Source organism: Artibeus jamaicensis, unplaced genomic scaffold, assembly GCF_021234435.1.
Source record: "Artibeus jamaicensis isolate MK-2021 breed Jamaican fruit bat unplaced genomic scaffold, CSHL_Jam_final scaffold_2375, whole genome shotgun sequence".
NCBI classification, from domain to species: Eukaryota; Metazoa; Chordata; class Mammalia; order Chiroptera; family Phyllostomidae; genus Artibeus; species Artibeus jamaicensis.
In genome coordinates this window covers 38,270-171,879 of record NW_026522032.1, presented here as the reverse complement: position 1 = coordinate 171,879, position 133,610 = coordinate 38,270, and the positions used below count along the sequence as shown (strand labels likewise).

The 133,610-nt window shown below is 43.4% G+C and overlaps 4 protein-coding genes and 1 pseudogene across 5 annotated transcripts; 2 read left to right on the top strand and 3 right to left on the bottom strand.

Annotated features, from left to right (window-relative positions):
* Positions 1-21,177: 21,177 nt before the first annotated feature.
* On the bottom strand, positions 21,178-21,802 carry LOC128625774 (suppressor of cytokine signaling 6-like; the record flags this gene model as incomplete). The annotated part of the gene is given in 2 exon segments (XM_053656651.1): positions 21,178-21,453; positions 21,455-21,802. Coding segments are annotated over 2 exon segments (624 nt in total), but the record flags the coding sequence as incomplete, so codon positions are not given.
* On the bottom strand, positions 21,801-25,032 carry LOC119035376 (suppressor of cytokine signaling 6-like; annotated as a pseudogene).
* OGT (O-linked N-acetylglucosamine (GlcNAc) transferase) lies at positions 24,985-77,354 on the top strand. Of its 2 annotated transcripts, XM_037126716.2 has the most exons (22): positions 24,987-25,266; positions 28,073-28,253; positions 29,296-29,539; positions 38,047-38,115; positions 41,389-41,505; positions 46,142-46,221; positions 47,052-47,247; positions 47,506-47,646; positions 49,200-49,300; positions 49,453-49,606; positions 49,696-49,797; positions 50,088-50,267; positions 51,612-51,770; positions 51,926-52,015; positions 56,879-57,004; positions 57,963-58,133; positions 58,248-58,364; positions 58,455-58,625; positions 60,617-60,769; positions 71,451-71,703; positions 72,155-72,278; positions 75,082-77,354. In XM_037126716.2, the coding sequence occupies exons 1-22, from the start codon at positions 25,230-25,232 to the stop codon at positions 75,254-75,256; spliced, it is 3,141 nt and encodes a 1,046-aa protein (XP_036982611.1). In that variant the 5' UTR covers positions 24,987-25,229; the 3' UTR covers positions 75,257-77,354. The 2 variants fall into 2 exon arrangements, 1 of the variants encoding a protein (XP_036982611.1); XR_005079784.2 differs by lacking the exons at positions 72,155-72,278; positions 75,082-77,354 and adding an exon at positions 66,619-66,797 and having other exon boundaries at positions 24,985-25,266; positions 71,451-71,540.
* A 14,216-nt stretch (positions 77,355-91,570) lies between these two features.
* Positions 91,571-104,115, top strand: GCNA (germ cell nuclear acidic peptidase). Its single transcript, XM_053656636.1, has 16 exons — positions 91,571-92,018; positions 92,179-92,265; positions 92,427-92,513; positions 92,673-92,759; positions 92,920-93,006; positions 93,167-93,253; positions 93,414-93,500; positions 93,907-93,993; positions 94,154-94,240; positions 94,401-94,487; positions 94,648-94,734; positions 95,776-96,592; positions 99,500-99,644; positions 100,813-100,948; positions 102,048-102,252; positions 102,553-104,115. The coding sequence occupies exons 1-16, from the start codon at positions 91,718-91,720 to the stop codon at positions 102,800-102,802; spliced, it is 2,724 nt and encodes a 907-aa protein (XP_053512611.1). The 5' UTR covers positions 91,571-91,717; the 3' UTR covers positions 102,803-104,115.
* A 1,899-nt stretch (positions 104,116-106,014) lies between these two features.
* On the bottom strand, positions 106,015-108,789 carry CXCR3 (C-X-C motif chemokine receptor 3). Its single transcript, XM_037126694.2, has 2 exons — positions 108,564-108,789; positions 106,015-107,542 (listed from the first exon to the last, which is right to left on the bottom strand). The coding sequence occupies exons 1-2, from the start codon at positions 108,762-108,764 to the stop codon at positions 106,445-106,447; spliced, it is 1,299 nt and encodes a 432-aa protein (XP_036982589.2). The 5' UTR covers positions 108,765-108,789; the 3' UTR covers positions 106,015-106,444.
* Positions 108,790-133,610: the final 24,821 nt, after the last annotated feature.

The following is a 133,610-nucleotide window of genomic DNA, read 5'->3' as shown; positions in this document are numbered from 1 at the left end:
TTGGGTCTACCTTCTTTGGGACTCTGTGAGCTTCCTGGACTTTCCGGAAGTCTGTTTCCTTTGCCAGCTGGGGGAAGTGATCTTTCATTCTGTTTGAAAATTGAAATAAGTTTTCAATTTCTTGCTCCTTCTCTTCTCCATCTGGCACCCCTGTGATTCATATGTTGGAACGTTTAAAATTGTCCCGGAGGTTCCTAAGCCTCTCCTCCATTTTTTGGAATTCTTGTTTCTTCATTCTGTTCTGGTTGAATGTTTATTTTTTCCTTCTGCTCCAAACCATTGATTTGAGTCCCGGTTTTCTTCCCTTCGCTGTTGGTCCCCTTTACATTTTCCTTTATTTCACTTTGCATAGCCAGCCTTCATTTTCCCTTTATTTTGTGACCATACTCAACCATTACTGTGAGCATCCTGATTACCAGCGTTTTGAACTCTGCACCTGATAGGTTGGTTATCTCTTCATTGCTTAGTTGTATTTTTTCTAGAGAGCTTTTGTCTGTTGTTTCCTTTGGGCCATATTTTTGTCTCAGAGTGCCTGTTATGTAGTGAGGGGAGAGCCTTAGGTATTTGCCAGGCCAGCGAGCCATCACTGTGTTATGGTGCTTTATGTGGGGGAGGGTTTCGAAGGGGAACAGTGCCGCTTGCCCAACTCTCTGCCTGCTTTCAGTCACTCCCACTGCTACTCACAAGCAAATTGGGCTCTTCTGGTGCTGGTTCCCGGGTGGGTGGTTTTGTGTACATTCCAGAACCCTGTGGGTCTCTCCAACGAACTCTCCTGTGAGGCTGGGAGTTTGTCCTGCCATTTCCCACAGGTTTTTTCAGTCAGAGGTATTGAGGCTTTAGTTCCCCGCACTGGAACCCTGAGTTGTGTAGTCTGTCTTGCTCTCCAGTTGTTCCTCTCGGTTTATCTGCACAAAAATGTGGGGCCGCCAGCTCTGCCAGCTGCTCCCTTGCCGTGAGTCTCCTCTCCACCCAGGGTGCCCATCTCTGCCTCTCCTACCAGTGTGAATGAATGTTTCTTCTTTAACCCTTTGGTTGTTGGACTTTCATACAGTTTGATTTTTCTGACAGTTCTGGTTACTTTTTCGTTTTTAAATTTGTTGTTGTCCTTTTGGTTGTGGGAGGAGGCAAAGTGCATCTAGCTATACCTCCATCTTGACCAGAAGTCCATATTCCTTTTTGTAGTTCCTTTAAGTGTAAAGTTAGGTTGTTTATTTGAGATTTTTCCAGTTTCTTTCTTTAGGCCTATAATGCTATAAATTTTCCTTTTAGGACTGTTTTCGCTGTGTCCCATAGACTTTGGGTTGCTCTCTTCTCATTTTCTTTTTTTTTTCTTTTTCTTTTTTTTTCTTTTTAAAAGTTTGTCTTCTCATTTTCATTTGTTTCAAGGTATCTGTTGATTTCTTTCTTGATTTCATTGTTAACCCGTTCGTTGCTTAGTAACAGGTTATTTAGCCTCCTTGTGTTTCTGTGTTTTTCATGTTATTCTTGTGATTGATTTCTGGTTTCATACCATTATGGTCAGAGAAGGTACTATGATTTCAACCTTCTTAAATTTACTGAGACTTGTTTTGTGCCTTAACATGTTGTCTATGCTAGAAAATGTTCTATGTGCACTTGGAAATAATGTATATTTTGCTTCTTTGGTGTTAAATGCTCTGAAGATGTTGATTAAAGCCATCTGATCTAGTGTTTCACTTAAGGCTGCTGTTTCCTGGTTGATTTTTTGTCTGGAAGACGTATCCATCGATGTCCATAGGGTGTTAAATCCCCTGCTACGACTGTATTGCTTTTTATCTCTCCCTTTATGTCCATCAAGATCTGCTTTATATATTTAGGTGCTCCTATGTTGGGTGCATAAATATTTACAAGAGTTATATCCTTTTGTTAGATGGATCCTTTTATCATCAGGTAGTGTCCTTCTTTATCTCTTACTATAGCCTTTGTTTAAAATCTATTATGTCAAATATAAGTATTTCTCCTCAGCCTTTTAAATTTCCATTTGCATGACCTATCTCTTTTTCTATCTCTTTAGTTTTAGTCTGTGTGTATCTTTTTTTCTGAAGTTGATCTCTTGGAGGCAGAATATATATGGGTCTTATTTTCTTATCCACTCAGCTACCCTTTGTCTTTTGATCAGAGCATTAAAGCTATATATATAATTTTTTTAAATCTTTTTTGTTAAAGATTTTATTTATTTATCTGTAGAGGGGAAGGGAAGGAGAGAGGGAGAGAAACATCAATGTATGGTTGCCTTTCGTGCGTCCCCCTGCTGGGAATTGGTCTGCAAGGAACTGGTCTGCAACCCAGGCATGTGCCCTGACTGGGAATCGAACCGTGATTGTTTGGTTCGCAGGCCCCTGCTCAATCCACTGAGCTACACCAGCCAGGGCTAAAGCTATTTATATTTAAAGTGTTAGTGATAGGTACCTATTCATTGCCATTTTGTTCTTTTAACCGCATTTCTTCTCCTCCTCCCTCTACTTCTCCTCCCTTTGTGCTCATGCCCTTCCCCTCTTCCCCTTCCTCCTTTCCTTCCTCCTCCTCCTCCTCCCTTTAACATTTCTTGTAATAGTTGTTTGGTGGTAATGAACTCCTTCAGCTTTTTCTTGTCTGGAAAGCTCTTGAATTTCTCCTTTAATTTCAAATGATGACCTTGCTGAATTAGCCTTGGTTGTAGATCCTTGATTTTCATCACTTTGAATATTTCATGCCAGTCCCTTCTGGCCTAAAATGTTTCTGTTGAGAAGTCAGCTGACAGTCTTATGGTAGCTCCCTTTTAGGTAGCTGTCTTTCTCTTGCTGCTTTTAAGATTCTCTCTTTGTCTTTAATATTTGCCAGTTTTCATTATGATGTGTCTTGGGGTGGGCTCTTTGGGTTCATCTTGTTTGGGACTCTGCTTCCTGGACTTGTATGTCTTCCTTCACGAGGTTAGGAAATTTATCAGTCTTGCTTTCTTGCTTGCTGGCTGTCTCTCTGGCTTTCTGGCTCCCTGGCTCCCTCCCTCTCTCCCTCCCTCCCTCCCTTCCTCACTGGAGGACCTGCTTATTGATTTTAGAGAAAGGGGAGGGGAGGGAGAGAGAAAGAAACATCAAAGCAAGAGAGAAACATCAATCAGTTGCCTTTTTTATGCTCCCTGATCAGGGACCTGAACCACAACCCAGCCATTTTCCCTGACTGGAAATCAAATCTGTGACTTCTCAGTTTATGGGATGATTCTCCAACCAACTGAGCCGCACTGGCCAGGGCCAGGATTATTTCTTCAAACGGGTTCTTGATCCTTTGTTCTCTCTCTTTTCCTTTCGGTGCAGATGTTGTTATGCCTCATGTCCCAAAGGTCCCTTAAACAATCGTCATTTTTTTTTCTTTTTGCAGTTCTGACTGGTGTTTTCTTCAACCTTGTCCTTCTAATTGCTGATTTGATTCTCTGCTTCATCCAACCTATTGCTGATTCTAGTATAATTTTTATTTCAGATATTGTATTCATTTCTGACCAGTTCTTTTATTTATTTATTTATTTATTTATTTATTTATTTATTTATTTATTTATTCTTAGCGATAGAGGAAGGGAAGGAGAAAGTGAGGGAGAGAAACATCACTGTGTAGTTTCCTTTTGTGCTCCCCCAACCGGGGACCCAGCCTGGGACTCAGGCATGTGCCCTGTCTGGGAATCGAACCACTGAGCCTTTGGTTTGCAGGCTCGTGCTCAGCCCACTGAGCCACACCAGCCAGGGCTGACTCATTCTTTTGTAGAGTTTCTACATTCTTTTTTTGTGCTTACTGTCTCTTCAAGTTTTCGATGGTTTCATTTATTCTTTGCCTAAGTTTTCTGAGCATCCGTACAACCATTGTTTTGAACTGTGTATCTAGTAAATTCCATTTCATTTAGCTCTCTTTCTGGAGATTTCTCCTGTTCTTTCATTTGGGTCATCTTTCTTTGTCTCTCTGTTTTGGCAGCGTCCCTGTGTTTGTTTCTGTGTATGAGGTAGAGTTGTTTTGACTCCATGACTTGGAAGGGTGCATTACATAGTGGGTGTCCTGTGGAACCCTGTGGCACAGTCTCCTTGGTCACCTGCACTGGGTGCTCCTGGAATGTCCTTTGTGTGGGTCCTGTGGTAACTGGATCTTGATTGCTATTGGTCCATTCATGTGTAGCGTTGACCCTCAGGCTGGCTGGCTGTGAGGAGGGATCGACCAACCCGTACCTCATTGCGTACCTCATTGTATGAGCCACTCAACAGGTGCCGACCACACAAAGTGTGTTTTGCCTCTGCAGGATCTGGTGTCTGCTGAGATCTCCCTGTGGATGTGCCACTTGGGAAGCTCATTGGATCCTGCTCTGATATGGTTTGAAAATGGCCACTGGGTGTGTTGGTTCTGGGGCCTCTTCAGAGGGACTCTGTCTGGTGCAGCCCAATTTCAGACACTGCCTGTGGTTGGCTCTGGGCTATTATTTGGAGCTACATAATGATCTACAGTTTGTGACTGCCTCTGCTGAAACTGTGTGTTCACAGGAATGATCAAGCTGTGCACCAAGGTCAGCTTCTACCTGCACCAGGCCTGGGGGCTTGTCAACAAAATTCCCTAGGAACCTGGAGGTCCACCTCTGCATGCCTCCATCTGCCAGCAACATGTTAGGCTCTGTCACTGAAAGATCTGGCGATACTGGAGTTGCATGCAACAGGTCCTCAGTGAGTCACCAGGTAGGGGCAAGAGGTGTTCACTGGATCTTTGCAGGTTGAAACTTGGTGGCAGTGCTGGGTCTGAGGCCACTCAGCGAATATCCCAAGGTATATCAAGTCTAGCTGCTACCAGGCTGGGTGCTTCCACACCTTCGTGGTGGGGCGGGGTCTCAAGGAGTAGTCAGGGTGAGGCCAGTAGAGCTTATCAGGCCCAAACAGACCAAGATCTGGCCTTGAGAAGGGAAAACTCTGCACTGGTTGGGTGTGCAAGGGAAACATTTCCCCTTTCCTAGAGCCACACAACTCAGTTTGTTCTGGATTCTGCTAGGAGTGGATCTCAGCAGGGTGGGGCCACTGGGAGTCAGGAGGGTGGGGCTAATGTATCTCCCTGGAGAGGGTGGTGCCCCTCAGGCTTGGAGGAAGTTGGATGGTTTGTTGCCCCTGCTCTCAAGCCATACAACTCAGTCTGTCCTGGATTCTGCCCATACCTTGGCAGGGTGGAGCCACCAGGAGCCATAGAGTGGGGCTTACGCATCTTTCTTGAGGGGGTGATACTACTCAGGTTCATGGGAAAATGGGGGGAATGGCCCATATGCCAAAGCCACGCCACTCAGTCACTGACACCCCCGTAGTCTGCTTTCTGGGAGGTAGCACATTACTCTCTACTTCTTTTTTCTTTTTCTTTTTTTAAGTGAGAAGGAAAGGAACTTATTTAATGTTGTTTAGGAGCCAGTGTAGTCCAATGATGGGCCTTCAAGGCAGTGGCTAGCCTGTGGTAAGGTGAGCTGTGGAGGTGGGTCAGCCTGTCCTACAGAAGCCCTGGGGCTCAGGACGGTGGTGAGCCTGGGATGATTTGTTACTGCACTGAAGGCTGAGACAATTTGGGAATGTAGAAGAGCGAGTCCGTGCCCCCTCGGCTATCCCCGAGCTGTGTGTGCACTGACTTCCAGAGACTGAAGTTTGCGAAGGGGGAAACAGTAACTTTATCATGGAGAATTCAGACAAACATGACCTCAGATGGTCAAGACCAACGTCAGCAGTGAAAAGTCATGTTGATAATACATGTTCTAGCTAGGATGCAGTGGAAATGGCATTTTACCTCTGTGGCCTTCTCCCCTAAAACCTATAACTCCAGTCTAATCATGAGAGAAAAGCAGCCAGATCCCAGTTGAGGGACATTCTACAAAGTATCCAACCAGCATTCCTCAACACTATCAAGGTCATCAAAAACAAGGCAAGTCTGAGAAACTGTTGCAGCCACGAGGAGCCTAAGCAGACATGACGACTAAGAGGAGCCTAAGCAGACATGACGACTAACTGTAATGTGGTGTCCTGGATGGGATTCAGGAACAGGAGAAAGGACAGCAAAAAAACTAAGGAAGTCTGAGTAAGTGTGCCCTTTAGTTAATAATGATGGATCGAAATTGGTTCACTATACCAAGCGTACCATACAGTGCCAAATGTTGATGATTGGAGAAGTGAGTGTTGGGTGTATGGGAGCTCTTTGTACTGCATTCTTTGTTTTTCTGTAAATGTCAAAGTGCTCTGAAAGGATGGTTTATGGAGACCATAAAAAGAGCAGTGGTTGCCGGAGGCTCACGGGAAAGGCGGGAGGAAGGTTAAATAGGTGGGGCCCAGCGTGGTTTTCATGGCAGGGAAACTCTGCTGTATGATGCTTTAACGGTGGGTACAAGTCATTGTCAAGGCCCGTGGAATGTGCAGCACAAAGAGTGAATGCTAATGTAAATGATATGCCATCATACTGTCACGGCGTATTAATACTGATCCACGAATCGTAACTAATGTACCACACTATCGGAAGATGTCCATAATTGGGAAAATGGCATGTGGACATGAAAGTGGATGGAGGTGGAGAGGGAAGGTTGGGTTTATAGAACTTTGTGTGATATCTCCTGGATTATTCTGTAACTCTCAAACTGTACTAAAAAAAAATGAAGTCTACTAAAATAAATGAGCAAAGGAATTGAATAGACATTTCTCCAAAGATGATACACAAACAACCAACAAACACCTGAAAAGGTATTCAACGTCACTACTCATTAGGGAAATGCAGGTCAAACCCATAACGAGAGAAAACTTTACGCCCACTTGGGATGCCTGTATTTTCGTTAAAGGAACATGTTTTGGTGAGATGTGGGGAAATTGGAACCTTCCTGTATTGCTGGTGGGAATGTAAAATTTCCAGAGAGCAGCCACTATGGAAAACAGTTTGACAGTTCTGCAAATGCTTTCTTCAAAATAGAATCACTATAGGATTTAGCAATTCCACTCCTAGGTATATATCCAAAGGGACTGAAAACAGAGGCCTGGCTGGGTAGCTAAATTGGCAGGAGCATCCTTTTCTCTCTCTCTAAAAGTCAATAAACAAAAATTAAAATGGAAAGAATTGAGGGGTCAGTATGAACTTCCATTCAAGATGGCAGTGTAGGTAAATGTGATACTTGGCCTCCTCCCATGACCACATCAAAACTATGACGAAACTGCAGAATAAGCATCATTCAGAACCACCTGAAATCTGGCTGAATGGAAGGCTTACAACTAGGAAATTAAGGAAGAAAGCACATCCAGACTGGTAGGAGGGGCAGAGACATGGAACAGCCTGGTCCCACGCTCACATATGGCAGATAAAAATCAGGAGGGATATTTTGGCTGTGGGGGTGCCCCCTGAGGAGCGAGGGTCCCAGGCCCATGCCAGGCTCCCAGCCCAGGGTTCCAGTGCCAGGCAGAGAAGTCCTCATAACTTTTTTTTCATTTTTTAAATTGTATTGTTGTTCAAGTATAGTTGCTCGCCTCCCCCCCCCCACCTCTTGCCCCCATCCTCGCATCCCTCCCCTGATCCCACCCCACCTTGGTTTTTTCTATGTGTCCTTTATAGTCATTCCTGAAAACCCTTTTCCCTTTTTCCCCCATTATCCCCTCCCACCTCCTCTCTGGTTACTGTCAGTTTGTTCTTTATTTCAATGTCTCTGGTTATATTTTGCTTGCTTGTTTGTTTTGCTGATTAGGTTCCACTTATAGGTGAGATCATATGGTATTTCTCTTTCACCATCTGGCTTATTTCACTCAGCATAATGCTTTCCAGTTCCATCCATGCTGTCCCAAAGGCTAGGAGCTCCTTCTTTCTGCTGCATAGAATTCCGCTGTGTAAATGTACCAGTTTTTTGATCCATTCATTGACTGATGGGCACCTAGGTTGCTTCCAGCTCTTGGCTATTGTAAATTGTGCTGTTATGAACATTGGGGTGCATAGGTTCTTTTGGATTGGTGTTTCAGGGTTCTTAGGATATAATTCCAGCACTGGAATTGCTGGGTCAAAAGGCATTTCCACTTTTAGTTTTCTGAGGAAATTCCATACTGTTTTCCACAGTGGCTGCACCAGTCTGCAATCCCACCAACAGTGCACTAGGGTTCCCTTTTTGTCCACATCCTCTCCAACACTTGTTGTTTGTTGATTTGTTTATGATGGACATTCTCACCGGTGTGAAGTGGTATCTCACTGTGGTTTTAATTTGCATCTCTCTGATGGCTAGTGATACTGAGCATCTTTTCGTATGTCTCTGGACCTTTTTCGTACATCCTCCTTGGAGAAGTGTCCGTTCAGGTCCTTTGCCCATTTTTAAATTTTTTTTGGTCTCCCTACAGTGAAGTTGTGTGAGTTCTTTTTATATTTTGGAGATCAAACCCTTGTCTGAGGTATCATTAGGAGAAGTCCCCATAATTTTTGACTGTAAAAACCAGCAGGGGATGAGGCTGAGGGAGACAGAGGACTCCTGGCATCCCAGGCAGTTCCTCTTAAAGGGCCTGCACCTAGGCTTGCTCACACTCACTTGTTCTGAGCTCCAATGCCACCTCGGGCGCTCAAAAGGCACCAAGGACACGCAGGGAGGAACTGAATTGCCCTGCATCAGAGCAAGAGCTGGGAGGTCAGCTTTCTCCCAGATAGAAGTGCTGACTGAGGTCATTGTCCTTTGATAAGCCCTCCCCCCCTACAAAACCCACAGGTGAGCGCCATATCTGAGATTTTATCAACCTGGATTATCTAGTTTGCTCCACCTTGGTGATTCCCTGAGGCCCTGCCTCACTTAATTTGGGCCCACCTAAGCTGTTTGCAGTGGCTTTTCCATAGGAATGGCTTGTCTTGGCTCAATGTTTCAGACTTTCCTAAATTCTCTCAAACAAGCAGTGCTTGGCCTCAATGTGCCCCATACCTCTCGCTAAGTGGCCCCAGACCCAGCACTAGAAGCAGCCAGCCTTGGCTCACAGCTTGGCCTTTCCCAGACACCGCCAAACCCAGCAAGTAGCAGCCATCCGAAGATCTCTTTGTAGTTTATGCCAGGTGGCCCCAGGCAGAACACAGGTGGCTGCTTACCATGGCCTGTACCTCCTGGGAGGCCTCAGAGCTAGCAAGCATACCGGACAGCTCAGACCACATCAAAGAACCAACACCCAACCGCCTCCACAAGCAACACACTCAAGGGGAAAACTAAGCAGGCACCAGAGTCCAGCTGAGGTAAATCCTGCTCTGTGGGGTGGGCCTCTCCACAGCTGATTCTCACAGTAGTTGTTGGTTGCAGCCAGTCCTTGCAGTTGATTGGCCTGGGGGTACATCCCTCCCACTGACATGCCAAGAGCAGTCAAGGCTCAAGTACAAGAAGAGGGTGTACACAGCCCACAAGGTTGGGGGTTTGCACCTTGAGTGGCCAGCTTGGTTAATCAGTGGTGCTGTGCCACTGGACCCTACAGAACACCTACTGCATTAGGCCACTCTGCCAAGCCTGAGAGACATAGCAGCTCTACCTATTACATAGAAAGAAACACAGGGAGGCTGTCAAAATGAGGAGACAAAGAAACATGGCCCAAATGAAAGAATAGATCAAAACTCCAGAAAAAGAGCTAAACAAAATGAAGATGAGCAATCTACTGGATGCAGAGTTCAAATCACTGGTTATAAGTACACTCAAGGACCTTAGTGAGGACCTCAACAGCATAAAAAAAGACCAGTCAGAAGTGAAGGATACGCTGACTGAAATGAAGAATAATTTATAAGGGAACCAACAGTAGACTAGATGAAGCCAAGAATCAAATCAGATATTTGGAATATAAGGAGTCAAAAAACACCCAATTAGAACAGTAAAAGAAAAAAGAATAAAAAAAAAAAAATTAAGGGTAGTATAAGAAACCACTGGGACAACTTCAAGCATACCAATATTTGCATCATAGGGGTGCCAGGAAAAAAAGAGAGTGAGTGAGGAATTGAAAATGTATTTGAAAAAATAATGACAGAAAAATTCCATAAACTGGTGAAGGAAATGGACATACAAGGTAAAGAAGCCTGGAGAGTCCCAGATAAGATGAACCCAAAGAGGCCCACACCAAGACATGTCATAATTAAAATGTAAAAGGTTAAAGAAAAAGAATCTTTGAAGCAGCAAGAGAAAAGCAGTTAGTTGCCTCAAGGGAACTCCTATAATACTGTCAGCTGATTTCTCAACAGAAACTTTGCAGGCCAGAAGGGACTGGCAAGAAGTATTCAAAGTGATGAAAAGCAGGGACATACAACCAAGAATACCGTGTCTAGCAAAGCCATCGAAGGCAGATAAAGAGCTTCCCAGACAAGAAAAGGCTAAAGGAGTTTATCACCATCAAATGAGTATTACACGAAATGTTATAGGGTCTTCTTTAAGAAATAGGAAAAAAGATAAAAAATATGAAAATATGAACAAATGGCAAGAAACACGCATCTATCAACAACTGAATCTAAAAAACAAAATACACGAACAAAGAACAGAAACAGTCATAGATACAGAGAGCATTTTGACAATTGCCAGATGGGAGGGGGTTTAAGGGGATGGCTAGAAAAAGGTGAAGGGATTAAGAAGCACCAATTGGTGGTTACAGAATAGTCACAGGGATCTAAAGTACAGCATAGAGAACATAGTCAATAACATTCTAATAACTATGTATGGTGTCAGATGGGTACGAGATTTATTGGGATGATCACTTAGTAAGTGATGTAATGTCTAATCACTGAGGTGTACACTTGAAACTAATACAATATTGTATGTTAACTGTAACAAACATAGAAAAATGATTTAAAATGAAGCATAAGTAAATAAAAGAATTGAAAACAAGTATTTAACCCAAAACTTGTACACAGATGTTCAGAGCGGCACTGTTCGTAATAGCCCCAAAGTGTAAACAACCCAAATGCTCGTCAGTGAATGAATGGGTTCATGAAGTGTGGTATGTGCACACAAAAAATTTTAACCATGAAGAGGAATTAAGTAGTGATACATGGTATAACATGGATGAACCTTAAAAACATTATATGCTATGTGAAAAAAAGACAGTCACAAAAGGTCCCATATTGTATGATTTCTTTTTATTAAATCTCCAGAATAGATAAATCCATGGAGACGGAAAGCAGATTATTGGTTGCTAGGGGTTGGGGGTGGGGAGGACTGGGAAGCGAGTGCTTAATGTGCATGGGGTCTCCCACTGGGATGATGAAAATGCTTTGGCCCTGGCTGGTGTAGCTCAGTGGATTGGGCGCGGGCCTGTGAACCAGAGTATCGCGGTTCGATTCTCAGTCAGGGCACATGCCTGGGTTGCAGGCCAGTTCCCAGCAGGGGACACATGAGAGGCAACCATACATTGATATTTCTCTCCTACTCTTTCTCCTTCCCTTCCCCTCTCTCGAAAAAATAAATAAATAAAATATTAAAAAAAAAAAGAAAAGAAAATGCTTTGGACCTGGACAGAGGTGATGGGTACACCATATTTTGAATATACTGTATGCCACTGATGTGCTGTATATTTTAAAACTGAATTTTATGTGAATTTATATCTCAATGTAACAAAGAGAAATGTACTAAGTGTGTAGAGGAAGGAACCACTAACTGCTTTCGGAGAGGGTCCAGAAGATGGCAGATGGGGAAGGTTTAAAGAAATTGTCCTAGCAGTTATGTTGGAGTTGAGTTGAGTCAATCAAATTATGAATCAATGATCAAACAATTACTGTGTGCATACTTAATGCCAGGTATTATGGTAGGCACGGAGGAGATTTTTTTATACATATAAACTCAGATTTCATTTGCCCCCCTCAGAGGGCTCACAATCTAGACAGGCAATTACAGTGCCTTATGGAGAATGCAGTGGGTTTCCATAATACTAGTAGTATTTCTATAATACTCTAAGGTGTTATGGAAATAAAGTGACAAAAACGAGAGTCATCCATCACAGCCGGTGGGTGTTTGAAAAAAGTATACAGGAAGTGGCCAAGTCAAGAGGGGGAAGGAAAGTCATTTTCGTCAGAGGGAACAGCACAAGCAAAGGCGTGGATCCAAGAGGTAGAAGTGTGTGTGCATGCACACACGGGTGTGTAGAGAGTATCAGTGGTTCCATGTTGTAATAGCAAACATTTTCAACAAAGGAAGTGGCATGTAATGAGGTTTAAAGCAAGTGAACAACACTGTCAGGCGTATGTTTTAATTCCCTGTATTAACAGTGTGGAGGCTAGCATTGGAAAGGGACAAGACTGGAGGCAGGGAGACTAATTAGGAGGCTGTGGCAGTAGTCCAGTTGAGAAATCATCAGAACTTGAAGCAGGGATGTGGTAATTGGGATAAAGTGGAAGGGTCAGAATCAAAAAAGACTTAGGAGATCAAATGAACAAGACTGGAGGATTGATTGGATGTTGGTGGTGAGGGAGGGTCAAGGGTCACTGCGGGCTCTTGTTTTGTGTGATGGGATGTGTGTTTATCAGAGATGCTAGTTGAGAGCAATGGAGGCTGACTCTAGTTGGCTGAACTGAAAAGGCATTTTTTAAAAAAAAAGGATATTGAGGAACTGTGACAGTTGTTGGGAGGGCTGGAGAATGAGGTTGGAGGCTAGGCTTCCAGGAACAATGCCCCAAACTGTAGCAGAAGTAGCCAGAAGATACAAAGTGCCCCCATCCAGAGCACAACAGGAAACTGCTGCTGCCGCTGCTGCAAGAAGTCAACCTTGAAAACACTGGAAATTCCCTGATAGCAAAGAAATGGAAGCTCTGAGTAGGGCTGGTTTCTCCATTCTTGCTCAGTTCTGAATCTGAGTCTCATGCAGGTGTTTCCGATGAAAGGAGCCTAAGTCTACCCTGACTGTGTCCTGGGTTCAAGGGCGGCTGGCAAATAGGCCTGATTCTTCCAGGACGGAGGCCGAGCTCATAATGTAAAAACTTTCCCATCCATAGAAAGGTCGTTCAAATAAAGAGGACAACTGTTAAGTACGAGACAGATGGTGCTGCTATCTACAAGTGTAGAGAATACAAGAGTTTAGGGGCGGGGATGGAGAGATCCATTGTAAACACGTGGAGTGTGAGGTGCCTATAGAACTTTGAGATACAGCTTATCTAGGAGGTAGCAGGATGTTTGAAATGCTTAGCATACAGATAGCATTTAAAACAACAAGAGCTGGTGGGGTGGTCCAGGGAGAGCTTGTACCTGGTTTGAGAAGACAAAAGAGACGGGCCTGGCATGGGAAATAAAACTTGGCGGGCTTTCTCCGTGGCCTTTTAAAAGCCCTAGCCATCTGAGACACAAGAATGTGTAAGGTATAAAGACAGAGAATGGTTTGGCTGAGGTGGGGGGAGTAGTGGGTGGCAGGGGGAAATGCAGACGCCTGTAATTGAACAACAATAAAATAATTAACAAAAAGAGACAGAGAATGTTTGCTTTCACTTCCCCTCCATGCATTTCACATTTCACTTACCACAAGTATGCTGCCTGTAGCCATTTGTCTGGGTAACTGCTCTGATCCAAATGGATAATAAAACTTATCTCCCCAGGAGATCCAAATGGTTACAGCCAGGACTATGTTTCCAAGCGAAGTTCCCCAGGAGCCAGAAAGACTGCAACGTGCTATCTTCATAGGTATTAATGCTTACTACAAGGGGGTGAAGCTCAGACCTTGGAGACATCGGTCTGGGCTGTAAAAGTGGGAGACACAGCTTATCTGGCCCTTGGAAAGACAGGTTAACATTACAAAGGTTAGTATGAGAAACAAGATCCTTTTCACTCTGTCCCTCGGAGCAAAGGGCTTTCCCTCACTTTGCCCCTTGCCTTTCAGAAGGGAGCAGGTTGGCTGTCTCTCCCCCACGCGCAAGTGGAGAAAATCCACAGTTCCTCATCCCTCTTTGATGGGTGGGAACCTGCCACTCACGTGGAGAGTTCCCATCAGTTTTCTTCCTGTCATCTGTGGTTCTGTGTCTGGGGGCTGACATGGCAGTGTGACTGTGATTGTTCATCTGGTTGTATTAATTAAAAAAACGCTCTTGTCTCTGATCCAGGTGCTTTGTGGTTCTTTAGTATTCATATATATAAAGTCCATAACTGTATATGTGGCGTAATGTCTCTGGTTCTTCGCCGTTCTTGATAAAACATTGGGGAACGTGAACATTTAAATGCTGAAAAGGGGAAGAGAGTGAAAAAGGACAGAACACTTATGGCCAGACAAGTACAGAATAACCAGGAAATGGAATTCATTTGATGTGATGGAAATCTAGGAATGAGAACATTTTTTTTTGGGGGGGGGCGGTGATTATCAGCCATATCAAACGCACGGAGAAATCAGTAACAAGACTGAAAAGTAGCTGTTGGCTTTGGAGGCCAATGGTGACTTCTGCCAAAAGACATCCCATAGAAACTTTGCTTCAGTAGGTTGAGGCATGAATGAATTTGAGGAAGTGGAGACAGTGGATGTGCAGTACTACTCTGATGAAGGGTAAGCTGAGGAGATAGGAGAGAAACTGGCACCAGATGGAGACTTAGGATCAAGAGAGGGTTTTTGTTTTTGTTTTAAATGGGAGAGACCTGGGCATGTGTGAGGCTGAGGGAAGAGCACGACAGATTGAAATCAGAGAGAGAAGGGATAGTGGATGGAGCTGGGTTCTGAAAGAAATTGAAAACAGTGGCACGTAGGGCACAGGCGGGTGGTGGACATTGAACAGGAAAGTGGAATGGACAGAAGGATGGATGTGAATGTGATGTTGAAGAAGACGTTCTGCTGAGGCCGAAGAGCATGGGTTTACTGTGGCGCTAATTTGTATGGTTTTGTGGGTTTTCTCTAGCAGGTGCGAACTCCCAGGTGGAACAGGGGAGAAGGGTGGTGTGTAGGACCGACCTGAGGTGAGAGGTTTGTATGCTGGTGAGCAAGAAGTTCGGGTGATCAAGCACGGGGTTAGGAAAGGTGGGGAAGGAAAGGAAGGGAGGCCAGGAGGGGCTGGCAGACTGGGAGAAAACTGAGGGCTCAACGAACCAAAGGAGTCTCCATGAGATAAAAAAGAATCAGGCGGGCGGGGGCCTGAGGGAGCAGGTAGGACAGAAAATTGCATTCACAATAGAATACTGGAGGGATAAATGTTTGAGGTGAGCAATTCTGGGCCACACTAAAGTTCAAGGTGTGGTAGTTTGGGCGTGGGTGGCCGCAGTGGGTGACTCTGTTGTGTCATCTCCATGGACAATGAGATCCTCCAGTATGAGCGCCAGGAGTGATGATACGCAGGGAGATCACAGACTGGGTACCAGGATCTTTACTTAAGGAGGGGAGAGTGACGGGTAGGCAAGAATTTTCTAGCCCTGGCTGGTGTGGCTCAGTGGATTGAGTGCCGGCCTGCGAAACAAGGGGTCACAGGTTCGATTCCTGGTCAGGGCACATGCCCGGGTTGCAGGCCAGGTCCCCAGTGAGGGGCACGTGAGAGGCAACTGCACATTGATGTTTCCCTCTTTCTCTTTCTCCCTCCCTCCCCACCTAGAAATGAATAACATCTTTAAAAAAAAGAATTTTCTAAGCAGACTGGGACAGAGAGGATGGCCGTTCTAGATGGAGAGACAAGATTGGGAAAGGTGTGTTCGGACAGGTGAAAAAGGCTGATCTTTCCAGAAAACTGAAACCAGCACGAGTGTGAGTACAGGAATGAGGCTGCATTAGCAGGTGGAGCAGACACATGATACATAGGCCCTGGGGACTTTTATTAGAGTCCTCAGAACTGACTTAATTCTGTTCTGATTTGCATTTTAGACTTTCTGACGTGATGTGTGGAAAATCAGAGTCAGGTAGGACTAGAGGCCAGTCAGACGGCTGTCGCAATTGCCCAGGCCAGGACCAGGGGAGTGGGACTGGGAGTGGAGGCAGTGGACGAATCCTAGAGCTATTTTGGTTGCAAGGGCTAATAAGGTATGTGAAAGTTGAACTCAGCACTGTGAAACTGACAGGCCCCGTGTAGCACTCTCCCTCCTTTTTAAGGGTGACTGCACCATTTGTGAGAGGCAACTCTCTCCACCCCGTGAACACACACCTTCTCCCACTTAGTCAAAAACGAATCTAGATGTTGCCGTGAAGGGATTGTGCACGTGTAATCAATTAGCTTTTAAGAAATGGAAAGTATCCTAAGTGAGCTGACCGAATCAGGTGAACTCTTAAAAGGGCTTTGGTGCCCAGACCTCAGGGCTCAGTGGGGTGGGTGTTGTCTTGCAAAACAAAAGGTCACCCGTTGGATTTCTGGTTCAGGGCAAACACGCCTGGGGTGCCGGCCAGGTCTCCGGTTGGGGCACATGCAAGAAGCATCTAACTAGTGTTTCTCTCCTTCCTTTCCCCTCTCTAAAAAGAAGTATTTAATTTTTTAAAAAAGGGATTTGGCTCTTTGGTTACGCAAGGACAAATTCTGTATGATTTCATTGATGGGAGGTATCTAAAGTCATCAAGTTCACAGAAACAGAAAGTAGAATGGTGGTTACCAGGGGCTGGGGGAGGGGGAAATGGGGAGATGTTGTGTAATGAATAGAGTTTCAGTTTTGCAAGATATAAAGTTCTGGAGATCTGTTGCACAACCATGCGAACATACTTAACAGTCCTAAGCTGTACACTTCAAATAGTTAAGATGGTGGTGAATTTTCTGTGTGTGGTTTTTAATCACGTTTTTTTTTTTTTACAAAATCGGGAGAGACTGGGCTCTTTCTGGTGATATTCAAAGTATGAGAGTTTGGCCCCCGAGGGAGAATCTCCATGGTTGACTTTGAAGCCGAGGCTGAGGAATGTGGGTTGCCTCTGAGAGCTGAGAGCAGCCTCCAGGTGACTGCCACGAAGGCTATAGGAACCTAAGTCCTGCAACCACAAGGAGGTAAATCCTGCTACAACCACACGAGTTTGGAAGAGGTCTGTAAGCCTCAGATGAATTTGTAGCCTAGCAGACACCTACATTTTAGCCCGTGACACCTTGAGCAGAGGGCCCAAGTTAACCTGTGCTTGGATTTCTAATCCATGGAAACTGTGAGAAAATAAATACATAGTGTGTGTGTGTGTGTGTGTTTTACTGAAATTTTTATTGACACACTATCCAGAAGCAGATACATAAATCATTGCAGAATTTATTTCCAGAAATGTGCAAAAAGTTACTATTATTTGTTTATAATTCAAACAACATTAGATTCAGTGCACTTGGGATGATTCATTCTGTGGGGTTCTCAGTACAAATGGTTGTTTCAAGTACTTTAGTTGAAACATACAGAAAAAGTATGAAGTGCAGCAGTCTGAATTGCAAGGATTAATTTCATGACACTTTCACGTGACTATGAGATATGCTTAACCCAACATGTATACTTACTACAAAATTCTATAGGAATTTTTCATCATCTTGACCCGGGCTGGGTAGTTCAGTTGGTTAGAGTGTTGTCCTCATGTGCTAAAGTTAAAGGTTAGATCCCAGGTCAGGGCACAGACAAGCATCAAACATCAAACAATCAAATCAAACAGAAGATCAGTCTCTGCCTCTCTGTCTCTCTCTCATTAATGAATAAAAGGAAAAAAAATTAAAAGAATTTTCATCATCTCTAGATGTAGTGTTTATAACACGTTGCAAAAATAGCAACTACACATTTACCATGTCATGGTTGATTAATAAAAAGGATGTTAACAAAAAACCTTTACAGCATTAAAAAAAAACATTAAAAGAAACTAAATTTATGATTGCCAGTGTACTGACCCTTTATTTTAGAAACTTACGGAAGTTACTTATGGAACTGAAAATTGTTCCTTATTAGATTATTTAACAAAATTGTCTATAGAATCCAAAAATATAATCAAAATGTACTTAGATCAAACTAGAGGATGAAGTTCTCTTTCCCCTTCCATTTTCAACTAAACTGTTTATCATATAAGGTTAACCTTTCACATTATATTTGCTACCCACGCCAAATGGCTCTCTATATATAAAAGCAAAACATATTGCAATGCCCTGTTTTTGTTTACAAATTTAATTTCTTGACAAAGGCTTTTATTTTTATCAATACACTATCAGAACCTGACCATTTCAGATTGTCTTATAACAGGGTATATTTCTTTAAAGTATTTTCTATTATGGATATACCAAGGCAGATCAAAAATTGCCTTTCTGAATAGAACAATATAACATTCACCCTCCAAAACAACACAAAATAAATATTTTAGACATTTAGATGAAGTTCAGAATGATCCCATGATGTGAAATAGATAGATCTTACGCACATGGTATGTACGTGAGGAAAATGTGAGGAACAAGCTATGTACACATGATAAAATGGGGTTCAGACAATCCGAAGACCTCTGAGCACCGTGCTTTCACAAATAGTACGTACAAATGCTTCTAGAAACATGGAGAAATCATTTCAACAAGTATCATCAATATATGGTGATCCTCTAACTATACCTGCCATGTACCATAGATACACAAGGACTTTTCACTCACCTAAGATACAGTCTGAATTGTTTTAAAATAAGGAGCTTTGTAAAAGAGTAGTCTAAATGTCTTACATTAATTTAATAATGAGTTTATAATGCTGTCATAATTATTAACACAAATAGTTTATAGTGAACTCTTAAGTTATATTATTACAGTATTCTCCATATGCCATCATACCGGGTAAAAATGTATCAGAAAATCAAAGAGGGCCCTGGCTGATGTGGGTCAGTGGATTGAGTGCTGGCCTGTGAACTGAAAGGTCAATGGTTCGATTCCCAGTCAGGGCACATGCCTGGGTTGGGGGCTAGATCCCCAGTTGGGGGTGTGCAAGAGGCAGCCGATTGATGTTTCTCTCACACATCAATGTTTCTCTCCCTCTCTTTCTCCCTCCCTTCTCCTCTCTCTGAAAAGAAATAAATAAAATCTTAAAGAAAATACAAATATACATGATTTTCAAAAAGTGCAACAGGAATCACCACAATGAGGTACAATCAACGATCTACCAAAATTAACTACCTTTTCCCCTTTAAGTCAAAATACATTGTACCATATTATGGCTTTGTACCTTTTATTGGTAGTATCTCAATTCTGGCCTAAAAATAAAAACAGAGGAAGAAGTGGGGATACAGATGTTTGAATGACAAAGCCAACAACTTTGACTTAGGACTTAACCTTGTCTTTAAATGAGGATAGAGAAAGCTAAGTGACAAAGAAAGAAACATCTAGACTTACATGTGTCATTTTAGAGTGAAACATTTTCCTATAAAGCTGTGTAACTGGAAACATTTTCTGGGCAGGAAAATTTTGAAACAGTATTACAACATTGTGCAATAATTAAACACTCACTCCTTTTCAAAATAAGTAAAAAATATCAGGGACAAACCACCTCCCCCATGACTACTACTGAATCAGAAGTAAAATGATTAGTGAGTCCAAATTACTCAAGACTTAGCTAAATTAAAAATAAAGAAACAAAAATGTTTTTAAATGGTGGTATATAACCTAGGCAACATGACTGCCAGGTATATGATATGGTTTTAATATTTTTTCATAATGCTTTGCAATGTCCACAGTTTTTCAACTAGAGTATCTGGTGAGGGCATATTTTACTAGTTACTACAGTAACAAAAAACACCCAATGCGAAACATTGTTTTCATTCTACGTAAGTCAATTCGAAACTTTGTAACAGGAGAATCCAATCCATGTGTGAAAATTAGTTGTACAATCCAAATTCTACCCAAGAAAATGCTGACTAAGTTGAAGTTGAGATAAAACATTTGCCAAAGGAAAGTATAGATAACTCAAAAATTGCTATCATAGGAATAAGATTGTGTAATATTTATTTAATACTAGTGCCAGTTCCATAGGCTTTTATATGTTATGCCAATTTGCATTGTAGTGTAATGACATAAAGGCAACAATTTCAAAATCAGTGGTATACACTTATTTATGATGTTATAACGTAAGGTCATTTAAAAAATATACAAAGCAAAAAAAAAAAAAGAAAAGAAAAAAAATATATACAAAGCATGCCCTGGCTGATGTGGCTCAGTGGACTGAGTGCCAGGCTGCAAACCAAAGGGTCGCTGGTTCCATTCCTGGTCAGGGCACATGCTTGGGTTGTGGGCCAGGTCCCCAGTGCAGGAATCGTGAGAGGCAACCACACAGTGATCTCGCTTTCCCTGTCTTCCTCCCTCCCTTCCCCTCTCTGTAAAAATAAATAAATAAATCTTTAAAATAAATGCATACAAACGGCTAGATAAAAATGAAGGCAACAGAAAAATTCAACTTCTTACAACAAATGTATCAGCACAACTTTAAAAATAATTTAGAAAAGGGTATTGAAAAAGACATGTTGCAGATCTGCATCCTATTACCTAAGATTGCATCAATTCATAATTCTAAATCTAAAGTAACGAGATTTTAAATCATTTTTGAGAAAATCATTTTCAGCGTATATGTAAATTCTGCACCTTATCATCTATCTGGGTATGTTTCTTCAATATTATCTTGGAAAAAAAGCCATTGAAAGACAGTCATTTTTATTTTAAAAGTTTTGTTCAACTTTAAGTTGAATACACATGAAATATGCTCTCAGTGCATAAAAATCACAGTGCAAAAGGCAGAAAAGGACTTGGGGAAGGTAAGGAAAATGTGATACAAATTCACATTGTGATTATTTGGTATATGATGGAAGAGAATTGACACTTCTAAAGTCTGAAGACTTTCCCTCAGTGAAGACACTGAAGACACTTTGTTGCCACTCCACCACCTCTCAGGTAACTAAATTATTCTTTTCATGGAACACTGAGACAGTTATGGCAGCAGAAGATGGCCACAGCAATCAAAGTTTGTAAACTGTATTTGATCTCTTTTTCGGGGTCCTCCTAGTCTTTCAAATCCTGCTGTCGACACTTCATATTGTTTGGCAAAGGTCATGTTGGAGAGCACGCAGGTCCTGCAAAAATGGCACCTGCTTGAACGCTGGTGATACTTCATTGGTAATTTGGAGAACCAGGCAACTGAGACCTTACATAACAGAAAGCTCCATTTTCAGAGTCCCTGGTTAGATATTTAAGTCAATAATGACTTTTCCATCCACATCTGGTTGTTCACAAAAGTGGAACCTACCATTTTTGAAAAGATTTTATTTACTTCTTTTTAGAGAGAGGGGAAGGGAGGGAGGGAGGGAGGGAGGGAGGGAAACATCAGTGTATGGTTGCTTTTCACACACCCCGCACTGGGGACCTGGCCCATGACCCAGGCCCTGACTGGGAATCAAACCAGCGACCCTGGCTTTGTAGGCTAGTGCTCAGTTCGCTGAGCCACACCAGCCAGGGCTGGAAGCTACCAGATGAGTGCTGAATTCTAGTGTAAAGCGTTTTACCATGGGAGTGAAAGTTTGAGCTTAAATTATAACGGTCATTAGAATTATCCTGAACAAGAAATAAACCATCTGGTACAGTTACTAGGTACTTCCCCACCTCCCAGCATGTAATGTGGTTGGTTCCAGTACTGTTCTTATTCAGCAATTTTTTTTTCCAGCTTCCCCGTAAAGCTTGTCACAACCTCATGAGTGCTACTTTCCACTGAGTCAAACTCTTGCAACCCTGGAGGAGAGTCAGGATAAAAATGTAAATGGTAGCACATGCTTTTTGCTACACGGTCATCGGTGCTGCTTGTGAACTCACTGAGGTTCCTTTGGATTTTATACTTCTGCATTGGAGGTGGCAATGGAGAGTGTGGAGGGATATCATGACTCGCCCTTGGGCTCTGGAATGTGACGTGTGGTGGCAATAAACAAGCCACTGAGTGAGCCATGAAGATCTCTGGGGAAACGACTAGGTCCTGTCAACCAGATTATTGTTTTGGAGAAAGAGTCCTCTGCAACTTGAGAAGCAACTGCAGAAACTTCCATGGGAACAGCTGTCCGGAAATAGCTGGATGATCCTTCCAAAGGCTGCATGGCCTCCTCTGCCTGCCCAGAATGCCAAACACAGTCTTGAGGCAAAGTCCGAGAACTCCAGCAGGTGTTCATTGAGGTGAAGATGTGAGTGTCCACTCTGAAACCCTGAAGTCCTCAGTGAACTTGGTTCTTGGCACTCCGTTTCAGGTGAAGGCGGTGAAGATGTTTTTGAACATCATTCTGTATTGGACTTGGTTTGGAAGCATTGAGCAAGGCTTTGGCTCTCACCTCCTGCACTGATAGTCGCCTCCTCAGAATTTGTAGGTCAAGAGGCCAAGGGGTAGGATGCTAGTGATGATTGTGATGGCCTTATTGAGCTTTGAGCTTTGACATCTTGAAAGCGTATTGGTGCCCAGAGAGGAAAGCTATTCCCATCTGGCAGAGCTCCCGGAGGGTGCAGCTCCGCTTGCCTTTCTGCTTTTGTTCTGCAGAAAGCCGCCTTTTAAATACACCCATTAGGCTGTCACTCTTTGATCTTATTTTCCACCTTTTTCATCTCCACTGTGGATGTCACAGCTGGCCATATCTTTACCATAACAGCTACCAAATAAGGAATCGAGATCTGCCCAAATTCACTGGCTAATGATGATTGTTGCATTACGATGAAATCCGTTTGTTCTTTCATTCAGGCTCAAAAGATTTCTGGAAGGTTTGAGGACTCATTTTCCTCGTTAAGCCTAGTTACCTAATCCGGGGGGCACACATCTCTGTGGAATATTAGCCCCAAACATCCGGAGAGACTGCGGTGGTACAAGCACGTATTTTCCCAGTTTCATTTAACCTTCGCAGCCATGTTCCGCCGGTGCCACTGCCGGCGGCGGCGCCGGGGGCAACGGCAACGGCGGCGGTGGCGGCCACAGCCGCCAGAGCTTGTCCAAGCTCGCTTGCTCACTTGCCTAGCGAGGGCGCGACTGCTGCGCGACTCTGCCGAATGGGAGCTGTTTAAAACCTCTACAAGTGCGGCAATTTGTTACACAGTAACAGAAAATGAATACACCACTGCTGGTGTGTTACTGTTGCAAACTTTGGAACTGGGATTGAAGAACCGGCTGATACGATTCCAGATGATTCTGAATTTAGACTTGCTGCACGTAAAACGGAGGGGGAATAAACAACCAGCGTCAAACGCGACACACAAAAGCGTCTCCTTTAATGCTCAGGTCAGGCCTTCTTCGTCACCCTCCTCCAGACTGACGTGACTCTTCCTCTCGCCCCAGATATTTATAGGCACTAACGTATTTCACCACCTAAATGATATTCGTCTGGTTTTTGTTCTAGTGGTTTTTTGTACCTAATTGGGCTTCAACTTCCTAGAGGGCAAAGATCTCCTGTTTGATTTTTCTGTGCCCCCGCAGTGCCTTGCATATATACACGCAAATGTTACTTGATTGGCTAAAGTAACTCCTACTAACTAAACGATCCAGGTCCTCTTCCTGGATGGGACCTGGAGGTGGTTCTTGAGACTCCAACGGGGGCTCTTCGTTATTAACCCACTGTGAGCCCCAGCACCCAGCTTGCGCGGCAGCAATACGCGTCGTAACATTCTTCGACTCTTCTCTCGGGATAAGGACCGCGAGCATGGAGAACCAAAATAGTCTGCCTGACTGGGAACAGGACCTAGTATTTAACAACAAGATTTTTAACTTAATTAGCTAGCTCCGCTAATCAGTATGGCCTAAACATCTGCCAGTGGAATCTGAGAAGTCTATTCTAAAAGAAAAGCTGAGTTTATTCACCACACATGGGGCACTTACGAGAGGGGAGTGGGAAATGCTTTACCAGTTAAAGGAAATTAAGAGAAGAGGTTAGTACCCAATTAACAGGAGAGTTAGTGCATGTGATGGGGAAAACATCAATATTAGCATTTTTCTCTGTGCTCATATGCATGATTAACAGTTTATGAACTATCTCAAACAAATTAAAGCAAAACTTAAAGACTTGTTTTTTTTTATAGTGTGGTCACATGGCTAGGTAGTATAAAAACGTTTTGAATAGTCACTGACCTGTTTTCCTAGATCAAGGGTTTTTGAGATAAAAAGTCCTTTATAAGAATTTCTTGATGATGTGGCAAGCTACCTTAAACCAGTCTGGAACAAGAGATGAGGTATAAATAAAATGCCTAGACAGTGGACTTGAAATCGCAGGAGGATCGTAACAACTAATTTGTTCAAGGAAGTGCAAGGCAATTGCGATTGAACGTAGAGGCGTGGTTTAGGCAGACCGGCAAGTGAATTCATTTATCATTGTTGCACTGCCTTGAGCTAAGTGAAATCACCGATTGTGAAGGTTTGCAAATCATTTAGATGAAAATGAAGTCGTAACTCAGAAGAAAGTCACGGATTTTGACGAATATTAAGTACCTTTAACATTTTTATGGCTGCCTTTTGGAGTGCAAATTCTCAGCATGTTCATGAATTTAGGAAGCGTTTGCCCTAATACTGTGACAAGTATCCAAATAGCAAAACGATTTTTCGGGCTGAAGAGTCAAGATCTGAGACGTTTCGGTACATTTGGCTTTGTGAAAGGACCACTCTTTCTCATCAAAGTGCTTAAATCAGTGGCTGAAGTCAGAATTAAGACGTGTTCAAATTGGAACCTTCTTCCCCAATCGTTGCAAACAGTTCAGTCTCTGAAATATAACCATTTTAAATTTAGTTGTTCAGAATTCACCCAATCGGCTTTGTTACTATCCGTTTTTGTAGGAATAAAGTTGATTAAACTTTTGTAGACGCCTTTGGCATTTATGTTAACATCTACGTTCTTGGTTAGGTAATAGACTACACCACTTGGGCAAAAATGTGTTGGTCACGTGTGTCGATTTCTTTTCAACCGTCCGCCTCTTAAAAAGCCAACAAACAAACAAAAACACAGAAAAACTTGGACACTCCTACCCCAGACAGTGCCCTAACCCCAAACCCGGGTTGACAGGATTACTCCATTGCTCCCTGGACACAATCCTGTTTGTCGCAATGGGTCCTGCGCGGAAGGTTACCCGAGAGTTCACAGTCATTTTGTAGGTAGTCTTGGTTGCCGCGCTCCTTCCGCGCTGGTACTTGATTGTAAGAGAAAGTAGTTCCGGCCCGTGTTGTTTCGGCGGAGGAGCCGTCGCCGCCATTTCAAGACCGTGAGAGGTAGATGGGCAACCAGAATTCCTAAGGTTCGAACCCTGTAAGTGCTGCCGCCGCTCAAGCCTGCCAGAATACTGGTACGGCTGCTGCCCTCTTATTGCTACCTCTAGAAACGTTCTTGCTAGTAGCGGCGGCACAGCGGGACTCAGTCACTCCCTTCTTGCTCTCCCTTAAGAAGATCCAGATGGCGTCTTCCGTGGGCAACGTGGCCGACAGCACAGGTATCGGTGTCCCTTTTACCTTGGCAGACGCCCCTTTGGGGTCTGGGGCCGTCCTCTGCCTTGCATCACCCCCTACCTTCCCTCCAGCCATCCCCATGACATCAGTGGCATTGCTGAGCTGTCCGTCGTCTAGAGGCATCTGATCGGGTTTTGCACAGTTGTCTGTTCTGCAAACATTTCCTCTTATTTGCTTTTTGCGTCCTTTCTTGCTTTGTTTGAGTCTCACAAATGCACTAGCTTCCCACTCGCTCGGGACGCTTCTGTCACCTGCGCACGCTTAGAATGTTCGGAATGGACTGCGTTGGAATCCCTGTCCTTTCACTCTCCTCCGCTACCGTTTTCTCCCCTAATTCAGATCACCGCCCCCTCCTCTTCCCCTCTTTCATCCCTTTCTTCATCACCCCCTCCAGCCCTTTCTCCTTAGCCCGATTTGGTCCTCTGTCAGTCTAGGGCGGGGGTGCCATTCCGATGTAATCATATCCTCACTTTGCATCACTAAAGGATGAGCTAAAGCTCCTGGGTGTGCTACAAGTCGCCCCGAGACGACGGGTTATCCAGCAGCACCCTGCCGGGCAGCGCTGTGCTACTGTGTTCCTTCGGTTGAGCAGCCCCAATATAGATTGGAAATTTCCAGGGGTTCCTTTTGCCAGCGCCCAATTCCACCCAGCCTGGATTTCCCACCCGGCCCTCCCTCCCCTCCCGCGGGGAACCACACCCTTTCCTTTGCGAGGTCGCCAGTCCAGCGGTCCACTTCCTACCTTTTGGGAGGAACCACCCTGGTGCTGGTGCTGGTGCGGGTGCGGGTGCTGGTGCGGGTGCTGGTGCGGGTGCGGGTGCGTTGGCCACCCTGCGGGGCCAGTTGTTGCTTTGTGCTACTTTCTCCTTGTATTCATCCGCCGCCGCCTCTGGGTCTTCCATCCCCATTCTTGAGCTCAGTATCTCTTTATTCATAGGACGTGTATTTTTTTTTTTTAAGTTTTCATCCTTGCTTGAAGAGTTTGTAAAGCAACTGGAGTGTTGGCTGCACAAGTGCAAGGCGGTTGCCCTTTTAGACAATTCAGTCAAGAGCATTTGGTACTAAAAATAAGAAAACAACCAAATTATAGGAGTGTCCTTCAGCTGCCTTTCCCTATTGAGGCTATTTGGGGCGGGAGGGGGGGCAGTTTGGGCTACACTTCTAAGGTTTCCCATGAGATTCTTTTTTGTTGTTGATTCTCAGTTGGGATCTATCCCGGGTTTTATTTATTGTTTTTGGACATTGCGAGGTAATAGGTGACTCTTCAGTCATATTTTCTCCATGCTTGTAGGTAATAGGATTAATAATTAGTGTTCCCCTCCCTCCCAGGGATTTTTTTGGGATTTAAGGTTTGTACTAGCTTGCCGTTTTTAATGTGTGTTATTCTATTCGAGAGAATTGTCATTTCAAGTGTTGAAACAGATAAGTGGCTCTGAAAAGTTGATAAAGCAATGTGTTAAAATAAGGAGCTAAGAAGTTGTAGAGACTTGCCTAAAACATAATTTTTTCTAGATTCTATTAGAGAGATAACCTCCCCCAGATTTAGATGCAAGCCTTTCTGCTTGTGTACTAGTAGTCAGCTATGTATTCTGTTCAGGAAATTTGACTTTGCTTTCCTGAGTATACAGATCACTTGCCAGCTGTAATGATTGGGGAGCCTGGCTCAAATATGACCTGGTCACTGTGACCTTGGTAGAATTTTAAGTACTTTTGTACATGGTTTGCCATTGCAACCATGTAGTGAAATTCCAGTAATGTATCATTGTTTAAACTATTACACTTCACAATTAGCTGTGTTGTTCTGTTAACCTGCTCTTCCCCTGCCCCCCTTATCTTTATGTATCTGAGTTAACTAACTTAGACACAGCAAAGTGCTTTCATTTATTATTCATTCTGTTGCACTGTATCAAATGATTTTATATTTTAGTGTTTTCACATTCTTTTAAAAAACCATTGTAGTTGTGAGTTGTTTGCAAGGTCTTAATGCTTTAGTCAGTTTCAGAGTTCTGTGCAAAATGCTGGTGTTAAACCAGCATGGGTGGGATTTAGCTAATTTGCTTTCATTGTAAGTTTGAGATGGTAGAGAAGCAATATAATCCTGAGTATTTGAAATGTTTGATGACCCCTTTAAATATTTTGGCTCTTGACAGATGAATTTATTTTGTTTATCAGCTACTTTAAAAATAGCACCTTGTTTCCAGTGTTGCCCTTAATTTAAACAAATTAAACTGTGAAGTATACAAAAGCGTCAGCATAATTTTCAGTTAAAAACGTGCCATGTGTTCTCACCCAGGCTAAGAGATAGATTGTTACCAGTACACTGCTCCCGCCCCTCCCCCCAAGACCAGCCTAAAACATGGGACAAAGTATTAAGTTTCTACGTAGTTTATTCTGGCATCAGTGCACATCTGTGATCTTGCAAATCACGTCTTATATTTTGTTTCTATATGTTAACTATAAGGAGTAATGTTTAATGAGTTTTTAGATGTTACCTTTCATTTATAATGTAAATACAAAGTATTTATGGTTATAAAATGTAATCTTATTTTAAAGCAAGTATTTCTATCTAGTCTGGGAAGGAAAGTTAATGAATCAATTCTAAAAATGCCAATTCTGCACCTGATGTTAACTGGGGGTTATAAATAATGTGCAGAACACTCTAGTGCTTTACATAGTTTCAAGCGTTTTCATCTTTAAGTTTAATATGCCATGTTTTTACATTTTTTTGTTTGCATTTCTAACTTTTTGTTTTCCCCCCTCCTTCCCTCAAATGTTTTGATGACTCTCCAGAACCAACGAAACGTATGCTTTCCTTCCAAGGGTTAGCTGAGTTGGCACATCGAGAGTATCAGGCAGGAGATTTTGAGGCAGCTGAAAGACACTGCATGCAGCTCTGGAGACAAGAGCCAGACAATACTGGTGTGCTTTTATTACTTTCGTCTATACACTTCCAGTGTCGAAGGCTGGACAGGTAGGAGATGTGGGGGTACCTTCTGGTGATTGCTGCCTCTGGATGCTGAGCTTGAAAATGATACTTAAATATTTGAACTTGAAATGTTTCCATTGGGTTTCACCCGAGCCACCAATGCACATCTGCTGTTTTGTCCACTTGTGACGTGCCCAGCTGCCAGTTTTTCTCCCTCCTTTTGTGGTGGTGGTGGTGATGGTGATGTCATCAGTATGACTGGGGACCTTTTTTAGATTTTTCCACCTGAGTCTGCCGCTTACTTAACTCTGTTCAGGTAATAAATATTCTCAGTATAAACAACATGTGAGCATCCAGTCTCACCTTTGTAAGACGTGTCATCTTGAGGGACAGAATACTCAGAAATAATGGTGTATGTGCCGTGCTAGGAGGTGGGTGTACATGTGAGTCTAGTTGCAAAGACTGTCATTATGTTATGCTACTTTTAGCTAGTCAGTTGAATTAATCAAAAGGGACAATCTGTGTTCTTATCCTTTTAATAAGTTGTCATCCTCGCTTATTGAGGCATTTTAAAGATGTGCGTCATTAAGTCCTACCAACAAATGGAAAGTGAGACTCATAGCATTTTCCTTCTTGATCTTAATGATCATAGTTTACAATGCGGCAGTTTAGTAATAAGACTAGTAAGAATTTTATCTCAGAAGGAAAAAGAGCATTCCATTTTGAAATCTGCACTACCTCCACTTTTGAAAAACGTCATTTCCAAAATTTTTCCTGTGCACTAGTTAAAAGATCATTTTTGAGAAAGATTTTTATTTATTTTTCAGAGAGCGGAAGGGAGGGAGAAAGAGAAGGAAAGAAACATCCATGTGTGGTTGCCTCTCATGCATCCCCTACTGGGGACCTGGCCCGCAACCCAGGCATGTGCCCTGACTGGGAATTGAACTGGCAACCCTTTGGTTCGAGGGCCGGCACTCAATCCACTCAGCCATACCAGCCAGGGCTAAACGATGATGTTATTGTTACATAATTAGCAACAGCACAGGGTCGTGCGTACACCTGCATCAACACTTTTCGCCTTTTCCAGATCTGCTCACTTTAGCACTCTGGCAATTAAACAGAACCCCCTTCTGGCAGAAGCCTATTCGAATTTGGGGAATGTGTACAAGGAAAGAGGACAGTTGCAAGAAGCAATTGAGCATTACCGGCATGCATTGCGTCTCAAGCCAGATTTCATCGATGGTTATATCAACTTGGCAGCCGCATTGGTCGCAGCAGGTGACATGGAAGGGGCAGTACAAGCTTACGTCTCTGCTCTTCAGTACAATCCTGTGAGTACAATTTTAGTAGTTATTATTTGCCCTTCACAAAAGCCCATAAAGAAACATAGTTTGCTACTTCAGACGTGGAATCAAGTTAAGAGTTTACAAATGTTTGTCTACTTAAAATGGTGAAATTTCTTTGATCAGATCTGTATCATGTTTTTAAAAATTTCTTTGATCTAGCAAGTTATACTCGAAAACATAAACATTATCCTATTGTAAGAAGTTGTGTCTATGTTTTTTTTTTTAAGATTTTATTTATCTTTAGAAGGGAAGGGAAGGAGAGAGGAAGAGAAACATCAATGTATGGTTGCCTTTCATGCATCCCCTGCTGGGAACTGGCCTGCAGGGAACTGGTCTGCAACCCAGGAATATGCCCTGACTGGGAATTGAACCGCGATCCTCTGGTTCGCAGGCCTGTGCTCAATCCACTGAGCTACACCAGCCAGGGCTATGTGTCTATGTTTTTATAATGCCTGTGAAAGTACAGAACACATGACGTGGTTTTGGGGGCTGTTTTGATTAAATTTGGATAAACACTAATAGGTGTTTGCAACAGGTAATTGGTTTTCAAGGGACAAGGGTCTGACCCTGTAATATAAAACAGTTAAAACAAGATGACAGTATATGGATCAGTGACAAGAAAATTAGGCTGCACAATTCCTCAAAAATTCCATTTTCTCTCAACATAATTAGAAGTGGTAGGGTTGAGGTTACAGTATCCACATCAAGCTTTTTGAATAGTTCTTAACTTGCTTTTTGGTCAAAATTGCATGTGTTTTCTGGAGAACAGGGGAGAGCTGGCAGGCATTAAGGTCACATTGTGTCAGAGTCTCTGAAAGATACACAAGAGTAAAACTTTCCCTCACACCTTTTGATGTGGTTAGGGATAAGGTAGATTGAAACTAAAAAGGTATGAGATAAAGAGGAGGGCGGGAAGGAATCCGAAAAGCTTCAGAATACATTCCCAAGCTATGTTGTCAACATTTAGTCTTGTAGCAACTCTGGAAGTGCTTTATAATGAGCTGTTACAGCTCCCATTTATTGAAAGTCTATTTTCTGCTCAAGACACTGGGGCAGTTGCTTCAGATGTTGGTCTTAATGCTCACAATAAGCATTCAAAATAGGTGGTATTATTTTCAATTTTACCAATTTAAAAAAAAACAAACCCAGACTTGGGGGTTATGTAATTTAGGGGGCATAACACAGCTAGTAATGATGAAGGGGGTATTAAAACCTGAGACTGAATAGCTGGAAAGCAAACATCCAAGACAGAAGAAATAAAAGATAAAATGGGGACGACATACCCAGAGGGCATGTACCCCTTCAAGCCAGCCCCGGAGCACAGTTTGAAAACCATCGATCATTTCCTGCTCTCCCTTAATCCCTATTTCCTATTTTATAGGTTAAAAAGCTGAAGCTCGACACAGTAGTTTGCGCAAATATCTGAGATCACTTTTTCTCATGACCTCTATTAACAACTATTTTCCCAGTTAATTAAAAAATTTTCTTTAAAGATTTCATTGATTTTTAGAGAGCGGGACATGGAGGGAGAAAGAGAGGGAGAGAAACATCAATGTGTGGTTGCCTCTCACGCACCCCACACTGGGCACCTGGCCCGCCACCCAGGCATGTGCCCTGACTGGGAATTGAACTGGTGACTATTTGGTTTGCAGGCTGGCACTCAATCCACTGAGCCACACCAGCCAGAACTTTTCAGTTAATGTTGAGGGTGTAAATGAAAAAAAAATGTTATCCTCACCTGGGGACATGCTTATTGATCTTAGAGAGAGACGGAGGGAGAGAAACTTTCTCTTCCGTGAGAGAAAAACATGGATCAGCTGCCTCTAGCACATGCCCTGACAGGGACCAAACCTGCAACCTAGGCGTGTACCCTGACTGGGAAATGATTCTGTGGCCTTTCGATTTACAGGAACACGCTCCAACCAACTGAGCCACACTGGGCAGGGCAGAATTTTTTTTATTCATTGCTTTTTGCATGGATACAATGAAAAGTCTCCCAGCTATCCTTCTTCTTGGAGGTAGCCAGGAAACCAATTTCTTATATATTGTTCAGAGATACTGAATGCATATCCAGGGTCGGGCAGAAGTAAGGCCTTCTTGAGTGTGGGTGTACTTTATAGTTTCAATCGGAACATTTCACCTAAAATGTCATTTGGTGTACTTGAGTGTGATATCGTCATGCTACAAAATTATATGCTTATGATTTTGTAATAACATTTTATAATAAAAGAGGGGCGTTATTTGTGCTCGCCCCTGTATATGTACATTTGAGTGCAGTTTGTAATTTGTATTATAGTGCTATGCCGCTAGTTACCACCAGAAACTTGTGGAGAACCCTGTTGCGTGCTCTGCCACTGGGGCTCGGACCCTGTTCTTGCCAAGGCTCGGGGCTCAGTTGTGCACTTAGTTGTCACAGTTCAATTCTTGCCCTAGATTAATCGGGGTTGGTTTCACCCTCCACTTGCTGATTGAGTGGAAGCTCGCTCGTGCCCTCTTCCATAGCTGGGGCTCCACACGTCTTGAACTCTGATCCCCTTGGCTTAGGTTTCCAGTTACCTCCGTGTAGAGCAGGGCGGTCATTGCCACTCACAGTCCACCATACCAGAGGAGTGTGATGAGGAGGGAAAACTGAAGTGGGAGACTGAAGCATGATTTTCAATACCTGCCCTGTTAAGAGGAAGCTTATCATTACGTCTGTCCAAAGAAGATAGCACTAAAATAAATCATGGCATCGCCCCTTGAAGGCATCACATAGCTCTGCACCCCATCTGGTTCTGTTTCTGCTTCTGCTAGTGGGAAGGGCTGCTTTATTTCTCTGTCTTTACCAGTAAGAGTGAAAAAGGCACTGTGCAACCTTGCCTTGATTTCCCCTAAATCTACCATAGCGAGCATGTTTTAATGTATTTCAGGTTATCTAGTCTTAACTCGCTTTACTGTCAAATGCCAGTGTCGGTTTGGTGCTGGCAAAATCTTGAGTCTATTCCTAAGTTGTGCTCTTGCTGGCAGTGCATTGCTGGCCTGAATTATACATGTAGTATTTTTTTTTTTAATTTTTATTTTTAGAGGAGAAGGGAAGGAGAAAGGGAGGGAGAGAAACATCAGTGTGTGGTTGCACTCGGTTCTGGGGACCTGGCCTACAACCCAGGCATGTGTGCCCTGACTGGGAATCGAACTGGCAACACTTTGGTTGGCAGGCCCACGCTCAATCCACTGAGCTACACCAGCCAGGCTTAAACATGTACTTTGTATTCTGTGAAAAATAGTTAAAGACACTCAGGGTATTTTGGTCTTGCAGTAGTGAAAAAGTGTTAAGGTAGTGTTCTTTTTTTAAAAAAATGTTTTATTTATTTTTAGAGAGAGGGGAAGCGAAGGAGAAAGAGTGGGAGAGAAACATCAATGTGTGGTTGCCGTGCGCCCCCTACTGGGGATCTGGCCCACAGCCCAGGCATGTGCCCTGGTGCCTTGACTGGGAATCAAACGCAGACCCTTTGGTTCTCAGGCCAGCACTCAGCCAATCCACTGAGCCACACCAGCCAGGGCTAAGATAGTATTCTTGGTAACCTGTTTTTCAGTGGTATTTATCTCTTTAAGCTAATGGTATACCAGTTTATAAGTTATTCTGTGGCTTGAATATAGAAATTACTTTTAAAACACCTGGTTCATATTTTTGCATTCTGAATTGTCTCTTGTAATGATGGATGATTTAGTAAATAATTTCACTAAAATTTTAGTAAAAATTTTAGTCCATCGTATTTGAAGGTGCTATTGTTATTGTAGCTGGTAATTTTTCACACAGTGGCTTACTAGTTAGTGCTGCCCATACCTGGCAATCCCTTTTATGAGTTATGTGTAAAATTGCCCTTTGTAAAATGGCTCTCTGTAATCCTGAGTTTCTCTAAGGGGCCCCGTTTCTGAGTCTATATTATAGGTTGTTGAACCATTGCTTCTGTTTTGATTGTGGATGGATGCACAGCACTGAGAGTTACCCGCATCCTGACATCACGTGTTATTATTATGTTAATTATTCCTGTCACTAGCCTCACTTATACAGCTGCACTGCAGGAAATCATCTATTTCTATTCCTCTCGGCCCTGCTGTTTAAATGTCCACGTCTGTCACATTTACATATTTGAGTGCTTATTGTGTGTACAATACTTCGTTAGGAATTGGGGAGATGTGTTGGGGGAAAAAGTTGTGGATTATGATATGAGACAGGATCTGACCCGTAAAGGATAAAAGGTGTAGGTTCCTTGGATGATTATTGTTGGAAAGTATTAATCAGAGGATTTTTCTTGAGTGGGCGCTTAGAACCTAAGCATCCTGTAGGAAGGCAAATAGCAAGTCACGTCCTTGGCTGAAGTGGTGAATCAAGTAGTAAGAAGAAGTGAGTGTAGTAGAGGACAATCAACTGGAAGGTTTAGAAAGAGTAGAGAGGCTGAGGAGTTTGAGTTTAATTTAAGAGGCAGTTAAGAACTGTAGGTTTAAATCAACCTGATTTTACTTCATGTCCATGTGTGTATATATTTAATAGATGGTGAGGGTGGGGTGGGAGAGTTCTAAGAGGAAAGGCAGGAAGTAGATGCTATCTTAGGAGGGGTGGATATACAGGAAATTCTTACTCATTTCCATCTCATTACATTTATTCATACTTTCCCCCTTGTCTACAGTGCCCTCCTTTGTCTATCAAAATCCTACTCATCCTTTAAGGCCCAGCTTAAATTTCTTTTTTGAGTTCATGTACTTCTCTGAAATTCTTTTCCACCACGTGGGCATTTAATACATGTAATATGTATGTGTTTTGTCTTTCCACATAGGTTGTAATCCCCTACAGGGTGGAGATTCTATTAGTTTCTTTTCTCTACAGTTCCATACATGGTACTGAATTGAATAAAGGTTTGCATAAAAGGTATTAACCTGGGAATGGATAGAATGGGCCGGATTTGAGACATGTATTCTCTCGCCCTGGCTGGTATGGCTGTCAACTGAGCACCAGCCTGCAAACGGAAGGGTCGCCGATTCAGATTCCTGGTCAGGGGGCACACTTGGGTTGTGGGCCAGGTTCCCAATTGGGGGCATGCAAGAGGCAACTGATTAATATATCTTCCCTCATGGATGTTTCTCTCCCTCTCTTTCTCCCTTCTCTCTCTAAAAAAAGTAAATAAACAAAATCTTTAACACATTGTATAAAAAAAAGAAATATATTCTCTTAGATGTTTTGAGTTGGCAAAGGAAACAATGTATGTGTTAGGTTTTGAACTTTTGGGAGAATGGTGGTAATTCTCCATTGAAGAATTACCACCTTCATGCATAAGGTTTGGATCCTCAAGTGGGAGCATCAGATTTCACTGTTACATTTAGTTTATATTTAGTTTGGTATGTTTTATGTTTTTTTCTAAAACCACCTTATTGATTATCTTACAGTGATCTTGAAGATAATCTATTTTTAACTACAGTCATTCTGCTAACGTGATTTAGTATGCTGTAATGGGCCTCGATGATATAACTGAATATAGATAGATATACCATCAGGACTGGGTGGCAGCCATCCAAGAGTTTATAGAAACTAGAGGGTAAAATTATGCAACAGTTGGCTATGATGTATAGCCCATTAGGGTCATTGTTGGAGAATTATTGCAAGACTTCTGATTATTATGGCTCAGGAAAGACGTTGGAATTGGTAAAAGTCCAAAGTTATGTATAACCACAATAATCGAGTACAGTAGGACCTTATGTGAACAGAATAGATGGCTCAGTCATGGTTTGCAAAAACAGAAGGATAGCCCGTGAAGTGTAGAGAAAAATAATACAAAGTAGATGTTGAGATTACAGAATTCATTACTTCTGACAGTATAAATAGGGTTCAAAAGTGCTTAGACTCATGAGCGGAGGAGAAGTCTGTAATAAGAGTAATGATATTTATAATGTTTTGAGGATTACTGTTAATATTAGCTTCTTATGCTTGAGGTCAGTAGAGACAGCCATTCTCTCCCAAAACACCAGTCACTGTTTGATGGACAGACAGATGGGGTAGATCGTGGAAATGACCCAGTATGGCCAACCGTAAGGATGTTCTGTACAGCTACACTGTGGGAAACCATGGATTTCTATTCTTCTCTGCTCTGCTATTTTTTAATGACTTATTATTTATCTGTCTCTATCTATCTATCTATCTATCTATTTATTTATAGAGAGAAGGGTAAGGGAGGGAGAATGATAGGGAAACATCAATGTGTGGTTGCCTCTCACATGTCCCCCCATTGGGGACCTGGCCCGCAACCCAGGGGTGTGCCTTGATTGGGAACCGAACCAGCGCCCCTTTGGTTCCCAGGGCAGTGCTCAATCCACTAAGCCACATCAGCCAGGGCTGCTTTGCTATTTTTTTATGGTTTCCTTTGTATCATCTGAGCCCCTAAAATTCGGGAATAGCATATGTGTTTAGTTTCCTATTGTGGTCTCAAAAGTTACCACAAATAGTGTCTTTAAAATAATACAAATATTTTTCCTTACAGTTTTTTTAAGTCTGGGCACAGTGTAGCTAGATTTCTGCTCCAGATCTCTGGCTGAAATGAATGTGTTGGCCAGGGGTACTCATCTCAGGCTTGGGTCCTCTTCCAAGTTCACTGGTTCCTGCTAGCTGCCCTGTAGGTAGTTCATACTGTGAACGCTTGCTTTCTTTCTGGCCTGCTGGAGCACATTTCTCTGACTTGCTCTGTGTCTGTTCTGCTGTTTAAATTTGCCACGCAAGTGTCACATTTAAATATTTGAGAGCTGCCCTGGCTGGTGTGGCTTGGCGGATTGAGCACCGGCCTGCAGACCACAGGGTTGCCAGTTTGATTCCCAGTCAGGGCACACGCCTGGTTTGTGGGTCAGGTCCCCAGTAGGGGGTGCGAGAGGCAACCAACCCACACATGGATGTTTCTCTCCCTCTCTTTCTTCTTCCCTTCCCTTCTCTGTAAAAGTAAATAAAAAAATTTTTGAGTGCTTATTTTGTATACAATACTTTGTTAGGAATTGGGGAGATTGTTAGGAAAAGTTGTGGATTATAATATGAGACAGGGCCTGACCGATCAAGGATAAAAGGCGTGAGCTCCTTGGATGATGATTGTTGGAGAGTATCTACTGGCTGACTTTCAGTTCACCTGATGGATGGATGATAACATAACCATCACAAAAGCTGCTTATTGGTAAAATTAATCACCTGGTTCTAATACAGTTGCATATAGAATAATATATGTGATGATGCTGTGGCACATTTGACAAAATTTCACTTTCTATGACTTAATACAAAGGCTCTTCCACCCATGGAACAGTTTGGAATGATAAGCCTATACTCCCTATTGCCATTGTCTCTGCTTGTTGACTGACAGATTTGACTGACAAAGGCAAAAAAAGGATGCATAAAAATTTAAATTCACTGTTCTGATGACGGGTCTTTTTGAACGGACTGGTGAGTCAGATGAGTCAGATGACTAGCAACACAATTGTGCTGCTAATGAAAAGCACAGCCAACTGCTTTTCATTATTCACCTACTCAACCCAATGGCAGTTAATACTAATGAATAATCTTGTGGCAGGTGCCAGGATTGAAGCTTTGGTTGGATGGAAATCCTTCTTTCTAACAGTGAAATGAAGTCAGGTTTAAAAAAATTTTTTAACACTTTTATTTATTTACATTTAGAGAGAGGGGAAGGGAGGGAGAAAAAGGGAGAGAAACATCAATGTGGGAGAGATACATCAATCAGCTGTCTCTCACGAGTTCCCTACTGGGGATCTGGCCAGTAAAACCTAGGCACGTGCTCTGACTGGGAATCAAACTTGGCTACCTTTTGGTTCGCTGGCCGGTGCTCAATCCACTGAGCCACACCAGCCAGGGCTGAAGTCAGGTTTTTAAAATATGCCTGACAGCCTAGGGCTAGGTTTGCTGATAGCTATTCATGGCTAAATACTCTTTTTTACTATGGAAAATTTTTGGCCTTTGATACAGGAGTGATTCATTATACCCGTGAACAAAATAGTTGAACAAACATTTTTTTTAAACATGACTAACCCTTTGGGGGGAGGAGAAGCTATGATAAGGCCCATAGTTTTTTTTACCTGAAACTGTTGGGATCAAATGCATTTCAAAATTCAGGTTTTTTAGGATTTTAGAGAGATGCTAATACCATGTATAGAACTCCTAGGTGGGTCTGGAGCAGTGAAACAAATTTATATTTCTGCCAAAAAAGGTATGAGTATTCACAGTAAGTGGGCTCAATAAATTATATAAATAACTTTGTTGCCAGTTCAGGCCAGGCTGAATCATCAGATGAGTTTTTGGAACTTTTTGGAATTTGAAAGTGAGGGTGAGGGATTGTGGTTCTGTACTTAAAATTTGTCAGGCAGTGGCTTTAGTTGACAGACTAAAATGACAGGAAGCTGGATGCATACAATTATTTCAAGCTGCTTTTGGTTGCAAAAGAGCGTAACTAATGACGCTGTCTCTGGGTTTCTAGGATTTGTACTGTGTTCGCAGTGACCTGGGGAACCTGCTCAAAGCCCTGGGTCGCTTGGAAGAAGCCAAGGTAGGTGTTTGCTAGAACACATTTAAACATCAGTGTTATGAAAACTTGTACTTTTTGCCAAGTCTTCAACTCTTCATTGAGCTGTCTTCACAAAAACAGTCCTAAGAAACTGAGGAAAACTGACGGCATGAATCGCCTCAGACTAGAGCAGGGCCAGGCTTTGGCATATCTGTTCTAAATCTGGGGGTAAAGCAAGAACCTGAACGTCTTGGAGCCTTTCTGCTGAGCTAGATCATCTTTATAACAATGGGCTCCGACGTGATCTTATGTGGGAATAAATAACATTCCTTCAAATCTGAGGCTTGCCTGCTGGTGACAAGCAGAGCGCCTGTGATTTGGCTCAAGACGCCTTATGATGCAGGTGCCATTGAAAGTGCTGCTCTTCTAAGTCCTTTGTGGCTTGTAAGTGGAGAAGAACTTCATCCAAATGTTACCCTGTAATACTGGCATTTAAATTCTTATTTAACCTTCCTCCCTTCATCTTCCTCACCCTTTTTACAGTGGAAGAAAGGCTGTTAAAATGATTGCAAATTAAATAATTGGAACATCCTGCCCCTTCTTGTCCCCACTCCCTCCTCCAAGTTCCCTTTTCCTCTTTTCCAATCCTAGTCATCTGCCTTCTTTTCTTCTTTACTTTCTTCTTTTACTCCTCCCTACCCCCACCTCCTCAAAAAAAAAAAAAAAAGGACAAAGCTGGTTTGTTTGGGAAATGGACTGATCGAAAGAAAACTTGCCAAAGTGGAAAGGTGGCTTTTAGCATTCTGTGTTTCCAAATAATGAATTTGAACACCAGGTTGGGTTATTAAAGCATTTGGTATAATTTTAAATTAAATTTATAAATGAAATTGCCTTGTTACAAGCCACCTTACGCAACCGCGCTGCAGGGGTGAGGAGTGGGGAGAAACCAGAATGCTTCTGAAACTCCCACCTGTTGCTCTGAGCCCCACGCGCATGCTAATGCGTGGAGTGTATGCGCAGCGTAGCTGTCTGTTTGCTTCATCCAGGGAGGAGGAAGGCTTTTTAGCACCATCTCATGTTCAAAGGCACTAGTTTTAAGTGCATAGCTTGTAAATTCTGCTGACACTTTGGATTAACCTTATGTAGGTTTCCAGCTAACGAATTGTAGTAATTGACTTCAATCTAGCTGATAAATCCAATTGGTAATTTATAGAACAAATATTCGATAAGCTCCTATTAATTGTCACCCCACCAAGCGGACAGCTAACATGAATTGCACTTCACTGCAGCTTTAGAGATCGGTTTAGGCTGAGACATTGCGCCTGCCTTAGGTTGCTGACTTCTTTATTTCAGAGCTCTGGAGACACCTAGTTTGAAAAATGTTATTCTGTTTTTGTGAGAATTAGTGACCAAGAAAATACTCTTGAGTGAAATGCAATGTATTTCTTTTGTAATCAGTGCATTTGAAAATTCAAGCCAGCATATTCCTAGTAGATGGAAGCAAAATTATGTTGCCTTTGTAGAAAACGAAGAGCCTTTCTTCCAGCAAAAGTCCCTGCTGTATGCAATAGCCCTGATTAACCCTCTCCCTTCTGCATGTTTCCCATGTTACAGACTTGAGACTGTCCTCATTCCCATATGTAATAGACATCCAAAGAATTTCAATTGCTTTGTTGAACTTTTACTAATGATCTTGTTTTTATTTTCTCTCTTGTTTTTGGTTTTTCACCATTGATATTGTATTTAGAAGGTTTCAGGTGGGTGAAACCTCCTATTCCATGCGTAAGGTGCCTCGCTGAAGGGAGCTCGAGGCCTGGATCTAGGGCAGACACACACCTCCTCCTCTTCCAGCAAGGAACGCACCGAAAAGTCACATGATGAGAAATATGGTAACGGGTTTGTAACTGCCACAGCAAAACAATTTGCCTCCATGCCTGAATCTTCTGTCTTGTGGCTTCAGAAACAGCTTAAAATAATTTTATTTACAAGCAAGTTATGTAAGAGAATGTTTTAAACTATAGCCACAATTCTGTCAAAGATAAGTAAAAGTTAATTGATATTAAAAATTATTAGATAATTTACTAGTAAAAGCTTCTAACTCTTCTTGTTGTTCATTTTTTCCTTTTTTCTTCTTTGTTTGGATTGCAGCATTCTGCTCTTCTGATGATGCGCTGTGACCCTGCAGTAGCGCAAAGGCTGCGCAGCGTTAATGCGCAATGCGTGCGAATGAGCCCCTGTGAACGGTTGACTAGATGAGTAATCTGATTGACTGGCTCCCTCAGCCCTATTCTGTAGCCTTTTTGGATAAAATTGGGTTTTAACCTACCTCAAGTCCAGCTAATCTCATTAAGCAAATATTCTCTATGGGCCTGTCTAGTAGATTAATGGATCTGGTTGGCCGTTTGCTGCGTCTAGGGGTGTTCTATGTAGCGCAGCAGTTCGCAGCGATTGCGCAGTGCGATGTTGTTAGGTTGCGCAAGCGATGTTTGCGCTCGCATTACAGGGACCTCAACCTAGGTGCAATCCTGTCATAGGAGGTTTCAGCCTCATCCCCCCCTTGGGAGATAGGGACATCGCAAGGACGTAACTTACACCCTGGGTTTATATCTGATTTGGCAGAAACACTTTTTTGGTTTTTTTCTCAGTAGCACAGTTTTGGTGTTAGTGAGGAACATTATGGTTCAGAGCAGCAATTCCCGAAACGTTTTATAGTACTCGTTCTAACAAAAGAAAATGCCCAGTGAAGGAAGAGGTCCACTGTTAGGTGAGATCAGGGAACCCCATATATACTATTAAAGGCTTAGGGAAGTCCTGTAGTAAAGCAGCCTATTCTAATTTATTTGATCATGAAAACCTCTTTTCCCGTGATGCCTATTAACACCTCAGGGGACACACTTGGGGGAACGGGTTGAGGAAGTGATGGGAAAACTTGGCTTGAAGTGGCGCCCTCTAGAGACCACTTGCAAACATAACAAGTTTTTAGGTGTTCAGGTAAGAGAAGTCTGGCGTAGAGTCCTAAAGCAGCTGACTTCCCAGAGAAGTCCCAGTATAAGGGTTGGTCACTGGTTGGCAGAACTGAACATGGTGGTTTGCACTTGGGTTCTGGTGGCGCAGGCGCAGGAGCAGCCAGCTGTGGCAGCGCTTTAGTTTTGGCGCAAGCGAGCCTATGCTGCAGGGTCACTTTTGGCTGGTCAGAGAAGGAATAATGATATCACCTTCTTCCCCCCCCCCCAATCTTTTTTTTTCCCTTTACAAATTTTCCCCTTTCCCTTTACCTCCTTCCCCCCCCATCTTCTTTCATTAACCCCTCCTAAGGCATGTTATTTGAAAGCAATTGAGACGCAACCGAACTTTGCAGTAGCTTGGAGTAATCTTGGCTGTGTTTTCAATGCACAAGGAGAAATTTGGCTTGCAATTCATCATTTTGAAAAGGTTAGTTAAATTAATCATTGGTATTATGAAATGCTCATGTGTGCAAGATATTTTTACTAGAACTAAATAATAAGCCTTTACTTAACCAGGCACATAATGTCTTTGCTTCTTTGACAATACTACAACAGCATTTGCTGGATGGTATATTATATTGGCAGTTTCCAGTTTTGCGTTGAAAATATATTTTAGTAATAAAATCCTTAAAAAAAACAGCTTTATTGTAAAGAAGCAGGGCTTCTTGGAGCAAAGGCTGATTCCAGATCTAGGGTAGGGAATGTACAAAATTAACCTGGGGTGCTTTACCAGAAATTAATTAATCTGGAGTGTCACACCAGAAAGCCAGGAAGCTTTGTTATATTACCTTGATGTCTTGAAAAAGACTCAGGAGGCAAGCGGAAGAGACTTCCACTGACTAAAGATGGGACTTGAGCATCAGTAGGAAGAAATAACTGAAATATATTGAAACTTGTCAAATGCATTAAGATACATGAATTCATGATTATACTCAGAAGGAATTCATTGGTTACCTTTGGATGATACAGAGTAACTCATTTTGAAAACTGAAAAGTGAGGAATAAAGCATATGTCATCCCTCCCTTGTATGAACTGACCTCGGGGTAACCCAGTAGTTGATAGGGGAAAGTTTCTTTATAAAAGTATTCCAGCTAATAAATGAAGAAGGACCCTGGCTGGTGTAGCTCAGTGAATTGAGCTGGGGCCTGTGAACCCAAAGGTCACTGGTTCGATTCCCAGTCAGGGCACAAGCCTGGGTTGCCGGCCAGGTCCCACTCGGGGGCATGAGAGAGGCAACCACACACTGATGTTTCTCTTCCTCTCTCGCCTTCCCTTTCCCCACTCTCTAAAAATAAAGAAATAAAATCATTAACGACAAATAAAGAAGGAATCATAAAATTAAAGTATTACCGTTAGTAGACTTGGGAATTTATCAGTGGCACAAAAAAGACAAATCAGACATTACGTACCTTGTGATAGAAGTAAACAATTCCATGAGGGAAGTAACCTTGCAAAAAGAGAAAAGAACCCAAATTGGATTAAGCTTGTAGTTCCAAGTACCAATTTATAGGAAACACATGGGACAAGGAAATGTGTTAAAAGACACTTTAGGGATGCAATCAGCAAAATCCAGCTCATGAAAAGCTGTATAGGAGAGTGATCCAGTTTCTTCAACATATTACAGGAGTAAAACTGGAGATTTAAATGAAACCTTTAGGGACTTCCGCCAAGATGGAGGCGTAGGTGGAGACACTTTGCCTTCTTGCACAACCAAATCTAAAAACAACAAAGTTTTAACAACAATAAATACAGCCAAACCACAGAGGATTGAAAAGTACGGAGTCCGACAGCGACGAGCCACTCAGCTGGACCAATAAACCAGCGAAGGAGCGAGCAGTGATACAGACCGCGCAGGCCCTAGCGGTGGGAAGGAGCAGAGAGGACCGCCATTGCTCCCTCTCTGACCCCACCCCCACATACAGCATCACAAACCAGTGACCTGGGTGGCCCCACCGTGGTGAACAACTAAGGCTCCTCTCCTCATACATAACAGACGCGAACAGATCAAAACATGGCTCAAGAAGAACTCAGAGCCCCAGAGCCGATAAATCTAAGCAACGAAGAAATAGTCAAACTTTCAGATGCACAGTTCAAAACGTTGGTGATCAGGATGCTCACAGAACTGGTTGATTTTAGTCACAAATTAGAGGAACATATGGAGGCTAAACTAATTGAAATGAAGGGAAATGCACAGGAAAGCAATAGTAATGGAAAGGAAACTGGGACTCAAGGGAATGGACCAAAAGGAAGAAAAAAATGACCAAACAAGAATATGAGAAACAAGAATTCAAAAAAATGAGGAGAGGCTTATAAACCTCCAGAACATCTTTAAACGCTCCAAAATCCGAATTATAGGGGTACCAGAAGGGGGAGAGGAACAGTCACGAGTGGAAACGTTATTTGAACAAATAATAAAAGAGAACTTCCCCATTCTGGCAAAGGCAATAGAATTCCAGGAAATCCAGGAAGCTCAGAGAGTCCCAAAGAAGGTGGACCCAAGGAGGAACACACCAAGGCACATCATAATTACATTACCCAAGGTTAAAATGAAGGAGAGAATCCTAGAAGCAGCAAGAGCTAAGGGGACAGTCACCTACAAAGGAGTTCCCATCAGACTGTCAGCTGATTTCTCAAAAGGGACCTTACAGGCAAGAAGGGGCTGGATACAAGTATTCCAAGTCATGAAAACCAAAGACCTACAACCAAGATTGCTCTATCCAGCAAAGCTTTCATTTAGAATGGAAGGGCAGATAAAGTGCTTCTCAGATAAGGTCAAGTTCAAGGAGTTCATCATCACCAAGCCCTTATTATATGAAATGTTAAAGGGACTTATCTAAGAAAAAGAAGATCAAAAATATGAACAGTGAAAGGACAGCAAACTCAGAGTTATAAACAACCACACCTAAAACAAAAGCAAACTAAGAGGACAGCTAGATCAGAAGCAAACCATAGAAATGAAGATCAAATTGAGGGTTAGCCACAGGGGAGTGGGAGAAGGAGAAGGGGGGAGAAAGTACAGAGAATAAGTAGCATAGATGGTAGGTAGAAAATAGGGGGGAGGGCAAGAATAGTATGGGAAATATAGAATCTAAAGAACTTGAGCCACGTGATCATAAACTAAAGGGGGGAATGGTGGAGGAGGGGGGTGTGCAGGGTGGAGGGGAATGAAGGGGGAAATAAGACAGCTATAATGGCATAATCAATAAAATTTAATTAAAAAATAAAAATAAAAATTTTTTTAAAGAGTATATACCATATGATTCCATTTTTTTTAAAGATTTTATTTATTTATCTTTAGAGGGGAAAGGAAGGAGAGAGGGAGAGAACTGGCCTGCAACCCAGGCATGTGCCCTGACTGGGAATCGAACCGTGGTTGCTTGGTTCCCAGGCCCGCGCTCAATCCACTGAGCTACACCAGCCAGGGCAAAATAAAAATAAAATTTTAAAAAACCTTTAATTAAAAGATTAAAAGAAACTGACAAAGTCAGGTTGACAAATTGGATGGGTCTTACTTGGGTCCTGACTCAAAGTTGACAAGGAATTACACTACTGAATGGCTATTTGATATTAAGGAGTTGCTGTCAGCTTCATAGGTGTAATATTGGTATTGTGGTTCTGTTGGGAGGAGCAGGTGTTCTGCCTAGTTCCTGAGATACATTTTGAAATAGTTTCAGATGGACTGTTATGTCTGGAGTCAGCTTCAAAGTGATCTGGGAAGAGTGGGGGGTTAGACTGGAATATAGACTAAAAAAGATGGAATGCGATTAATTGTTGAAGTTGGATAATGGAGACCTTGTGGTTGGTTATATTCCTCTGCTTCTGTGGATGTCTGAAATTTTTCATAAGAAAATGTTAAAAGTTTTAGGGTGGATATCCATGACTATAGGCAATCTAAGTTAAGTCTGTCATTCTGTCTTTGTTTCCTTTTTATTGAATTTATTGGAGTGACACTGATTAAAAAAATTATACAGGATTCAGATACACAATTTCACAACAGCATCATGCTGTCTTTATTATAGGGTCGCCATTTAAGTGAAGAGGAAGTGTTCTTTATGAATTTTTAATATGTTCACAGTTACTACCTTTACCTTTTCAATTAAGGTTTGCAGTTATTGCACCTCTCTTTTAAAAAAAATATTCACTTTTAGAAAAGGGAAGGGAGGGAAACATCAATGTGTGGTTGCTGTGCACCCCTATTGGAGACCTGGTCCACAACCCAGGCATGTACCCTGACTGGGAATCAACCGGCAACCTTTGGTTCCCAGGCTGGCACTCAGTCCACTGAGCCACACCAGCCAGGGCTTATTACACCTCTCTTGCTCACTGATTACCTTAGTTCTGTACAAGAAGGTTATAAAAGAGATGGTTGTCCTGGCCCCATCCTCAAAGGGTCTTATTTTACTGGCCTGTGATGAAGGCTGGGCACCTTTTAGGAGGCAAATTCTTAATATACTGCCAAGGTTGAGAATCACTTCTCTAGATATGTCTGGTTCTATTTTAAGGCAACTTCAGAACTGTCTGGATGCAACCATCTAATGGTTAGTTTCTCCTTGAAGTAATGTACCTTAGTGAGCCTTAGTGAGTTTACCTAATTACATAGCTTATTAAGGGTCTTATTGAGTACATACTTGTAGTTACTGAGATATATATATATATATATATATATATATATATATATATATATATATATATGCTTTTTCAATTGGAGTTTGCTGCTTCTTCCTGCCATTATTTTTTAGAAGAATTAGGCTGATTAATTATTAATAAATAAGGCCAACCATTAGAAGTACTCAGCTCACTGAAATTGAACTACACCCAACTAAAAATTTTTCCCTTCAGGACACATTTTGCCCTTATATTACATGAGAAGTTATTTCGATCACACTGAGATTTGTAAGTAATGAGTAGGCATTAAAATAATTGGGTATTAAAAATGAAAGAAATAAGATTTAATGTCCTAGAAAAGGTAATTGGAGGTCTAAAATTATTTCAATAAAAATTGTAATTGGGAAGCTAATCTGAAACTTTAACTTGCTCTAAGTAACTGTCTTGTACCTTTCAGGCTGTCACTCTTGATCCCAATTTTTTGGATGCTTATATCAATTTAGGAAATGTCTTGAAAGAGGCACGGATTTTTGACAGGTGAGAGAATGTTCTACTTAATATTTTTTTTTGTGTCGTTGTTGTATTGACATTTGAGAGTTTAGACCGAAATTATGACAGTGATCTACTGAAACCCATTTTCCTTTTCTAGTGTGTTGCTTTGCCCTGATCAAGTCTGCTTCGTTACCTTTTATTTATAGGTATTGTTGCCTGACTTGATTGTTGGCTTTCCACAAAGCTATTATCCTCATTCAGAGTTCAGTTGAAATTTTATTTATTAAAAAAAAAAGTTGAAATGGTTATCTTTTTTTTAAAGTTTTTATTTATTTATTTTTAGAAATGGGAAGGGCAGGAGAAAGAGAGGGAGAGAAACATCAATATGTGGTTGCCTCTCACGTACTCCCTACTGGGTACACAGCCAGCAGCCCAGGGATGTGTCCCTGACTGGGAATCAAACCTGCAACCCTTTGGTTTGAAGGCCTGTGTTCTACTCACTGAGCTACAGAGACCAGGGCTGAAATGGTTACCTTTTGGAGTAACTTATTCCTTTGATTTGATTCAGAGAGCTAGGTAAATCTGGACTTTGAACTTTTGTGTTGTTGTCAAAAAGGAAGCCAATTTCTTATATAGGATTAGAAAACTTTTATGTGTAAAACTATATTTTATAAACATGCAATTTTGATTTGAGGTTAAACTGTATTTTATATAAAGGTACAATTTTAATTGAGGTTAATGATACAATAGCATGAATTAATTGTAACTAATTTTGATTAATTGATATACTTAGGTATAGTATAGCATGAATTAGTTGTAACAAAGCATCCAGTAAAAGTTAGTTGCATTTTGTGTGTGTGTGTTTTTATTTACAGAGCTGTGGCAGCTTACCTTCGTGCTCTAAGCTTGAGTCCAAATCATGCAGTGGTGCACGGCAACCTGGCTTGTGTATACTATGAGCAAGGACTAATAGATCTGGCAATAGACACCTACAGGCGAGCTATTGAACTGCAACCACATTTCCCTGATGCTTACTGCAACCTAGCCAATGCTCTCAAAGAGAAGGGCAGTGTAAGGAATTTTATTCAGTTTATTTCCTTATTACCTGGTATGATTTTAAAAAGTCTTTTTGTACATGTTGTATTAAATATTTCAGTGGTAAATTGTTTTCCTTTGGAGTTTTGGTTGAGAGAAAGAATGGCAAGAATATCTGTTTTCTGGAATCTCACCAGCCATTATTAGGCTTAACTAAGCAATTGTTAGAACAATAGGAGTGGTGGTTCTGGGATTCCTCTGTATAGGTTTTGAATAGTGTGCTTTGTTTCCTAGGTTGCTGAAGCAGAAGATTGTTATAATACAGCTCTCCGGCTGTGCCCCACCCATGCCGACTCACTGAATAACCTAGCCAATATCAAAAGAGAACAGGGAAACATTGAAGAGGCAGTTCGCTTGTATCGGAAAGCATTAGAAGTATGTTGAGGGTGATGGGGCTGGGTATTTTGTCTCTGTGATAGTAAAGGAGGGCAGTTCAGGTTGCCCTGTCAACCACCTCTTTTGTGAAAATAGGGGTTGACCCATTCATTGATCTAGTAACCGAATACCTAAGGGATGAGTGAGGTCCTGTGTGACATTTAAGGAAATCTCTACATTGACTTTGATAAGTTATGGGTTGATGAGATCTGCACAGAAAAATGGAGCAGTAGTAAGCTATGGTTCAGGAGAAGTTACCAATAAATCTATCATTTCAGTGCCTGGTGGCTTTAATAGTGGTTGGTAGGTGTGGTAGGACTTTGGAAGTGAGAGATTTCAGAAGAGAGAAAAGCTGGAGTGATCAGCATAAATTAAGATGAAGAAAGGCCTATCTTATTTTTTAATAGAAGAGGTGGTATAAAATAAAAGAAGAGGTATTGGGTTGGCCCAAAGGTCTGTTTAGGGTTTTTTTTTTTTTTTTGTAAAATAAAAGATGAATTTTTGATTTTCTTTTTTAAAATATTTTTTAAAAATTTTAAAGCTTTTACTTATTTTAAAGATTTTATTTATGTTTAGACGGAGGGGAAGGGAGGGAGAGAAACATCAGTGTGTGGTTGCCTCTCCTGTGCCCCCTACTGCGGGCCTGGCCTGCAACCCAGGCATGTGCCCTGACTGGGAATCGAATTGGTGATCCTTGGGTTTGCAGTCTAGCACTCAATCCAGTGAGCCACAGCAGCCAGGACTTCATTTTCACCAATAACTATTGATTCGGATATTTTGAGTATGTAGGCTGTCTCTATTGGCTTCTAGTGGGTAGAGGGCAAGGGTGCTGCTAAACATCTTTCAATGCATAAGGCAGCCCCACAACAAAGAATTATTTGGCCAGAATGTCAATAGTACCAAGAAACTTTGCAAACTACTTTTGACATGTTTGACAGGTCACAGCACCTTCTTAATACGCTGCACAAATCTTCTTTTGCATTTCAGTTGTGTTTTTACCTTTCTTGAAATAATAATGCGCAATACACCAAAAATGTTGCATATCTTCTTTCACCTTCCATATTAAAATGGCTGCACAAAATGTTTTGAAATGCATGCTGATAAAAGATTTCCTTTACTTATTTTTAGAGAGGGGAAGGAATGGAGAAGAGGGAGAGAAACATCAATGTGTTGTTTCCCCTTATGCACCCCCTTCTGGGGATCTGGCCCACAGTCCAGCCATGTGCCCTGACTGAGAATCAAACCCGTGACCCTGTGGTTTGCAAGCCCATGCTCAGTCCACTGAGCCACACCAGCCAGGGCTAACAATATTGTTTTGAATGAAGTTAAAGACAAGTAAGCATTACTAGAGCCATCATACAGGAAAAAAGTAAACAAACTTTTTGGCCAACCCAATAGAATTTGAGCTACTTGTCTTTGAAGAATGAGTAGTCTTGGGGAAGGCAGAGAGAAATGTAGGGGTATAAAGGTAACAGCAAAATTCTTGTTGTGGTTAAGTCATTACTGCTGTTCTAGCAGTCTTTCTGAACCTCAGTTTTCTTGACTCTTTATAGGTCTTCCCAGAGTTTGCTGCTGCCCATTCAAATTTAGCAAGCGTACTGCAGCAGCAAGGAAAATTGCAGGAAGCTCTGATGCATTATAAGGAGGCTATTCGGTAAGAGACTCACAGCCTTCTCTTTGTTTTTGTTAAATTTTTAAATGTTTGGCATGCTGAAACGACTTTTGATAACAACAGACTAAATTCACAGTACAGGAGGTTTTAAGGTTTTTGTATCTGGTAAATGAAACCCATGTCCTCTCCTTTAGAATCAGTCCCACCTTTGCTGATGCCTACTCTAACATGGGGAACACGCTAAAGGAGATGCAGGACGTCCAGGGAGCCTTGCAGTGTTACACTCGGGCCATTCAGATTAACCCTGCATTTGCAGATGCCCACAGCAATCTGGCTTCTATTCACAAGGTACTCCTGTTTATTATACTGCATGCATCTTGGCCCCTAATGTTTGACTTTCAGCAACATTTTAATCACACCACTCTCTTTATTTCCAGGATTCGGGAAATATTCCAGAAGCAATAGCTTCTTACCGCACTGCTCTGAAACTTAAACCTGATTTTCCGGATGCTTATTGCAACTTGGCTCATTGCCTGCAGGTAAAGAATAATAGGCCAGTGATTGGCATGTTGTGATCACTTTTGTTTTTTGGGGGGTGTTAAAGATTTTATTTATTTATTTTTAGACAGTTGCCTCTCGCACGCCCCCTACTGGGGACCCGTGTTGTAATCACTTTTGTATTGTTATGTGCCCTATTAATCAAAGCCTGCCTGGAGCCAGCATTGTTGAATAGGTTATCTGACTGACATTCTTTAGGCCAAAGACCAGTAAAATGTGAAATCCCGCAATAGGGTTTTCTGTATAACTTTTTTTTTTTTGCCTCCTCTAGATTGTATGTGACTGGACAGACTATGATGAGCGAATGAAGAAGTTGGTCAGCATTGTGGCTGACCAGTTAGAGAAGAATAGGCTGCCCTCTGTGCATCCTCATCATAGTATGCTCTATCCTCTTTCTCATGGCTTCAGGAAGGCTATTGCCGAGAGGCACGGGAACCTCTGCTTGGATAAGGTACGACTCTTTTGCTCTAATCTTTTGGTTGTAAGGTAAAACACTTACAGAAACTACATGAATCACATGTGCTGCTTGGTAAGTTATCGTTAGGTAAACCCCATCCAAGGTGAGACATGAAACTGTCAGCTACCACAGAAGCCCCTTCTTCCCTTGTGTCCTGTTTCACCTAGAACCTAGGCTATCCCACAAGGTAGAATTCTTTTTTTAAATAGAATTTATTTAATTTTAAAGATTTTGTTTATTGTTTTGACAGAGGGAAAGGAGGGAGAGAAACATCAATGTGTCATTGCTGTGAGCCCTCTATTGGGGACCCGGTCCACAACTCAGTCATGTGCCTTAGACTGGGAATTGAACTGGCAACCTTTGGTTCCCAGGCTGGCTGGCGCTCAATCCACTGAGCCACACCAGCTAGGGTGAAATTCTTAACTGAAATACTAACTATGGACCGATGGTGTTTTTCTTTCATTTGAAAGCTGCAATGTTCATTAGATCCCATGTATAAGTGAAATCATATAGTATTTGATTGGCTTATTTTACCGCGCATAATACTGTCCAGGTGCATCCGGTGAACAAAAGAAAATAGAAACAGGCTCTTAGACACACAAAACAGACTGACAGCTGTCAGATGGGAGGGGGGTGAGAGGGTGGGTAAAATAGGTGAAGGGATTAAGGCAAAAGGAAAAAAAACCCAGCTCATAGACACAGACTACAGCAAGGTGATTGATTACCAGAGGGAAAGGGGGTGTGGTAGGTAGAAGAGGGTAAAGGGTGGATAAATGGTGATGGAAGGAGACTTGACTTTGGGTGGTAAACACACAAGACAACATACAGATGATGTATTAGAGAAGTGTACCTCTGAAATTTTGTTAAGCGATATCACCCCAATAAATTCAATGAAAATTAAAAGAGAAAGAAAACCATGATGTGGTCTTTTATACTCACTTTTGAGAACTAGAACACTACATACTTGACTGAAGGTGGAAATTTGCTTGGCAGAATATATCGGACTTCTAGGTATATATTCTGTGTTTTTTTCAAATACTTCCCTACAAAATTTTCTAAAATGCAGGGCTTGTCATGCTCTGTCTACACTGCCTCCTTCCTACAACTTTTAGATTTGCTCAGGCTATTTCTGAGAGAACAGGCAAAAGTATGAAGCATATTATATAAACTGCTAAGGTTGCATTGAACTGGCTATGTGAATTAAAGGAAGTATTTTGGGCAAACCATTCCCAACAGGAGTGAGGTGCAGGTTTGGTGGTGTGTTTTAGTCATTTTTTTCTAGATGAATATTTGCATGTAGACTCAACTTGATTAACATGCATTGGATTCCATTGGTAGATTAATGTCCTTCATAAACCGCCATATGAACATCCAAAGGACTTGAAGCTCAGTGATGGTCGACTGCGTGTGGGCTATGTGAGTTCTGACTTTGGGAATCATCCTACTTCTCACCTTATGCAGTCCATTCCAGGCATGCACAATCCTGATAAATTTGAGGTAAGATCTGTGTTTCCCTGCCGCCACTCTTTGTTTATAAAACAAACCAAATAGAGCCACAGTGTGTCTTTATTGGCACCATTAGGTGTTAAGCCCAGTGTCCTTTGGAAACGTTTGGGCCAAGGTCATTAAATATGCTGTGTGCTGCCTTTCAGGTGTTCTGTTACGCTCTGAGCCCAGATGATGGCACAAACTTCCGGGTTAAAGTGATGGCAGAAGCCAATCATTTCATTGATCTCTCTCAGGTGCGTGAAACGCTTACGCTGCCACCTTTTTGTTTTGAGCAAATAGTAACTAAAACCATTGGCCTATGGCTTGTATTTTTCATGACAGGTATTTAACCTCAGCTCCTACCTCTGGGCAATTGCTTTGATCGTATTTCCTTGATCATTTACATTTATAAGAGGCATGGATTTAGCTGAGAGAAATAGAAATGTGGTATGTTTGTGCTTGGACATAAAACTTTTCTGGGGATTGAGCCAGCACTTGTGACAGTAGACACTTAATATTAACTGAATAAATTGAACAAAGTGGTGGCCCAGAAGAAGAAATAAGTCATTTAAAAATGGTTCATCTATTTTTATGGGCCTTGACCTTTGGTTTCTTCATTTCTATACTTGTTCTATTGCTGTTTCTTCTAGGACAGGGGTGTCAAACTCATTTTCACTGGGGGCCACATCAGCCTTGTGGTTGCCTTCAAAGGGTGGAGTGTAATTTTAGGACCATATAAATGTAATTACCCCTTAACAGTTAAGCAAGAGCTTGGTGCTGCTGCCGGGTAGAAACAAGGTGCCGGGCCAGATGAAATAAGGTAGAGGGCCATATTTGGCCTGCAGGCCCTGTGTTTGCCACCTGTGTTCTAGGAGTTTAAGTTTTATGCTAAATTAAGATGGAAACCTGTGAGGTTATTTATTTGCTGAGGGTACAGACTAGAGTGATTTTTGTATAGACTCTATAGGCCACTTTGGCGACTAATAATGATATGCAGTGTATTGTATATCTTTGATTCATATATGAGTCTGTAAGGTCTTAGCAGGAGGGTTATGAGACTTGTCATTTTAATACATAACATGTATCAACATCTTTTGCAATATAGCTGTTGCTTTGGAAGTATACATGACCATTTTTGATGTAGGGTTGGTCTTTGTGACTGAGAATCATAAGTACCTCCATCCACCTCTGAGATTTTCGAGGACTCACTGCTTATTTTAAAAAAGATTTTATTTATTTATTTTTAGAGAGGGGAAAGGGAGGGAGAAAAAGGGAGAGAAATACCAATGTGTGGTTGCCTTTCCTGTGCCCCGTACTGCGGGCCTGGCCTGCAACCCCAGGCACGTGCCCAGACTGGAATCAAACTGGTGTCCCTTTGGTTTGTAGGCCCACACTCAATCCACTGAACCATACCAGCCAGGGCAAGGACTCACTGCTTATTGACTGAATCTAGACTCTTCAGCATGGCCTTCACAACCTTCATAAGTTTGACAATGACCTTGTTTGCCAATACTTTTCACCCACTATTCACCTTCATGTATACCCTGTACCAAATGGAAGTGCTCTACTTGCCATTTTTTAAACCTACTATACACTTTACTCTGGTTCTTTATTCCTACTGTTCTCTATTGAGAGTGTATTCTGCCCAACTCCCTTAAACTTCCATCCATCTTTGAAGGCCCATTTCAAATACCAACTACTGTATGAAGCCTTGTTAATTCTGACATTCAGTCTGGAAGTAAACACCTTCTGTACAATTCACCCTTGAGTAATGTAGGAAATGCTGACTCATGTAGTTGAAAACCCCTGTATAACTTTCCCCCCAAACTTAACTACTAATATCCTATTATTGACTGGAAGCCTTTTAATAACAAATAGTCAACACATTTTTATGTCATATGTATTATATACTGTATTCTTTCAGTAAAGTAAGCTAGAGAAAAGAAAATCTTAAGTTATAATGGAGAGAAAATATATTTATAGCATTGAGTTGTGTTTATCAGTCATGAAACATTGTTTATAAAATGAATCATCTGTCAGAACCTGTCTCAGTATTGGCTCACATGATTTAAAACACCGTTCTGTGTTTTACTAACACTGGACATGAAAAATGAAAAGATTACGTGAAACATAGACATTTATTTTGTAAGTATAACAATTCATGCCTTGATAATAAAGCAGCAGCAATGTGATTGCTTTATGGTAGCGTAGCCTATACATTCATGAATGAATCGGTATAAAGTTTTTGTGGCATGTAGTATTATATCATATCATAACAGAATATTGGAAACATTGTTACGTTTTTACAAAACCACTTACCTGTGATTATAGCCTAATTGGCGTGCTGTATGGCAATGTAATTCTCTAAAAGCCAAGTTATAAAACAGTAAGAAAACTCACACATTTTTAATTTAACATGAAATGGTACTCACGTAATACCTATTTAAGGATAGGCTACCCACTTCCATACAAGTCTTGCACATGATGTTCTACATTGATGACTATGTAGGCGATGATGATGACACAGAAATGACTCATACCGTTCTTGCCATTATTAACTGTACAGCAAGATAGTTTCCTGTGTTCATTAAGTGGAAGTGAGTCATCATAAAGGCCTTCATCCTGGGATTCACATTGAGTTTGTGGAGGAGCAGGAAGTGGAGGGGATGGTTTTGCTGTCACCGGAGGTAGAGGTGGAAGAGAGGAGGTAGGAGAGGCAGGCACACTCATAACTTTTCCAGAAATACATTCTTAATTTCTGTCTGCAGTGTTTGCTTTTTCAGGTCTCTAAAAATGTTTTTATATGGTGCCAATCCCTCTTCCACCATTTGCTTTAGTTGCAGTGTCCACATCATAGAAAGGCTCATGGCATAAAAGCAGTCAAAAGCAGCCTGGAATAATCGGTACCCTTCTGCCAGATTGCCTGATGTTCAGTTTCTTTTCTAGCGCTGCTTCTCTGTCTTCTTCCTCATTGATTGGCACTGTTCCCGAAGCACTCATCTCCCTCAAGTCATCTTTTGTTAATTCCCCTGGGTGTGGCGCTCTTAGCTGTTCAGTTTTTCTAAGATCCATAACCCGTCAGCCCCCCTCCCTGCCTTTTCCCACCATATCCACAATCTCTTTCATGATTTCCTTGACTGGCTCTGTCGTGAATCCTGTGAGGTCACACACAATATCTGGTCACAGTTTCTGCAGCAGGAATTTATTGTTTCAAGCTTGATGGCTTTCATGGCCTTTCCTGTAACAACAATGGCATCTTCAGTGGCGGAAGGAATCCTTCCAGACTTTCATGATGTTCTCTCAGTTGGGGTTCTCTTTCTTTCATAGAGTTGACAAATCTTTCCATGGAGTACCTCGTGTATGAACCTTACAGGTCCTTATGACTCTGATACCCTTATTTAGAGGCTGAATTAGAAGCGTTGCATTTGGGGGCTAGTAGTCCATTCTGACATGTTCACTCTGAACCCCAGTTCAACTCGGACATTGTCCAATATCCAAAAAGCCTAAAAAGCAGGCTCTTCCTGGCAAGTACTTAGGATTCTTGTTGTCCAGGTCTTCTTGTAAAACCAATAGCCTGCCAGCTGGTGTTTATCTGTTTGTTCAGTGTTGGCTGGGGTGGGGTGGGGGGTTAGCAGCTTTAAGGGCAGTCCTGATCATATGCACAGCTGCATTTGCACAAAACAGAGTTAGTCTGTCCTTTCCTGCTATAAATCCCGGTGCCTGCTTCTCTTCCTTATTAATAAATGTCCTTTGTGGCATCCCTGCCCCCACCCCGATTAGGGTACTTTCATCTGCATTAAAAACCTGTTCAGGCAGGTATTCCTTCTCCTTAATCATTTTCTAAGTGGCGCTTGGCAACTTGTCTGCTGCCTCTTGGTTGACAGAAGCTAATTCTGTTACCTTGCCATTTTTAAGCCCAACCTCTTTCTAAAATTATCACACCTTATTTTGCTAGCTTTAAATTCTTTATCTTTAAATCCTTTACCTTCTTTGTGCTTTAAGGTTGTCATATAACGGCTTTGCTTTCTCTGGAATCATATTAGAATCTGTAGGGATGCCTTTCTTTCAGCACTTTGACACCCACATAAAAGCTGCACTTTCAATACAAGGTAGCAAGGTACTTCACAGAAGTGCAAGGTTTTTGAGACTGGCTGGCGGAGCTGCAGAGACACTTCATGAATTTCCTTTTCTGTTTTTTAATGGCCCCTGTGCTGGATTCGTGTACTGGAAATGGCAGGCAACTACAGCTGCAGACCTCCATTTACAGTGTTGCATAACAAGCTGTTCAATTTTTTCTTCTCTTACCATGTCATGACTTCTCGCTTTTTGGGAGCACTTTCAGCATTACAAGTGGCACTTTCTGTGGGTTGCCTGGTGTTTCATTCAAGGTTTATGGTATTGTTCCAAATGCGATGGAAAGCACACAAGAACTGTGAGAAGTCACTTTTGACTGCCATATGCACTTTACCGGAGACAGGAACTTTCACACAGAGGACCAGCATCACACAGAGTTTTAAGCAGATGCTCACAGCAGTTGAGCTCACTGCAATAGGAACGGGAGGTGGCTGTGAAATTATTATTGCTAGTGCAGTATGTACTACAGATCATTTTATGCAGTTATGATATAATAGCACATCTTCATCTTTGTTTACAGTTCTCTCAACTGCTTGTAAGTGTGTACGTTTTGATCAGCTTGAACTTTTATAATAGATTTGTGTATATTTTATGGGAGTATGAGAAAATAGACTGGTATCTATCTATATATCTTATGCACTCATGGCTTAACTCTAACATTTCTTAATTGTTTTCAATAGTTCTAGGCTATGTGATTTGTCTGTTGAGTTTTTCCAAATTATCACAAATCTCCAAAAAATTTTCCAGTATATTTATTGGGGAAAAACCCTGTGTCTAACAGGACCCACACTGTTCAAACCCGTGTTGTTCACAGGTCAGATATATTCAGTTTCTGTAGTGCTTTACCATATCTTTACCCTGCATTACTGTAATTTGTGTTCTTACCACTCGAGTATCTGGGAATCTGAATTCTTCTTAATGCCATTAAAACGAATTGAATTAGTCTGAGATTACACATAATGACTTCTTATTTTATTCCATAGATTCCATGCAATGGAAAAGCAGCTGATCGCATCCATCAGGATGGTATACACATTCTTGTAAATATGAATGGTTATACCAAGGGTGCTCGAAATGAACTCTTTGCTCTCAGGCCAGCTCCTATTCAGGTAAAGGAATTAAAAATCGCTCACAATGTTTATTGGCCTAAAAAGACAGTAATGTGCTTTTTATTTCCCCCTCTGGTTACCTTGTATTGGAAACAATAGAGCAGACATGCCCGATTTTAAGAGAAAAAAGTATAGGTCTCTTCTGTTGTTTTAATCTTCGCCCAAAGACACGTTTATTGATTTTAGAAAGAGGAAAGGAGAGGGTTGGCTGGGCGGGAGCGGAGAGAGAAACACCGATTGGTTGCTTCCTGTATGTGCTCTGACTGGAAATTGAACTCACAGCCTTTTTGGTGTATGGGATGATGCTCCAACCAACTGAGCTGCCTGGCCAGGGCGAAAAGAATAGTTCTTGAAATGCACAGGGACAGAGAATTTTGAGTGTAAAACACATTACTCACAGTACATAGATAACAGAGACATGCATTCCATACTTGGGTATAAATACAGGGGTGGGTGAAAGTTGTAATACAAATAAATAATAACTACAATAATTAATAAATAATAATACAAGAATAAACTCTGGCTCTGGCCGGGTGGCACATTTGGTTGGAGCATTGTCCCAAACACCAAAATGTTGTGGTTTGATCCCCGGTCAGGGCACATACCTAGGTTGTGGCGTCGGTCCCTGGTCCAGGTACGAATGGTGGGCAACCAGTCAATGTTTCTCTCTTTCTCTGTCTCAAATCAATATACATATCCTTGGGGGAGGATTAAAAAAAAAAAAAGGAATAAACTGTTTTGCATACTCACAACTGTAAATCTGCTTTTACTTGCCCCTGTAGTACTATCTTGTTCTGTAAATGGACAAAGCATTGTAGCACTGACATTAGTCCAAAATACTATTTGATTGTCCCTGGCTAATGAAACTTCAGTCAGTCCCCCTTGTTTGTTTACATACTTAATTTTGGAGCCTTTGGATGAAGGTTCTTAGTTTTTGGTCTGATTTGTTTTCTTTTAGGCAATGTGGCTGGGATACCCCGGAACGAGTGGGGCACTTTTCATGGATTATATCATCACGGATCAGGAGACTTCACCAGCCGAAGTTGCTGAGCAATATTCTGAGAAATTAGCTTATATGCCCCACACTTTCTTTATTGGCGATCATGCTAATATGTTTCCTCATCTGAAGGTAGGAAGAAAAACAGTGCTATGGGGGAATTACAAAGAACTGTAGTCATTTTCTTGCTGTTGTCCCTATGCATCCTAAAAGACATGTCTAAAACTTCTTTTTCCCCCCACTTAGAAAAAGGCAGTCATTGATTTCAAGTCCAACGGGCACATTTATGACAATCGGATTGTTCTGAATGGCATCGACCTCAAAGCATTTCTTGATAGTTTACCAGATGTGAAAATTGTCAAGGTCAGAACCTGGTCAATGTTGTCAGTGAAATAAAGTTATCTGCGTTTGGGATCTTTTCCCTAATGATGCACTTTGTGCCATTTTTTAAAGATGAAATGTCCTGAAGGAGGAGACAATGTGGACAGCAGTAACACAGCTCTTAATATGCCAGTTATTCCTATGAATACTATTGCAGAAGCGGTTATTGAAATGATTAACAGAGGACAAATTCAGATAACAATTAATGGATTCAGTATTAGCAATGGACTGGCAACTACACAGGTGAGAAGTGAATAATAGAGCATAATATGTACCACCAGGTATTCATTCATCTCTTTGAAATCTCATAATAAGTCTAGCAGGTAAGTATAATTATTCCTGTTCCATAGAGGAGAAAATGAGTTCAGAGGAAATTGGCATCTTATATAGGTTTGTCTGATTTTTTAAAGGTTTTATTTTTATTTATTTTTAGAGAGGAGGAAAGGGAGAGAGAAAGAGAGGGAGAGAAACATCAGTGTGTGGTTGCCTCTTGCACACCCCCCACCACCCAGGAATATGCTCCGACCGGGAATCGAACCAGTGACCCTTTGGTTCACAGGCCGGTGCTCAATCTACTGAGCCACACCAGGCAGGGCGGCTTGTCTGATTTTAAAACTCTTCTGGATTCAGCCAGCAGGTTACACTAGTGAGAGCCTGCTGTGTTCATATCTCGTTATCTTCTGCTGGGACTGAGTAATGGTGCACTTGGTTCTGTAACTAACTCATCCTTTCCCTAGTTTACTCTTAACTCATCTTTAAGACTTTCAGTTCAGAGAGCTCCTCCAAGAATCTGTTCCTGTCTTTATCCTTAGATTTGTTCAGCCAAATATCCAGAAGTAGGATTGTTGGGTCATATGGTAGTTTTACTTTTAAATTTTTGAGGAACTTCCATACTGTTTTCCAGTGGGTGCATGAATTTACAGTCCCACCAAACAGTGCATGAGGGTTCCCTTTTCTCCACGTCCTCACCAGCATTTGTTTGTTGACTTATTGATGATAGCCATTCTGCCAAGTATGAGGCGTTATCTCCTTGTGGTTTTAATTTGCATTTCCCTGGTGCCTTTGTGTACTATAACTTCTGTAATATTTGGGATGTATCTTTACATCGAGTGCAGCACATTATAATTTCCTGGTTTTGTTTTCTCCACGGAATTTGGGACTTGTGTCTTAGCCACATATATAATGCAGACTTGAATAAGTGAATATATATAGCTTTTTCAAGAGATCATATAGCAAAGATCTTCGACCTCTCAGGGATTAAAATTTTTTACTTGTACAACATTTTGTCCCAAGAGTGCTTAAAATGAACTCTTTGCTCACAGGCCAGCTCCTTAATAGAAGGTAGAGGAGTTGATACTAATCGCTCTGTGCGTGTTGGGCTAAAAAGACAGTGTTGTGTTCTTTTTCCCTCTGGTTACCTGGCATTGGAACCAATAGAGCAGACATGTGAGCAGATGTGTTTGACTTATAGTTCTTGAAATGCACAGTGACAGAAATTTTGAGTGTGGAACACAATGCCCATATGTATGAAATGGTCTTAGAAGAAAGAAGAAAGAAGAAACACAAGAAATAAGTTACATAACAATGTCAGGCAGTACATAGATGCTCAATAGTAAGTGATGATCAGTTTGAGGAGAGAGTCTTAGTAAGAATACTTGGAGGAATGATTTAAGTGTAGCCTTGAAGGGTGCATACAATTTAGAAAAGGACATTTTATTCTTGAAGAAGAGTGAGCAAAACCTTGCTGTTGGATTACTAGGGTTTTAAAGATTACTTTTTGATCCCTGGCTGGCTGTAGCTCTGTGGATTGAGTGTACACTGTGAACCAAAGGGTTGCCTGTTCGATTCGCAGTCAGGGCACATAACTGGGGTGTGGGTGAGGTCCCCAGTTGGGGACACACAAGGGGTAACCACACATTGATGTTTGTCTCCTTCTCTTCCTCCCTTCTTCTCTCTCTAAAAGTAAATAAATAAAATATTTTTAAAAATTAAAGATAACTCTTTGGCTGGAGTGAGAAGTTCCATAGTGCAGTCCTCCCCCACCCCTGCAAATTAATGTTGCAACTTTTTTCTTTTTAACTTAATATGTCATTAATATTTTCTCGTTATTATAGTTTGGTGACATGACTCTTAATGGTTATACTGTTTTGCATCTTGAAGATTCTTCACTGCTGAAAAAATGTTGGTCTGAGGTGACCTTAAATATAATTATCACATGCTTTTTCTTGTTCTAGATCAACAATAAGGCTGCCACTGGAGAGGAGGTTCCCCGAACCATTATTGTAACCACACGTTCTCAGTATGGGTTACCAGAAGATGCCATCGTGTATTGTAACTTTAACCAGTTGTATAAAATTGACCCTTCTACTTTGCAGATGTGGGCAAATGTGAGTATGTGTAGATTCGACATTAATACGGAGAGACTGGTAAAGATTCTGTAGACAGATCATCTTGCCGAGGCCACCTCCCCACGCACTCGTGAGCTGCTGTGCTCACTTTTTCTTTTCAAAAACAATTGTATTTTCCAAGTAGAGTTGACATGCAAATACTATTTCAGACATACAACGCAGTGATTATACATTTATATACCTTACAAAGAGATTAGCCCTGATAAATCTAGTACTCACCTGGCACCATGTGTAGTTATTACAATATTGACCGCATTCCCTGTGCTGTGCTTTACACCCCCATGACTATTTTCGTAAATGGCAGTTTGTGCTACTTAATTCCTTTCACAACTTTTTCACACATTCCCCCAACCCCCCCCATCTGGTGACCATCAGTTTGTTGTCTGTATCTATGAGTTAGTTTGTTTTGTTGGCTTATTTGTTTTGTTTGTTCTTTAGATTCTGCATATAAATGAAACCATATGATATTTGTCTTTCTCTGTCTGACTTAATTTCACTTAGCATAATACCCTCGAGGTCTAGCCATGGTGTCACAAATGGTAAGATTTATAGGATTCCATTCCTTTTTCATGGCCTAGTAATACTCCACTTTATATATATATATATATATATATATATATATATATATATATATATATATATATATATATATATATATATATATATATATATATATATATATATAGAGTGCACCTTGATCCAGTCATCTATCAATGGACACTTAGGTTGCATCCATATGTTGGCCATTGGAAATAGTGCTGCACTGGACATAGGAGTACATACATTCTTTCAAGTTAGTGTTTTGGGTTTCCTTGGATAAATACTCAGAAGTGGAGTTGCTGGGTCATATGGTAGCATGATTCCACCAAGTTTGTTTTTCTTTGTCAAGATTGCTGTGGCTATTTGGGGTCTTTAGTGATTCCATATAAATTTTGGAATATTTGTTCTAGTTCTGTGAACTATGCCATTGGTCTCTTAATAGGAATTGTGTTGAATCTGTAGATTGCTTTGGGTAGTATGGACATTTTAACAATGTTAATTCTTTCTACCCATTGAACATGGTATATGCTTCCTTCCACTTATTTGTATCTTCTTCAGTTTTCTTTCTTCAGTGTCTTATATTTTTCTGAGCACAGGTCTTTTACATCCTTGGTTAGGTTTATTCCTAAGTATTTTATTATTTTTTGATGCAGTTGTCAGTGGTATTGTTTTCTTACTGACAGTTCATTATTGGTGTATGAAAGTGCAGCTGATTTCTGGATATTGTATACTGCTAATTTACTGAATGCGTTTATCAGTTCTAGTGGTTTTTGATCTATATACAGTGTGAAGTCATCTGCAAGTAATGACAGTTTTACTTCTTCCTTTACAATTTGTATGCCTTTTATTTCCACTTCTTGTCTGATTGCTGTGACTAGGACTTCCAGTACTATGTTGAATCTGAGAAGTGAAAGTGGACATCCCTGTCTTGTTCCAAATCTTAAAAGAAAAACACTTGTAGTTTTTCCCTGTTTAGTCTGGTCTTAACTGTGGGTTTGTCATATATGGCCTTATTATGTTGAGATATGTTCCCTCTGTTTCCACTTTGCTGAGAATTTTCACTAGAAATGGGTGCTGAATTTTATCACATGCTTTTTCTGCATCCATTGATAGGATCATGTGATTTTTGTAGTCCATTTTGTTTATGCGATATATCACATTTGTTAATTTGAAGATGTTGTATTGACCTTGTATCCCCAGAATAAATCCCACTTGATTATGGTGTGTCATCTTTTTAATGCACTGCTGGATTCGGTTTGCTAATATTTTGTTGAAGATTTTAGCATCTGTGTTCATCAGGGATGTTGGCCTATAATTTTTTTTTCTTTGTGGTGTCTTTATCTGGTTTTGGAAGTAGGATAATACTGGCCTTATAAAATTGAGTCTTCCTTCCTCTTGAAAGCTTTGGAATAGTTTGAGAAAGATATGCATCAGTTCTTTTTTGTATGTTTGATAAAATTTACCTGTGAAACCATTTGCCCAGGACTTTGATTGCTGGGAATGTTTTGATTACTGGTTTGATTTTATTAGCTGTAATCGGTCTATTCACATTTCCTGATATTGATTCAGTTTTGGAAGATTGTATGTTTCTTCCAGGAACTTATTCATTGTCTCCAGATTGTCCCAATTTGTTGGCATGTATTTGTTGGTAAGATTTCCTAACAGTGTTTTGTATTTCTGCGGTGTCATTTGATACTACTTTCATTTCTGATTATAGTTATTTGGGTCTCTCTCTTTTTTCCTTGATGAATCTGGTTAAAGGTTTGTCAAACTGGTTTATCTCTTCAAAGCACCAGCTGTTGGATTCATTGATTTTTGTATTATTTGTTAAATCTGTTTTGTTTATATCTGCTCCGAGCTTTAATATATCCTTTCTTTTACTAACTTTGCGTTTGGTTTGTTTTTTTTCCCAAGTTCCCTGAAGTATAAAGTTAGACTGTTTATATTTGAGATTTTTCTTTTTTCTTGGAGTAGGCCTGTAATGCTATCCATTACCCTCTCAGAATTGTTTTTGTGTCCCATAAATTTTCAGTTGTTTTGTTCTCACTTTCATGTGTTACAAGGCATTGTTTTTTATTTCTTCCTTGACCTCATTGTTAAGCCATTCATTATTTTGTGATATGTCATTTAGCCCCCCCCCCCATCTTTGTGTGTTTTTCAGGTTTTTTCTTGTGATTGATTTGTAGTTTCATACCATTATGGTCAGAGAAGATACTAGATGAGATTTCAGTCTTAAATTTATTGAGACTTGTTTTGTGTCCTAATGTGTGTATCTTAGAAACTGTACCTTCTGTTCTTGAAAAGAATGTATATTCTGCTCCTTTGGGGTGAAATGCTCTGAAGATATCAATTAAATCCATCTGGTCTGCTGTGCCATTTAAGCCTGCTGTTTCCTTGTTATTTTTCTCTTGAGAACATCTATCTAGTGAAGTCACCGGGGTGTTAAAATCCCTTACTGTAACTGTATTGCAGTCAGTTTGTTGGCATATCTCCTTCTATGTTCATCAATATTTGCTTCATGTATTTAGGTGCTCCTATGTTTGTTTTAAAGTCTCTTTTATCTTGTATAAGTATTGCTACCCCATCTTTTTTTTATTTGCATGAAGTATCTTTTTTCATCCCTTTATTTTTTTTCTCAGGTGGATCTCATGTAGATAACATATATGTGTCTTGTTTTCCTATCCATTCAGGGACCCTATGTCTTTAGGCTGGAGCATTTAAGCCACTTACATTTAAGGTGATTATTGAGCCCTGGCTGGCATGGCTCTGTTGGTTGGGGTCATCCTGCAAAGTAAAGGGTCACTGGTTTGATTTCCATTGGGGCAAATGCCTGGGTTGTGGGTGGGCTGGTCCCCTGTCAGGGTGTGTGTGGGAGGTCACTGATTGATATTTGTCTTAGGCATCGATGGTTCTCTCCCTTTTTCTCCCTCCCTTCCTCTCTGAAAAGAAAGGAAGGAAATATTAGATTATTGACAGGTATATAGTTATTGCCATTTTATTCTTTATAACTATGTTCCTCCTTTTCTTCTTCAGGAATATCCTTTAACATTTCTTATAATAATTGTTTGGTGGTAATGGACTCCTTTAGCTTCTTCTTGCCTGGGAAGCTCCGTATTTGTTTTTGCATTTGACATGATTGCTTGCTTGGTAAAATAGTGTTGCTTGTAGGTCCTTGCTTTTCATCACTTTGAATATTTCATTCTTATCTCTTATGGCCTGACATGTTTCTTTGAGAAATCAGGTGCCATTCTTGTAGGAGCTCCCTTGTAGGTGTTAAACTGCTTTTTTCTTTGCTTCTAAGATTTTTCTCTTTAAACTTTTGCATTTTAATTATGATGTGTCTTGGTGTGGGCCTTGTTAGGTTTATTTTGTTTGGGACTCTATGTGCTTCCTGGACTTGTGTATCTTTTTCCTTCATCAGGTTAGAGAAGTTCTCAATCCCTTGCCATCTCTCTTCTCCTTCTGGTACCCCTATAATGTGGAAGTTGTTATGCTTCATGTCGTCCCAAAGGTCTCTTAAACTGTCCTCATTTTTTTTCTTTCTTTCTTTCTTTTTTTTCCCCACTCTGATTAGGTGTTTCCAACTACTTTGTCTTCCAAATTGTTGATTGGAGCCTTTCTTTCACCTAACCTATGGTTTATTGATTCTGGTATGTTCTTTGTTGCAGATGAGATCGGGCACATTCAGGGTGGTATGGCTGTAGACATATTCTTCATTTCAGATAATGTATTCTTCGTATCTGACTGGTTATTGTGTATGCTTTCTATGTCCTTTTTCATGCTTTTGAAGTTCTCACTACATTCCTTGAGCATCCTTAAAATCAGTGTTTTGAACTCTGTATCCGGTAAATTGCTTGCCTTGGTTTTATTTATTTAGCTTTTTTCCTGGAGATATCTTCTGTTTTTCCATTTGGGGCATGTTTCTTTGTCTCCCCATTTTGGTTCCCTCTTTGTGTTTGTTTTTATGTATTAGATGGATCTGGTTTGACTCCCAGTCTTTGTGGGGTTGCCTTATGTATAGTAGGTGTCCTGTGGGACCCAGTGGTGCAGTCTCTTTGATCACTTGAGCTGGGTGCTCCGGGAATGTGCCTTTTGTGGGTTATGTGATCTTTCCTGTTGCAGTTGAGTCTTAACTGCTATTGGCCTGTTTGTGGGGAGGATCCTGAAGCTTGCTGACTCTGAGGATCAACCCTGTCCACAGTGTATGAGGTGCTGTTCAGGTGCTGACCACCAGTAAGTGGGTTTTGCCTCAGCAGGGTCTGTTGCCTACTGAGATCTTTCTTTGGCTATGCTGCTTGTGAAGCTAATTGGATCCTGCCATATATTATCTGAATCTGGCCACTGGGTGTGTCTCTTTGGGGACCTCTTGGCAGGCACTCTGGTGCAGGTTAGTTTCAATCGTTGCCTGTGACTGGCTGTGGGCAGCCTGTTCGGAGCTACAGGACGATCCACAGTTTGTGGTTGCCCCTGATGGTCCTTTGGTGTGCACTGGAAGGACCAACCTGTACACCAAGGCTGGCTTCCACCAGCACTGGATCTGGGGGCAGGTCAGCAAAAGGCTCAAGGCACCCGTAGATCCGGCTCTGCCTGCCTCCACCTGTCCACTGTCTGTTAGGCTCAGTCACTGAAAGAGCCTCTGGCAGTACTCAAGTTGCATGAGGTAGGTTCTCAGTGAGTCACCAGGTAGGTGTGAGTGCTGTTCACCAGGGTGATGCAGGTTCAAACTCAGTGCCAGTGCTGGGTCTGAGGCCGCACAGCAAAAGTCCCAGGGTACACCAAGTCTAGATGACCACTGCTTGGGTGCCCTTACTACACCTTGGTGTTGAGGCAGGGTTTCACAGAGTCATCAGGGTGAGGCCAGCCTATTTTATCAGGCCCAAAGAGACCGAGATTTGGCCATGTGAAGGTAAGGCTCTGCACTGGTCGGGTGTGTGAAGGGAAAATGACCCCTGTCATAGAGCCAAGCGACCCCATGTGTCCTAGATTATGCCCTGAGCCTGAGCTCAGCAGGGTGGGCCTGCCAGAAGTGGGGAGGGTGGGGCTTCCAGGAGCCCCGAGGGTGGGGCTGGCAGATCTCCTCTGTAGGGCAGGCGCTGCCAGTCACATTCTCAGGAAATTATGGGAATGTCCCCTGCCTCAAAGCCACACAACTCAGTCACTGACAACCCCTGAGTCTGCATGGGCTATCTCTACATGCCAGCCCAGGCAGCTGACTCCTGAGCATGGTGTGAGCTCCATGTTGTGGGGCGACAGGATTCCAGAACGTGGCGTTAATGTATTCCCCCCAGGCTGATGCCGTAAGGAGGGGAGTGCTCCACCCAAGAACAATGTTGTCTGCAGTGTGGGAGATGGACTCAGCACAGGTATCCTGACGGCTGTCTCTTCAGGTCTTTCCCCAGAGCCACAAACCCCAGTCTCTCCTGACACGACTCTAGTCTACTCCACCCTCCCTCCGCCGGAGCCCAGGGTGAGTGGCTGCAAACAAAAATTTTGTGCACTAGCACGTTAAGAGGGTGCTGAATCTCTAAGCAGAGTCCTGACTCTCCCTGGCGGACCAGATCCCCAGTACTTTTCACAGGCGGGTGCTATGTGGGCACCTCTTTCTGGCTCCAGGGAGCCCAGCGTGGGTTTGAGACCCCATACTTCCTAGGGGAACCTGTGCAGCTGGGATGTCCTTCCCGAATCTCAGCCGCCACCTGTGGGAATGGGGCCAACCCTTTTTGTGTCTCCACCTTTCCTGCCAGTCTCAATGTGGCTTCTTCAGTAAATCCTTGGTTTTGAAACTTCTCTCCAGCTAGTCTTCAGTTGGTTATTCAGATTGATTGTTCTATATTTTAGTTGTAATTTGAGTTTGGTTTTGGAGGGAGGGAAGTGTAACATCCACCTATTCCAGTGACATCTTGGATCACTCATTTCATCACTTTGACAGTTTCTTGCCTGAACCGTTTCTGTTGAGAAATCAGGTGACAGTCTTAATCAGAACTCTCTTGTAGGTAACTAACTGCTTTTCTTTGAGGCTTTTATGATTCTCCATTTATCTTTAACCTTTACCATTTTAATTATGACGTGTCTTGGAGTGGGCTTCTTTGAGTCCATCTTGTTCAGGCCTCTGGGCTTCCTGGACTTGGGTATTGTTTTCCTTTACCAGATTAGGGAGGTTTTTGGTCTCTATTTCTTCAGATAGGTTCTCAATCTCTTGCTCTCTCTATTGTCCTTCCAGTGCCTCTGTGATGCGAATATTGTTATACTCAGTGTTGTCTCAGAGGTCCCTTAAACTATACTCATTTTTAAGATTCTTTTCATTCTGCTATTCCAATTGGGTGTTTCCTACTACCTTGTCATCCAAATCGCTGTTTCAGTCTTCTGCTACATCTAATGAACTATTGATTCCATCTAATGTAGTCTTCATTTCAGTTGTTTTGTTTTTGATTTTTGACCAGTTCTTTTTTATGGTATCTTTCTCCTTATTAAGTTCTCACTGAGTTCATCTGTGTTTCCCCTAAGTTCGTTGAGCATCCTTATAAGCAGTGTTTTGAACTTTCTATTTGATAGATTGCTTGCCTCTATTTTATTTAGTTCTTTTTCTGGTGTTGCGTCTTTTTTTTTTTTTTTTAATTTGGGGTCTGTTCCTCTATCTCTTCCTTCTGGCTGCCTCCCTGTGTTTATTTTCATGTATGAAGTAGATCTGTTCCGTCTCAGTCTGGACCTAGTGACCTTCTATAGAAAGTGCCTTGTGGGGCTCAGTGGCACAGTCTCCCATGTCACCTGAGCTGGGTCCTCCAGGGGTGTTCCTCGTATGGGTTGTTTCCCCTCCTGTCGTAGTTAGGCCCTGGTTGGTGCTGATATGTCAGTAGGTAGAGGTGACCCTCCTGCTGACTGGCTGTGTAGTCTGGTCATGCCTACCGCAGCCGAGCTGTTGTCTGGCGGCTGGCCCCTCATAGTGGGAGTTACTTCAGCGGGACTCTTGTTCAAGCTGATTTTGCCCTTTGGGTGTAATTGTTGGGGAGCTGGCTCCGTGGGGTTTTGATGCACTCTGAAGCTTGGCCACTGGAACCTCTTAGGAGAGGCTCTTGATTCAGGCCGAAAACAGACACAGTTTTGTGCGAGATTTGGGGCTGCTTGGCAGCAGTTACAGTTTTGCCGAGGCCAGCTCCTGCTCGTATGGGGCTTGTGAACCTTGGAGAGAGTGTTGCGTGAGCCTAGGGTGCCTGCTGCTTTTGTACATCTTGAGGACCTTTGAGAAAGTCAGCAGCACAAGCCTTGGACAGCCACCACTCCTGTGGGGTTTGTGGTCCTCTGAGTGAGTCTGCAGTGTTAGCCGAGGCAGACTGTTCCTGTGGAGGAGCCACTGGAAGAGGCTCAGGCCTGGTGAAGAGACTTGGCTGGGGCAGGCTCTCAGGGAATCCCGGGGCAAGATGTACGGTGTTAGGCAGGTTAACGGAGAGCACAGATTTGGCATCTGCTTTCATTGGGCTGGCTGGGTGGGAGGAGTGCTCAACAAAGGGACGGTGGTACTTGGCAGTGCTTCAGTCCCCAGAGACAGTTGCCCTGACCACTGGCCCTGCAGCCCTCACCATGAAGGTAGTCAGTTTATTTCTCTGTCATTTGTGCCCAGTGCTTTTTGAGCTGCTGCCCTCCCCCTGGAGCTTAGAGGGAGGGAGTTTGTGTGCCGGCCCTTTAAGAACAGCCCATCATCTCACTCTCCCACAGCCCTTTGTCTGCTTGCCAACACAATCCCCCCTGGTTTTCACAGATGTTATGGGGACTTTTCTTTTCATCACTGGTGTCCCAGGCTGGGGAGCCTGTTGTGTGCCTGGGACCCTGAGCTCCTCGTGGGAGCTGACCACCACAGCCAAGACAGCCCTCTTCTCTCTTAATCTTAGTACACTGTGGGTGTGGGGCTCGCCTCCTCCGCGTCTCTGCCCTTTCTACCTGTCCAGTGTGGTAGAAACCACACTTCTTTACATCCTTAGTTATGGGAATTCTGATAAGTTAGTCCTCAGGTGGTTCTCAGTGAGGATCATTCTGTAATTTAGTTATAATTTTGATGTGGTTGTGGGAGGAGAGATTAATTTACCTACTCTGTTGTCTTGACCTTCTGGTGGGTTGTGCTCATTTTGAATCTTCAAAAGAGTTGTAACTTTTCTTGCCATTTTTGATCTCTCCTTCCAGTGTCTAAATAACACCTTATGAAACCTTTTAATTTATGTATTCAGAAACAGGGATCAGCAAACTTTTTCTTGAAGGGCCAGACGGTTAAAATTGTCCGTTTTGCAATCCATACTCCCGGTCACTCTATTCTTCTCTGCCATTGTAGCAGGAAAACACCATAGACATTCTGTAAATGAACGCGTGTAGGTATGTTCCAGTAAAACTTGATTTTCAATACACAGGCAACATGCGAGATTTGGCTCATAGGCTGTAGTTTGCCAACCCATGGTTTAAACCGATAAGCAAAAGGTTGTCACGTGTACTCACCCGTATTTAACTTTCTCGCAATATTATCGACCTATACCTAGGAAGGGATCCATTCATGTCATTACCTTTTAGCTCATTAGACCAGTTTGCATAAGTAGGACCTCTGAAGGTTCTAACCTTTGGTATCCATAATTTGCTCTTATTCTAGAGAGCTGAAATGCAGATGATTCTTTTATTGATCTCTTTCCTGATTAATGTCTGTTTGGTTATTTTTTTTCCTTTGGAGAGGGGAGGGTGGAGGAGAAGCAGCAGCAGATGCATATGCAGGCTTATCGTCCCTTAATCCTCCTCACCTCTCAGCATTCAAGAACAGATCTGATAACTAGAAAGTTTTGTCCTACATTTGTGGCAAATATATTTGGCAGCAAAATTACCCGAACTACTCTATTGATGGTCTTTTATTTATTACATTTAGTGTGAATATTCCTGCATCTCAATGCAGAAACACTGATGTGTTTGTTTACAGGGACTCACCGCTGGATGTAATGTACTACACGTGCCCTGTACAGCCTTTTTTTTTAAAGATTATATTTATTTCTCTTTAGAGGGGAAGGGAAGGAGAGAGGGAGAGAAATATCAATGTATGGTTGCCTCTCCTGCGTCCCCTGCTGGGAACTGGCCTGCAACCCAGGCACGTGCCCTGACTGGGAATCGAACTGCGATCCTTTGGTTCACAGGCTCGTGCTCAATCCACTGAGCTACACCAGCCAGGGCCCTGTACACCCTTTTAAAAATCTGAAATATTCCGAATTCTGAAATGTCATTGGTTCCTATGGCTTTCAGAGGGGATGGTGAACACATGAGGTACACTAAGTCAGACAGACTTAAATCCAGGGTTGGCAAACTGTGGCCTGTGGGTCAACTTTGGCCCACTGCCTGCTGTTGTAAATAACATTTTATTGACCCACAGCCGTGCCTGCTTGTTTCTGTGTTGACTATGGCTGTCTTCCAGTAACAAGGGGAGAACCGAGCCTAAAGTTAGCATGCAGTCCATGTGGTTGGAAGGCCAGGAATATTTGCTCTCTGAACCTTCACAAAAAAAGTCTGCTGACACCTGATCTGGATTAGGCAAATAAAATGAGGCAAGAGTGAGCTAACTGTTGTGTCACAGTGGATGACGTAAAACTTGAAGTGGAAAATTGCTGTCTTTTCTACAAAATCTCTGCTGGTAGCAGTTCCCATGGGACATAGCAGCCTCAGATTTTGCCAGTAGTTTATCTTGTCTTGTGTCTTCTTACATCAGTGTCCTCTTTTTTTTTCTTTTGTTATTTAATTATTGATTAGGGGGAGAGATAGAGGCATTGATTGGTTACTCCACTCGTTTATGCATTCATTGGTTGCTTCTTATGCGTGTCCTGACCAGGAATCGAACCTGCAACCTTGGCATATCGGGAGGACGCTCTAACCAACTGAGCTACCCAGCCAGGGCTCTCTTCTTTCTTTTAACTCTCTTTGGAGTCAGCAGGACAATAACCGATATTCAGTTGATTAATTCATCTATGTGAAGGACAGACCAGTTCATAGTAGGCTGCTGTCTGGGTGAAAAGAATAGAGTTGGTCGAATTATTAGAGATCTATCTATAGGAACCTTTCTTGAAAAGGGGAGAGCTGCTGTTAACAATTATTATTTTCCCTGTTTTAGATTCTGAAGCGTGTTCCCAATAGTGTGCTGTGGCTGTTGCGTTTTCCAGCAGTAGGAGAACCTAACATCCAACAGTATGCACAAAACATGGGCCTTCCCCAGAACCGTATCATCTTTTCACCTGTTGCTCCTAAAGAGGAACATGTCAGGAGAGGCCAGCTGGCAGATGTCTGCCTGGACACCCCACTCTGTAATGGGCACACCACAGGCATGGATGTCCTGTGGGCTGGGACACCTATGGTGACTATGCCAGGTAAGTTGCAGCTAAATCATTGGGATCTTCCTTGTTATTTTTTAAAGAGATTCCACTTATTTATTTTAGAGGGGAAGGGAGGGAGAGAGGGAAAGAAACATAAAATGTGTGGTTGCCTCTCACGGACCCCCTCCTGGGGACCTGGCCTGAAACCCAGACATGTGCCCTGACTGGGAATCGAGCCGGTGAGCATTTGGTTCGCAGGCCAATGCTCAGTCTGCTGAGCCACACCAGCCAGGGCTTCCTTGTTAATTTTGGAGTCTCCTTTAGGGGAGATAATTCCAGGTGCAATTGTGTGTCCTGGGGGAGGATGATTTTAAAAAATGATAGTTCTGAGCATGTGGCTCCATCCCCCTCATTTACGTTTGTGGATACTTACACCATAAATAATATTAATAACCATGTGCTATTTGCATTCTCAGATGAGCAATTTTTATCTTTCTTATTACAGGAGAAACTCTGGCTTCTCGAGTAGCAGCTTCCCAGCTCACTTGTTTAGGTTGTCTGGAGCTCATTGCTAAAAATAGACAAGAATATGAAGATATAGCTGTGAAACTGGGAACTGACCTAGAATAGTAAGTAAACTTTTCCATTAACAAACCATATGATCAAGTGAAGGGAATCAGGAAGGTTTAAAGAGAACACAGGTGCTATAAAAGGAAATAATAAAGTAAGGGTAATATAAAATAGGTGAATTAGTTGTGTGATCTCTGGATGGGAGAAGAACTTTCTAAGCTTTCATAAACTAAGTGATTGATAGGTTTTACTCTGTAAAGATTTAAATGCCTGAATGAAAGTAACTCAAAAAAATTAAAAGGCAAATGAGAAGAAAAAAATCTTTATTTTTTTTATGTCAAATATTAATAGCCTGGCTATATAAAGACTGAAGCACATTTACATTTTAAATCCCTTAATAGGAAAATAAACCAGGAAATCACCAGACAACCCACTGAAGTAGAAATACAAATGCTTAACAAGACAAAGTTTCATCCTCTGTAGTAGAAATGTAAATTAAAATAACATTGAGGCATACTCATTATTTGCCTATAAAGCAAATGATTTTTAATATGATACCCATGATGAGGGAGCATTGAGGCACTGGCCTTTTCATTGGTGAGTAAATTGGTACAACCCTTCCTCAAAGTTACAAGATTCCTTTAAAAAAGCCAGAGCTTTGACCCTAATAATGCCACATACTCACTATAGCGTAGGAAAGAAAAAGTGTAACTTAGATGCCCCCAAAGGGGTAGGAAATAAAGAGGGGTGATGCTTTATCCATACAATGAAAAAGTGTTTATCTCTTCACTGAGGTTTTTCTTTGGGTACTATGGGTTATTTTTAATGTGTATGTTTTTTCTAAGAAGTAGCGTGTATTATATAGAAGTTTAAAGGAGCATTTTCTTTGAGTCAGATTGCCTGGGTTAGAATCCAGGCCATCTCACTTACAAGCTTGTGACTTTGGGCACATTACCAGTAGGGTCTACATGCCTTGGTTTTCCCATCTGCAAACGGGGATGAATGATAGTACCTACCTTGCAGAGATGTTGTAAAGATTAAAAAAGGTGTTCCATGTAAAATATAACAGTTTTTGACACATAGTAAGCATTCAGCAGATGTCAAGTATTTTCATCATTTTCTCCATTGAACATCATCTACATCTAAGGAAAACAAGTGAAAATTTTGAGACCTGGGCTTAAAAAAATTAAGATTCATGTCCATCATCCCAGAGATAGGTATAGAAAATAATTTAGTGTCTTTTAAAAAAACTTTTTGGAACAGAGTTGATTTCATGCAATACTTTTTGTCAATATTTTGTAAGGAAAACTATTAATTTTATAGTAAATACATATATATATATATATATATATATATATATATATATATATATATATATATCTACTGTCTTAGATTCCACCACTAACATTTACTGTGCTTGTTTTATTATTACCCATCTGTGCATCTGTTTATTACTTTATCAATCTATCAGTCATTTTATTTGATAAGTTTTGAAATAAATTGAAGATAGCAGTACTTTTCTCCCTAAATACTTCAGAATGTGGACATCATTAACTATAGTTTAATATCTTTTTTTTTCTTTTGAGGCAGACTTTGTGTATAGTGGAATGTACAAATCTTACACCAGTTTTGAGAAATACCTTTATAACCCAAACCTTTAACAAGATATAGAACCCGTCTATCATTCCAGAAAGTTCCCTCATGTCTTTTCTCATTCAAGTCCCCTCAGCAACCCTTAGGTAACTACTGTTCTGAAATTTTCCCCACCATAAACTAATTTTATGTTAACAAATGGAACCTACATGGCATGCACTCTTAAAGGCCTCTTTCACTCAGCCTAATATTGTGAGATTTGTCCATGTCACTTGCTTCTCTTAGTATTCATTCCTTTTCATTGCTGAGTGGTCATTCATTCTATGGATGTATCACAGTTTACCCATTCTTTTTTTTAAAATATTTTATTTTTAGAGAGAGGGGAAGGGAGGGAGAAAGAGAGGGAGAGAAACATCAATGTATGGTTGCCTCTTGTGCATCCCCACTGGGAACTTGGCCCACAACCCAGGCATGTGCCCTGACTGGGAATCAAACTGGCAACCCTTTGGTTTACAGGCTGGTGCTCAATCCACTGAGCCACACGAACCAGGGCTAGCCATTCTAATATTCGCATATAGAACTTACACAAATAGAGCCCAAAAGTATTTTTATTTGGAAGGTAGCGTGAATAAAGTCATGGTTGGGTTAAGGCCAGCAGTAATAGATATGCACAGCTATTTCACTAGGTCTGTCACAACAAACATTAAAGCCACTTTTTATTTTTGTTTCTGTTGGTTCTTAAAAGTTTTTTTTTCAATTGCAGTTTACATTTAATATTTTGTATTAGTAAACTGAATACTCTGTCTTGTGCATGTGCCTTAGCTATTGTAAATGGTGCTTCAGTGAACATCTTTGCATGGCCAGGTGTATCTGCATCTCTGATTGTGTCTTCTGAATAGATTTGAAAGTGTTTTTGATTGTCAGAGGGTTCTGAACATTTATGGTTCTTAATATACACATTACTAAATTACCACAATGATAAGCAGTTTACATGCTAAGCAGTGGCACATAGGAATAGACGTGTCATATTTTAAAGGTCGAAAGGAGATGAAATGGAAAAAGTATGGTCTTTCCTGGATACACTTGTTTAAGAAAGAACTAAATTTTTCAGGGGATGTGAACTTAATTTTAAGTGTTAGCATTATGTTAGGTGTGACCCTTTTTCAGCATTGAGGGCATGTAAAGTTTTGTCATGCATTTTTCACCAAGGATAAAGATTCTGCTCTGTTAGTAAACTTGGCCCCCTCTCTCTCTTTTTAAATTACTCAGCCTGAAGAAAATTCGTGGCAAAGTCTGGAAACAGAGAATATCTAGCCCTCTGTTCAACACCAAACAATACACAATGGAACTAGAGCGGCTCTATCTACAGATGTGGGAGCATTATGCAGCTGGCAACAAACCTGATCACATGATTAAGCCTGTTGAAGTCACTGAGTCGGCCTAACTAAAGACTGCACAGGAGAATTAGCCCTCTACCTGAGCCTCAACCTTCGGGGGAAAGGGAACTAGAAAATGGACTTTTTACTTATCTGTATAGCATCACGTTACAGATGAATGACAAATGATGAGCATAGAATAGCACAGCCAGAGTTGCTTCGCGCTTGATAGGGAGAGACCCACGAGCTGGAAACTGCTGTTCTGCAAGGAATCTCCATAGAATTTTGCAGCAACCAGGTGGTGCATAGGACTGGAAGGTCTGCTCTCCCTTGGTCTTCCGAGGGATGGTTAGTGTGGAGGGGAGACCTAGACTGTCCAGCCTTTCTTGTGATTCCGTGGCTTGATTGAATCTTCTGAATTAATTCTTTCTTTATATTTTGGGTATTGGAGTTTTTAAAATGTTTGGTTTCAGGTGTTTTTATTCATGTGAAGTACATATGATTCTCTTGAGATAAGATTTTAGGCTAAAATGTTGCTCCTTGTTTTAGTTTCAGAACTCAGTCAATTAATGGGAACTTTGCTGGTGTAGTCTTTTTATAGGTTTTATAAACCACTTGAGCCTATATCAGTCGTTTTGAGTGTCTGACCTGATGTTTGGAGCTATCAGTGCTTTGTTGGTTTAGATGGTGACTCAATTTTTTTTTTCTGGTCCATTTCCTTCCCCTCCCCGTACTTTAAAATTTCTCCTGTAACTCGGCTAACAAAACCAAGTCTGATGCAGAATATCCCAGAGTGTTTCTCTGAAACATATTATCTGGTGCCAAATGAAAATTCATAGGAATGATTACTAATTATGAAGGGCACAGTTGTGGTACTGTCATTGATGATAATAATACTGATTTTTTTTGGCCTAGTTTTCACCTATTGCACCAGTGTTTTGCCTCCTTCAACTGCCCCTCTATGCTATTGCCAGAGTGATAGTGTGTGATAAGATTTTTGCCTTTCTTTCTAAGGTTTGCCTTTTTTTTTTTAAAGTGAGTCCTGTTCTTCCTAGTTTTGTCAGCAGAAATGAAATCCCAGGTAAGTATAAGTATTCAAATATTTAATCAGTAAGTTAGAGTTATTTGTGACTATGTTAAATAACTTTCATCAAAAACACATTATAGGTAAAACAAGCACTGAAGGACCAGCTATGTGTATAAATCATTGTTTTTTCAGATCTTCTAGGGAATTATGTAATAACTGTCTTGTGAACTTGGTCTTGAAGTCTGTGTATACTCAGCCTCAGCAGTAGCGAACTGTATTGCTGATTGGTTTGGAATACAAATTAGACTAGGCCACCTGGAGCTTGATTTTTAAACCATAGGAATGAAATTATTGAATATCAACAGAGGATTGAGGACTCGAGGCTTAAAGAAACCAACATATGAATATATGTTTTGTCTTGCTGTACTGCACTTACGCTATCCAGTAACAGATAATTTTTTGTCTGCTAGTAGTGTTCTAGATTATAGTGTCTTTCCAAAGCACTGAGGCAGTGTACCTATTCCGTAGTTGCAGCTGATGCCTGAATGTATCCTAGCTGACAAATTATTAATAAGAACTTGAATTTCTGAAAGTCTTACTGTTAACCAAAATCTGAGCAAGGAGTCTCAAGTATATTTCTTAGCCAGAAGTATGTGTTAATGAACTGTGTATCTTTTAATGGCGTGAATCAAGGAACATCACTTTAGGGAGTTTCTTAATTTATTTTTTACCTGATTGAAATACTAGTTACAGGTTGCCAGCATGATTGCAGATAAAGTGATATTTGCAATTCACCAAACTACTTGATGTGGAATAGGATGATATACTTCTAGTGCCCTCAAGGCTGCGACCTTCCAGCCCTTTCACATAGCACATCATTCCTCCTATAGGGATGACTTTTTTCCTGGCACGAAAAGTAGCCGCTCTGGTTAAAGCTTTGCTTATTGTAACAGGCTTTGGTTTCCAGGTAACATGTCTATGGAAGACTAATTATGAATAGAGATATAGATATTACTGGAAACGAATTGTTTTTTCTATTATGCTATGCTTTATGAAAAAAGTAAAACATTTAAATTGTGCTACAGAAATCAGGTGTTGTCTTGTGATCTTTAAATAATAAATGAATGATTTGCCCTTAACATGGCTGATGTGTGTTCTGTTAGATGGAGTGTTGGACAGGATAATTTGGTGACCCTTTAAGATGACAAAGCCTGCATCCCCCGGCACACTCATTCATGCTTGTTCTTGTTTTGCTTAAGACTGCTCTGGCTTCACTACCCTTGCAGTCTTATTTTATGTGGACCTGTCCTTCCTGCTCAGTACAGTGGTTGAACTCGGCCCCCTGGTATGAGGGAAGGAACTGAAACAAATAGCAGTGCATCCAGGACTACAACAGGCTGCTTAGCTGCCTGTTTTCTCAGAGAGATGAATGAGAATCTTTTTCAAGAAAATTTCAGGTAATTTACCTCTGGACTAATGTGGATCCTGGCCCTCAAAGCCCTCAAGCGGATTTAGTGTGTTTCCTAAAAGATAGTGGAGGAAGAAAGTTGTCCAGTAACTTACTCGTAATAGATCTTGTTCCCACGCTCTTCTATTTGTTAGGAATCTGCAATAACTATTAAAGGAATTGCTTGTGCACTTTGAATAAACTTCTGTGATTTAAGATTTGATTTCAGTCCTAACCCACTTGTTACTTGAAGAACATGGCTCTTAATATTAATAACAGCTAACACTCAGGTTCATTGCCCAAACCCCTGAAGCACACTGTTCTGTAACCCCCACTTTTATAGAAGAGGCTTATAGAGAGGTAAAGTGGCCGTTTGTTCAAGAGATAAGATGATAACGACAAGTATCTTTTATCCAATTTCCTATCAACTCAAAGTACTTTTATATATGTAAACAGTTCAGCGCTGAAGCGTTTAGGTTTTGGAACTAGTGTTTCTGGGTTGGAATCCTGGCTTTGCCACTTTCCAGCCATGCATGTGAGTGCTGAGAAGCTAGACTGCCCACATCGTCTACTTTTTCCAGTGTCGTTAGGATTAAATCCGCACCAGACAGTGGGAGCAGTGCCTAGCATGAAATAAACTCAATGTTACTAACATCTTTAAATGCAAGGACATGTTCGTATTCTATTGGCCAAATGGTTAAATTATGAAATGTACAGGTGCCTGCCAGAGAAACGGGTACAATCTAGGAAGCATGTCCTTCCCGGGTGTGTTTTTCTCAGTGCGTTTGGAGCGAGAACCAAAAGGCTTCAAGTAACCAACCCCTCTTTATCTCCTGGGTTCGAAGGCTTTTAGAAGCAAACGTCAGTGTTGCCAAGCGGTGTTGGGTTGCTGCTCTGCTCTTACCTAGGGGTCTAGGTGCCCTCCCCTCAGCGCGCAATACTTGGGAGGGCAAGCTGACAGCCTTAGAGGTTCCAGCAGTTCAAGCAAGGAGCGAACTGGGCTCACCTGTCCGACTACTCACAAGGATGGAGAAACTTTGCAAAGATTCAGCTCAGTTTTCTCCTGTCACCCAAAAAGTTAATTTAGGAATTGCTAAACTGCAGAAACGAACTGGGGCCCCTGAGCTCAGCAGGAAAATGGTGCTTTCGGGACGGATAAGCAACACCTCCCGAGAAGGGGGAGGAGCATTGCGACTGTTGCACATTTCAGATCATAGCGCGAAGTTTAAATCTGCCTTACGACCGGATCATGATAGTGGACTGTGATAGGTGGGTACAGGGGGGGGGGGGCGGAACACGCAAGATCGTACCTCCCCGCGCAGCCGGGCACTATAAAAGCTGATGTTCGAGGAAATCAAGTCCTTTTCTGTTGTTCCGGATCTCAGTCTCCAGCGGACCTGGAAGCTGAGCGGCAATTGGCAACTCCAGAAGCGGCAGAAACAGGTAGGTGACTGAAGGAGCAGAAGTGGATAGTGAAGTGGGAACAATCTTGAAAGCTCACCGTAGATGAGTAGACTTAATTCGGGACCGCTGCACACCCTGGGCACTGATTGCGAACCAGAAGATGGAGATTCTGGTAAAACAGTTTGCCTGTTTGAACTTTTTTAAAAGGGCTTTCAGAAGAAGGGGTTTTTTTGGTTGTTAGCAATATTAATTCTGCTAAGTTGAGGATAGGGAATGTGTGGAGGGGTGCAGGTGAAAGTGGGAGTGTGAGGGGGTGGGGCTGTGGGGATGCTTTAGGGCTGAATGGTGGAAAAACGGCTCGGGGAGTGGCATGAGTTGGGGGCGGGGGTGGGGGGGGAGGTGGACGGTGCAGGTGGTCATGCCTGTTCTGTGGAAGGCTGGCTGGCTGGCTAAAATGAAAATGGGGGGTGGAGGTGGAGGCAGGTGGGCGTCGATGCCTAATTTGACTGGGGGCAAGAAGCGGTGTAAGGGGGGGGCAGGTGGAAGAGTCAAGGCCTGGGTGACGCAAGACTGGCTGAGGATGGGAAACCAGAGTGGGGGGGGGGTCTAGCCCTCCGAGGAAGCTCTCCGCAAGAGGAGAGGCAAGAGGGGTGGATTGTTGGGGGGGGGGAGTGGAGGAGTCGCTTCCTGATTGGCTGGAGGTGGGAGTGGGGGAGGGGTCTAGGCCTGCCAGCATCAGCCCTCCTGATGAGGAGACCCGGAAGAGGGGCTTGTGGGCGTGGTGGGGGTGATTGGAAGATTTGAGGCCTGATTGGCTGGGAGTAGGGGGAGGGGTCTAGGCTTCGGTGGAAGCTCTCCTCATGAGGAGAGGCAGGAAGAGGGGCATGGGCGGATGGGGGGCGGCGGCCGTTAGCGGAGGAGTCGTCAATTCCTAATTGGCTGGAAGTAGGAGCCTGGAGAGGTCTAGGCTTCTCTGTGTAAGCTCTCATGATGAGGAGAGGTGGAAGCAGAGGGCTGGTAGTCATGGCCGGTGACTGGAAGAGTCGAGGCCTGGTTGGCTGGGAGTGGGGGAGGGGTCGAGGCCTCAGTGGAAGCTCTCCTCATGAGGAGAGGAGGGCGGGGGGGGGGGGCGGCGGGACGGGGAGGGGGTAGTGTGGGGAAGCTCTCCTCATGGGGAGAGGCGCAAGGGGGGGGGGCTGGTGGAGATGGGCGGAGTGAGTGGAAGTTTTGAGGCCTGGTTGGCTACAAGTTGAGGCGGGGTCTAGGCTTCCCGGCGTAAGCCCCTGGTTGGCTGCAGGCGCAAAGCCCGAGTCGGAGGGCGGTGATTGGCTGCAAGTGTGTGTGGGGTGTGGTGGCTTGGTCTGTGTAAGAGTGCCAGGAGCAGGTGTTAGGGAGATGGAGGGGCGGGGGGGATGGACGGGAGGGGGAGGTTAGAAGGTTCAAAGTTTGATAAGTAGACTTTGAGTAAAGGCATGGGGGGGGCGGGGAAAGAGAGCACTGGACCAGAGACTGAGTAGGGGGTTAATGCATACTAAAACCTTACCACATGGGGGAATGACCATCTTCCTTGCACGTCTGCGTAACACGGAGGTTGAGGTGACAATATCAGGAGCTTTGGGCTTTCTCATTGATCGGGGGGGGGCAGGGTGGGAAAGGGGTATGGTACTCCTTGTCAATAGTTTTCTCTATCTAAGCATTCTGCAATAAAGAAATTTAAATAATTCTCATTTCACAAAGCAAAGGTTTGCTTTTAAATTAGGGTAAAGCTGCTCAAACATAAATGTACAATGTATCTTTGTCTTGACTACAGGCGAGAACATGTCCGGAAAAGACACTGACCCGTTAAAGACTTGCGACGATGATTGGTGAGATCTGAAAAATTCTCTTTTAGTTTAGTTTAAACTGCTTTCTCAAAAAGTATGTTTGTTTTATTCAGAGCCTATAGAGTGTATAACTTGGTTAGTTATAAAATGAGAATTATAAAAAGGCGTTTTAGAATAAGAAGAATCCAACCTCCTAGGCAATACGTTAATCTTCTTTATCAGGGGTCTCCAACCTCCAGACCACGGACTGGTACTGGTCGCAGCCTGTTAGGAACCTGGTGCACAGAGGCAGGTGAGCAGCAGGCTGTGAGCGAAGCTTGGCTCGCATTATCGCCTGAGCTCTGCCTTCTCCGCCTCCTTTTGCCCCCACGACCCCGCCCTGCGCCATTGATGGAAAAATTGTTCTCCACCAAACCGGTCCCTGGTGCCAAAAAGGTTGGGGACCACTGCTCTATGTCACATCTCTGTTAGTGGCCAGGAATAGACAATTATTAAGTAACACAACAGCATCGTTGAATATGTGTACAGGGTATTTTGGAAATTTTTTTCATGCGGAGGAACTCCAAACCTCCCCTTATGTTACTTCCATCCCATTCACAGTGCAGACCTCTATGGTATAGAGATGGAGCATTTTTCTTCTCCGTGGTAAGACGGTACAATTTTGTGAACTGGGTTTTTGTTTTTGTTTTTTAAGATTTTATTTATTTATATTTAGACAGAGGGGAAGGGAAGGAGAAAGAGAGGGAGAGAAACATCGATGTGTGGTTCCTCTCATGTGGGCCCTATTGGGGACCTGGCCCACAACGTCCTGCAACCCAGGCATGTGCCTTGACTGGGAATCAAACCAATAACCCTTTGTTTCACAGGCCTGTGCTCAATCCACTGAGCTACACCAGCCAGAGCAGGGAGCTACAGTTTTTTAAGATGTCTTATCTCCTCTAAGTCTTCTCCTGGGACACTGCCTTGTTTTCCTCCTTCATAGACAAGCAAGTATATAATATGGAAGAATATAGAAACCACAGAACACAGAGTCTGGAAAGAGAGCCAAATACTTTAAAACTTTTAGTTCATGATAAAAAATATTTCAAATCAGTGGAGAAAAGATAGATTAATCAGCATGTGATTCGAAGATAATTGGCCATTTGGGAAAAAAATAAGAAATGGACTTTTACCTCATTACTCTTATACCAAAACAAATTACACATGGATAAAATGTTTTAAAATAAAAATTGAAACCATTAAAAATATTAGAATATAGAGGTGGATTTTGTTTCTAATACTTTTGGAGTGGAGAAGGTCTAAGTTTGATATTAAACAAAAGCATAAAAATGACCTATAAGATACAAAATATTTGCATTACCTATGATAAAAAGCCATTTTTTCTTAATCTACAAAGAATGTTTATATATCAATTTTGTTAACTAATTAACTTACTTATTTTCAGCCTCACCTGAGGACATTTTTTCATTGCTTTTTAGATAAAAAGGGAGAGAGAGAAACATTGATGTGAGAGTGAAGCATCAATTAGTCACCTTCCTTATGTGCCAGGACTGTTGATCACATGTGTCCGGACCAGGGATTGAACCTGCAACCCAGGCATGTGCCTTGACCAGGAATAAAACCCACAGCCTTTGGTTATTGGATGATGCTCCAACCAACTGAGCCACACCAGTCATGGCTACATAGCAATAATTCTAAAAAGGGGAAAAGACAAATAAATAATAGATTAAAAGGTATATATCCTGGCTGGTGTGGCTCAGTTGGTTGGGCATCATCCTGTAGGCTAGGGGGTTGTGGGTTTTCATTCCAGGTTGGGGCACGTGCAAGAGGTGACTGATCAATGTTTCTCTCTCACATCAATGTTTTCCTCTTTCACCTTTTCTTCTCCTCTCTCTAGAATCAATAAAAGAAAAAGAAAGAAAATGGGTAAAAAGATATAGAAGATAATTCTCGGGGAAAAATACAAATGGCTGTAGGCATTAAAATGATTTCAACTTCTTTTAATTATATTTGAAGAAATGGAAAGTTTTAAGTGAGATATGATTTTTTATATGTCAGATTAGCAGAGATTTAAAAAAATTTGATCATACCCAGAATTGGCAAATTTATAGGGAAACAGGTAATTTCATGCAGTCATGGTGGGGATATAAATTGGTGCAACCTTGCTGGAGGGCAGTCTGGCAATATCAAAATTTTAAATGCCCACATTTTTTTAACCTGGTAATTCTATTACCAGGACTTTTTTCTTTTGAACAATTTTATTTAATTTCTGTATACATATACTCACATAAGTGTATAAATGTGGTCATAGCATATATGCTATCTTTGCAGTTGACTTATTTTCTCTCAATTCCTTTCCCCCTTTCCCATGTCTCTTCTCACGGTAATTCATGTTCATTTAATCACCTGCAGACATACACAGATTGTTCTGGCCTTTGTTCAGTTCTGTGGAAGAAGGATATATGGCTTAATTACTAGTACACATACGAGTACATACAGGGATATTCACTACAGCATTGTTTGTAATAGCACTAACGTGGAAGAAGCTTAAATGTCCTAAGGGTATAACTGAATAAATTGTGGTTCATCCAAAAAAATGTGACAAGAACTATATGTACTGATAATGGAGAGACTACTAAGAGACATCAAGTGAAAAACTGCACGCTGCAGAACAATCCATATAGCATAATACTATTTTTAAACAAAAGTTATGTGGCTCTGGCCAGGTAGCTCAGTTGGTTGGAGCCTTGTCCTGTACACTAAAAGCTTGTGGGTTAGATCCCCCATCAGGGCGTGTTTGGGAGGCAACCAGTTGACGTTTGTCACTTTGATCTCTGTCTCTGTGTCTCCCCCCTTTCTCTCTCTGAAATCAATAAACATATCCTTGGGTAAGTATTAAAAAGAAAAGTTGTGTGCATTTGACTTGTGTTGGTATATGCATATGCTTAAGAACGTTCTACAAGAATAAATAAAATACACTTGTTTATCTCTAGGGAGTAGGACTGTTGAAAGAATAGGCACAAAGTCTCCCTCTTCCTCACTCTTTCGTGTTCTTTATCAGTCAGAAAACTGGTAAATGTTATTTTGGGATAGTCATTAAAGTGGGGGAGATTAGCAAAAGAATTCAGCAAACAAACCGTATTCCATTGTGTAAATGTGCTACCGCTTTTTTTATCCACTTGTCTGTTGATGGGTACTCAGGTGGCTTCCATATCTTGGCTATTGTAAATAATGCTGCAATAAACATAGGGGTGCATAGGGGAAGAGAGGGAGAAAAACATTGATGTGAGAGAGAGACATCAATTGGTTGCCTCCTGCACGAGCCCTGACCTGGGGCCGAACCTGCAACTCAGGATGTGCCCTGATGGATTCGAACCAGCATCCTTTTGCTTTGTGGTACTGGCCAGGGCTCTGTTGTATCACTTTTCGTGTCATGTTTTTAATTCTTTACTCCTTTTGCCTGACTTCTAAAAAATGTGTGTGTCTGTGTGTAACACAGAAAATAGTTGAAGTTATAGGGTTTAATTCATGTACACTGCTCTTTATTAATAGGTTTCAAGGTAACCAAGATCGCAAAACCCGGGAAAACTTACACCTAGCAAAATTGTTTTTCTTGACTTAAAAAACAAAATAAAACAACTTGAAGCCTACTACTTAACTAAATCCAGTGTACAGTGATGAATAAATCAATAGGAAATTTAATGAAGGGAGTGGGCCAGCATGTGTCTTGAAAGACTGAAAAGGCATACAATCAGTCAAGTAATCAACCTCATGGCTAAAATAGAAGTCTCCAAGAAGTGGTTAAGGCTACCTTTCCATATGTAAAACCTTGTGACTATTATATAAAACCTTATAAATATTATTTGAAGCCATATCAATACATGTAAGCCCTTATAACTATTATGTCCACCTTCTTTAGCACTTGTGATGTCTCCTGTGAGCTCTGTCACGATAACTAACGCTAAGATGACCTATGATTATGTCCTAGGATGTAGCTGGTTTCAGCATTGCAGCATGACTTCTCCCAGCTGGATTTTGGATCATTATCATACATGGCTGATGATGGGATATCCAGTCAGCTGCTATCTGGTGTGCTTTGGCCTCACCTCAGGCTGCCACTGGATGGGAAAGAATGAGTATGAGGGCCCTGGCAAATTGTGAGGCAGAGAAGCCACAGGCCCTAACATCATAGCTCAGGGCAGGGCAAACACTTTGTTTGCTCCCCAGGAAGTGCACTGCAGCATTTGTGTGTTTACCTAGATAGTAGTCCCGGCGTAGGTGGAGTTAGGTTCTTGCTTGGGATCACAAGGAAAGCATTCCACGGACCCATGCATAGGAGATTGTGGTGTGGCGTGGTTTATCTGTGTGAAAATAGAAGCTGTGTTCTCTTCATCCGTAAGTCCTTTCTCCTGTGGTTCTTTTCTTAGAGTTCACTTTTATGTCTTTATTTTTTTTATCCTCACCCCAGGACATTTTTTTTCGTTGCATTTAGAGAGAGGACAGAAGAGAGAGGAAAACACCGATGCAAGAGAGAGAAGCATTGATGGGTTGTCTCCCGTATGTGCCTGGACCAGGAGTCAACTTGCAACCTAGCCATGTGTCCTGACCGGGAATTGAACCAAGAACCCTTTGGTTATCGGATGATGCTCTAACCAACTGAGCCACACTGGCCAGGGCAGAAGTCACTTTTATGTCTTTAAATAGAAAGAAATGATCAGACAGAAGACAGGCTTCTCACTGATAGCTAATGATATTCAAATAACATTTTCCCCCGTCTTTGATTCTCTGATAAAGACCAAGTTACTTCTAATTTTTCTTAATTTCATAAGCCTATTGTGTTCCTAATTTCATAAGTCTTTAAAACCAATTTGCACTTTAGAAACTAGGATTGGGGGTTCTCCTCATTTGAGATTTTTGACATTTACTTGCTGACGATCTTTGTAGTTTTCCTTTTAAAACAATATCTACTGTATTTTTGCTATAGCATTCTTGTGGAGTCAAGCAGTGATGAAGAACCTGAGTCCTGTAAGTAGTCTGCACTCAAAACAGTAATTTGCATTTTACAGTGTAATTTAACCATGTCTGTACAGATGACTGAAATGTGATTTGGGAAACTGAGTGTGAAACGGTCTTGGGTTTGTCTCTTGTAGGGCTCTCTCTGGAAGTTCCTTATGCTCCTTTCCTAATTTTCTTCCTATACCTTTTTCATTCTAGGTCTCCTTTTATTTCTTCTCTATCTCTCATGGGACATATACAAGTCCACCATAAATTTTAACCAGCTCCAATTTGTGGACTTTGGTTTTAGAGAGTTAAAAATACGGGTAAGCAGATTTTGTCATGCTCCAGGTGCTTTCTGATGCCCTGTTTCTCTCTGATTATAGCCATTGCCAGAAGGACCACAAAGAAGGGGAGTGTGAGGTAAGTAGGAGAATTAGTGAAATTTGACCTTTCTTAAAGAACAGTGTTTTGGGTAAGATTTCAGAATAGACATCACTTTTCCTCTGTGAACACTGTGTTCAGGGTCATAATGAGTTCAAAATATTAGATTCCTTAATTCTGGCCCATTATCTATCAGTCACATTCTCCTTCAAAATGTCTCTGAACCATCTCTTCTAGTCTCCACCATGAAGGCACTGATCAATTTTTACTCTTGTGTTAGTGCAAGATGTTTTTTTCAAGAATTGGGGAAGAGTTTTATTATGATGGTAATAACAGGCAGTGGATCTCTGAGTACTGTTCCTGCTTTTGAACTCAGGGTAAATTACAGATTGTAGGAAATGCAGCTCGGGATATCCTGAAAGAGTGGAGCCATCGGCAACAGAACCATTTACAAGGTGGAACACCTTTTAACTCCAGCTTTCTAGTAGAGAAAATAAGTAGATTCGAGGAGATCTGTACTTGAGAATGTTGACACAAATGTTAGCAATAACAAACTGAAGTGCAATAGAGAAAAGCATATTGAAATAACTCATGTAGTGGAAGTATGTTAGATTGTAGCAATAAGGGTTGAGAAGAGTTTTCTTTTTTTTAAGTGGCTCTTTCTTCCCTTTGATCTCTTCTTCCTCTGATCTAGTCTGCATTCCACTTCCAGATTGAATTCCAGAGGCGCTGCTTTGGACATATCAATGCCCTGTTTAGATTGCTTATCACAGGAAAACCCGAGTGTTTATCCCAATAGTTAAAGTCCTCTATTGTTCCACCCTCTCCTATCTTTCAGCATCATCTTCTCCTCTTCCCGTTTAAGGAGCCCTCTGACCATAGCCTGAGCTAGATGAATTGGTGTTGCCCAGGTGCCAGACTAAAGGAGGTGCTAACATAATTACTGGGACAAATCCAAAAGATTCTGCTAGATGACTATGGTTTCCACATTGACTCCTTAAATTTCTGTAGAAGTGTGAATTGGTCATCCCTGTCCTCCCCTTCCCCACCACCAAGCCAAATAGCACTGTCAAGCAGGAAAATTTTCTCTAGCTAGCTCTGATTTATCTCTGCTGATTATTCTGCAGCATGTAAGTGGTCAAGCATGACACTAGTGTGTGAGAAGTGATTTTAAAGCCAGTAGTTTCAAGCAGCTGAAAGTTGAGAGCCAAATACTGCATTGCATAAAGCCATTTATTGGAGATGATTGGTTTTATTATTTATCCTTAAGTCAGGTTTATTGAGGTTTGGTTTACACACAGCAAAATTCACACTCTTTACATGTACAGTTTGATGAATTTTGACAAAATTCACATAGTGTATTGTGTACTGTAGTGTAACCGACACCACGATCAAAGATGCAGAATACTTCCATCAGTCATTTATATTTTAAATAGTTTATCGTGGACCCTTAGAAGTAGTCTGGTTTATAGTATTATACATACTAAAGTCCTTATTTGACAAATTAAAAAGTATCCCATTTTTAAATAGAAAAATTGCTTTCTTCCTGCCTCTACTAGGCTAAATAAGTAAAGAAAATCTGTTTTAAGGGGCCTGCTGGGAGTGCCCACAGATCTTGGTTCGGTGACAGGCGGCTTCTCTATGGGATACTAGAAGAAAGGTGGATTCGGTGAGGAAAGTGATGAGTTCCTTTTGGGGCATGTTAAAATTAAGGGGCCTGTATTCAGGGCCTTTAATTTTAAGGGCTGATATTCAAAACATTTACCAACCAATAGAGTACAGACAGGGAGTAGGCAGGATGGCTGTCTGAGTGGCCAGAACAGACATCATCGATCAACAGTTGGGAAGGCTATTCCTGTTGATGCTGACAAAAAATCAGCCCTACACACAGGACATCCAGGTAGGAAGTTGGAATTGAGGGGCTAAGAGTCAGAAGCAAAGTTGGGTTGGCTAGAATGGATTGGGCCAGCAGATAGATGATGCTTACCCAATCCCGAGGAATTGATCGAATGGGTATGAAAGGGCTGTGGCTGAACTTCTGGGGGTGAGTTGGAGAAGGAGTGGCTGCAAAGGCGAGAAGAGAACCGACACAGAACAGTATCCTGGAAATCAAGACAAGAGAAATTTTAAGGTCAACAGCATAGCAAAAGCCCATCAACTTGGCAGCTTAGAAGTGGTGTATGTGGTGGAAACAGATGGATTTGTAGGTGTAACAGGTGGAGGCAAGTCCTCTAGCTCTCCTCATCATAAAGGTATATCAGGCTTATTATAGGCCATTTGGGAAATATGGAGAGGTGACGAATTTCAGCTTTCCAGAACCTCTAGCCCAAACACTTGGGCCAGCTGAGAACTAGGGCCCCAGAGGGGTGCATGTTTGGCACCAGCACCCTGGGTTGTGCAGGGGCACTGCTGAGGCCGATTCCTGCCAGAGAAGTCTGTCAGTGAGGGCAAAGGGTGCTGGCTGTGGAGAAACCTGCCCTCTGCCCCTCTCAGGCAGCTGGATCTCAACATTGATAAAGAAAAATGGTGATTAACTCGACAGTTCCCTACATAATTTCCCCCTGCACCCAAAGTGTTTGAATGCATACCCTATGGCAGCCCATTTTGTGCTCAGTACTTGACAGATACCTCTTTTTGAAAGGATTGAGACAGATGGAAAGATTGAGTAGAAAGATGGAAAGTAGGGAACATGACTGAGTAGTTGAACAGAGTTGCCGCAGGAAAACAAATGAACACAGATTTAAAAAATGATCCCAATCATTGTAGGAAGGGGAGAAAATGTCATGAAAAGAATGTTGCATTCATGCTTCTCTTTGGTGTTTCCCCATCTCATCCTTTAGCTTCGAGGTGATTAACTTGGACTCGGATGATGATGATGAACAGCCCGCCGAGAAACAGCAAAACACCTCCAATGTCACTGACAATGGCAAGTATACCAAAGCCTTAGGGAAGCGGCTGAGCTCTGCTGGCTCATCTGTCTCACACAGGCATTTCAGGATAAGTCAGCCAGCGTTCTGTTTGGCCACCATTTCTTTCCTTCTATGTGCCAAGTGTGGATGCCCACAGCCCTTGGTAGATTTCCTAACACAGCTGCAACTGTTCCTGCTGCTGCCTCAGACCCCCGGGCATTTCTCTCAGTCCAGTTCTCATTTCTGTCACAGTATATCGAGGGATCAGAGGGAAGAAAGTCAAGTCCAGGGACTGAGGAGAATGAAGGCAGGCTGCTCTGCTCCTCCCCCTTACACCTTTCTTCTTTCTGTCTCTGTGGGAGTGACAAAGAGGAGGAAGGAGGAGTGAGGGAGAGGCACAGGCACCTTCCTGTGTGATGGAGCCCTGGGTGGGTGATGGCCATGGTCCAGCAGGCAGTGACTTCTAGGGGAAACATGCTTTCTCCATCTATCTCCTTGTCTTTGCCTTTTACTAATCCCTTTATACTTTTTGGAGGTTCCTGTTTTTCTCACAGCCTATTTCCTGTAGCAAACCCTTGCTTCTTTGGATTCAGAGGTCTTTTTAGCCTCACGGGAGACGTGGAACTTTACTCCCAGCTCAGAACTACCTCAGTGGATGTGAAACGTAGGAAGACTAGGAGCATCTTGAGCACCAGGGATGCTCTTTTATTTATCTTTGTTCACTTAGTACAAGGGGTAGGCCAGTACTAGTTGAAGTACTGGCTACTTTGGTAACTACGCAAGAGCTACTGTTGGCTAGAGTTTCCTAGCTAACCTGGGATATCAGAGCAGGGGAAGGAGAGGTGACTTAGAACCCTAAGGTTCTAAGGTTCTTACAGGTGGTAAGTCTGCCGTTTTACCACCTGTCCACTTGAATTTCGTTTCTTTCTCCTTTTCTCTAGCCGCACCTAAACAGGACAGCACTCCAGGTGTTGAAGGCATAGGGAGCCCCCAAGGAGGTAACTGTAGAGCATGAGTAACAGAGCCAGAACCCAATTCATCGCCATGGGCCACCACGTGCTGACTCCTTAAGTCAGAAGATCCATAGTCTTTCAAGGGTGAACTTGCAACTCAGGCTGCTCTTGTCTCTCTGACCAGTGGACCGTAGTCGTGGGTACCCGCTGCAGTCTTGGAGGGATGAAGAAGGCTCTGACGGACTCTCTTTGTCTCTAGTCTTTTCGCTGTGCCTTTTCCTTTGTTATTGTAATGAATTTTGATGTTTTTACAGAGAAACAAAAAGGGCCTGAGAAGCTTTAACACATACTTCTAACTGCACAAGGTCATCTTTAGGGATTGTAAGCAGTGTGTCCTTAGTATTTTTGTTTTTAAAATTTGAGCTGCAGGTGGGAAATCTTGAAGTTTGCTAGGCAGAATTATTTTTTTACTGTAGGAACACCCACTCCTTTCTCTTTCCTTATTACATGTCTAAAGTTCTTTGATAATTAATTCAAATACTGTATTTTGCTTTGTATAACTCACAGCCACATTTTTGTGCACATCATACACAGGATTATTATACCCATGCTAAGTAATCATTATACCCATGTATAATGTGCATCTTTATTTTTCCCTCAAAAATTTGGGCCCAAAAGTGCTCATTATACACAGTAATAGATGAGCATTTCAATATACACTCTCCCAAATCTGCAATTTTACGGTGATTTTTGCACCATAAATATGTTTTCACATCTTGCCTGTGCTCTGGTTTATATTTTTTACGTCCAGGATCATAGAAACCTAGAAACTCAGGTTTGAACAGACTCCTGAGAGCCTGTGGTGTTAGACATGCTACCCCTCATTTTCAGGTGAAGGGGACATTTACTTGAGGGCGGTGACCTTCTGAATGTTCCCAGGGCCAGTCAGTGTCCTAATATCAGTGTTTCTGAGTGCTTTGCACTTACGGACTAGTGAGAAAGGGAAGTTGTGGTAGCAAGCATACAACTGCCAATTTTTAATTTGTACAATGATGGAAATATACTCCAACTGTTATCTACTATCACCATAATTTTATAAAGTAGAAAGTATTGAAAACTTCATGAGGACCTAATCTCAAACTTAAGGACAGTCCTTTAAATTATAGAAATCGAACCTGATGGGATAAAACTCACTCTATTGTTCTGTTGGGTCATATTTTTCTATGGACCAGTGAAAATACACAAGTCTGCAGAGCTGCTGTGTTTGGGAACCTCTGAGCTCCTACATCGTGCTGTTCAGAGAATGTCATTTGAAAATCGCCACTGGACTTAGACTGATGTTTTATCTGGCCCTGCTCTCTGTAAAGTAACAAACTAATAGAGGGAAAAATAATCTCAAATAACTGATTCTTAACTGTGATTCATAATGCGATAGTTCCCTGCTTGTTTAATTTCTGCTCAATAATCCAGTTGACTGTCTTGGGGGTGGGGGGTGGAGGAAATCTGCTTATATCTGATTGTGCCTCTTGAATTTCAGATCAGACTCTGGAAGTGACTTCTGATAGTACAAAGTATGTGAACCAGGAGATGCCAATAGTTATCAGTGATGATGATGATAGTGATGTGGAGGGTCCTGTGATAATAGAAGATAGTTCATCTGATGACGACCAGATTGCATCTGATGACGACCAGATTGCATCTGATGACGACCAGATTGCCTCAGATGAAAAGGAGACGATGCAGTCTACTACCTCCCCCCGTAATTCATCTGATGATAGTGGAGATTCCAACCCACCACTAGACGATCCTGAGGCTAAACTAGAGATTCCAGGTGAAAAGATGGCAACTGATGAAAAGGTTCAACCTGTGGTGGACAAACCAGAGGAAAGTAAGTGTAAAACCAAGCATTTACCAGGTGTGCCACCTGGTAAGCTTGTCAACCCAAGTATCCCCGTCCCCTGAACCCTCAAATGTGCCTGGCCCACCCAGTGTGCCAGCTGTGCCTGACTTGCCCTTTGCCCTGAATTTGTCTGTCTACCCACCACTAGACGATCCTGAGGCTAAACTAGAGATTCCAGGTGAAAAGATGGCAACTGATGAAAAGGTTCAACCTGTGGTGGACAAACCAGAGGAAAGTAAGTGTAAAACCAAGCATTTACCAGGTGTGCCACCTGGTAAGCTTGTCAACCCAAGTATCCCCGTCCCCTGAACCCTCAAATGTGCCTGGCCCACCCAGTGTGCCAGCTGTGCCCTGACTTGCCCTTTGCCCTGAATTTGTCTGTCTACCCACCACTAGACGATCCTGAGGCTAAACTAGAGATTCCAGGTGAAAAGATGGCAACTGATGAAAAGGTTCAACCTGTGGTGGACAAACCAGAGGAAAGTAAGTGTAAAACCAAGCATTTACCAGGTGTGCCACCTGGTAAGCTTGTCAACCCAAGTATCCCCGTCCCCTGAACCCTCAAATGTGCCTGGCCCACCCAGTGTGCCAGCTGTGCCTGACTCGCCTTTGCCCTGAATTTGTCTGTCTACCCACCACTAGACGATCCTGAGGCTAAACTAGAGATTCCAGGTGAAAAGATGGCAACTGATGAAAAGGTTCAACCTGTGGTGGACAAACCAGAGGAAAGTAAGTGTAAAACCAAGCATTTACCAGGTGTGCCACCTGGTAAGCTTGTCAACCCAAGTATCCCCGTCCCCTGAACCCTCAAATGTGCCTGGCCCACCCAGTGTGCCAGCTGTGCCTGACTCGCCCTTTGCCCTGAATTTGTCTGTCTACCCACCACTAGACGATCCTGAGGCTAAACTAGAGATTCCAGGTGAAAAGATGGCAACTGATGAAAAGGTTCAACCTGTGGTGGACAAACCAGAGGAAAGTAAGTGTAAAACCAAGCATTTACCAGGTGTGCCACCTGGTAAGCTTGTCAACCCAAGTATCCCCGTCCCCTGAACCCTCAAATGTGCCTGGCCCACCCAGTGTGCCAGCTGTGCCTGACTTGCCCTTTGCCCTGAATTTGTCTGTCTACCCACCACTAGACGATCCTGAGGCTAAACTAGAGATTCCAGGTGAAAAGATGGCAACTGATGAAAAGGTTCAACCTGTGGTGGACAAACCAGAGGAAAGTAAGTGTAAAACCAAGCATTTACCAGGTGTGCCACCTGGTAAGCTTGTCAACCCAAGTATCCCCGTCCCCTGAACCCTCAAATGTGCCTGGCCCACCCAGTGTGCCAGCTGTGCCTGACTTGCCCTTTGCCCTGAATTTGTCTGTCTACCCACCACTAGACGATCCTGAGGCTAAACTAGAGATTCCAGGTGAAAAGATGCCAACTGATGAAAAGGTTCAACCTGTGGTGGACAAACCAGAGGAAAGTAAGTGTAAAACCAAGCATTTACCAGGTGTGCCACCTGGTAAGCTTGTCAACCCAAGTATCCCCGTCCCCTGAACCCTCAAATGTGCCTGGCCCACCCAGTGTGCCAGCTGTGCCTGACTTGCCCTTTGCCCTGAATTTGTCTGTCTACCCACCACTAGACGATCCTGAGGCTAAACTAGAGATTCCAGGTGAAAAGATGCCAACTGATGAAAGGTTCAACCTGTGGTGGACAAACCAGAGGAAAGTAAGTGTAAAACCAAGCATTTACCAGGTGTGCCACCTGGTAAGCTTGTCAACCCAAGTATCCCCGTCCCCTGAACCCTCAAATGTGCCTGGCCCACCCAGTGTGCCAGCTGTGCCTGACTTGCCCTTTGCCCTGAATTTGTCTGTCTACCCACCACTAGACGATCCTGAGGCTAAACTAGAGATTCCAGGTGAAAAGATGGCAACTGATGAAAAGGTTCAACCTGTGGTGGACAAACCAGAGGAAAGTAAGTGTAAAACCAAGCATTTACCAGGTGTGCCACCTGGTAAGCTTGTCAACCCAAGTATCCCCGTCCCCTGAACCCTCAAATGTGCCTGGCCCACCCAGTGTGCCAGCTGTGCCTGACTTGCCCTTTGCCCTGAATTTGTCTGTCTACCCACCACTAGACGATCCTGAGGCTAAACTAGAGATTCCAGGTGAAAAGATGGCAACTGATGAAAAGGTTCAACCTGTGGTGGACAAACCAGAGGAAAGTAAGTGTAAAACCAAGCATTTACCAGGTGTGCCACCTGGTAAGCTTGTCAACCCAAGTATCCCCGTCCCCTGAACCCTCAAATGTGCCTGGCCCACCCAGTGTGCCAGCTGTGCCTGACTTGCCCTTTGCCCTGAATTTGTCTGTCTACCCACCACTAGACGATCCTGAGGCTAAACTAGAGATTCCAGGTGAAAAGATGGCAACTGATGAAAAGGTTCAACCTGTGGTGGACAAACCAGAGGAAAGTAAGTGTAAAACCAAGCATTTACCAGGTGTGCCACCTGGTAAGCTTGTCAACCCAAGTATCCCCGTCCCCTGAACCCTCAAATGTGCCTGGCCCACCCAGTGTGCCAGCTGTGCCTGACTTGCCCTTTGCCCTGAATTTGTCTGTCTACCCACCACTAGACGATCCTGAGGCTAAACTAGAGATTCCAGGTGAAAAGATGCCAACTGATGAAAAGGTTCAACCTGTGGTGGACAAACCAGAGGAAAGTAAGTGTAAAACCAAGCATTTACCAGGTGTGCCACCTGGTAAGCTTGTCAACCCAAGTATCCCCGTCCCCTGAACCCTCAAATGTGCCTGGCCCACCCAGTGTGCCAGCTGTGCCTGACTCGCCCTTTGCCCTGAATTTGTCTGTCTTGTTGGGTCTGCCTTTTCTGCCTACCAGCCCTGTGCCATCTTAGCAGCTGCCTGGTAGCCAAGAAAGGCCACTGTCCCAATGAAGGTCTTTCTAGGAATGGGTGGGGGGGGCGGGAACGCCCAAGTCTTAGTATTCACCATTCCATCTGCCTGGAGTGCTTTGTCCCTGACCTCTTTGTCCCGAGGATATCTCATTTTCCTGAGGACCCAGCCCTGTTGTTTCCTGTAAGGAGCGGTAAGTCAGAGTCACTCCTCCCCCCTGGGTTCTCACTGTTCTTAGATCCCACCTCTGTTAAAGCACGTCCAAATCTGTCCCCCTGGTAAACGGTGGGCTTCTTGGTTGGAGTGCAGTTTACTGGTGTTTCTATCTCTCCCAGGGTCTAGCCTGGTGTTCGGCACAAAACAGATGCTTGCTAAATATTTTAAATGAATGCATGTCACTACTGATATGTAAGTCTCTGGCTAGAGCCACTGGCAGTATGAGTGCTAGATAGTGGGGAGATCTGGCTTTCCTATTGGGTGAAGGTGCTTCCTAGGACAGGAGCCTCTTTGCTCACAGCAAGTGTGTGAGAGAGGCCATGCCACTCCTTACACGCTCATACTTAGCTGCCCCCACAGTCCAACCTGGACACTTGCTCCTGTCACCTCATTATAGGTCTTGGGGCCTGTGACAGAGTCCTACCCAGCTTATTCCACTGGCAGCTCTGAGTCACAGGTGTAAAATCTTTCATGCTGACAGAGCAGCATGCGGGCTTCAGACTGACAGTTGTCACTTGCAGATGTTGCCCAGGACTTGGCTGTGGGGGCTGCTCCTGGGTTTCTGCCAGTTGCTTGATGGGACCAATTTTCAGGGAACAAATGAACTGTTATCTCTTCAATTGTTATCCTTTCAGCTGTTGTTGAAGGACAAAAGCGGACTCGGTCTTTGGAGGAGGAGGAAGAAGTTCCGCAGCCACAGCCAAAGAGAAAGCGTACTCAGCCAGCTAAGTCTTCTTCCAAGAGAAAGGAAGAAGTCACTGAGTCAACTGAGCCTCCTTCCAAGAGAAAGGAAGAAGTCACTGAGTCAACTGAGCCTCCTTCCAAGAGAAAGGAAGAAGTCACTGAGTCAGCTGAGTCTCCTTCCAAGAGAAAGCGAGCTGAGTCAGCTGAGTCAACTGAGCCTCCTTCCAAGAGAAAGGAAGAAGTCACTGAGTCAACTGAGCCTCCTTCCAAGAGAAAGGAAGAAGTCACTAAGTCAACTGAGCCTCCTTCCAAGAGAAAGGAAGAAGTCACTAAGTCAACTGAGCCTCCTTCCAAGAGAAAGGAAGAAGTCACTGAGTCAGCTGAGTCTCCTTCCAAGAGAAAGCGAGCTGAGTCAGCTGAGTCAACTGAGCCTCCTTCCAAGAGAAAGGAAGAAGTCACTAAGTCAACTGAGCCTCCTTCCAAGAGAAAGGAAGAAGTCACTGAGTCAACTGAGCCTCCTTCCAAGAGAAAGGAAGAAGTCACTGAGTCAGCTGAGTCTCCTTCCAAGAGAAAGGAAGAAGTCACTGAGTCAGCTGAGTCTCCTTCCAAGAGAAAGCAAGCTGAGTCTCCTTCCAAGAGAAAGCAAGCTGAGCCTCCTTCCAAGAGAAAGCGAGCTGAGCCTCCTTTCAAGAGAAAGCAGGCTGAGCCTCCAAAGAAGAAACCCCAAGCAGAGGAATCTCCACAGGCATCTCACCAGCATGAGCATGAGTATGTACTGTTTGTGTTCAACCAAACAGGAATTGATCGCCTGATTGTCAGATGTTAAGCAGCCCACTGGGCACATGTGGGGGGATTCAAGTGAGTGAAGGAGTCTGGTGGGGGACAGGGACAAAGTTTCCATCCCTGAATTGGGAAGGCGTAAGCAGGAGAAGGCTGTGGCCACTCCCCCCCTCCTCTCTTTCCCCTAACAGAACTGGGCAAAGACCCCTGCAGTTCCCCAGGCAACGGGGGGGGGGGAGTGAGGCGGTGGGGGGGTTCTGCTCCCACAGCAGCTCTGGCCTCTGAGATTTCCTTTGCCTTTTAACTTGGGTTAAAGAGTGATGCGTAAGCAAACAAGATACTCTTTTTCTTCAGCCTCATGGCCATCAGTTTACCGTAAACCAAAGCAAATGCAGCGGTGATGGTGAGAAGGCAGAATGGACATATTCCAATCCACTGGAATCGGAGGGAGGGCAGTCAGGATTGTCTTCAGGTTTTTCTGGCGCTTTGTATGAACTCAGTTACTCTCACTACTTGTTTGTGTTCTTGTAGGATTCTCAAGCTTTATTAGATGTTAGGGTGAAATAGACTGTTTACAATTCCTTTATTTTTATTAAGTTGTATATAATTGATACTGAAAACAACAGGTCATTTAGACCAAAGATATGCTAATACTTAAAGGAACTAAGGAATTAATATATTTTCTCATTCACATTCCAGGTACTTCTCAGTTTTTCCCTTAATAACATGATGTAGCAAACAGAATTTCCTTCATTTGTTTTTACTTGCATTCAGGAGTAATATATACTTAGGTGTTAATTACCTTACACGAGAAGGAAAATATTGGAAGGATTGTCTGTTTATTTCTTCACCTGTATTTTGGGTCCATAAATGCATCTGGAGGGGAGCAGAATGATATGTTGAGAGCACTGGGCATCAGAGCGACTTGGGCCTGAGCAGAGAGGCTCCGGCTCTGAGCTTCTCACCTGGCGAGGTAGCTGACGGCAGTATGGCTTGTTCTCCATTAAGATGGCTCCCCTTTCAGCAAACTTTCTCCCCTGGACTCTCAGATACCTATCTAACCTGCTTTGCCTATAGGAATGTGTGTTTTGGGTCGCTCCCAGGTTGCTTGACTAGAGAGTATGACAAAAGAAGAGAGAAGCTCCCCTTTTGACATTGTGCTCTGCATCATGCAAGGGAGGCTAGCCTGTCTGGACTGCTCCCTGTTGCTGTGGTACTTCCTGTTTCAGTCTGTAGGCTTCCTGTTGTGCTTAGCATTGTACCTGTGGGGGCTGCTTACTTGGTCATGTTTCCATGTGGGGTCTTGTTGACTCCTCTGATGTGGAGATGCTCAGCCTGCAGTAAAGTGGCACAAACATTGAGGTAAAAGTGTGCTAAGCCACAAGGCCCACTTGATGTGCGTAGAGACACATGCAGGGTCCTGTTCTCTACTGAGGTCTGCAGATGGTTCAGGTATTCATGTTACCTTTTCTGATGCATACTTGCTTTCTGAACTAAGTAACTTTCCGAGGCAGAAATACTAGTCCTATCAGGTTTTGGGATGAAGAACCTTCCTTCAGCTGTGTTTGCCCGATTTGGTCCTTTTCCCCTCTTTCTGTGCCAGCCACCTCACACAGGGTTTCTTTTGTGGTTTAAGGGTTAATGAGTGTCCTGTTAAGTCAGAAACTCACTTCCCCATGTTCGCGCCTGTGTTTTCTTTCCAGCTCTGTGGCTCATCTCTTTGGACTTGGGAAGTGTTCCAGCCAGGATAAAAACACTTCAGTTTCAATAAATAGGTATCGCAAGTGTCAGTCCTTCATGTGTGGAGCACTACTCTTTGTGTACTTGAATTAGGCCTTGAAAAGTGGGGCAGCAACAGTGGTCTAATGGAAAGACCATGAGATTGGTGGCAGAAGATTGTGTCTCTGTGAACTTTGCATAAGTCACAACCTTAGAGCTTCCATTTCCTTCTCTGCAAAGTGGAGATCATAAGACTGGCGATGGTTTCTTTGCAGGGTGGTTATGAGGATTGGCTGTCACGATGCAAAAGGAAGTTCTTGGCAAATTACAATGTGCTACACACTTAGTTGTTCTCGGTGCAGATGTGATCATTCTAGGCTATGGGCAAATACGTTGTACCGAGGGCCAAAGGAACTGTGGCCAGTCACAGTTCCCATCCAGGGCATGTTTGAGTGGCCCACTTTGGCCACAGTGGGAATGGCAGCTGGAAAGAGAAATCAAGACTAGCTTGTCCTGGGCCTTGATCCGCCAGGCCAAGAAGTCAGTGGGACATAATTGGGATGTGGCTGAGGAAAATTAATCTAGAGGTATGTTTGTGGGTTCTGTTAGAAGAAAAAAGCCTGGAGGAAAGGGACACAGCGGAATGCTGTCATATTCCACAGAAAGGGAAGGACAGGAACTTGATCTAGGGTGGTGACTGAGGTTCAGGATGGACGAGGTGGTGGGAAGGGGACAGTGGTGTGTCTTTGTGTATAATTGGCTCTAGGGTAAGGGAGAAATGAATGAACAAATGTCTGAGGTGTTCAGCCTGTTAAAACTCAAGTTGGATCATTAAACACACTGAGCCAGAGACATACTCATGTCAGCCAGTCAGTTGGAAAATCGCATCAGACAGTTAATTGTAAACTCAGAACTGGGTCTCAGGGGAGAGATGGAGACTGAGGATGTAGGTGTGCGATCACTCCTGTTGAGGTTGAAACCATGGGCTTCACATCTCTGACAATATGAGGAGTGAAAAGAAAAGGCTTTACATAGAACCTGGGGAAACGCCCTCATATAAGGAGTTGGAAGGAGGAGGGACTTGCAGGTTTTCTAAGTCTCTCTTGACCTCTATCTATGCAGTTCTTCTATGTATTTGTTTAGCCATACAAGATGCATTTGAATTTCCTTTTGCAGGAATATTAATTGCAACATAACTGGATGTTTTTTACGTGGCATTGAAAATAAGAAGGAGTATTCTGGAAGGAACTTCAAGAAAAATAAAGATGAACTGGTCAGGAAACTGTATGTCCTGTTCAACGAGACTGTCTTTAATAAACAGGTAAAATCAGTAAAGACGCCCTTATTGAGTACATGCTGTATGCCCAGCACTCTTCGGTGTCGTGAGGTGTGCAGATATGCTAACTGTGTATTTCCTGTCCTTGAGAAGTGTCAGTTTAGGTGTGGAGATAAGACATACTCATGTGAAAGAGAGAATGTGTGTGGATTATAATATACAGTACAGACTTACTGCCACGGGAGGTCAGCAGAGGGGGAAATCACTGAGTGCCTGAGTGGTCAGGAAATAGGATTGCTTGGAGGAAGTGAGACTCTTTCTGGTTCTTGAAGGTTGATAAGCAGAGAAAAAAACAGTGATGGGGAAGAAGGCATGTGTTGAGGCTTGACTCTTTGGAAGAGGGGGTTCCTGTTGAAGTATAGCGTGACCTTGGGCAAGGGACTTAAGTCCTCTTGGCCTCAGTTCTCTTGTCTGTAAAATGGGGACAATCATAGTACCTCCTACTTCATAGAATTATTGTTTCGCCTGGCTAAGTGAATACACCTGCAGGGCCTTCTTAGAACAGGATTTGCCACGTAGCAACACACATTAGCTCTTTTTTTTTTTTTTGATAGTGTAGGACTAGATCATGGAGGGCCTGGGAATCAGCTTGGAGGAGCTTAAATTGAAATGAGCTGGCACCACTGCACAGGGACATGATATGAAGTGGCTGCTGAAAAACTAATCACTCAGAAGCAGGGGTGCCCACGAGATTGGAGAAGACCTGGAGGCAGAGAGACAGACCCTTGGGTCATTACGTTTTTCAGACTTGATCACCTCTGCAGGGAATGTTCTATTGGTTTAAAGGTTCCCTCTTCTTTGGTGCCCTTCCTGATGTCACATCAGATGACTGTTGAGTGGAACCTTAAGTTCCGAGTTGCATTTTCAATTGTGCACTTGCACGCACGGGTCACATCCATGTCAGCTGGCCTGTCCTTCTCTCCTTGGCCACCCCTGGCTTGGTCTCCGTGACAGGGAACACAAATCCTGCATGCTCTCCAGGGCTCTCTGAGCAGTCCCCCTCATGTCCTGATGGCCTGTTAGTTGTCCTTACCTGGACCTCGGCTTGGCTTCTATTCTCCGCAGAATGTTTTGATTTGCAAAACTCTTGAGTTCACATTTTCTGGCCTGCTTAGAACTGCTTGCTGACTCCCTGTTTGCTTGTCTTTCTCAGCTGCCAGAGAAACTGGATATCTGCTGGAATAAGAAGATGCTGAGAACCGCTGGCCTGTGCAGCTCTTCCCACTCGTCTAACCCGGCAAAGCGCTACACTAAGATTGATATTTCTCTGAAAGTCTGTGACTCTGCAGGTAATGGCAGGAGCATGGCAGCTGTCCAGACAGACTCTTTCCTTCTGACACCTCGCCTGCTGAGTTACGCTTAGGTGCTGGTATTCTCTGGCAGCCCACATCTCAGCTCTGCCTTGGGGGACAGGCCTACTGTGTCTTGCTTAGACAGACACTATTATTGGATGTCTCACCATCCCTGGGAGCCCCACTTGTCCATCTTTCTAGTTGGCCTTACTTTCTGTCCACAGCTCCCTGTTGCCTGCAGCAGCAGCAGCTCCATTCTCCCAGTAACTGAGGTTCAATCAATCTAGCCAATGGCTATCTGTCTAGCCAATCACCAAATCTTCATAATGACTCTGCTATCATTATCCATCCTCCATCTTTGACTCTGCTCAGGTTATGGGCCCTCATCGCCTCCCTCTTCTCCCTGTCACATTCAGTCTCCTGCACACTGCATTGCTTTCTTGCTAAGAAACCTATGGCTGGCCAATGCCTAGAGCCTGGCTTTTGGGGCCATCCTAGTCTGCCTCTCTGCCTCTCTGCCTCTCACCTCCCGGCCAGTCTTAACTCCCACTGCTCCACCACCAGCCTGTGCTCCTGCAAAGGCTGGCTTCCCACTAGCTTTCAGAATGGACTTTACACTTTCCTGACCTCCACCTTTGTTTGCATTGTTCACACCTAGAATGGCTTTTCTAATTTTGCAAGTCCACTCCATTGTGAAGGGCCCAGCTCAGGTCCCAGTTTCTCCATGGCGCCGTTATTGACCAAATCCCATGGCCCTGGTGATTGCTCCCCACCCTGCCCGCTTACGTTCCTGGAGAGTGGAAAGCCAGTCTTGGCCCGATGTATTTCTGACAGTGACGTCCCACAAAAGATGAGTAGGTTGGACCTGCTCCGAAAACACACCCACCCTAGGTTCTCTGCATTGACCGTATCGGATGGAAGTGGGTGGAAGTTTTACTTTCAGAACCTTGGGAAGATAACACTCACCCCTGCTTCTTCCTGTGCTTATCTATGATGGCTTTCTGTCTGGTGAGGTGGAGAGTTCAGGGCTGGTTGGGTAGTGACTTGAAGGGAGTTGGTTGAAGTGCTCATGGTTTCTTTTTATTTTCCTTCCAAGACCGAATCCGGGATACTTTGGCCCATGAGCTCTGCCACGCAGCCGCCTGGCTGCTGAATGGCATCAGTACTTCACATGGTTACACATGGAGATACTATGCCAGATTGTGCAACTTGGTCCACCCAGAGCTGCCCTTGGTCACCCCTTTCCATAACTACAAGATTAACTACAAGATCTACTATGAGTGTACTCAATGCAAAGCCAGGTGAGACCCTTCTCCCCAGACTTTTCCCAGTGGTGTTTTTTACCATAGCCTCCAAGTGGCTCTTCCGTGATTTTATTGATTCTCTGACTTGAGAAGTAAATAAGATCTCTCTGCTCCTTTCACGTGCTCTTTTCTCTAATTGCTCCTACTCTGGGCTGGCCTGACCTCTGCTGCTGCTTTGGTGCCCCGTTCTCTGAGAACCCCCAGAAAAGTCTGGCTTTGGGCCCAAGGCCAGCAGTTCAGAGAAAAGGCTGCTAAAGTGGCTGACCCTTTGCTGTGTGCTGTCACCTTCCTCTTTAGGATTGGCCGCTACACCAGATCACTGGACACCGAGCGCTCTGCGTGTCCCTCATGCAAGGGGCGTCTGGTCCTGCTGCCGTTAACTCGCAAAGATGGAACCCCCATCAAGCAGTATGTGAGACCCTTTGCCAAGTATGTGAAGTATCATTACAGAATTGTCAGGCAGGAAATGAAAACTCCAACCCATGGGGATGTGATGAGACAGCTCAGCAAGGATTATTTTGTCTGCAAAAAAAACAACACCCTTTAAGTTTATGAGCAGATATCTGTGTAAGCCGAGTCCTCTGCTTATGAAGAAGTTTTAGGAAAATATCTTTGTCTCTATGATGTTATGAATGTTAGAATTTAAATCTTTTTTATAAAGTTTCATATTGTCAATGATTGTTCTTTACCTAAGTGTTCCTTTGCTTGGCACTTTGTGCCCTTGACTGTACTTGGAGGTCCTTTGGACCCACCTTGTGTTTTACACTCCATAGTTGTGATGCATGGAACATATTTACATTCCATCGTTGTAATGTGTGGAACATACTTAGACTCCATAGTTAACATGTGTGGAACATACTTGGACTCTAGTTGTAATGTGTGGAACAAACTTAGACTCTGTAGTGGACATGTGTGGAGCATACTTAGACTCTGCAGTTAACGTGTGTGGAACAAACTTAGACTCTAGTTAAGACGTGTAGAACATACTTAGACTCTATAGTTAACATGTGTGGAACCTACTTAGATTCTAGTTGTAATGTGTGGAATATACTTAGACTCTGTAGTTAGGATGTGTGGAACAAACTTAGACTCTAGTTAACATATGTAGAACATACTTAGACTCTGTAGTTAACGTGTGTGGAACATACTTAGACTCTAGTTGTAATGTGTGGAATATACTTAGACTCTGTAGTTAGGATGTGTGGAACAAACTTAGACTCTAGTTAACATATGTAGAACATACTTAGACTCTGTAGTTAACATGTGTGGAACATACTTAGACTCTAGTTGTAATGTGTGGAATATACTTAGACTCTGTAGTTAGGATGTGTGGAACAAACTTAGACTCTAGTTAACATATGTAGAACATACTTAGACTCTGTAGTTAATGTGTGTGGAACATACTTAGACTCTAGTTGTAATGTGTGGAATATACTTAGACTCTGTAGTTAGGATGTGTGGAACAAACTTAGACTCTAGTTAACATATGTAGAACATACTTAGACTCTGTAGTTAACGTGTGTGGAACATACTTAGACTCTAGTTGTAATGTGTGGAATAAACTTAGACTCTGTAGTTAAGACATGTGGAACATACTTAGACTCTGTAGTTAACATGTGTGGAACATACTTAGACTCTAGTTGTAATGTGTAGAATGTACTTAGACTATAGTTGTGAAGTGTAGAACAAAATGCAGGAGCAAATTAGATTTTTGAGATTGACCACTTGAGAGAATGAGAGTAACTCTGGAAAAATGAACATCTTTAAAGGCAGTGTTTCAAAACGAGGGCTCCTGGCAGCTGTAACCTGTTATACTTGGTTAGAAATAAAGTTCATATTTCATGAAATTACTTTTGCCATCTGAACCAATGTAATTGTTCATGAAATACAAAAAATAAAATGTTTTCTGCAATTCACTAGTCAGCAAAGTCTGTTCCTTGACAGCCTGCAGCGGAACAAGCCGTTGGGGTCTTCTCTCCAGGTCCCCGGACATCCGAAGCTCTCTTGCATGTGCTGGGAAGATCATTCTGCGTTTGGGGATTTTTTTCTGATTCTTGTAACTTCTCACAAGGTTTTCAGAAGCCTCCTCGCCTGTGGGAGCTGTCTGGGCTGTGGATGGAATCAGTGCTGTATTTGTTGCCTATTGGTGCTCTAGCAAGTGACCATGAGCTTAGTGACACACATATTGTCTTACAACAACTATGTGGGGCGGGAGGGGGCGTAGACCTCACTTAGCTGGAATCTGGGTGTGGGTAAGGCTGCGTTCCTTTCTGGAGGCCCTTCCGAGGGCGGGGGTGGGGGTGGGGATAGCTATTTCTTTGTCTTTTTCAGCTTCTAGAGGCTGCTGCAGCCCCTGGTGTGTGGACCCTTCCTCCATCTCCAAAGCCAGCTGCCTTTGTTTTTCTCTCCACATCTGCCTCCTCCTCTTACTTTTAAGGGCCACATAATGACACTTGGCCAACCTGGGTAATCCAGGAGCAGCAGCTTTTCAGGCCAACTGGTGAGCAACCTCAGTTCCCTTTGCCACATAAAGTAACATCTTCCCAAGTTCTGGGGATTAGAGTGTGGACAGGCACATCTTGGCTAGTCTGGCGTCACTGCTCTTTTTAGAGGCTGGATGTGTTCTGTCATTGTCCCTCCTGCCGTTTGCGGGTGCTCAGTGACCCTTTAGTAACGACCAATAGAAGTCTCGCCACCAGTCTAGGTGGGATTGGGTGTGGTACACAGGGTGGTGTTAGAGCTTTCCCAGCTAGATCCTTGGGCCTCCTCCGCAGTCCCACCTCCAGCTGGCCTGTCAGACTAGATCATCGCTTGCTGCTGACTTAGGGCGAGCTCACAATGCTGTGGTTCCACCCCTACAGAGGCAAGGGCCCAGCCTTTGTCTGAACTCAGTAACCCTGTCAACCTGCCTCTCTGGGGAGCCCTGGGCATTTCTTTCACTCACTTCCACCCTAGCTATAGCCATGGGAAAATGATGCTCACAGCCCACCCATGCTGCCTTCAGGGGGCCTTTGTGCTAATGACTGTCTGCTTGTTATCTGATCTCATAGCTTGTCTTCCATCCCACTGCCATTTCCCTAGTAAAAGCCTGCATTACCTATAACCTCACTGATCAGGACTGCCTTCTAACTGGTCTCTAGAATACCATCACCTGACCCAAAACTAACTTTCAGTCTTGTGTTCAACCCTTCCCCTCCTGAATCCTTCAGTCTGTCGGGACCATTTCTAATTCCTCCAGGAAGCGAGGCTGTTTTCAGCCTTCCCCCCCTTCGCCTCTACCCTCCCTTCTGCCTGGAAATACCATCTTTCCTTCTCTTTGCCCTTGGGAATACCACTTGCTCATTCCTGTCTTCAGGAAGCCTTTCCAAATGGCTCCAGCCACAGTGTTTGCTATGTGTGCCACATATTTGCTTCGTGGCCTAGATTGTGGGGTGTAGTTACGTCTCGCCACATCCTCAGCTTCTGGAGTGCAGGGACCACGTTATTATTTATGTCTGAAGGCCTCTTCCCAAGAGTATGCCCACATACTGTGTCCAGCCAGCCATTTGATTGCTTACCCTGTGCCTGTGTACCTAGATACTTCCCTGCGAATGACAGGAGTGTCCAGGACAGCGGAGAGCAGGCCAGGCGTGAATGTTAATACAGGCAGCATTGGCTGGCACAGTCCCGGGCACAGGCAAGGAGAAGCAGGATGTGCATCACGGAGCCTGGGCAGGGTGGGTTGGAATTATGCACTACTAGCATACCATGGTACTTATATTCCTGTTTATTGAAAAGTTTTAAGCAGAACTTTAGACATAAAAGTGAGCAAATACAGAGGTTTTGGGGACCATAGCTAGTCATTGCTGGGCTGGAGAGCTGGGCTAAAGCCCCACAGGGGCAGCTTCCACCATGCCATGCGCCTCAAGCTCCTTGCATATGGGGAAGGCCAAGGTCTAGTTACAGGATAAAGAGGATGGTGGGGCTCTGGGCAGCCAACTCTGAATTGGCAGGATGAGGCTTGGCAACTAAGGAGCAGCGAAGTCCCCAGAGACAGGAGGGTGCCCCCTGGGAGACCTGGCAGTGCTGGGGCAACCAGGAAACTCCAGGAATACACATCTGGGGAGCTAGACCCTGGGCAGAGGAAGGGAAGAGCCTGTAATGGTGGGGAGTCAGGCTGTGTGGTGAAAGGCTTGCCACCAGCCCAGCTTCACAAGCCCTGGAAGGAGGCCTCTGTGGTCTCAGACCAGGACGAATCCCGGCGGGAAGATGGTAGGTGCCGCTGGTGCCCGCTCTGACCAGGGCAGCCCAGGCGCAGAAGTAGCATCCACATCCTCTCTCGGAACTTGACACCCACAAAGGCATAGAGCAGCGGGTTGAGACAGCAGTGCATATAGCCCAGGCCAGAGGTGATGGACTTGGCCACATCCACACGGCTTTCTTGGCTACAGTTGCGGGCCAAGGCCCCCATGTTCATAAGGATGTCCACCAGCACCACTAGGTGGTAGGGTGTCCAGCAGAGGGCAAAGGCCACCACTACCACCACCACCAGCCGCATGGCCCGCAGCCGCCGCTGGCCCCTGGAGACCAGCAGCACAGCCAGGATGCGGGCATAGCAGTAGGTCATGACCATCAAGGGTAGCAGGAACCCGGCCACCAGCTGCAATAGGCGCACAGCTGTGCGGCCCACCTGCGGGAAGTTGTGCTGGCACTGGGTGACATTGAGGCGGTCATCGTGGTGGGCTGACAGGAAGATGAATTCAGGGAGGGCTAAGAGCAGACATAGCCCCCAGACAACGATACAAGTGAGAGCCACGCGGGTCGGGGGGGCCCGGCGGTAGAGCTGGGTGGCGTGCACTATGCTCAGGTACCGGTCAAAACTGATGCAGGCCAGCAGGAGGGCCCCAGCGTAGAAGTTGATGTTGAAGAGGGCACCTGCCACTTTGCAGAGCTCAGAGCCAAAAACCCACTGGATCGCGGCATCCACTGCCCAGAAGGGGAGGGTCAGCACCAGCAGGGTATCGGCCACAGCCAGGTGGAGCAGGAAGGTGTCGGTGCTGCTCAGGGTTGCCCGCTGGCTCAGCAGCACAGCTGCCACTGCACCATTGCCCAGCAGCCCCAACACAAAGAGGAGGCCGTAGATGGCTGGCAGGAAGGCCCTGTCAAAGTTCAGGCTGAAGTCTTGTGGGCAGGGTGGGGCGTCGCAGCAGAAGTCACTCTCATTTTCTCCTCCATAGTCGAAGGAAGAGCTATAGTTTTCCAGCAATTGGATAGTTTCAGGGCCTAGGAACTCCAGGCGTTCACTGATCTGTGGAGGGAGGGAAAGAGGGTAGAGACCCTGTAAACAGACTCCTTCAGAAGTTTCATCTGAGGAGTCTTTCTGAGGAACCTTTCTAGGAGCGGCTGTACTGTAAGGCAAGCCCTGAGGCCAGGGCCACACCCTATAATTGCCCCCACCTTTCTTCCAAGGCCACGCCTCCTGAACGCCATCTGCCCAGCCTTGGGCTAGGAAGTAACTCCTTCTCAAAGGTTGATTCTCCCTCACCCTTTGGGCCATCCCTTTAGCCCAGGAATTGTGGGCTGGGTAAAAGCTTTCCTCCCGAGCCAAGGGCCATCCCTGCCCCGTCTCCTCTTTCTCCTTTCTCTTCCTTCAAGGCATGCTATTGTCAGTGTCTCAGCCATGCCTAGTTGTACCACTTTCCTTCCCAGCTGCCACTCCACCATCCCCTCTCCCAGTCACTGGCTCTCCTCTTCCCTCCTCAGCCCTTGTCTGGGGTCCCAACTACCTGCTCCCAGTGGGGCTCCTCTATATATCTCTGTGTCCTCCAAGCACACTTTCTGCCCCTCCTTTCCATCCCTTACACCAAGCACTGCCACCCACCAGGGGCTCCTCCACCAAGCTCTAGCAGAAATAGCCCCCCTCCCCCGCTTCTCCCACAAAGTACCCCGGAGCTACAGGCCTCTTCAGGGCCAGTTCAGACCAGCACAGAGGAGTCAAAGTCCCAAGTCAGAGCTGAACCGTGCCTTGGAGGGAGTCAGGGGTGATCCTCTATCCCCTGCATTTTGCAGGTGAGGCACCAGCCAGAGAGGGAAGTGACTCACCCGGTGGTCACTGGCACAAGTCAGCAGCCACGGTGGGCTCTCGATTCCCCATCCAGTGCCCCTTTCATTCAATCGCTGCATTCTCTACCTACTCACCCGACCCTCTGCTGGCGCTGACTCATGGGCCAGTCCTGCCAGTCCCCTACTGTTCTGGTGGGTGGCCCTGGGCTCCCACCCACCAGGGCTCTCCAAACTGACAGTGTCCTGGCCTGGACAGCGGCACTTACCTCAGGGAGCATGGTTGGACTGGTGCACCAGCTGCTTAGGCGCGTGCTACCTGCCCCTCTGCTTGGGGCTTGTGGTTGAGAACCTGCACTACACAGAGGAAGTGAGGGTTTCATGTGTTTCTCGACCGCTATCTCTTCCATGGGGTTGTCTACACCAGACCTCTCTAGAGCCAATGCCGTGGAGCTCCCCCTCCCAGCCATTCCCCTGGCCAGGGAAGCTACCTGGGGCCAGAAAGGCTGAGGCCTCTGGAAGGGCTGAGGCAGGGCCTCCCAGGGGACAGGTCTGAGGGCAAAACAGAGCGCTGGGGAAGTGAATGAAGGACAGCCCTGCCTGCAGTCAGGGAAACAACTGCTTCTCTTGCACTAGTGTAGCCAATGCTCAAATAAATGAGAACTCGTGCTCCTCAGTCTTGGACCGGAGTCTATTTTCGCCTGATTGTAGGCTGTATTGCTAAATGTGTTAAGTCTGTAAAGGACCTTGCCCTTCTTTAAAGAATCAAAGTATTTAAAAGAAATCAATTACATTAAATGTAGCCCTCTACTATTGCCCCTTCCGGGTAGTGAGCAGGGGCAAGGACAAGGTATTACTAGTAATGACCTTGCTACGTGCCAGATGTTGCTTTTGGTGCTTTCTTTGTCACTGCCTCATTCCAGTCACACAGCTCTGTTGTCCGGAGGGGGTTATCTTTATGACTAACCCAGAAAGGAGAAGGGTCTTCACCAGGTAGGTGCTAAGACTGAACCGACAGCTGTCTGACTCTTCTTTTACCACTCATCACATTGCCTTCAGTGTTTTTATGTTTTTTATCCTCACCTGAGGACATTTTTTAAATTACCTTTACAGAGAGAAGAAGGGAGAGAAAGAAAGAGAGAGAGACAGAAATATTGATGTGAGGGAAAAACATCGATCGGTTGCCTTCTCGTATATGCCCCAACTGGGGATTGAACTCACAACCTGGGTGTGTGCCCTGACCGGGGATCAAACCCGTCACCATTTGATTTATGGGACAATGTTCCAGTCAACCGAGCCACATGGGCCAGGGCAATTTTTTAAAATAGATGAGCTGTTATATTCATGCAGTTGCAACACAGTGGAGTAAAGCTGTATATTTTAGCATACATACATATAAGAAAGCCATAGACCACATGGTGGAATAGGCAACTTACAGAATATTGTGTGTAGTTTGACACTGCTTACGTAAATTCTAAAAACCACACATACAAAACAAGACTGAGTTGTTTTGGATACAGCAGTTTGTTCTAGAAGTCTAGAAGAGGGGCTGGCGATACCACAAGTTCACGACAGCAGTTCCTCCTGGGGCAAGAAGAAAGGGACTGGGGAAGGAGAAGAGGACGTGGGAACCTCCTGATTTTGAGAAGTTGTAAACAGCGTTTGTGGAGCCAGTCAGTCCCTTTTTGGCTGCACACTGTGGCCAAAAAGTTCCCCATGCGTCTGTTCCCCATGTTGCCCTCAGCTCTGCTCTGCCCTCCTCTCCCTTCCCTATCACCCTGTTCTCATTATCAGCAGGGAAAGGTGGCCCTGAACCTGCCTTTCCCCAAGCAGCTTCCTCTCTCCCTCTCTCCTCTCAGATGAAAAGGAGACACAGGGAAAATGCTAGCCCATGGCCTTGGGGTCCGCTTTTCAGCCAGAGCACTTCACAAGAACCTCTCGCTGAAGGCCTGGGATTCAGTTCAAACTTACTGACAAGACACACAGTGGTGAAGCCCCAAGGCCCTTCCCCTCCTTGTATGAACACAAGGTGTGTGGCTGGCAAGATTCTTGGAAGATTTAGCTGCGTCCTTCGTTGCTGTAAAGAATGAAGTCCTTCATGTGGGTGTCTTGCTCCAAACAGCTTTTCACCCGCATGGGCCATGCCAGGAGGAACTGAGGGCCTGGAGGAGGTCAGGAGCAGTGTCTGTGGAAGGGACTGGGAGGGTTCCAGAAGCCACAGAGGTTAGGAGGGACGTGGCAAGTGACTGCCTGTCAGGGGAGGAGCAGATGTGGGAGCCAGGACCACAGCTTCCTGATGCTGGTGCATGAACAGTTTCCATTCACTGGGTTTCTACGCATGAGACAAAGGAGAACAACAAAAAGCTCTATTTGTTCAGCCTGAAGGAAGGTCTACTATTCTGCAACTTTGTCCTTCATCTCCTTTTTGGTATTAAAAGGATTTTTTCCTTATGAGAAGTTAGTGGAAATAACCGAGTTTTGGAAGTATCTCCTGTTGGCAGGAGTTGACAACCCCCTGTGAACCTTCCAAATACATGTTGCTATGTTACCAGTGCACGTGGAATTTCAGTCTAGGGACCCCTGGTCTCCTTTCTGGGCCCCAGTCTCCTTGTTTGTCACATGGGGACAATGATCCCCACCTTCCTGGGCTGCTGGGAAGGAGAAATGAGAGCATGTCAGGCAAGAGCTTTGCAAAGGTGCAGAGAGCTGCTCCCCATGTGGCCACTTGTCTGTTCAGCCATGATGCAGTGGGAAGAGCATTGAACTGGTCTGGCTCCAGCCCTGACTCCAGTCTTTGAGCTCTGTGACCTCGGACACATGATATAACTGTTCTGAGCTGGTCTCAGCAGGGTTATTACAAGGTAATTCGAGGTCACCAAGGCTGGAAGACCCCTGGCACAGGCCTTTGCTCTTTGCAGGTGCACAGTTGAGAGTGCTGAGTGGGAGGGATATTGGCTACACACCTAGAGTCACTGGGAGCCTTCGTGTCGGGGGCACCCTGGGATAGGCTGTGCTACCCCATGGAGCCACTAAACGTGGGTTTGTCCTGAGGGTGGCTCATCCTGCATGGCTACCACTCACCTTAGCTGGGAGGGTTTGGCCAGTCCCAGACTAGTACTCTGGCTTCCTAGCTGTGTAATCTCAAGCAAACCATTTTGATTCTCTTCCTCACTTTCCTCATTTGGAAAGGAGGGATAAAGAGAGCGCATGTGTGAGTGGGTTGTTCTGTGGACTGTAAGTGATGCATGTGGAAAGGTCTGGCAGAGGGTAGGGGTCCAGTGAGCAGCAGTTTCCTTCCCACTTAGGCCTCAAAACGGCACAGTCTTTCCCAGCCCAGATGTCTTGCAAGAAAGGTGTCTGTGACACGGTGCTGAGGCAGGCCCTTGCCAGCCCCTCTAATTTTGTCCTCTCCTTTCCCAAGCAACCCCCAGATGAGGTCAAAGGCAGGCCCCGCCCTTGAGAAGACATATCTGGCCAGGATCCTGCACTCTGAGTTCTGATACAGGGGCCTGCCGGCTTCTTGCTTCTGCCCTCCTGAGCAGCCACTAGGGAAGCTTGAGGAGGAAGTTAGTCAGAGTGAAGCTGCTCTGGGCTCCGCCTGTGGTCAAGGTGTGAAGTGTGCACCTGTATGTTCTCTGCCACCCTTCCCCCTGTTTTTTTCTTTCTTTCACACCTTTGGGCTGTGGTTTGGGAGATTGGAGGCTAGGAGGTCTGAGCCCTGGGCCCAGCCCCTCACAGGAAGGAGGGCCTCCACAGCGTCTGTCAGACCAGCCAGGGAAGGGGGGCATTTCTTCCTCCTTCCTCTCAGCATCTGCAACCTCACGGCATGTCTTGCAGGTCCTCAGAATGACTCTGGAGGTTGCTCCCAAAGTCGCTGGACTCGGCCACTGGCCCCAGGCTGTCCAACGAGCAGGCTCAGGGAGGCCCAAACTTCTGTGGGACTCTGGCAGTGGCCTAGGCCGAGGCAGACCCTTCCTTTCATGAAATTAACCAGAGTCCCAGCTTCAGGCAGGGGTGGGAGTTTGCCCTAAACTATGTGGGGGCTCTAGACCTCTTTCTCCTGGCCCCAAATTTCCCAAGAAAGGGAGAGCTTCAGTCGCCAGAGGCCTGGGGACTGGGGATCACCCCCTCCTGTGCCTGTCTTCCTGCAGCTCCGAGCCCTACTGGGAGGCAAGCCCTATCTAAGTGCTGGGGCCCTGAGCTGGGGCCTGGGAAGTCCAGGCCCATGGGGCTGAGTTCCCAAGTCGTGGGACGCTCACTCTCTTTGGGACCAGGGAAGGAGGATGTTGCTGCCATTTGTCAGGTGGCAAAGGGAGACAAGGCAATTCAGGCTGTGTGAACGGCAGGTGCCAAGGCAAGGAAGTCAGAAAGAGCCTGTCAGCCCAGGGGTAGTCAGTGTTCTTGGAGAAGAAGATGCACGTGAGAGAAGGAGGGTACAGGGGGTTGGAGAGTAGTTCAAGACCCAAGCCCTGCCACTAAGCATGATGACCTTCCTGTCATCCTGTCCCCAGAAGTGCCTGAAAACTGTTAAATAACAAATAACTCCCATTCAGCATGTCCTAATTTTTATGCACATGGTGTCTTTTAAACCTGTCAGCCACCTGGGGAAGCAGAGGTTACTGTACCCATTTCGCAGAATGGAGGTGGAGACTTAGAGTGGTGGAGTGACTTGTCCCAGGCTGATCAGTTAGTAGGATTTCCGGCAAGATCCCTATCCAGGCTGCATTCTAATATGCTATATTAACTGATAAGGTGGAGGTCCCTGCCAGGCCTCTGCAAGAATACCGTGGCTCAGGGACTGGTTCTTTCAGGAGTCACACCAGATTCACCACATGGCCCCAACCAGACATCTTGTATTGTGTCATAGAGGAAGCTTTGGTAAACCTCACCACATACCCATTCTTCTTGTGCCGCTCCTCCCCACTCACCAGGAAGAAGAAATGTCAGAATTTCCGGATGAGGGGCATGGAGGACCAAGCAAAAATCTGCCCAGGGCCACACCCCTTTTGCAACTCCCCCTGGGACAGTCTGTAATGCTCCCAGAAGTCTCCAGTCCATCCCATGCCAGCTCCAGAAGGCCTGGCCGGGGCACTCCCCCACCTCTGGGCTGCGTGCGTATGTTTTCATTCTGCCTTGTACCTGGAACTCCACCTTGGCTCACACCTGTCCAAACTCTTCAGAGGTACAGGTGGCACCATTGCCAGTGCACAAAAGTCTGTTTATGTAAACCTGACTTTGATGAATACTTGAATTCCAGTTGCTCCCACAGTGAACAGGAGGAGGCTGTCCCCCCTGCACTGTTCAGCTGGGCCACCCCTGAAAGGAAGTCATTGTCAGGCCCAATGTTTGCTTCTTAACATTCCCTCTGGTTGCCCCACGGGTGAAGTCAAACGGCTGACGTTTACTGATTACTTAACTACGTGCTGGGCACTATTCTAAGAGCTTTACTGGGATGAATTCATTTAATACACTTAACTATGTAGTAGCTGTGACCTTGCTGCTATTAGCATTCATTCCTGTTTTACAGTTGACAGAAACTCAGAAAGTTTAAGAAATTCGCTCAAAGCCACAGAGCCAACAAGTGGCAGAAACCTCGTGTTCTTCCTGCTATACTGTAATGCCTTTTATGGTTAGAGGGACCAGGATAGAGGGAGGTATTCATGGAGAGCTGCTTTGGCCTGCCTGTAATGTTTATATGGAGACAATATTCATGTACAGCCAGCCATCAAAAAGGAAGTTAAAATTAAGCTAACTGAAAAAATTGGTAACATTTGAATCTTGCATAGGGATTAGGTAAAAACCTTAGATCCATGCTATTTTGCTAATTTTGACAATGTAAAACAATGTCTTTGTATGCAGGAAATACGCATTGGGGTATTTAGGGGTAAAGGGTTATCACATTAGCAGCTTACTTTCCTGTGACTTGGAAAACATTCAGAGGGAGAGGATGTGCAAATGGGGAACCATGCTAACAGCTAGTGATACAGGAAAAAAGGCATGACAAAGTTCTTTGTATTATTCTTGCAACTTTGGGGCAAATTTGAAGTTACATCAAAATAATAGTTACTGAAAGAATATCTCTCATGCACAATGGGTTTGTTATCAGATACTATTCCCAGGACCAGCTTAGAGGCCTTGAAGAGAAGAAGATGGAGAGAAGGCTGCTCAGGAACAATGGCACAGGTCTGTGGCCTCTGGAGGAGACAGTTCAGTCCCTACCTCTCCTCCACCAGGCTCACTTTGCTTCTGGCATCATGGGTGGATCTCTTTTCCCGCTCTAGGTAACTCTGCTTTTGTCTTGTTGCTTTCAAGATTCTCTCTTTATCTTTGACCATTGGCATTTTAATTATGATGTGTCTTGGTGTGGTATTCTTTGGGTCCATCTTGTTTAGGACTCCTCTGTGCTTCCTGGGCTTGTAGGTCTATTTCCTTTACCTAGTTGGGGAAGTTTTCTTTCATTATTTTTTCAAATAAGTTTTCAATGCCTTGCTCTTTCTCTTCTCTTTCTGGCACCCCTATGATTCAGATGTTGGTATGTTTGAAGTTGTCCCAGAGGCTCCTTAGCCTCTCTTTTTTTTTGGGGGGGGGTGAAGATTATTTTTTCTTCTTGCTGTTCTGGGTAAATGTTTTTCTCTTCCTTATGTTCCAAATCATTGATTTGATTCTCCACTTCAGCCACTCCACTATTGATTCCCTGTGAATTTTTTTTTATTACACTTAGTGTAACCTTCATTTCTGCCTGGGTCTTTTTTATGCTGTTGAAGTACCCAATGAGTTCATTGAGCATCCTTATAATCATTGTTTTGAACTCTGCACCTGATAGGTTGCTTATCTCCATTTTGCTTAGTTCTTTTTCTGGAATTTTGTTCTGTTCTTTCATTTGGGCCATATTTCTCTCTCTCCTCATTTTGGCAGCCTCCCTGTGTTTGTTTCTATGTATTAGGTAGAGCTGCTTTGACTCCCTGTCTTTGTAGTGTGGCCTAATGTAGGAGAGCACACCTGTAAATTGGATGGGGTGGGGCCTTAGGTAATCACATGGGCAGGACAATCCATGTGAACCAGGTTGATGGAGTCTCTGGTATAGTGTTGCACTCTGTTGCTCTGTGTGGGAGAGGGCTCAGAAAGGAGACAATGCCTCTGCCTGGCCTCTGGAGTTTTGTCCAAGAGGAAGCAATCCCCTGGCACTCGCCATGATGCCAGACACTTCAGTTTCTCCCTGTGTGCCACTGGTGGCCTTCCAGCTGCTGCCCTGGTGTTGGACTCCAGAGGTAGTGAGCCTGCATAAGTCTTAAGTCTGTTATGGGCTCTTTAAGAGGACACACCTGGGAATCCCACAGTTTCTTCCATTGCTGCAAACCCACTGGTTTTTACAGCCAGAAATTATGGGGACTTTTTTCCTGGCACTGGAACACTGGGCTGGGTGGTCTGGCGTGGGGGTGGGATTCCTCGCTCCTGAGATATCCCTCCCAATTTTTATCTACCACGTGTGTGTGTGGGACCACCTGTTTTGCATCTCTGTGCCTCTCCATGCTATTCCACTTCTCCATGCTTCTCCACACATCTGCATACCTCCACCCCTCCTGCCCTACTGGATGAATGTGACCTCTTTAATTCCTTGGTTGTTGGACTTTCATACAGATTGATTTTCTGATGATTCTGGGTGATATTTGTTTTGCAGTTTAGTTGTAATTTTTGCTGTGTTTGTGCGAGGAGGCAATCCACGTTTACTTACACTTCTATTTTGATCCGAAGTTGACAGCTTGGAGTTCTTTTTCCCCAACAGAACTGGGCCTGTGAAGCCAAGGAAGCCTGTGCCAGGAAGATCACTGTCAGTCTGGCAGTTGGAGCAGCAGGCAGTTCTGTGCTGGTGTCCTTGGCTGCTGCTGGGATCCCACAAAGAAGAAAAGGTGTACTCCAGAAACCACAATGCCCACCCCAGAGGTACTCCACTGAGTGAAAGCTGCTGAGAAGTGTCCATCTATGGGTCCTTACCTTGGGAGGTACCCAGTTGTGCTTTAAGCCGCACCTCCAGGACCTTGCATGAGGCCCCTTGACGATGGGCTTAACTCTAGTTTGGATTCTACCTGCCTGGACTCTCCAGATTCCTGGAAAATTTCTCAGCCAGCCAAAGGAATTTCCTAAAATCCCACCAGCATGTGATATTGGCCTTAGGGGCTTTATCCACAACATCCTGTGCATGGCTGCCATGGCCTGAGCCCTGGTCTGAGGGCCCTGCTATATGTGTTGAGCTTCTGTTTCCCCAACTAGCACTAAGTCAACTGCATAGGGGCAGGCATAGGTGCTGGTCTGGCCAGAGCTGGGCTGACCCCATGTGAGGCAGTGTGGCAGAGTGGATAAGTACATGGACTCTGGAGCAGGCCATCTGGATTGCATTCCTGGCTCTGAAGTGTAACTGGCTGTGTGACCTTGCACGGTTTGTGTCATCACTCTATGCTTTAGTTCCCCTCTTTGGATGAAAAGAGTCAATATGCCCATATATGTAAATGTACTCAGGACAATGCCTGGCATGTAGTCAGTGTTCTACATGAATTGGTAGCTACCTTTCTCACTGTGGCTGCTGAGTTCCTCCCCAAGACTAGGGACACCCATGGGCCAGCTTCATTGGCACTGAGCTAGCACACCTCAAATCAGGAAGCCTAACCCTGGACCCTGTCTCAGCTACAGAATTGGTCGAAGTGCTAATGCCTTTGGCTGAGCAGCTTGAATGCCACTTTGAGTCCTGTGCCCAAGTCTTTAGGGGTAATTGGGTGGGAAGTCCCTTTCAGATGTTGAACTGGCTGGGTGGGCTGTGTACTCTGCACTGTAGCTACAAAAAGGACTGGGCTGAGAAGTTGGACTTAATAGGAGTTTGAGGAGATGCTGAATTGAAAACCTGCTTTCCCCTGTGATAACCACAGGTTCGTCACTCACAGAATACCACATTAATTGCTGACTCAACCAAAATGTCTGTGGATGATGTGACAGACAGGCAACAACAACAATAATGTTAATCTGTAATGCTTACGTAGCACTCATTATGTGCCAGATGTTGTTTGAAGCACTTTTACACATACATATCCTCCTAACAAGCCTTTGAGATAGGTTCCATTTTTATTCCTATTTTAAAGATGAGGAGACAGCCCTGGCTTATGTGGCTCAGTTGGTTAGAGCATTGTCCCAGAACCAAATGGTTTCAGGTTCAATTCATGCAAATCAGGGCACATGCCTAGGTTGCTGGTTTAATCACCAATATTGTCCAAGGGTGTGTAGGGTATCCTGTCCCAGCACGTACGGGAGGCATCCAATCGATACTTCTCTCTCACATTGATATTTCTCTCTAAAAACAATGAAAAAATGTCCTGGGGTGAGGATCAAAAACAAAAAACAATGAGGAGACAGACTCAAGTAAGTTAAGTAGGTTGCCCACAGTTACATAGCTAATAAGTGACAGAGTCTGGGTTTTAAAACAAGCAATCTGGTTTAAAGTCCACACTCTTAACCACCCTGCTCTACTGTCTGGGTTTGAAAAGGCCATTGTGTGAATTTAAGAGGAGCAAAGGAATCTGAAATTGCTTGCCCCACCTCCCCCACACTGGGTCTGGCCAGGGTGTGCTGTTCATTATGCAAATCCCCAAGCAAGTTTCAGACTGGCTGAGCCAGTGCAGGAGCTGGGCCCCTTCCTGGAACAAGGGAGCTCTTCAGGCATTCCACAGTTGGCCACCAGGACAGAATATGAAGGACAGGAGTCAGGACAGAGGGATAGTTACTATGGAAACCAAGAGCACTAGTGAGCTCAAAGCTGAGCCTGTCTGGGTCAAAAAAACAAAACAAACAAACAAACAAACAAAAACCCCCACGTGATATATATTTTTAAAAAGATGCTAGAGTTTTGGGAGGATGGCTTGCGACAAACCCTGTGTGGAACTTGCACGAATTATATTTTTGCATAATTGCTAGTGAATAGTGGTCTTTCACATGACTATCCCAAGTATTTGTATATTATTGTAGCTTGCAGCATAGCTAGAGAAGTGATTGCATATGGAAGAGAGACACAGGATACAATGGTGGAGGAGGATGGAGAGGGAGGGGTGAGGGGAGGAGCTGGAAGAAGGACATAGTTTAGGGGCCAGTAGGTCCAGGGAGAAAAGTTAGAAGGAGGGACAGTGTTAGCTGAAGTTGGGGTTGCAGGATGGGGAGAGAGAAGGTGATTTAGAAATGGAATCCACAGCACTGATTGGCTAGCCCCAGCCCAGTCTGCTTTAGTGAGTCTCCTTCATGTATCTTTGTCATGACGATGGCATTCATAGTGGCCTCTTGGCTCTTTCTTTGCCCTCATATCAAGTCTGGGCAGTCTGGCATAAAAGGGATCTGTTTAGCCTCTTTCAACTCCAACTTATTGACAAGGAGCCTTTACCTTCTCACACAGCCTGCTTTCCTGTTACTGCTATTATTATTCCTAAACATGAGTGGTTTTCAGGACACTCTTTGGCAAATACCAGCCCAGAGGATAAAGGCTGTTTTCCTGGCCTGCCTTCAAGGCCTTCCAAGATCTGGCTCCAGTCTCCTGCCCAGCCTGATTCTCCACTCTGCTTTGTGTATCTTACATTTAACTAAACTGAGCCACATACTGTTGCAAGCATACCTCAAGTTTCCGCTGCTTGGCCAGTCTCTGCTCAAGTCCTATATACTCTTTAGGACTCAAAGGTGCAGCTCAGAGCTATGAAGGCAAAAAATGTCCATTTAGCTGGACCCCATGGCTACCCTCAGCTCAGTCTGCCTCTAGTAAGTCTCCGTGACTCTGCCCTGAGGGTCCCTGATAGAGCAGAACAGAAAGGAGAGGTTAGAACGCCCAGAGGAGGAAGCAAGAAGTTTCAGTACCCTATGCCTACCTTCCAAACATAGACATATGTTGAAGTAATTCTACAGGGCAAGTCTCTGACTAGAAGCATCCTTTGCCATCTGATCTCCTGTCTCCAACCTTCTCACCCTCAGAACCATTCATTCCACTGGGAATCATTGAACAAGTATAGAAAGGCCAAGGCAGGCCAATTCGTTTGGCTGGCTAGGGATCATAGTGAAAGTCCAACTGAATACAGGAACCATGTAGCATGGTAGTACTAGATGAGCTTTGTTTGGTGTCTGGCAGGCCTGGGTTTCAATCCCACGTTAGCCACTTAATAGCTGTATAAATTGGCAAAATCACTTCAATTCTCTGAGCCTTAATTTTCTCATCTGCCAAGTGGAGATGATACCTACCTCATATGATAAAGATGAAATTGTTGTTTAGATGATGACATGAGATTAATTTCGGTAAACCACCTGGTACAATGCTAGGCATTCTCTGACACCCACTTGAATGTAGCCACCCCCTATCCTTCTCTATCCCTTTAGCTTGTTTTATATTCTTCAGAATAGCTATCTGCTGTTTATTAGCTTATTTGTTTATTGGCTACTCCACTAGAATATACTTTGATAAGAAAGATGATTTTGTTTTTTTAAATCACTATATATCCAATGCCTTGTATCATTTCTGATACATAGTAGGTGCTCATAAATATTTACTGAGTGGATACTGTCACTCTACTGAGTGGACAGTAGGTTCTGAAGGGGTAGGTGCATGAGATTATATATACATATGTAGGTTTTCCATGCATACAACTTACAGTGCTGTGAGTTTGGGTCATAGCTGATGACTAGCATATGACCTAGCACCACATGGGTTCTAGAAAGCACTTGTCTAGGGCCTGTGTTTGGGAACAATACCTATCAGCATAGAAAAGGTTTCAAGAAGTTCTGTAAAGGCAAGAGTTACCAGACTCATTTGGTCACTGTAACAGCTTCCCAAGGCTGCCATAACAAATTGAAAACAGAAATCCATTCTCTCAAAGTTCTTTTTTAAAATTTTATTTAGTTATTTTTCAAGTATAGTTTTTTGTCTATTTCTCCCATCCCAGTCCCCCCCCCGCCCCGTCTCCCCACCTCCCTCCCACTTCTTCCCCCCCCCCAGTCCTCATCCCTGTGTCTTTCATACTTGTTCCTCAAAATACCTCCCCTTTTTTCCCTTTAAATTCCCTTCCCTCTCCCCTCTGGTCACTGCCCACTTGTTCTCTATTTCAGTGTCTTTGTTTTTATTCTGTTTGCTTGTTTGTTTTGTTGTTTAGCTTCCTGTTAAAGGTGAGATCATATGGTATTTGTCTTTCAATGCCTGGCCTATTTCACTCAGCATAATGCTTTCCAGTTCCATCCATGTTGTTGCAAAGGGTAGTAGCTCCTTCTTTCTCTCTCCTACATAGAATTCCATTGTGTAGATGTACCACAATTTTTTGATCCATTCATTTACCGACGGGCACCTAGGTTGCTTCCAACTCTTGGCTATTGTAAATTGTGCTGCTATGAACATTGGGGTGCATAGGTTCTTTGAAATTGATGTTTTAGGATTCTTGGGATATAATCCTAGCAGTGGAATTGCTGGGTCAAACGGCAGGTCCCATTCTCTCAAAGTTCTAAAGGCCAGAAGTCCAAAATCAAGGCAGGGCCATACTCCCTGCAGAACTGTAGGGGAGAATCCGTTCTTTGCCTCTCCCAGCTTTTGGTGGCTGCTGGCCAGTATGACTTGGCTTGTGACCATATCACTCCAATTTCTGCCTCTGTCTTCATATGACCTCCCCACTTTTTGTGTGTCCCATCTCCATCTCTCTCTTATAAAGACACTTGTGATGGCATTTAGAGCCAAGCCAGATAATCCAGGATAGTCTCATAATCTGAAGATCTTTAAATTAATCATATCTGTAAACACCATGTTGCAAATAAGATAACATTCACAGGTTCTGGGGTGTAGCACTGGACAGATCTTTGGGAGCCGTTATAAGCCAACCACAGTCACTAACTACCCAATTTTCCCCAATGCTCCTATTATCACTACAGAGCACGGTTTGAGAAATGGTGACTTGAGAAAAGTGAGTTTTTAGAAAAAATGGAGGTGGAGCACAGAAAGAAACAACTTCTTGAAATTTAAAAGGTACTACAATCGTCAGGCCCTCCTCGGGATGGGAGAGATGGGATGAATATTGACTAAACTCTCTTGCTGATTCTTGTTGTACATCAAGGACTGGGCCATACTGGTACAAAAACAAGGAGAAGTAATTACACCTGATGGAGAGTAACTACTGTTCTGTTTCTCTTGTTTAATTAGGCCAGAGAGGGTATCTGGGCATGGATGGTTTTCAAGAGCTCTCCGAGTAATTGTCATGCATAGCAAGAGTGGAAAACCACTAGACAATAGTGTTAAGGCGATGAGAATTTCAAAATACAGCTGTTAATGAGCATCGTCTTTCCGAGTAGTAACAAAGTTCATAATGTTGATGTCAATAATTAGCCCTCTTGACCATCTCAGTGAGATAATACCAAATGTGCACGTGTCAGGAGCCCTGGCTACCTATGGAGGGTGGTATGGGAAGATGCTCAGCAAGTATGAGGTGCAGAGAGAAGCAGGAAGCATCTCTAAAGCCATTGCTATTTAAGAGCCTCAGCCCCCAGATGGAGACTACAGGGCCAGGGCTAGGGGTGCATAAGAAACCAGCAGAGAGAGCTGACAAGAGTTGTCAAGAAGAAAGAGAAGGTGTTGCTTATCGAATAAAAAAAAGGAAAAGCCCTTGGTCTTGGCCCACTGATCAGCGGCATTGACACCCTTCTGGCCCAGCAGGAGGGAACAATCCTGCCATGACTGTGGTGGGAAGAGGGGGTGTCTTTGGCAACTCTGTTGGCTGCTTGATAGAGAAGTTGGCCTTTGGGATGGGCCAAATGTTTTTTGTGCCAACATGTTAAATGTGCATGTGAGGTTCAAGCTAACTGCTTGGAAGTCCCATCCTTATGAGACTTCACAAAGGATGGACTAAACCTTTTGAGATTGGGGCTTCCAAAAAGGAATTCTCCTTTCTTTTTCTACAGGATCTTATCTAAGTATTTCCTATCCATATCTCTCTAAGCACCGCCCCCCCCCCCCAGCTCCCTGGGGAGATAGATAAGCCAGACGGGTATTATTGTTATTTTTTCTCACTTTAAAAATTGTGGCAAATAGCCCTGATGTGCATGGCTCAGTTGGTTGAGCATCATCCTGTTCCACAAAGTGAAAGGTTGCTGGTCTAATTCTTGGTCAAGGTATATGCCTGGGTTGCTGGCCAGTCCCCAGTAGGGGTGCATGTAGGAGGCAACTGATTCATGTTTCTCTCATCCATTGATGTTTCTCTCCTTCTCCTTCCCTTCCCCTCTCTCTAAAAATAAATAAATAAAATCTTTTAAACAATTGTGGCAAATATATATATATATATAACATAAAACTTACTATATTAACAATTTTTTGGACAAGGAATCATAGGTACATATTTATAATAGGCAATGTATTCTTCACATATAGAACATCACATTAACCTCAAAATCCCAAATCATTTCAGTATATTGAAAAGATAAAATGGGATATGTATTTGAAGCTGCTTTTTGTAAACTTTAAAGGCCTACATTATTTTGAAATATTATAAATATCAGGAAGAATACACTATTTATTACATTTTATGCCTGACTCTCAGCCTTCTCTCTCCTACACTTATTGGGTGGGGTAAGAACTGTATGTCAACATAGAATCAGACATTTTGAGTCATTTGATTGAGACACTTAATATTTTAATCTAAGTGCTTTTACTTTGATAGTTGACATGCAATTTTTAAAAATTATGGCAAACTATGCATAACTTGAAGTTTTACATCTTAACCATTTTTACATGTAAAGTTCAGTGATACTAAGTATATTCCCAAGTTTGTGCAACCATCACCGTCTCCATAATTCTATTCATCTTTTTCAACTGAACTTCTGTATCTATTCAACATAACACCCATTCCCCCTCCCCCTCCAGCCCCTGGAAAGCACCATTCTACTTTCTGTTTCTATGCATTTGACTATTCCAGAGACTTCATATAAGTAGAGTCATGCAACATTTGCCCTTTTGTGACTGGTTTTGTTCATGTAGCATAGTGTCATCAAGGTTCTTTATGTGGTAGCATATGATATGATTTCCTTCCTTTTTTTTTTTTTTGCTTATCATCAACAGAAATGTATTTCTCATAGATCTGAAGGCTGGGAAGCCCAAGATCAACATGCTGGCAGATTAAATGTCTGGTAAGAATCTACCTCTTGATCATAGTTAGTCATCTTGCCACAATTTCATGTGGTAAAGCAGCTAGGGAGCTGTCTGAAGCCTCTTTTTTAAAAAACTAAAAAAAAATTTCAATTACAATTGGCATACAATATTATATATCAGTTTCAGGTATACACCCTAATGATTAGACATTACATAAATTATTAAGTGATTATCCCAATAAATCTTGCACCCATCTGATACCATACATAATTACTGGAATATTATTAACCAAATTCCCTATGCTGTACTTTACATCCCCATGACTATTCTGTAACAACAAATTTGTACTTCTTAATCCTTTCACCTTTTTTGCCCATCTTCCCAACCACCTTCCTATCTGGTCACCATCAAAATGTCTGTATCTATAATTGTGTTTCTTTTCAGCTTGTTCATTTTGTTTCTTAGATTCAATCATTGATACATACATATTTTTTACCATTTTGTTGTTCCTATTTTTTATATTTTTTCTTCATTGTCTTCTCAAAGAAGACCCTTTAATATTTCATGTAATCCTGGTTTGGTGGAGGTGTACTCTTTTAGCTTTTTCTTGTCTGGGCAACTCTTTTATGTGTCCTTTGATTCTAAATGATACCTTTGTTGGGTAGAGTAATCTTGTTTGTAGGTCTGTGTTTTCTAAAAACAGTGTTTTTATTCTCACCTGAGGACATTTAAAAAAAATTACTCTTAGAGGGAGAGGAAGGTGTCAGGTGGGGAGAGAAATATTGATATGAGAAAGAAGCATTGGTTGGTTACCTCTCATAGGCTTCTTGGCCTGGGGATTGAACCCACAACCTAGGTATGAGGGGGACCCCCCAAAACAGGAAATATCTTGTAGAAGGTGGGCCCCTTGTAGTACAGCTTCCCCCACTAGGTGATTGTTCTAGGAACCCATCTGTATCAGTGTATCTGCTGGTGTTGTGAGAGGCTGCATTCATCTTCAGTGAATTATTTTAAATGACTCATTCAACACATCTGTGCATTTCATGTTGGGTGATTTATGCATGCACCTGCTCACACCCCACTGAGTGTCCCACAGTTTTTGACCAAAAACTAATATGACCCCCTTGTCCTACCCTCCCTGGTCACCTGATCTCACCCTGAGTGACTTTTTTTTTGTTTCCCCAGATGAAAATTCCTCAAAGGGAAAGATTTTGATATTGTGGAAGAAGTGAAACAAAAAACAGCAGAAGCACTAAAAAGCATCAAAATTGAAGAGTTCAAAAACTGTTTTGATCAGTGAAAAAAGTGTCTCAGTGGGTGTATTGCATCAAATGGAGAGTACTTTGAAGATGACTGAAATTTAAACATGTAAGAATAAATACGTAATTTTAGTAAATATATTCCATACTTTTGGGGGTCTCCTTTTAGCTGTGTCCTGACCAAGAGTCAAACCCACAACCTTTCAGTGTATGGGATAGTACTTCAACCAACTGAGCTACACTGGCCAGGGCAGTCCTTCCTCTTCACACTTGGAATATTTCTTTTCAATGCCTTCTGGCCTTCAAAGTTTCTGTTGGGAAAATCAGCTGACAGCCTTATGGGATCTCCCTTGTGGGGAACTGACTGTCTTTCTATTGCTGCCTTTAAGGTTCTCTCTTCATCTTTACCCTTTGTCATTTTAATTATGATGTGTCTTGGTGTGAGCCTCTTTGGGTTCATCTTGTTTGTGACTCTCTGATGATTTCCTTCCTTTTCAGAGCTGAATAATATTCCTTGTATAGCTATACTACATTTCATTTATATATTTATCCAACAACAGGCATTTGGGTTGCTTCCAACTTTGAGCTATTGTGTTGCAGGAGAGGAGAATAAAGTTTAGAAAGGATCACACAGCAAGTCATTGGAAGAGCCAGGGTTCAAATGCTGACTTAACCCTAATCCTACTCATTGGCTGGGCTAGGCAGCTTTCAAAAAAACAGTTGCCTTGTTCTCTACCTTTCTATCTCCAATAGTCTTAGCTATCCTGTGAGCTGCCCATTCACCTTCCTCAGGATCTTGTACTGTGCCCACTAGTAAAAACCCTCATGGAGAAACCTTTCTTTTTATCTTGCACAAGCACCTCTCCCCACAACCCTGAGCCAGATGGTTAGACTCCTCTGATTGGGTGACATTTATATCTGTTTATGACCAAAAGAAGATGTTGGGGATCTGTCTTCTCTCCTTGCCTGTGTCCTGCTTCCTAAGCCTTCCTGACACCCTGGCCTCCAATAGGGCACATTTATTCTTCAACATTACTACTATATCTCCCAGGAGGAGTTGGAGGGAGAAAGAGGCAAGTGAGTTCCTGCCTGGAATTCCTTGTCCATGCTAGGTCTGAGAAGCAAGTTTTTCTTACAAGTGATATTGCCCTCATTTTTTCCATCCCCACCATCGCTACTACCAGTCATGTAGGCAAGTACCTCACCAAAGCTATGTATGACACTTTTTGAAACTCTTTCCCATCTAAATGTGTGGAAAACCTCCTCAAAATAACCCTCTCTTTCTTGTCTGCCTCAAAGGAATGCCAGCACCTCTAACAATCACAAAAGTTAGAGGAATCAAAATTCTCTAAGGACTGCCATTAAACCTTCAAGTGGTGTTTCAACTACAAGTCACACTCCATTTTGCGGCTCAGGTGTGCCATAACCCAGGTGGTCATCTCACCATCAGTGTGTAAAGGAGCAGAAGGAACAAGCCCATACCTTAGAGTGAATCATGGGGTCACTTGTCATGTGAGAGGGAGCAGGATGCCCAGTTAAAGGTGCTCCTGTGGAGAAGCAAGCAGGATGAATCTTGGGCAGATGGTGGTTCTGGAAGACTTTGGTTGTCTGCCTGATGTCCATGCTCTGCCTCTTCTTTCCTACTGGAAGAACTTTTCTCCCACAACACAGACTGGAAATACCAAGTACTCACTTCCAGGCCTCCCTTGCAGGTAGGAGTAGCCAGGGATGATGGCTGAGTTCTGGACTGTGATGCATAAGGGGAAATCAGCTGCATGGCTTCAGGCAAAGGGTTTCCTGCTTTAAAAGAGAACCTGGTGAGGAGTGTCCTCCTTTCCCCCCACACCCCAGCTTCTTGTCTTTGAATATGGCTGTATAAAGCAACCATCTTACAGCTATGGTAATGACAAACCTGAGAACAAACATGAACATACTTAGCAAAGCCGAAGTCTCGGAGCTCCTGAAGAAAACCTGGGATTTAAATCCACTCTGGATTTATGAAATGAGAGGATAAAAATCCTTATCACTTGCTTTTTTTGTTTTTTAAATATATTTTATTGATTATGCCATTACAGTTGTCCCATTTCCCCCCACCCTGCACACCCCCTCCCCCATTCCCCCCTTTAGTTCACGTCCATGTGTCACAAGTTCTTTAGCTTCTACATTTCCCATACTACTCTTGCCCTCCCCCTGTCTATTTTCTACGTACCATCTATGCTACTTACTCTCTGTACCATCTCCCCCCTTCTCCTCCCACTCCCCTGTTGCTAACCCTTCATGTGATCTCCATTTCTATGGTTCTGCTCTTGATCTAGCTGTCCTCTTAGTTTGCTTTTGTTTTAGGTGTGGTTCTTAATAACTGTGAGTTTGCTGTCCTTTCACTGTTCATATTTTTGTCTTCTTTTTCTTAGATAAGTCCCTTTAACATTTCATATAATAAGGGCTTGGTGATGATGAACTCCTTGAACTTGACCTTATCTGAGAAGTGTTTTATCTGCCCTTCCATTCTAAATGAAATCTTTGCTGGATAGAGCAATCTTGGATGTAAGTCTTTGGATTTCATGACTTGGAATACTTCTTTCCAGCCCTTTCTTGCCAGTAAGGTCTCTTTTGAGAAATCAGCTGATAGTCTTGTGGGAACTCCTTCGTAGGTAACTGTCTTCTTTTCTCTTGCTGCTTCTAGGATTCTCTCCTTCATTTTAATCTTGGGCAATATACTTATGATGTTCCTTGGTGTGTTCCTCTTTGGGTCTAACTTCTTTGGAACTCTCTGAGCTTCCTGGAAGTCTATTTCCTTTGCCAGATTGGGGAAGTTCTCCTTTATTATTTGTTCAAATATCTTTTCCTCTTTCCCTTCTGGTACCCCTATAATTCAGATGTTGGAACGTTTAAAGTTGTCCCAGAGGTCCCTAAGCCTCTCCTCATTTTTTAAAATTCTTGTTTCTTCATTCTTTTCTGTTTGGTCATTTCTTTCTTCCTGCTGGTTTACTTGACCGATTTTAGTCCCAGGTTTGTTTCCATCACTATTGGTTCCCTGTGAATTTTGCTTCATTTCACTTTGTGTAGCCTTCATTTTTTCATCTAATTTGTGACTAAAATCAATCAGTTCTGTGAGCATCCTGATCACCAGTGTTTTGAACTGTGCATCCAATATGTTGGCTATCTCTTGGTCTCTTAGAAGTATTGGCTCTGGGACTTTGAGCTGTTCTTCTGCTTGAGCCATAATGTTTTGGTCAGGTCGCTCCTGTTAAGTATGATGGGCAGAGCCTTATATGTTCACCAGGGCAGGGCAACTCACATCACTGGGTTGTGACACTGTATGTGAGGGCAGGGTCAGAGAGGGAATAATGGTGCTTGCTCTGAGCTCTCTCGGATTTTGGTCTCCTCTGCCACTTCCCACAAGCAAATTGGGCCCTTCTGGTGCTGATTTCCAGTTGTGCAGGCTTGTGTTCGTTCTAGGACCCTGTGGGTCTCTCCAACGAATTCTCCCATGAGGCTGGGAGCCTCTCCTGGCACCTCAACCTCTGAAAGTTTCTCCAATCAGTGCTTTTAGGGTTTAATTTTTGTCGATAGGACCCTGGGTTGTGTGGTCTCTCTCACTGCTCATTCCTTTGCCTGGTTTATCTGCATGTGAATGTGTGACCGTGGTCAGCCAGCTGCCTTGGGCCCTCACTGGGTCTGCCCGTTGCCACCCCACGCCTGGGATCTGCCAAACACCACCTATGCCCCTAGGTCCAGCCACTTTTCCCTGCCGAGACCCCTCTCCACTCACCGCTGACTCCGCCCCTCTTACCAGTGTGGATGAATGGTTTGTTGTTGTCAGACTTCAGTACAGTTCAATTTTCTGTCTGTTTTGGTTGTGTTTTTGTTTCTAAATCTTTGTTGTCCTTAAACTTGGTTGCATGAGGTGGTACAGTATTTCCACCTACGCCTCTATCTTGGCCAGAAGTCCTCCACTTACTTGTTTTACTCACAGCAAAAAGCATCCCCACTGATACACTATTCCAGAGTAGACCATGGGAAAGCACAGGTTAGTTGGAGTCAAGTGAGACAAAGTGCATGAGGCTGGGGCCAGAGTCCATGTTGTACAAGTTAATGTCTGAAGTGAAGAAGCTCAGGCTCCACCTCCTGTGGCCATATGAATAAAGAAGTTGACTAACTAGGAGACAGTGCTGTGGATAAGACCCAGGTTTGTCAATATAGGCTAAACAAGGCTATGCTGTGATAGTGAAAAATCCCCCAACCCCAGAAGGTTAACCAAACAGAACCTTATTTTCCATTCACATTAGATGTTCAACAGAGCTTGGCAAGAGCATGGCTCACTGTAGTCACTCAAGGACCCAGGCTGCTGGTGGCTCTATCTTGGCATATGCTCTCATGGTCACTGCAGCAGTGGGATAAGAACATGATGAACTGCATACTATCTCTTAAAGCATCATTGGCCAAAGCAAGCCACATAGCCACTCCTAACTTCAGTGGAGACTGGCAGTACAGTCCTGCCATGTGCCTGGAAGGAGGACTTGTATGTAGGCCCAGCAGCTGTCAGCAATTGTCTCTAGCCAAGATTTGGCTTTGGATGAAAAGGACATTGATTCCTAAACGTTCATGTGTCCAGGGCCAGAGTTCAGCAATCTATTCTAATCCTACCCTCCATCACCCTGGTAAAGGGAGGAGAGAGAAGACTATGGGTTCCTTGACCCTGCTTCCTAGTAGTGCTCTGAGGAACTGGTAATTTCCCAAAGTGGAGTGGCCCACCCTCCCAGGTTCCTCCAGAAACAGCAGGGCTCCCAGCCATCTGACAGATTTCCTCAGCTTTCTTACAGAGCAGCAATGGATAGCAGGTAATAACTGGCTGAATGGCAACTTTCATCCTCCAGACAACCGATAACCAGATGTCTAGGACTGCGGAAGTTTCCAAGACCTAGTCTTGATCTCAGGGAGGTGGCAATTGCAAAAATGACTCAGGTAGAATTTCCCAACACTGCTGAGATGGGGAACAGAATTGAAATTAAGTTGATTTACAAAAGCAATAAAGAAGCAATATTTCTTGCATACCTAGATTATGGTCTGGGACTAATAACAAGAAAGAAACACAACTTTCAATGTGGTGAAGAGCTTGGGCATAGTGGGAGAGAAGGCAGAAGACAGCCATATGGTTACATGGGACATCACATGCTTAAAATGAAGCTTTTGATTTTCTTTATCCACAATCAGAGAATACAATCTCCTCCATGGAACAATTTATATAAAATACTATTATAGGTAGACTGAGAGAGAATGAAAAATAGGGTGCGCTAAAGAACATTGCTTACATAAACTGGCCAGCCTTGTTGGAGAGCAATTGGGCAGTCTCCAGTAAACAAGCATGACTTCTATGATTCAGCACCCACAATAGCACAAGTACTCAAAAATATGCATATAAGGGTGTTCTCAAATAGCTTTCCTCCTCTCTAGGCTTTCTCCTGGTTCAAGCTGGCATCTGTCACCTGGCCCACTGTGACAACCTCCTATCTGATTTTCCTGTGCCCACTCTTGCCAATAATCTATAGAGAGACTGCTCAGAATACAAACCCGATCACATCACCTCCTTGTTCAAAACTCAACCATGCTCTTCTCCACTGTCCTCTGTGCAGGGGTGGGCAAAAATAGGTTTACAGTTGTTTGTATGGAGAAAGACATGCAGCTTATGATTATTACAGTAGCTTTATCAACTCAAAAAGAATGTCACAATGTAACTGTAGACCTCTTGCTCATCCCTTTATATAGGCCAATGCTCTGAGCTTGCCACACGAGACCCCTGTTACTGGCTCCTTAACAACAGTCCCACTTTCTCAGCATGCTGCAAAGTTCATTCACCAAATGGGTCAGTGCTCCTCTCTGTGCCTCTGTGCATGCTGTTACCCACTGGTCTGCCCTAACACATTTGCCTCCTTATCCATCAGGAAGCTACTCCTTTCAGAAAATGGTCTTGAATGCACAATGTAGTAGTAATTGCTTCTCCTTTGGGTTCTCATGGTACAGTGGACACCAGATGGAATAGATATTAACATACTAGACTAGAATTTGAAAAACAATTCTTTCATATCCACTGATTAGTTCTTTGAAAGTGCAGGCTATACCTGTTACTTGTTATTTCTGCCATTTGGTAAGATTCTCAATAGTTCTCTCTGTGGATATGGTTTCAGGCACATGGAACTCATTTTTTTCAGACCACTTCCTTCTGGTCTCAGTACCCAGGGGCTGGAGCTGGAGAATTCTTCAACCACAGAGTGATGGTGGAGGGGAGGGCAGTAAATCCAACATTTACCTAGATGACTCAATGGAAGAACACAATATCATATTGCTCGCCTGTGCCTGTGACTCCCTGTGCCATCATGGACAAATTAGCCTTTGAGCTTCTGTTTCTTCTCAGGGAAATTAAAAGATTAATACTAATTGCTACCCTCAGAGACTGTCATGAAAGTAAATAAAGAAGTGAAAGTGCTCTGCAAATTGTCATATGCTACACACCAATAATAATCTCCAGAGAAGCACTTTAGTTAAAAGTGGCCCAGAACAAGAGATAAAAATCCAGCCTGTAATTTAAGAAGCTGGTCCCACAGATGAAAGCCTCCTTATTTCTTTTCCACTGTTCAAACTAACGTTGTGCCAATTGTGCCTTGTCTTCCCATGCTATCTGTTTGACTCTCTCCCTAGTGACAGAAAAGCAGCAGCTCTCTTTCATGACATGGTCAACTGGATAATGGAGTCACAGATCTGGGTTCGAATGTCAAGTCTGCCATTTCCTGGCAGCATGCCTTTGGACTGGCTACTTAACCTCTCGGTGCCTCTGTTTCTTCATTTTTTATTTCCCAGGCATGTGATGAGGAAGAAATAAGGCCACGTAACTGTTCCTTTCGATTTCAGTAAGCTCCATATCTAATGTTACTCAGCCTCCCACACATTTAATCACACCTAGGATGCCTCCTTCACTCAGAGTTTCACTTTCAAGAGTTTAAACTTGGAAATCCTCTTTTCTGAGTATAACCCCTGGTTCTTTCCATTTTCTTCCTTCCACCCAAGTCACTTATCTTCAGCTTGGCTTGTAGCCCCTCAAACCATCCTCATTTTCCCAGGCCACCTTGGTCTGGTTTCAGCCATCTCTCTCACAAGCCAGAACCCCTTGGCTAGCCATGCTCTCACTGCCATCTTGCATTTCCACACCCACTTTCTCTTGATAGCCTCCAAGCCAGGATAACTATCTCCTTATTGTTTTAGCTTCCAAATGTCATTTTGACATTTACAGAAGTCATTTTCTCCTATGCTATGGGAGCACCTTCCTCACTGAAAAGCCGATCTGCTTCTCCCTGATGACCTCTTGCCCTGGCTGAGGAAGAACCATCCCCTTCCTTGTCTACAGTCTCCCCTCATGGGCTCCTTGGCTCTCACTGCATAGAGCCTCCTCCAGGCCTTTCTCCTCTGTCATTTGCCTCTTCAGTTGTTCTTTGTACATCTCCTCTTCCTCAGCATATAAAAAATTCAGATCTCCTCCATTCTAAGACCACCTTCTTGGCCTTCCACTCAGATACCACCCTATGTCAATCCATACCAACATTAAACTTCTTCAAAGAATATTCTATACATGCTCCCCACCTGCTCATCACTTATTCTCTTAGTGATTCCTTAAATGACTTCTGCTTTTGGCACTTTCACCACTCTATTTGGTTGCCAATCTAATGACCCCTAAAGATGTCCTAGCTGCTAAACTCAGAAGGAAGTTGTCATCCTCCATACAGTACTTGGCACTTTGGCCTAGCTGTCTTTTTCGAGGCACTCTCCTCCTTCGAACTCCATTGCTGCTTCTTTATGGGCTTCCCTCCCTCTGTTCTCTTCCTTATCTATGATGCTGTTCCCTTGACACCACTCCCTTGGTGGGCACCATTGCTCTCATGGATTTGACTGAGAGTTGGCACACTTCTCAAAAGACAAAGAATAAATATTTTCGGCTTTGTGGGCCAAGAGTCAAAATCAAGGCAATTCTGTAGGTACTTATGGAAAAATTGTTTTTTATGGGTTTAATTTGGTCTGTGGGCTACAGGTGACCCCTGCTTTCAACCAGCACTTCTAAGTAGAAAACTCCCACTCAACACCTCCAGCTCCGACCTCTTTGAAGGGAAGTCTGCTGAATTCCCCACTTGTGCTTCTGATTGCCTACCACACATCTATACTTTGCTATCCCATGCGTTCCTCAAATTAAGTGTGTTTAAAACAAAATCTGTCACCCAGAATCACTTTCTTTTCCTTGGTTACTTATTAATTACCTAATGGCATAATTATCTTAGTCACCCAGGTTCAAAATCTCAGCCACCTCTGAGTTTTCCCACCTTCCCCAAATTACTGGCAGTGTTACTTCCTAACCATCTCTTGAAAACCTCACCTCGTCTCCATTACACTCAATCTGTCCTGGTTCAAGTCCTTAGCATCTTTCCTGTGGACAATTGTCACAGCCCCTACACTAGGTTCACTGTCTCTAATCTGTGCCCTATTTCAAGCCAGGCACTATACTGCAGTCAAGGATTTCCTTTTTTAGGTTACTTTTAAAAAAGAATTTATTTACTTATTATTTGTAGAGCAAGGGTAAGGGAGAGAGAAAGAGAGGGAGAGAAACATCAATGTGTGGTTGCCTCTTACACACCCCCTACTGGGGACCAGGCCCACAACCCAGGCATGTGTCCTGACTGGGAATCTAAATGATGACCCTTTGGTTTGCAGGCTGGTGCTGAATTCACTGAGCCACATCAACCAGGGATTTTTTTAGGTTATTTTTATTGCGCTAAAAACACATAACATTAAATAAGATTTGCCATCTTAATACTTTTTAAATGCACAGTTCAGTAATGTTAAATATATTCACATTGTTGTGAAACAGATCTCTAACAATGTCTATC

Bases quoted from the DNA above. Each gene is read 5' to 3' on its own strand.
- GCNA (XM_053656636.1), top strand. From the start codon at position 91,718: ATGCCAATAGTTATCAGTGATGATGATGATAGTGATGTGGAGGGTCCT. The intron at 92,514-92,672 runs GTAAGTGTAAAA...ACCCACCACTAG, and splicing joins GGTGGACAAACCAGAGGAAA to ACGATCCTGAGGCTAAACTA. The intron at 94,488-94,647 runs GTAAGTGTAAAA...ACCCACCACTAG, and splicing joins GGTGGACAAACCAGAGGAAA to ACGATCCTGAGGCTAAACTA.
- OGT (XM_037126716.2), top strand. From the start codon at position 25,230: ATGGCGTCTTCCGTGGGCAACGTGGCCGACAGCACAG. The intron at 47,248-47,505 runs GTAAGGAATTTT...TTTGTTTCCTAG, and splicing joins CTCTCAAAGAGAAGGGCAGT to GTTGCTGAAGCAGAAGATTG. The intron at 50,268-51,611 runs GTACGACTCTTT...TTCCATTGGTAG, and splicing joins GGAACCTCTGCTTGGATAAG to ATTAATGTCCTTCATAAACC.
- CXCR3 (XM_037126694.2), bottom strand. From the start codon at position 108,764: ATGGCTGGGAGGGGGAGCTCCACGGCATTGGCTCTAGAGAGGTCTGGT. The intron at 107,543-108,563 runs GTAAGTGCCGCT...CTCCCTCCACAG, and splicing joins GTCCAACCATGCTCCCTGAG to ATCAGTGAACGCCTGGAGTT.